Source organism: Plectropomus leopardus, chromosome 21, assembly GCF_026936395.1.
Source record: "Plectropomus leopardus strain MGB_pleo_1.0 chromosome 21, ASM2693639v1, whole genome shotgun sequence".
In the NCBI taxonomy this organism is placed as follows: Eukaryota; Metazoa; Chordata; class Actinopteri; order Perciformes; family Serranidae; genus Plectropomus; species Plectropomus leopardus.
In genome coordinates this window covers 2,648,230-2,792,408 of record NC_142196.1, presented here as the reverse complement: position 1 = coordinate 2,792,408, position 144,179 = coordinate 2,648,230, and the positions used below count along the sequence as shown (strand labels likewise).

General features: G+C 39.1%; 1 protein-coding gene and 1 long non-coding RNA gene across 2 annotated transcripts; one reads left to right on the top strand and one right to left on the bottom strand.

Annotated features, from left to right (window-relative positions):
- Positions 1 to 28,583: 28,583 nt before the first annotated feature.
- reck (reversion-inducing-cysteine-rich protein with kazal motifs) lies at positions 28,584 to 117,902 on the bottom strand. Its single transcript, XM_042510269.2, has 21 exons — positions 117,682 to 117,902; positions 95,193 to 95,251; positions 88,660 to 88,734; positions 84,879 to 84,915; positions 82,235 to 82,320; positions 82,058 to 82,105; positions 81,851 to 81,884; positions 80,434 to 80,631; positions 78,901 to 79,165; positions 78,619 to 78,792; positions 73,361 to 73,573; positions 72,249 to 72,385; positions 70,387 to 70,530; positions 70,095 to 70,283; positions 60,871 to 60,993; positions 59,641 to 59,812; positions 54,437 to 54,626; positions 50,673 to 50,883; positions 49,786 to 49,859; positions 43,199 to 43,354; positions 28,584 to 32,209 (listed from the first exon to the last, which is right to left on the bottom strand). Exons 1-21 carry the CDS (start codon positions 117,752 to 117,754, stop codon positions 31,985 to 31,987), a joined length of 2,883 nt encoding a protein of 960 aa, XP_042366203.2. The 5' UTR covers positions 117,755 to 117,902; the 3' UTR covers positions 28,584 to 31,984.
- LOC148185979 (uncharacterized) lies at positions 108,907 to 118,285 on the top strand. Its single transcript, XR_015775326.1, has 4 exons — positions 108,907 to 109,095; positions 109,663 to 109,885; positions 110,222 to 110,281; positions 117,892 to 118,285. It is a non-coding gene; the product is annotated as an uncharacterized LOC148185979 (long non-coding RNA).
- The last annotated feature ends 25,894 nt before the right edge of the window (positions 118,286 to 144,179 follow it).

Below are 144,179 nucleotides of genomic sequence, written 5' to 3'. Positions count from 1 at the left end.
TACTGCGTCTGCATAATGTGCACATGAGCGATGTCTCTTTAGGATGTGGCTAAAAGGAACCTATTGCGTCTGCATGAAACATGATTGAAACGTCTTACTATAAGGAGCATGAGAGTGCCTATAGAGCTGGTGGGTCCAGTTCCATACAGTCTGAATTTGGATTTTTTTTTTCAAAGTTAGTCTGTACAGAGTTTAAAGGAAATACTGAAAAGGTATGAGATAAATAACCACTGTGAAGTTCTCATAGGCCTCCATTCATGCTGCCCTCTACTGTTTACCCATTCTCCGGCCTGACATCAAACTGCCAATTGTAAAGTAGTTTATTGCCTATTTTTAGCAGGTTTACCATGTTTTAAAAAAAAAACATTTGGATGTGCTAAATGGGGGGAAAAAAAGGGGTTTAAGTTGCATGCAGGTGTGAATATGTGTCTGTTTTGTGTCGGGCCTGTGATACACTGGTGACACCCTAGGACAAATTTATCATTTTAAGTTGCAGCGCCAAGACTACTAAACAGTATTTCACAAGAAGTCTGTCCTGTAAAACAGCATCACTCAGAGAGCAGCAGACTTACAGAGAAGAATGGTGTGAAACTCTGGATCATTGGCAAACAGTTGAAGAGAACTGTGACAGGAGGGCAGCAGTGAAAAGACAAGGACAGGATATCAAAGCAGGTAGAACTGAATAACCACCAAAAACCCTGAGATAAATGAACAGACTAAAAGTTTTCCTCTTCATATAGTCCACTGATACTGATTCACAGCTGGGTGGGCGGGTGACTGGGTCAACTGATGAGATAAGGTGGGAAATTTAACGGTTAGAGCTGCTGGCCAGGTGTAAAGCTCTGGTTAATACGCACAACACAGACACGAATCAGATAAGCCAGAGTTATTAAAAAGGTAGACAGAAGGATGGAGGAACTGTTGCCATGACGGTAGACACTTTTGACACATTATGATTCTAAAGCTGTTTATTTTTCTGCAGCAACAACAGTGCCTCAGTCAAAGTTTAGGGTAACAGCTTCACTGTCATTTACATGAAACAAGCCATTTTCCCATTTATGTCTAAAATCAGCCAATTCTTACAATGACAGCTCCTCGTGGCCAGTCTTTGGCAGAAAACGTAGCCAACTTCATTTCATTGTCTTCAATGTCAGACCGCTGAGCTTGGCTTCAGTGAAAATCAAAATGATAGGAGGCCAGGGGCCAGTCGTAACAGTCCATGTTTGTACATGGTATACATGTTTGTAGGGTTTTAGGACATTTCTAGGATATTTCTTAGATTTTGGGTTTTGTTTACATGATTTGGGGACATTTCTAGGATTTTAGGACATTTCTAGGATTTAGGGATTTTTGAACATTTAAGGGATTTAAGGGTGTTTTTAGGATTTTCAAAAATTTCTATGATTTCAGGATGTTTCTTGGATCTTATAATAGGATTTAGGGCATTTCCAGGATTTTGGGATGTCCCTAAGATATGAAAACATTTCTATAATTTGAGGATATCTCTTGGATCTTTGGGGAAGTTTCTAGGATTTTAGGACATTTTCAGGATTTTAGGACGTTTCAAGGTTCTAGGAAATTTCCAGGATTTTAGGACATTTCAAAGATTCCCAAAACATTTTCAGGTGTGAATCCCCTATTTCCTTTGGTCTTTGCTTTAAATATTTGAAACCTGAGCAAATTGGCTTGAATTATTTCAAAAACATAAGGAAAAGGCAATGAGTAATTTAGAAGAATGACCAATAAATTGGCAAGAAATTAGTAAAAAGTGCAAGAAAACTACCTGAAAAATATAAAAGTCAAAAACAAGTAATTTAATAAGCTGAAAAAGTGCTTATAAATAACTATAATTATGTGACATAATTTTAAATGTATGATTATGACAATTACTGATACCGTTTTTTGACATTTTTTTCCTAACTTTCTTAAAAAATATAATTTTCTAAATCCACTAATTTCTTAATTTCTTGCAATTTTTGGAACATTTCTTACTAAGTTGTCACAGCTGCCCCCTCCTGGGCTTCCCCATAACCTAACTCCAGTAACTCCAATGCTACGTGAACAGTGCCAACTAGCTGTTTGGACCTGTGCTTACACCATGCTATAAACATATCCCACTTTCACTCTTACACCAATTAACAGCTTTTGAAAGGCTGTGAAGCGGAGTGATACATGCAGAGTTAAAAGTGAACAGTCCCAGTGATGTTGTACTCCTATATCAGCACTCATGGAATGCCTCTTGACCAATGAAATTGGAACTAACTGTTGTATAAAATATAAATAATGCAACATTATATATTAAAATCATAAAAACGAACAATCATAGGGTTAGGGAGGGACTTGAATATGATACCTACATCTGCAAAAAGTGTTTGTAAAAAAAGTTTGGATAAAAAAAATAATGATTGTTAAAAGTCTAATAAAATATATTCGGGCTACAACTAAATACTTTTATGTCACTGTCACCCTACAGATTGTTCAATGTAAGCTATAGGGTCAAATGTTGTCTTTAATATACTTGTGTGGCATGGAGTAAGTGTGCAGGCATTATTTTTTTTTCCCGTATGAACATTTTTTTGTAGCCTTGCACCTATGTGATGTGCATTTATCTACCATCTTTCAACTTCATGTGTGACGCCCATGTTTCTTTTTTCTGATGAAGAATAAATCCCATACATCCTCAATTCAGGTGTACATCTTACTCACAACAACACAACACACGCAGAGCAACAGGAGCAGAAACCGCCTGTAACAGCAGCTCATAGAAAGACCCTGCACAAGGAGTTCAGCAGCTATTAACCATGGATCTGTTATCTTAAAGTCTGTCTATTTGGCCCGGAAAGTACCAGTACAGTGTGTTCCTTTTGAATCCGAAAGCAATTAAATGAAGGCGATAGGATCACTGGTGGTAATGAGAATATCCAGCAGCAAGGTTTTGTTTTGCTTCCCACAGAGACATGCCTTGTGGGAGGCTGATAAGAGGAAGGCCCTCCACCCACGTCCCTACAGCCAGCTACTACTCCGATCATGTGTTTTCTCGTCTCAGCTTTTGTTGGCACTTTATTAACAATGCAGAATGCAAAACAATGCACAAGGCAGAGATACACAGAGCCATGAGTCAGCAAGATTCTTGCCAAAACCCTACAGCGACTGATTGCACTGGTAGATTCCTCTTGATGAAATCAACTGCTGCAATGCCTGATAGGTACAATAACCTGCAGGATGGATTGGGACATGACATGCAATTCAAGATCCCAGATACATACTGCATAAAGTCCACATCTGATTAAAAAACAGAGTTCATTTTAACACTATTTCTCCACTTCTCACCGCCCGCAGACCCAGACATTTCTTCATTTCTCCATCCATCCACCAAAAGACCTCAGTCAGTCCACTGGTCTCAGTCAATCCCATATCCACCTGCTCAGCTACTCCTCAAGTCCCCGGTGGACCCTGTCCCTTTGTTGTTAGCCATTAGAGAGGTTTCCATTAACCCTCAAATTGCGCAAATTGAAACTGTAAATATAAACTACGCCACATAGAAACATGTCAATTTAAAAAAAAAAAAAAAAAATCCCATTCAAAAGTTTTTACACTTGCATGAGGTGGTTTTTCAGGTGATTTGAAAAAGCCATATTTCGCAAATCTGCAATAGAAACACACATTTGGCTTTGTAGGTCACATGATGCTATGGCTATGCGCTTGTCGGTAGGAACAAGCTCCTTCATGATACAGCAGGAGCTACAAGAGGTGTTATTGTTATATTATCACACAACTATTCAAAAGAAGAGCAAACTTTGATCTTTCATTCTTTGCTCTTCATTCATTATCTGCGGGTGAACACAGAGTTGGAGCTTGTGGAATGCAGGGAAGCTAAACGCTGTTTTTCTGCACACGCTGTCCACAATGGAATGACATGGAGCTGGATGAAAGTAGGCACAATTTCCTTTTAACTATGAAAATCATTCATGTAGACTATTTACAAACTGACACCTTGACATTTGCGCATTGCTGGTGTTCTACCTTCACTTTGTCATTTCTGAAGTAAAAGTACTGTTAGATTATGACCATTTCTATCTCAGTGTAATATTTTTTGCCTTAATGTTTTTGCTTGTGTAGCCCTTTGAAAGGAATGGTTGAGAATTTTCCTCTCTGTATGAAACCGTTTTTCCTTCGATCTGTCAGTAACTTACAGACTGCAGGTGTTGTGCCCTATCTGTCTTTGATAGTTTTTTCAACCTGCACTGTGGAGAATTCCCAAGCTTCAATGAAGCAGCCATGCAATCTTTGTCTCATGGATTTCCTGTGGACAGGTTGCTGGTAGGTTCACACAGTGATCTCACTCAATGACTGTTGTACAGTCTGAACAATGTTGTTTACACCAAAACACAAGATACTGATCAGTCACAGTAGAATGAAGCACTGTTTTTTTTTACAATTATGATCCATACACTCTTAGAATAGATTTTTTACCTTTGCTTCCTTTCCCTTTGTCAGCTGCTCCCACAAAAATGGGTTGAATTAATAGGAAAAAGACTATAATAGGCATCATTATGTGCTGTTAAGAGAATAAAACACACATAGGCAAAGGCAAAACCCCACCTTTTGTCAGATATGGTTTTAGAGGTGCTGTAATACTTAGAAATCTTGTGTGTGTCCACTGCGTATCTCGAGAACTGTTTATCCAGACTACTTCACACTTGGTGAGTGTATTGTTGAGTACTAAATGATGTGCATTGCCAAATCTGCAAAGTGACCAGTAATATTTCTCTATCAGGTAATTGAAGTGGTTGGCGACAAGGTCTTTTTCTTAAGTAAAAGTAGAAATACACAGTAAGTAACCAGCATACTGTTGAGATGCATTCTCTTCAAGTTGGTCCTTTCCATTTTTGAGTTATTTTGGGGTACAGTAATTTAGAATAGGTAGGTAATTTAATATTTTTGAACTTTATAACTACGGCTGTACCCAACTCAGACTTATATTGATCAAATGTGATTTGGCTCTTCAATACAAATATTCAACCATTTGCCCTGTTTTCCATAAAAGTTCTAAAGTTTTAATGAGGATCAACAGGCTTTTTAATTTAATGTGACAATAGGCTGGTTTCCATTAACGCTCACATCTTGCAAACTGAAACTGCAAATATAAAATATGCCTCATGGAAACACTCTTCTTTCTTGCAGAAAAGTGAGGTGGTACTTCAGGTGATTCAAAAGAAACATATTTTGCAAAACTGCAATGTAAACACTTTTTTTGTTGCTTTTCTTGGTCACATAATGCTATGACTATGTGCTTGTCAGCAGGAACTGGCTCCCTCATGATGCAGCAGGAACTACAAGAGGTGTTATTGCATCACATAACTCTTCAAAAGTTGAGCGGATCATCAGGAAGTTTTGAATCCACAGAGGAATTGTGGACTATCACCTCTCAGAAATCCCTCATACATGGCTGCTCCCAAGTATAAGGGGCTTGCCTTTCCATTATCACTCCATAACACGCCTACGTGACCTTGGTGTTGTGGTCTGATATTTGGCTGTGTTTTGTTATGCGGGTGTCTGACTTTTCTCTCCCTGTCTTTGCAGAGTGAGCACCGAGGGGCGCGGGGATCTCCTGGAGCACAGGGCGCCTGGCACACCTGCAGCTTGTTCTGCCCAAATTGGCTGGCTTTATAAGCCACGCTCCCTTTGTCTCCTGTGCCGGATGATTCCCCAGTGTTTCAGCATCTCGCTCGTGCTTCCTGCGATCTCCTGCCTCTTGCCTCGTGTTCCGCTCCTGCCTTTCGTTAGTGATCGTAAGTTTTGGGTGCATCGTCACCGTTTACTTTGTCGTTTTTAGATCTGCTGTTTTTCCCATCTCGATGGTGATTTTTAGTTCGCTCCTTTTTGTTGTTACTTTTCCCTTCGGGTGATTTTTTGTTGATCCTTTTCTCATATTTTGTTTCTGTGTACCGCTTCCGGATTTGTAATAAAAGACTTTTTTGTTGATACTCTGCAACTGGGTCCTGGCGTTTGTGACTGACCGTAACACTTGGATTAGAAATAATTATGGTTAGTGCAGTGGCTGCAATAGAAATAAAGCTGCTAATGTTTTGAACATCAATCTCCATGCTTCTTGGAAAGTTACTTCCTGAGGAAAAGACATTTTTGTAAAGTAAGCAAGCTTTGGTTTTACACAAGTCTGCAATGGAAACCCGCCTAATGGCATGTAATTTATATAATATTACATGTAATATAGTCAACAAGCTCTCAATGCTTACAATGGGTCAAAATGTACCAATTTTTTGCCAACACAAGATATCAACAAAAGTCAGAGAAAGCAGTGTATTAACTTGCTCTCACCACCTGTAAGCAGTCCATGGTCTCTGTCTGTGCCAAGTGTCTGCTTCATGTCACCCACTGCTTGCATGTCAGCCACTCTGTATCAAGGAGTAATGTGAAAGTCAAGACCGCTAACTCTGCAGCAAAATCTGGAGACCAAAATGTCCCCAGGAGCACACATACGCTCAAGGATGCCTTTACTGTGATGCCATCATCCATCCTCTACGCAAAAAGTCTGCTGTGTCTTGTCTTAATGACTACCACCCTGTGGCTCTAACCCCCATCCTGATGAAGTGCTTTGAGAAATTTTCTCTCTAGCACATCAAAGACAACATCCCTGCCAGGCCTGGACCCTCTCCAGTATGCTTTCAGAACCAACAGATCAACAGAGGATGCCATATCTACTGCTCTTCACTCAGTCTTCACTCACCTGGAGAAAAAGAACAGCTACATCAGGATGCTGTTTGTTGATTTCAGCTCAGCATTCAACACAATCTCTCCCACAAAGCTGATTGGAAAACTTAACACTCTGGGCTTCAGTGCAACACTCTGCAACTGAATACTGGACTTCCTCACATGCAGACCCCAGAGAGTTAGGATTGGCAGTCTCACCTCTACATTAGTGCTCAACACCGGAGGCCCCCAGGGCTGTGTGCTCAGCCCCCTCCTGTTCACACTGTACACCCATGACTGCACTCCCAGCCATCAGGAGAACTCTATTATGAAGTATGCGGACAACACCATCGTCATTTGCCGTATTACAAACAATGATCAGAGTTCATACCAAGAGGAAATCAACAATATTGGAGAGTGGTGTACAGAAAAGAACCTACAGCTCAAAGCTGGTAAAACCAAGGAGCTGATGATTTTAGAAAAAAGGAAGCAAAGACACACACCCCTGTCTACATCTGTGGAGCTGAGGTAGAGCAGGTGAACAGCTATAAGTTCCTTGGAATCACTATCACTGAGAACCTATCTTGGTCATCGCACATCACCACCCAGGTTAAAAAAAGCACAGAAAAGGCTCTACTTCCTACGGAAACTTAGGAAGGCTAAATTCCAGAGCAAGATCCTGCTTAACTTCTACAGAGGAGCAATAGAAAGCATACTGACTGGAAACATCACAAACTGGCATGGCTCGTGCACAGCCCAGGCTCTACAGCGGGTGATTAAAACTGCCCAGAACATCACGGGTTCATTTCTTCTTAAACCACATTTGAGAAATATTACAATAAAGTTACCTCGTACCTTGTACCTTGTCAACAACTGCAAATGGTGGGATGAAACAGCACAGCCCTTATGTTTACACATCAGCACATGGCAACCGAAACATACCGTCATGATGGTTAGGATTGGGCAAAAAAGGCAAGTGGTAAGGTGTAGAAAAAAAAAAGTCAGTTGGTTGGTTGGTTGTTGAGCCCATCCACCTTCCCACTGGCCCGCCTTATAAGCACACTTGCGCACTTCATCACTTTATTACTGGCAGCATTATTACCTGATGCCGTCCTTCAGTGTTTCATGTGCAAGAGAGTGGTTCCTTCTGGCTGCGTTCAAGTGACATCACCTGTGCCCGTTGCAAGTAGAGACATCCAGTGCTGTCCAGCCGTCTGCCAGGGTATTATAACAATGCCACCAGTTCTCTGCCTCCAAGCACATTCTCATCTGATGCCATCTAGCTGCGATCCGGCTGAATACAGAAGGTGGCTTTTGGAGTCACGCTCATTCGCCAAAAACACTGACAAAGTGGACATTTTTGACGAGTTTTGAGTGAGAATGGGTTGCTCCAACTGATGATTCAAATCTCTGATAGTAACATTGGCAGCCAGTGTCAAGTGCAAAGTAGTTTTTATGAGCAGTTCAAGAAAACTGCAAGCAGCAATATTACAGGTCAAGTAATCACTTCATACAGATATATTTTGAACAGGCACTCTACTAGTCTATCAAATTTGGAATTACTGCATAGTTTGTCAATGTTAAATGAACTGAGTGCTGTGACATATTTTAACTTTAACAGAGGGAGATATAGTCCTCCACAGAGTGAGAAATGCCTACAACAGTTTTGTTCATCCTCCCACTTCTCTCCACAACACTTCCCTTCTCTTCATTCCCCAAGCCACATTTCCTACTTTTTCCCCTCTCTCCATCCTGCTTGTCCTGTCTCTGTGATGGCGAGGGATGTGTTGGCAACAGATGGCGTCTAGGAGGCACAAGCAGCTCCTGATGAGACAGATGGAGATGCTGGTCCCATTAACGCTCACAGAAGGGCAGGCCGCCGCCTTGCCCAGTCACCTGCACGGAGAATGGTCACACAGGTGGATAGAGGAGAGAGAAAGACAGGAATCACAGATGATGGAGGAAGAGTCATACAATGAAGCTGTAATGACCCAACAGGGAAGCTAATTCGCAGCAGCAGCAATATGTAATACAAAAATGACAAATGAGTGATGAGACTGCTAATAAGGGGTGGAGAGGGAACATTAAAGGTGCATTGAGTCATCAACTGTTATTGTCCTCTATTACAAAGCAAAATAAATGAGAACATGGAGGCCTCTGACATCATTGTTACTGTAACGGGTGGTACTAGAACCCAACGGCAGCACAGAGGAAACCAGGAGCAGTTGGTAATGGCGATTACTGTAATTACTCAGCAGGTACAGGGTAGAGCAAGTTAACAGCAAACAATACAGTCCAACACGGCAGCAAAGTCTCTCTGCAAAGTCACTGGCAGCTGGCTGGTTTGGCAGGCTGAACCAAGCCGAGGGGCAGGCAAGTGAGCAGCGCCATTAGCCCAACAACAGACCCGGTTTTGTTCAATAACAGGGAATGGTACCGTGGAGAAGGAGGCAGGGCACGTAGTTGTTGAGGCAGAAAATCCAGATCCAAGTGACAACACGGTCCAAGCTGACAAATCAGTAGGAGGCTGGCAGAGGGTAGGTCGAGGGCCAGGTGGAGGGTAAAGAAGCCAGCAGGAAAGTACTTACAGGACGCACACACAAAAGCGAATCAGACAACAAAGTAAACCAAGTCTCTGGACCGCAGGAGACCACAGGTAAGCAGAGTCTGGAATAAAGTGCTAAAGAGTCTTGCATGAGTGGCGGAGAACAGTCTGGCAATAAGCGACTGTAAGGCAGAGGTATAAATGTTGGCTGAGAATAATGAGTAACAGGTGAACTGAGTTGCCTTAATGAGATGGGCATTGCTAGTGATGAGGAGCAGGAAAACAACATGTTGTCTCCATTGTGATTTATGATGGATGTCATCATCTTTGTGTTAGTTTATAGTTTACACCAGAGGTGCCCAACCTTTTTTCACCCAAGATCTACTTTTCAAGTAGCCAACCTCCCGAGATCTACCAGTCCAGTGTCAACATCGCAAACTCACACACATCGTTTCCAGCCTGCAGTAACTAATCTCACAACACTTTCTTGTTGTCACACAACCACTAGACATCACATCACAAACTCTCAAACACACACACACAGACAAATTCCCCTCACACAGTTGCCAGTTTGCATAGTGCGCTGTAGCACAAACCCGCTCTCTCTGCTCCTCTCTCTCTCTCACACACACACACACACACACACACACGCCAATCTGCATGATGAGCAATAGCCATAACTGACCTTAATATCAACCAAACAGAAAAATAAACCAGGTACAAAACAGGTATATCTCTGCGTTTGAAAAAAGGAAATCACTTCCTACCTTAATGGGAGACCTGGCACTGGGAAGAGGAGGCTAGCTTCTCGTAGTCAGGAGTGTAGGAGCTGGTTGCAAGGCGTAGGCAGGCTGCAAGGTGGTCATCAGTCATTGTTGATCTGTACTTGGACTTGATGATTTTCATGTGCGAGAAAGCAGACTAACACAAATAAGTTGATCCAAAAAGAGCTGTCAGTTTCAAGGCACATCTTCTGAGATTGGGATACTTCTCCACCACCAGTAGTATCCAGAACACTACATGCTCAGTAAAATGCCTCTCAAACTCTGACGAGATGCTCTGAACATGCTCCTCATAACGTGCACTGTCAAGCTGTGTCACACCTTTACCTTGACGTTGTAGTCCTGCTTGCATGTGAGGGAAGTTGCAAAGGTTACCACACCGCAGCCTGCTTGACATCAGCTGTAGCTTGCTTTTAAACGTGTTCACTGAACTCATCATGTTGATTACATCTTTACTCTTACCCTGCAGCTCTAAATTCAATTCATTGAGCTCGCCAGTGAGATCAGTGAGGAAAGATAAATCTAAAAGCCACTGGTGGTCCTCTAGCTTTGTATGGTAATCCACATGTTTTGAAAGCTTCAGGAAGTCCTTGATTTCAGGCAACAGCTCTGTAACAGGCCAAAAATTTACCTCTGCTTAACCACCTAACATCCGTGTGAAGCAGCAGGTCTGTGTGCTCAGCATCATTCTCCTCCAAGTGAGCACGGAAAAGCCTTCTCTGCAGACTCCTGGCCCGAACTGAACACACAATCTTCATCGCAATATCCATCACTTCTTTCATATTTAAAATCTTTCCACACAACGCTTGCTGGTGAATTATACAATAATAATTCAGGATATCCGGGAAAAATTCACTTTCTTTGCACAGTGCAATGAACCCACTGGTGCGACCGGTCATAGCAGGCGCCCCATCAGTTGTGATGGAGATCAGCTTGAAGAGCGGCAGTTTTGTCTCGGTAACAAATCCCATGAAAGCATTAAAAATATCCTCACCTCTGGTGTGTCCTTTTAATGGCAAAATGGTGAGTAGCTCTTCCTTGGCGCTCATGTCTTCAAAAACCATCCTGATGAAAACACACAATTGTGCCACATCCACCAAATCAGTCGACTCGTCAAATTGGAGGGAAAAGCACTCACACGCGTCAATATCCTTCCTCAGTTGCTCCTCCACATCCACAGCCATTCCGTCACATTGCCGTGTAGTAGTATTGCGGGAGAATTGCACTTCTTTAATGGCCTTCACGATCTCTGTTTTATTTTTAAAGTCGTCAAAAAGGCTATCCGCTGCCTCGAGAAAGGCTTCCTTCACAATATTGAATGGCTTCTTGTGTTTAGCAAGGACGTGACTGACACGAAAGGAAGCAATAGTTGTGGCCTTACTCTGGGTCTTTGGTTTGGTGAAGATTGACTGCCGTGCTGCAAGCTGTGCTTTCAAATCCCGCACTTTTGTGGAGCGTAAAAGCGTCTTTGCAAGGAAATCCCTCTCGTAGCTCCCGTGTATCTCCCGTGTATCGTTTTAAAATGCCGCTCCAGATCTTCCTCCCATTCAGGGTGAAAATGGTAGGTCTTGGCTCGTTTCCCCTCAGCCATGTTAACATTTAGGAGTGCGTAACCGCTCTGATCGCTAGCTACTAGCTACTGTTGACAGCTGTCAACTTCCTGTTACGCGTGTCACGCGCAACCGTAGGTTAAAGGTGACTTACTTTTTTTTAATCTTTTTTTTAAAAAAATATTTAAAAAAAGAGAAAAAACGTGTTTAAGAGACTGATGCATAGGGAATGACTCATGATAGGCTGCAGTGTACATTTAATACAAAATATAACACACACACACACACACACACACACACACACACACACACCCCAAAAAACTTTCTTTTTTTTTTCATTTTTTCCTACACCCCTCGCGGTCGACTTGGGATCAGTCGACTGGTTGGGCACTCCTGGTTTATACCATTAGTGAGTTGACTGTCTCAATTGGTTTTGCTTTAACATTGTGCCTTTATTATACGATGTAAAAAGATTTACATCCCTCTAATCGGCTCCGTGTCCCCCTCAGTATGTAAGCTGCCACAGTGGTATAATTTCTGCAAATACAGTAGTTAAGTTCAAATCATTACATTTTCTCAACTCATCACATGTTGCCACTTTGCAGGGGACTACCAAGTCCAAATATTATGTTCTAGGTATCCTTCTGCGTCTGCTGTTGATGTTCTGGGAAGCCGCAACCATGATGTCATCACAAGCACATGGTGGAACAATGCTGCACGTGATTATGTTTAGGCAATAAAAGCACATGGTAACCAACACCAGGACGTCAACAAATTAACATGGTGGCATGGATGGTTAGGATAAGGACCAATAAGGACCCTCATGCTCCTACGTCAGTGGTTGGCAATGTCCTGCCCACGGCACAACATTGGCCCTCCAACAATAATATTGGCAAGCCAGATTATTTTGATAGTCAAATTTTTTCTTTCTTTCTTTATTTTTTTTACAATATCGGACTGCCTGTCACACAGAATCTACCCCCTTCTGAAGAATGCTGATTATACTTATACTTATATCCATGTTGAGAGTGAGAGTGAATGACAGAGACAGACATGGCAGGCTGCACTGTAATAGACAGCATCTGATGCTGAAATAGCAACATGTAATGTGCGGTATGAAAAAATTATCAGCAGTTCAGTAAATCATTCAAGTGTTATTTTACTTATGTGACTGTGGACCACAGTGCCACATGTGTGAACAGGAACAAAGGTCATTTAGTTTAATTTTATGAAAAACAGGGACACTAAATCAGTGCAAAAAAGCAGAATCTGACATAAATGACACAGTGATGCAATTATCTGACGAATAGCCCATTACTATAAAAACACAGACTACATAGATAACCATGAGTTATGCACTAGCTAGGGAAAAGGTATTGGCCTGATTGAGACATTGATAATAACTCCGTGCTCAGCATTCGGCAGCATGTCTATGTGGCAAGTAGCGGACCTCGCAGAAAGGGGCAACTGTTTCACGGAGGCAATGATACCATCCATTGACTTGCCGTCTGATATTATAATCTTTGCTTGTAGTGACAGCTGCACTGCAGTTAAGACACACCGGGTTTGCATTCATGAAACCAAGTAGAATGAATGCATATTTGTCTTTCCATTCTTTGATGAATGCCCTATTTTCACTGTCAGCTTTCCTCTTAAGACTTTTTGATAGTGACATTTTCTCTGGCTATAGCAGGTTAAATGTTTAGTTAACCACTCTGCACAAATAATGTAATGTAATACGGTACAGAGGAGTGGGGTCACTGATAAAAAGAAATAATTTGGAAAGTAAAACTATATCAAATAATTATTAGATTATGTTAGGCTCAAGTTAGGCTACATGGTCAGTCCAAGTTCTGTGTGTAAAAAAAAAGAAAAAAGAAAAGGAGCAGTCATTTTCAAAATTAAAATGATAGGCTACATGCTTATTAATCACAAAATGAAAAGGGGAAATAAATCCAAGCTCATTAACAGCATTTCATGACTCAATTCTAAATATGAAATTCATGATTTAACTTCATAATGGGCCCATCCATGTCCTCTGTTATTTCTTGAGTTATCTTTAACAGCAGCATTAAAATCTGACACTGTCCAGCAACATAATATCATATAGCCACAACAGGTTCCAACTGGCCGCATTATCAACCAATGCCACCCGTGCAGGTATCATACAGCTGTATAAGTTGGCTTTTGGCGTCAGTATCTTATGCCGAAATCACTGACAAAGTGGCGGTATTGATGACTTATGAATAAGAATGGGATGGTAAAATATATGCATATATCTCTTTTCTTATACCTGAACGCAGAACAGAAAAAGTTCTAATGAAGTACAACTCAAAGTAATTATGACTTCAATTAATTTTTGTTGGCATGTGGAAGATTGACAGTTATTTAATTGGTGAGAAAATGTTTGCTTATAATAAATGAAATGTTCCTTTGGGTCTTTGGCAGAATACTTTATAAAAAGAAAAGTTTATGTCTAGACATACTTCTGTCACTTTGGCTCAGTCCTAAATGAGCTGAACTGACAGTCGCTGACTTCTGTGTTGCCCACTTGGGTTTTAGAGACCTTGAAAATTAAAGGTTTTATGGTCCTATAGTCAGTGCTGCTGATGCTGGTTGTGTCACAACTGCAGATGATTTTCCTCAGGTGAATATTTTACTTTTCTTGTCAAAACAAACATAAAATTTGATCTTACATCTGTCCCGGTCAATCATCCGTGGTGGAAAATAACTAACTATATCAGCCCAGTCAACAAAAGAAAATATTCTTGCAATATGACAAATCTGAACAGTCCGTATGTATCATCAAGGTTTCTACAGTGACGTAGGTATAAGCTGACTTTGTCATCAGGAGGTGAAAGGGATTATGGTTGGTGTGTTACCTCAGTGAGATGCCCGCCAAACTGCAGACCACTGTTAAAAACCAACTAACAACAAAACCATTTGTGATTTAGTGATTCATCACCAGGTTTTTAGCAGTGGTGGGATACAAAGTGCTTTTACCTAAGTTAAAGTATTAATACCACACTATGAATGAATGAATACTCACAAGTATTAAAGTGAAAGTATGTAGTCAAATCAGGAAAAAAACCCATCCATGTGGGCAACTGGCATAGAGCCATTATAGAACCTGTGTAAAATCCCATATAGGGTCTACTTTTGGCTAACTTATTGGCCACATGGGCCCCACACAGAGTGTATCGTACCGGATACACTGAAAAGATGGTTCAGGTTTCTATCAGTGTACAGTTAAACAGTAAACAGTGAATGACAAACTTCAATGTAGCAAGCTCCATGATAAAAACCAGCAAAAAAAAGCATCTGTTCTATCTGCTCTGTTTGATGCTGCCAGCACTGTCCCAGGAGCTCTTCCACCAAAGACGAAGACAGGTGTATGAATTTTCTCCTGGAACAAACACAACAAAGTAATGTTTTGATGACTCCTGAATCTGATGGAACACAACACATTGCATATGCTTCTCTGTGTTATATAATCTATGAGGGGAGATCGATATGTTACATTGGGCCACATGCAGCTGCATTCTCTTAAATTTCTCTTCTAGTTTCTGGCAAAAGAAAAATAAAAGCTCAACTCCAGATGCACCAAACGCTCTTAAACCATACAAAACTGCTCTGACCAGATGTACCCAATGATGAATCCCACTGATCATAAGTCACTTATTAATACCTATAACTTCCTTTAAACATTATATGAGGGCAGGTTTTGTGCTGTGTGCAAAGACTCAGGCACATGAAAAAGAGACATGACACCAACAAAGGCTGAGAGAAGAACTTCAGAAGGAGTGAAACTGATGTAGGCCTTCTGCGAAATAAACTTCAACAAAATAGATGTGTATTTAAGTAAATGTACGCATGCAAAAATGTATGAATTTAATATATCAAAACAATCAAAGGAAAAGCAGCAAGTCCTTATAGATACCATACATATAAGAAGCTGGAACCATGTTTTTGCATGAAAAATGATTAACACTATTTTATATATATATATATATGCACTAATTTCATGTGGTTTGTGCATAAAAATGTATTTATAAAGTAGTGATCTTATAATAGCAGTGGAGTAAAAAGTACAATATTTTCTCTGAAGTGTAGTGGAGTAGAAGTAAAAAGTGGCATGAGATTAAAATACTCATGTAAAATAAAACTTCCTCAGATTTGTACTTAAGTGCAGTGCTTGAGTAAATGTACTTAGTTACATTCCAGCTCTGGTCAGCAAAGAGACGTACCGTAACTGAAATTATACAAGAATCATATATATTTCTTTAGCCCTAAAAAGTAATAATCCTGTCATTATATTTACTCTAAAATATTATCTAAATTTGATCAAATGGAATTCATGCATTTTTTAAAAAACTAAAATCTAGCTTTTTCTGGGCAACAATTTGTAGTCTGTGAAAATGAGATGTTTTACTCTTAAATATCTAAAAGTGCTTTCAACCACTCGTAATATTTCCTCTTACCCAAAAGAAAACGAAAAATACAAAAATATTGTTGAATCCCAAAATCTCCCTAAACCTCCCTAAATTGGTTCTCTTTGCGATAAAAAAGCTTTTGAAACTGCTGATCCCTACTGCAGAAAACTGCATTCAAATGAACACCTCAGCATGGCAAGGTAAAATGTAAAATTAAATATAAAATTCCAAACACTAATAACCTTAAAACAGCAAAGCTGTCATGCAGGACTTATTCCACTGCACCTAGAGTTTAGGATCACAATCCTAATTCCCAAACAGAGGGGAAAAAAGATGGTTTTGTTTTGTTACATGGCTCTGCTGATCTGTGTTTTTTGTTTCTGACATGACAAACAGACAGACGTGACGCAGGCAGTCCATGTCTGCCTTCGTGCTCTCAGATAAAGTGCAGCTGAGTGAAAGCCAAGGCCACTGCAGAGCTGTACATGAGCAGCTCTGTCCTCCAGCCACACACAGACTTTGACTGACCACTATTTCCTAAAAACTACCATTGTATTTACAGAGAATTGATTTTTTAAATCTTGTTCTGTAAGAAGTTGTATAACTATCAGCTCAGTGTCCTTCATGTCAGTGAGTCTGGCGCTCCAAAATCAAATGTCTGCAGTAGGGATGTAACGATTCACTCACCTCACGATTTTTAACATTTTAATACAAAATGAGATAACATAAAAATTATTTAAAAAAAGAATATACACAAAATACTGCATTTTCTCTTCTTTTCTATATAAAATTAAAGAATCCCGTTTTTTTTTCTGAGATAGGGTATGAAACACAAACTATGCAATGAATACATTTCTGGACATTCACCATGTCCCCTGCTGTTAAAAAACTAGTGACAGAGATGGCTGCTGTGGAAAAAATAGCTTTTTCCTGAGGGGAAAGCAAAGAGGGTGAGATTGAAGAACTAAGTTGGACATTTCTGACTTGTGGGTGATAAGTTGGGCACTCTCTTTGGCTCTTGTACTTGTTTGGGTGAGCGGGCTGGCAGCTTGTCACTGTGGTTTGACCCTGTAGTTTGTTTCTTTTTGGCTGTGTGGTTGTCATTAAGGAGTAATGTGCGTAGGCGGGGCTGAACGGAGCTTCTCACTATGATGCTGGCTTTGTGTAGTTCAACACCTTCTTGCAATATTTACTGACTGTTTCTGTCTTTTCTGCTATAATATCGCCTTTATTACTTTCTGACTAAAGGAAGCACAATTCCGATTTGAAACTGGAGGGTGCATCTTCTTTTTCAATATCACCTGTTGCAGAGCCCTTGCTTCAGCTTATTTATGTTGGTGAGCTGTCTCTGGTCTCTTACATGACGTATGATGCTGAACTGAAATCACTGGCAACAACATAAGTTACAGCATAAAATAAACTGAGGATGTGTATATTAATCATAAAAAAATGGGACCACTCAGTGCTGTTCTCGCCATTAAAGGACACATTTTTACCACTTTTTGTTTGCACTGCACCTACAGAAACTCTCTGGACACACACAGGAATGCAGACTATAGATCTACTTTAACAGCCCAAATTAGAAAAAGAAAATCCAACTCAGTCATGCCACACTACTTCACACCTATAAAACTGGTAGGATACTGTTCAGCTGAGTCTGTAGCAGCACCCCTAGTGGCTCACCCCCCAAACTTATCCTGGTGGATATTTTCCGTAGTGCTATTCACCCTTAAGAGACCGCACATTTTATACACTATTCATTTCTTAATTTTTTCATAATTTTGGCTGTGTACGCATATGGCATACTTTTTAGTAAGATTGTGTATTTTGTTTAATCTTGGAATTTCCAGCTCAGCTCCTACAATGAGTCTAAAGCACACTGTGGAAACTAAGTTGTTACATTCAGACTGTGAAGTGCAAAAAAATGTGCAATTGGAACTCATTCAAACTGCAATTTTTTAACCCAAAGCCATCAAAGTATTATTTCTGCGTGTCATTCTGGGCTTTTGACTTGGAATTTCTCATTTTTACTATTTTCCACCTGATGATTTTACCATATTTGGCATGTGGAGAAAATACATGCTATTTCCACTGGTTGCACTGTCACAATCAATGTTGCTGCAAATCACTGACATACCTCAGGCTGTGATCATCGAAAAAACCTACCTTGGATTCAATATATTGAAATTTTTGTGTGTGTGTGTTTCATCTAATAACACAGAAGCATCATGACAAAAAACTGGTATTTAAAGGGTTAAAATTAAAAAAGTAAATCAGTGAATATTTGATACTTGAATGAACTCAATGAAAGTAAAACATAATATTAATCTACAATATTTTTTTAAGCTCAATTTTAAAAAGAGCGTTTTGTGTGCAGAGTCCAAGTGTGTGTAACACTACAGTGGGTGCTAAGGGTTAAATAAAGTCACAATTTACCTCTCTCTCTTCTCTCTAATGAACAAGCAAAACTACTGAAATTCCCCTCAGCTGTTGTTAGTGTTGAGTAACCTTTTTCAGTGCTATTAACAGTATTTCTTTATCTTATACTGCCACTCTGTTCATATTTATCCTTTCTTATTATGTTTTTCATCAAAATCTCATGCCAATAAAGCTTTATTTACTTAAGCCTGTTTATCCAGAAGAGACTAATAACGTCAGTATAAATAGATGCTCAATTAAGTTTTTATATCTGCGAGGTTCAACATTTGGAAATCCAATCACTGGCAATTATTCATGAACGCTCACTTTTTCTTTTGCACATTAAATGTCAAATAAAGTCTCTAATGACTATTATTTTCAGTGGAGCTTTGCGCCGTCACCAGAACACTGTGACATCTTATTAGTGAGATTCACCCTCTGTCTGCTGAACACTGTGTACTCTCTAACTTGAATTTCAGCTTTGTGATGATAATGCCTAGAACTGGAGAGCTTAGAGGTTTGAGTCCAGAATACATAACTAAACTGTGTATCAGTAGCACTCCTCAGTGCAGTGACTCACCTCCTAAACGGAACATTTGATTAAAGTAAACTGAATTATACAAACGAGTCCTCTTGACGGCCAAACTCCAAGCGTTTGTGAGAGCTTTGCAGAATTTATGAAACTTCAACAAACATCCCAGAGGAAAGACGCTGCATTAATAAAACATTTGCTTAGGGTTCTCTAGATTGGCGCACAACTTAAATCCTCCTTCATATCATCAATGAAAACATTTAAAAATCATTTGGAGCAAAGGAGAAATTCCCCTGGATACTGGCCTCAATAGCACAAGTGTTTGGTTAGCCATAGGTCAATGGTAAGTTCATCAAAAAATGATGAACTTCAAACCAAACTTAAAATACTCTGAAAGACTCTGGCTGTGGAGGAGGATTCCTGCTCTGTTGAAAAACTATTTTCATTTCAAAAGTGAGATGTTAAGATTGATATCAATCTAATGTCAGGAGGCACGTTTCCATTAACCCTCAAATTATGCAAATTAAAATTGTGAATATAAAGTTCGTCTAATGGAAACAAGTCCATTTCGAAAAAAGTCCCATTGATCCCAAAAAAATGTTTTTACGCTCATGTGAGGTGCTATTCAGGCAATTAGAAAAATCCTTATTTTGCAAAACTGCAATGGACACACTTTTTTTTGGCTTTTCTAGGTCACATGATGCTATGGCTATGTGCTTGTCAGTAGGAACTGGCCCCCTCAGGCATGATGCAGCAGGAGCTGCAAGAGCTGTTATTGCATCATATAACTCTTCAAAAGTTGAGTGGATCATCCGCAAGTCTTGAATCCACAATTCCTCTGTGAAATCGTGGACTATCACCTCCCAGAAATCCCTCATACGTGGACGCTCCCACGTTTCAGAGGCTCGCCTTTCCATTATGGCTCTATAACACGCCTACATGGCCTTGGATTGTAAATAATGACGGCTAGTGTGGTGGCTGCAAAGCTGCTAATGTTTTGAACATCCATCACCATGCTTCTTGGAATGTTATCACCAGAGAAGAAGTTGCAGAAGATCAACAGATATTTGGCATTTTGATAATAATCTGTATCTGTGTTTTATTTTAATAATCTCCGATAAAAATAATTACATAAAAAGTGCAAAGAAAGTGTCAGCACGGGAGCTTTTTTTATTCATTCATTTTTTTCATTGAAATTGTCACTTGACTTTATTAAAAAAAAAGTTGCTGGGAATGCTGTATTTGTTGTTGAAAGTTTCAGTTATAAATAAACATTTGCTAAAGACATTGAGAGAAAAGTCTCGTGTTGAAGTTAGTTAAATTTCAAATTTCGAAATATTGACAGAAAGACTTTCATTTTTGTCGTAAATGCATATTGCATATTAAGTATCAGTTATTGCTCTCATGAATTACTAATAATCGGTATCAGTAGCAGCCCTGATAAACCAATGTTGCTCTAAAGATGAGCGCCCATCCAGCACAGAAAGCTATTTCAGAGTCAACAACACATTATCTGTGATCTGGACACAACAATCAACCACCTCTCCTTGAGATTGGACATTATACTACGTGCACCATCTGACAAGTCTGACACACTTCGCCCACTGACTGTTCAGTGTGCAGGTGATGATGAGCTGGGAATTACATTTCCTGCACAGCTGCTGTCACTCAGGGCCTGTTTTAAAATGGAGATTGCTCAGCAGTCCTCAGTCTCCCAACTTGCCAAGATGCTGATTGTTGATCATCACTTCTTAACATCTGCCCCTCTGGTGAGGCGTGCACTGTCCTGCTGTTATTTTGGACATTTCTTGTGACAGAGGCAACAGCTGAGCACTCCTTCTCCAAGTTGAATCTGATCAAGACTTACCTGAGGAGCAGCATGAGGCAGGAGAGTCTGAGCGAGCTGGCTATCCTGTCCACTGAACCTTGTTCATGAAGGGCAAGCATCAATGGCATGCACCGGGCTCTTTCTTGGCTAAAAGTTGAGGACAGAATATAAAGTCATCTCCTTCTCTCGTTTCAAAACATATGCACTAGGACAAAGTTTCGACTCAAAGATCTCATATATCAATAACAGACACAGTCATATCACTCAACAGGTCACGAATGACGTGCTGTACTTCCTGCACCTAGAACATGTGCTATGCAGAAAACAGATTTGTACAGGGTTTCTAACACAGTGGGACAAGTTGCCATGTTCCTTGAAAAAAACTACAAGTAAAATTAGCTTTGACAAAGGACTTTAAAAATGAATATTTAAAGATAGGTCAGCACAATGAAGTTGGATTGTCTCATGGGACATGGCAGCTTGCACCATGGTACAGTCCTTCTTGGTTCTATTATTATTATTATTATTATTAGTAGTAGTAGTAGTAGTATTTTTACTTCTTGTTGCTATTGTTTTGTATATTTCATCCTGTTCTTCTTTCTCTCTGGTCTTAAGTGACATCCTTCCTGAGGGAAACAGTTTCATTTCAATGCTGTCTCATTTGTATTCACTCAATCTGAATCTGTTAGTTGCTTTTGTTGCTAATGTAGATTTCACTTATTGGATGAGGTGTTTTAAGGGGAGAGGCATCATAGGGTACTGGGTGGGTCAGGGGATTTAGGTTTTGGATGAGACACACAAATTATGATTCTATTACCTTCTGTCTCTGGTATGTGATCTTGTGTATATTTGTGCATTCTGTTTTATGGCAGGATCCCAGGAAGATTAGTTGTTGCCCTGGTAGCAACAAATGGGGATCCTTTCAAACAAATAAACAAAACAAATAACCGTGCCAGAGACAGGGAGTTTGACATTGAGTTCACTGTCGATGATTTTGCACAACACATGGTATGGCTACGTGATAATTTGTGGTTCAGCAGAAACAACTTTTCAGTGACAAGCTGCAATCACTTTTTGGCAAGTAAGAAATTGCATTTTATGCATTGCATTGGCGCTTTAAAGGTATTTACACTGGTATAATCTGTCAAATATATCACCATGAATGAAATCAAGTCATTCTGAGGCAGAAATAACCTTTTAGTGAAAAGATAGGAGCTGCAATCACATTCTGGCAAGTTTTTATGTGTTGTGTTTATGTATTGGCTCTTCAAAGGTATTTCAACAGGTTAAAGGAGGTAAAAAGGACTGGAGGAGTTATAATTGACTACTTTCTACTATGACTACTATGACTACTTTCAAGACTAGACTACTTTCCAAATGTAAACAAGATTTTAGACATATTAAACACATACAAACAAATAGAACAACAATACTGTCTATAATCGCGTAAAAAAAACGCAGTGTATGCAACATATTGGACTGCATGGGTTCTTGCTGTTACAACTGAAACAAACCCTCACAACACTGTCTTCACAAGATTAATATTAATATTCATATAGATTTATCAAACAGACTATTCTGTTCACTCAAAATCAGCAGGATGAGACGGATGGAAGCGGCTGTTAACAGTTTGTAGCACAAACTTTCTCTCGTAACTCTGTTTTTCTACCTTCAGCCAGGTTTCTACAATGGGGGAAAATGTGGAATTAGGTCTGAATTTTAGGACCGAACAAGCAGGCGAAAGGACATCTGTCTGTCTGTACCTCCATACTGTTTCAGCACTTCAGACAGCAGAGTGTCAATAATCAGCACAGACGCAGCCAAGACTTACAATAAAAATATCTTTCTACTTTTATGCTTATTAGTCCAAAACAGCCCATAAAAAATCCACAAAGCCCTCAGCCTCCTCCTCCCTGCTTGTTTCTTCACTCTCTGTGTCTCAGGCAGTTCTATGTCCTTTTGCAACCACTGCACCATAGTCTCCACACCGCTGACCTGCCAAAAAGACTTTGGCCTGCTTAGGGTCCGACTATCTGGCTAGTTTGAAGAAATTCAGTAAACATCAGCTCACGTGAGGGGCACAAACCTCCCAAACGCCACGTGCTGCCTGACCTGAGGTGCCCCCTTTCTCTTTCTCTTTCTCTCAAATTCCAATTTAAAATGTATCCTAAATGGACACACAAGAGATTTTTGTGCAACTTCAGAGAGAAATAAAGGCCAACAAGAGAGGTAATAATAAATATTACACAAAAATGTATCTACATATTGTCATAGTGACACAGGAGGCGACGGATCCAATTGGGTTGGGTTCCGATCCCAACGTGGGAGGTGCCTGAACATGTTCTGGCACGTTCCAGCACAAATGAAACCCTGACCATAACTAATGAGCCCATAGGTGTGTGCTCTTCCTAACTAAGGGCCCATTATAAAAGGCTGCACTGGGGCCCGTTGTTGCAGACCTCTGCCACTGTCGGAGAGTGAACATTCAGCTGCCAGGCTAAAGGCCTTTGTCCACAAAGTCAGTTTTTTTTTTTTTTATCTGAATTTGTTGCACATTGAAAAAAAAAAACACAGCCTCACGTCATGTCAATCACAGCTGCACACTGAGTCCAAGACTTTTGACTACCATTACATTTTTCAGGACAGGTTTGATTTTTCTGCATTTTTCACATCCCTCAAAAGCTTTTAGAGAGAAGAAAATGTGGCAGCGAGTCACATGGTGACAAAAGAGGAGCGGTTGGCTGAGAATTGCTCAGAGCACAGACAGCTCACTTTTAACAGGCCAAACAGTAACATTCAGGTGGAGGAAGATGAAGAAGATGAGGATGTGGAGAGCAAAAGTGTAGAGACAGAGAGGAGGGCAGCTCAGTCTCTTCACTGCAGATTTTCACAATAAAAAAAACAAAAAAAACCCCAATCAAACACATTGGACTCAGTGTGCAAGTTTTCTGTTCATAACTTTTTTTTCGGATGACAGATTTTAAAAAAGCATCCAAAAAAATGGACTCTGAGTGTGCAAAGGCCTTAAAAGTGAGGGATGTGCAACCTTTCTTTCTCAGAATCTGAAGGCCACATGTGTTTGTATGAGCTGTATGTTACTGTTTTGATCACCAGTGGAAACTGCCATAATATGGCGCACTGCCTCTTGATCAAAATGTCAATCAAATCAGGTTAATCTGTGATTTTTCCCCCCTTCCTCTTAATAACTTATTTTAATGGGTTTATTGTGTCCCTTTAACATGAATGTCAAATTATTACTTTAATTATTAATATAATTATTTTTTTTCTTTAATTTCTCGCACCATGTGGTGGAGGGTGGGCGTGAGTGGATAGAGAAAAGTGGGCATAATTGTGTAGTGATCTATCTATCTCTGTGAAATCAAATAAAACACCAGAGTGGGTGCTGCTGGCATACCTGTTGCCTGTTGCCTCGGGCCTGGAGCCTGGAGCTTGGAGCCTGGAGCCTGGAGCCTGGAGCCTCAGGCCTGGAGCCTCAGGCCTGGAGCCTCAGGCCTGGAGCCTGGAGCCTGGAGCGGGCGGCTGTCACTCGGTCAACTCGCTCTCCGTGATCTAGCGTTGCTTCAGCACGGCATTTGCGGTCCATTTGTTGACATTAAACACATACAAGTTGACGGGGAAATGAGGAAACTCCACCGTCCGTCTTTTCTTGCAGCACTCACAAACATCTCTCCTCCAGCGGGCCTCCACACCTGATCTGAACCGTCTCCTAATCACGTCCGCACGCCTCCTTTCAGACTGCAGAAAATGTCTCGCGGCCAAGGAAAGAAGTGAAGGAGAATTCATCCGACAGAGGTGTTTGGAGAATCCGCACATCCTCACCTTAATGGTTTTTATGCAACTTTTTCTTTCTGAAGTGATGTATTTATTTTCATTTAAAAACTTGATTTGTTGCCTTTTTGAAGCACTTCAGCAGATCTTAAAAGGTATACTATAAATTAAGATTATTATTGTTGTTGTTGTTGTTGATGATGTTGATGTTATTATCTTAATTACTTCTTTCCGTGCGTTTTTACCTTGTAGTGTCATGGACGTTATACAGACAAGGCAGCTTTATTTGTAGAGCACATTTCATACATCAGGGCGATTTAAAGTGCTTTACAGAGCAATAAAATACAAAACATAATAGATTTACAAGATAAGAGCAAAGAGATAAGATATTAAAGGTAAAAAATGACTAAATGACTAAAAAAAAAAAACTTTGACCACAGATAGGCTCCAACCCGGCCAGCCTGACAGCCATGCAGGACAGCCAAAAAAAGACAGCAACAGCAACAGAAATGGCAACAACAATGATAAGAGTTATTGACAAGACAGACCGTTTTAAATGTGAAATAAGGCAATGTTCACTACAGTTATCGCCACACGGCAGCACAGAGGATCTCTACAATCAGCAGTTTCAGGATTAGTCACTGACGTCTTGGAAATAAAATGTCAGCACTTCATCATTGCATCCTGTCAGACGTGTGTGAAATGTGAGTGAAGGAATTCTAGAGTTATGACCAAAAACATGTTATTAGACATTTGTGTCAAATTTGAAGAAATTCCCTGAAGGCCACTTTCAGAAATTGCGTTCTGAAGAATGAGACAAATGCAAGGTTACATTGACCATGACCTTCTACCTATGGCCACCAAAATCTAATTGGTTCATACGTGAGTCCAAGTGAACTTGCCAAATTTGAAAAAATATCCCTCAAAATTTCCTGTTTGTTTGGATGAACAACCCATAAAACATAATGCCTAATAAAACAAAACAACCCGACACAAACAGTTTCTTTCCCAGGCTGTCACTCTGATCAACTTTTAATGGCCAAAGAGTGTCAGAATAATCACTAATGTGGGAAAAATCACTGTGCAATGACCTCTCAGCTCGTATGATCCTTTGCACTGTTTTTAAATACCTCATGTAAACTCCCACATCGTTACAAATTTTTATCCTGTATCCAGTTTATCTCAGCATCTTTGCACTTCTTGTAACTGCACTATTACGCACATGGACTTGTATATATTAGCTAAAATTGTTTAATTAGGGCTTGTACATATGTAAATTTAAAACTATAATTTTCTGTTTTTATTTTTCTATATTTAATGTTTAATTCCTGTACATTGAGAGCAATGCTAACCAGAGTCAAATTCCTTGTTTGTGTAAGCATACTTGACCAATAAAGCTGATTTTAATTCTGATTCTGTGCAAAAGAGAGGCACCAGGTGCCGTGACCTGGATCTTCAGTTTTTATTTTTATTTTTTAAATTTTTTTATAATGCCTATTATGTTTGAGATTACACCCTCTGTATCATCCATGTTACCTGCTGGAACTCTGATAGGACTTGAAACAGTGTGTAGCAGAAACCACATTCACCCCTGATTGATTTATCATTGCTCAGAGAAAGTGCGTGCGTGCGTGTGTGTGTGTGTGTCTCGGTGGATCAAAGATGAACGTATACCTCGGTCCTGGAGCACACTTTGATTCTTTGATTTCACACCTTGTTTTTTGAAAAGTTTTGATCACTAACTTTTTGCAACAAATGCTACACCAGGACCGGTCTCAGTGTTCCTCGCCAGCTTTCAGCCCAGTCTGCAGATACATTACTGATATTGTTTGTTGATGCAGCGGAAGCCTCAACAATGAGTCTGATTAAAAAGTTAATCCCAGCTTTTGGGTTTTGAGTGGTGATGTTTGGATTTGTGAAGTTTGCGAAGAAACACACAGCAAAAACACTTTGTTGGTTGTGGTATTGTTTTTTTTTTTTATATTTCATGAATTATGCATCCTGTTCACTTCCAATTCTTTTTGTAAAAATTCACGGCACTTTTGAAAACAGAGCGATGATGAAAAGAAAAGAACACTTAGTGAGTCTTATAAACCGTAGACAATTTGGTAAAACAAATTGGACATTATATAACTGAAAAACACAGCGAGAGCAACAATGGTCCTGGTGTTATCATTTTAGAAACACTCTCAGCTGATTGGTCTGGCTCCTCCAGCCTGCCTGAGGGTTTCTACGCTCAGGACAGCTAACTGCTTTAGTTATACTCCACATCATTGCATTTACATCACAGGTCAGGAGAAATGAGCTTCCTGCTAAGAGTACTGCTCTCCTCAGCTTCCAGAGGAATGCCAATTTGGCTGTATAACAGGACAAAAAATCATAATGCATGAACAGTTTAACACTTTGTGATCAGATTTGTCATTGCGGAAATAGGAGCTGGAAAAATATGTAGCTTAGCTTGGCATAAAGACTGCTGTTAGGGGAAACACTTAGTCTGGATGTGTTTAAAGTTCACAAGTACACCCAACAATTTCTTCTAAAGCTGGCCTGTTTTCATGTTTTCAAATACTCTAAGGTTGTCCCCCCTTGGTGTGTGAGATCGACCCTATAGGCACCTTTTCGTTTTTATGAGACACACCAGGCTTTTTACTTACTCCAGTGTAAATCCATTTGCAGCAATACTTGACACTGAAAGCAAGTGTCGTAGTAGTGGGAGGGAGGGAGGTGAATCAAACAAAACAAGACTTCATCCAGCAGATCACCGTTTGTGTCCCATGTGAAACCAAATGTCAATGTTGTTTTAACTTTACCTTATTTCACTTATGCACTGTATAAAACCAAAAGCCAATGTTTTAAAAAAACAACACACAATTTACACACAGTCATTGTGCGCCAATATCACTCACGTGACAAATTTATGTCATATTATGTTAGTTAACATATTTTAACCCACAGCATGGTCTTTTTTCTAAACCTAACCTGAGAAAATGACCATGTTTACGCAAGTATTTTAAACTCAGGTATATCCGTTAAAAATACTCTTTCTATCCCACTGCCAGTAGAGCAGAGCTGTGTTAACGGGCACCCTGCGGAACAGGTTAGGAAACAGAAAGCAGCATGGAGGTCTGTGAAAACTTTATGGTGGTTGCTTCTTTTTCTATATCTCGAACTGACTCAGTCTGTTTTTTTTTTTTGTTTTTTTTAACTTAGTGCAGACTAATTTGGATCAACGTTTGAACATGTTCACCTGGTGTTGTATTTTCTTCAATGCTGATCAGAGCCTGAGGCAATAAATAACAGTGACTCAGAGTCATTTGATGTGGGTGTTTTTTTACAAAGCCATACATCAGCGTTTTTTTTTTTGGTGCAGTGGAAAAGCAAATATTTTAATTTATCTTAAACTTAACCATGACTGCTTCACAACATTAACCATGTAAATGTGTTTCAGCTGTACATCACATAGATATGCTAAAGGGTGCCATGTGCATCGCTATGAGACAAAGTGGTGTGACAAAGCCTCAGTATTTGGGGACCTGGGAAATAGAACAGGTTGCTAAGGCTCAATGATTGTCTGTTAAGCACCTCCCTGGAATCTTTGTCCAATCACAGTATGCAACACCCAGCATTTGATAGAATTGGGAGGGTTTGAACAATGTATTGTTAGAAAAAAAATAAATTTTAGCGTAAAAACTATTATGTGATACAGTGTTTTTTTTGTCTCAGGATTCACCAACAGTTGCGAGAGCTGACTTTTTACCTGGAACATGTAGCTTCAGCTTGTATTTTTAAGTCAGTACAGAGTACTTCATCATCAGATATGTAGCCATCTAATGCTATTCAGGATCATTTTGCTGGATTGTCATCTTCATATAAGTTAGTCTGAGAAATTAAAAAAAAAAAGTTTGGTAATCAACTGATGGAGCTAATGCTAACATTAGCACATGAAGAACTACTGTTTGTCTTAATCCAACAAGTATACTCCCTAAAACTTCCCATTGTCTTTTTTTTTTTGCATTTCTCTTTTTCGGTGAATGAAATGTTAGTTAGTCAGCTTTAGAAGTGTTTTCATGGCTACATTTAACTTTGGACAGGCTAACTCTTCCCCCTGCTTTCAGTGTTCAAGCTAAGCTAAGCTAAGCTAAGCTAACCAGACATCATGTCTGTACTTTTTCCCAAAATGCTTAACTATTCTTTAATCTGAGAAACTGTAGCAGGAAACAATTAGTCTTTATAACTTTTAAGTTTTGAATGTGTGAACTCTTTTTTTTCTAATGTGGCAATAAATCAAATTAAACACTGAAGACAAGTAACCAAGTTCCTGGTGGCTCCAGAGGACACAAACATAACAACCATATTTATATTAAAAATAATAATAATACAAATAATAATATTTGGAGGAGCCGTGGTGAGGGTTCTCCGCTACAGAGCTGCCTAGCACAGTAATACTGTTAGAGACGGGGACACATTGTGCTGTACAGGCAGAGAGACAAACACACAGAGACGGGACAACACACACACTGTAGTACATTCTGGAGTAAAAACACTTCATAATTGTCATCATGCAATAAAGAATAACAGCTACTTGCTTAAAAAAAAACATGGCACATAAGCGATCATTATCTCAATCCAGATACACATCAAATATAGAGACACTTCTTAACAAATATAAAGTTATTGCATTTTCATTATTACTTCATATAAGACACTATATGCAAGGCATACTGTGGAAATCTTCCCTACCCAAAATGGATTGTGGGTAGTGACTATGTGATTGTCCTTTTGTTATTACATGGCTTCTAGTTCATATGTACAGACAGGAAGCATCCCTTTAATGCCTTTCAGAGCTACTGGCCTCACACAAAGGGAGGGGTGGTCAGGGCTTTTCTGCTGGGGGACGTCCTGGTAACACTTTATTAACAGCGGCTCCTCAAACTTCACTTCAGCTGTTTCAACAAATGTGAAGGAATACAATGATTTGGCATGTTGTGGCCCACTAAAGAGACATTACCCAATTTGCTAATAATTTATTGGTCCAATAAATGATGTTGTTGGGGTTATCGCTGCTTAGTCTTGGAGACTAAGCAAGAACTACTCACATAGTCCATGTCTGTGAAAACATGGATGCTTCACACACTTCTTCAGTAAGCGGTTAATCCATTCATTCAACACAGTTTCAAGGAGGACACCAAAGATTAGTGTTCCCAATTTAGTGTCTGATCAAATGTCTCTCATTCTGTTACTGACTTATGATGTTGGGTAATGGCCAGAAAAGTGATTTTGCATACCGTTATGATTTACCAGTTGACCTTTGACTTCCTTGCTATAAAAGTCAGAATTTAATCATTATATCCAATTAGATATTTGTGTGAAATTTGAGTGTAGAATTCTCGATTTATGGCCAAAAACATGGTTTGTAAGGTCACCCTGACACTGACCTTTGACCAATGAACAACCCAAAAACATAATGCCTCCAGCCTCAGCTGACTCCAGTATGGTGGCATAAAAACTATATGAGGATGCTGGCGTTTATCAAACAATGAGGATCCAAAAAATTTCATGGTAAAATGGGTTATGGAAATTTCAGAATCCAATTCAAGGGACTAAAAGTCAGGATATCTCATGTTGACCATTAAAAGCTTTTGCAAGTCCTCTGACTTCATGAAAATGCAACAATGAACTGGCAAAGTATTCCTTCAATTACAAATCAACTGCTCAGCATTCTTGTCGACCATTTGCCAAAGCACACAATCAAATTTTAAATTGTTTCCTCCAGACAGCGATTGGTTTCAGTTCATTTCACAACGCTGTAATAACAACTTGTAGAACTGCAAAGTGTGAGATGGGTCATCCATCACAATGAACCCTCTCATTTCTGTCTTAGAGTTAAATTATCATGTCATGCCGCTGTAAGCATGGACTAAAACTCAATCTTTTTCATGCAAAAAATATTTTAATTTGACTACTGGATGTAAATTTTTGACAACAAGGCACTGTGCATTACTACTTTTGAAGCATCACTGAATGCACAGCCTCTCAAACCAAAGTTATGCCCTTGCTAACATGGCTGTGAAACAAGCTAAAAAGTAGGAAATCTATTATGTTACACTTTGGAAAACGCTTAGCAGAAGTACTCACAACTTGAGTTATCAGGCGACACTGGTACGGACATTAGCTGCTCTTTTATGATAGAATTAATTGTTACTCCTTTTTCTTTTTCTGTGACACATTATTGTCATTGTAAATATTACATCATGTTTTGATTTTTGTTTTTCATGCACTGGGAGTGTACTTATAATGTATGAATGATAGTTCATGAATAGAAAATCAGATAAAGTGTTACCAGGAGAAAAGCCTCATGTCGTCAGGTAAAACTGACATCTAACCAATAACACCCCTGACCACAGCTTCAGCTCTGATCTGCCTCACTGCGCTGCTGCGTGAAACAGAACACAAGCAGGCCTCCCTTAATATTTCAACATTTCTGATTGACTTTCTGTAACTTTGTTTGGTCAGTACTTGGAACCGACTTTGGAGGCTGGATTCGTTTCGTCTGAGCTGGCTCAGTCCATGAGCATGGCACTAATACTGCTGAGGTTAGAGGTTCAAAGACGAGGTCCATATACACCTCACATGTATATACAGTACACTGGGGTACAGACTGTGCATTCTCGTAACCGGAGGCTTGAAGAGTATCACTGGAATCAGACTCCATCTAATAGTTGGTTTACACTGAAGTCTGGACTGAGTGACACCAATCTGTGTGTGTGTGTGTGTAAAAGTGTGTGTGGCTGAGGGAATTTTGGGTAATTTGTTAGACAGATGTGCTGCCAGACGGGGATGTTTTGTCCTCGTCTGTCTCCGAAATTCAATCAGACACACACACATGCACAAACACACACACTCACACATAAACCCACACACAAAGCCTCAACGCAAGACAGAGTGAGTCATGAAATTTACATCCCACTTGACAGCTTCGAGAGGAGAGCTTGCTGCTGGGACTAATGGATAAACACTGCTGGTATGAAGTCAAATGCTTCTTAAAGGTCACACACACACACATGCACGCGCACGTACACACACACACACACACACACACACACACACACACACTTAAGCACACTTCACTGGAGGGAGACCCAGTGACTAACTCTTCCACTGAATAACACTGTTGATACAAAAGCTTTTCAAAATAATAGCTTTTCCACCGCCTTGATTGTTTGGCACGCAGGTGAGTCAATAGGAATGATTGTCGAAAAAGGCGTCACCACCGCTTCTTCCTTCGCCACTGAATACACTCACCTCATAACATCCCCATCATCCTGGGAAGAGGGGCAGAAGGTGGGGGGTACTTTGGAACACTCAAAAGTTAGTGAGAGAGGCTAGATAGGGATAATTAGACCTGGTGGAGGGCAGTAGGGGCTGCAGTGATGAGGAGGCCCAGGAGGAGGCACAGCCCTGGTGACAGAGGTGAAGGCAGAGCGCCCCCAGATGAGCGGATGGAGGAGGTCTTGATCTCGGACATGAGGAAGGCAGAAAGGGGGACGTGGGAGACAAGCGTAGGGCTGGCATAGTTGATGAGGGAATCGATCTTCTCGGCCTCCTTACTGCAGGCTTCGATCTGGAAAATACAAGAGAGCACGCTCAACACTCTGATTTCCCAACTCCTCCATCTGAGTCAGCATGGGAGCACTGCCAGCATCTCACTGTATCGATCTGTTTTTATTAGTTTTTAAATGCACTTTGCTTTTATGACAGACTGGATGTCAGCAAATCACTGTCATTCACCTGTTATCATGTGTATGAATTAGTCCAGTTACATGTTAGATGTAGTGTGTTTTACAGGATGTCCACACCGGACGAGGGTCAAATACCAATCCTGTGTTTGCACAGAATTGTTGCCAAAATCTGCTCCTGAAAAAGAAGAACCTGGGGATATGGGTTGTATTGTATATTTTTCATATAGTATACTTTTACACAGGAACTGTTCACAGTGCAGCTCCTTCAGCAGAGGAAATTACTGGTATTGTACATTTCCGCAAACCACAGATATGTTATATTTGCACATTTCATATGCATGATACATTGACTGCAAAAAATAATGCATATAGCTACTGTGTTGTCAGCCATTGGTTTGTGGACTTGTGTTTCAATGTGTTCTCATCCAAAGTCCTCACATTTTGCCACTTTGCTATGCAGCCAACGCTGGGACGTCAATATATGCATGCTAACAAATGGTTAGGAATTGGCAAAAGATGCACATGGTAAGGTGTTGAAAAAAATGTCACATTCAGGCCATGTTTAGACGAGAACTGTCCTACTCTAAACGTAAAAGACTTTCCTTCGCATTTCAATTAAAATAAAAAAAAAAGGCATCTGTATGGCTATGCAAAAAACAAGCCGAGAAGGCTTTAGTATGCACACCAGGCCAGTGGTTGGTGGTGTAACTTTGTATTTACACACTGTAGAACAACACCACGTACCAACATAAGGCACATGCATAAAGTGCAGCCGTGATGGCATCTTTCTCACAGGATCCGTGCATTGCCAGTTCACATGGCCACAGAAGGTGTTGCACATTTAAAAGATTACACTTTAGACCCTGTTGTTATGTGAATTACAGGCCAAACCGCAACAAAAGTTTCAGATTTCGTGCAAGAGCCTTTGTCATGTAAACGGCCTCTCAGACTCCTGCATGAAAGTCCAGGGATTTTTGGATCAATTTACTACCCCTCCTTCTTGCCCGCCCTAAAGGGATTTTTGTCCAGCTGTGTATATGCAGATGCGACAGGTTCTGTCCTGCTACATTCTCAACTGATTCCCCCCTCATCGTATCATTCTGCTGCGGCAAGTGCCATCCAGCGCCCTTTAAGAGAGAGTCGCGTCATCTCTATTTACTCCAATGGATCGTTATTTCACAGCAGAACTTGGAGGAACGTGGAGCAACAAAACAGTTCCTGGAAGTAGCATTAATTGCTTGTGGTGCAGTGGAGTTGCAGCAGAGGAGACCATTTGTGATTGGCTTTAACAGGGTAAGACGTCTAAAGAATTTTTTTTTATATTATCAGCATATCTTAGCTAAATTAACATGTGCATTAAAGCATGATATTGAATTATCTGCCGCTAAATTAATAGATTTCCAAAGTAATAACAGACATGCTAACAGAGCAAGCTAACATTAGTACACTATAGTGTATATATGTATCTAACATTAAGGAGTTAAAGGGGAGAAAAGGCTTGTGTGATTTATTTTACAGGTCAGTGTGAGTTACATGTCAGCTTTGTTAAAGATAACATGCTGCTTGATACCAGAGTGCTATTTTGTGATGTATTAGTATTGATATGGATTAAGAGTACACATTTGAGACATCTAAACAGAACATAAAAAAACACAACTGTAAACAGAAATGTAATTTAAGGGTGAATGTTTTTAGCTTTGTGATTCTGTTGACTCCGTTTGTCTTTATTATGTTTCAGCTCAGCTGATTTTCCATTGATGGCAAAGGGAGGGAAGCTGAAAGACCTGAATGAGATCACAGTCATTTATAAAAATGAAACAAACTAGGCTTAATGGGGAATTATTCTAAATACTGAAATTGTTACACTACTGTATTATATTATTAATCATGCTGTACATATATTTTTTATGGTGTTATTATGTAATCTTGTTATTGTATATTGGTGACTTACAATAGGAGTACTGGGTGCTGGAGGAACTATTTCAAGGCGAGTTATAAAAACACAGATGCCTCTAGTTTAAAAGCAGTTCAATAACATAGAAATACAGTTGAAGGCAATATTACACAGCCTGATGAAGGCTCTCCTCTGAAGCACAAATCTGACTAATTCATGCATTCACATGCAGTGGTTTACTCTTTGTATTAAAATCACTCTCTTATGTTAACAGTAGTGTGATGACATAGAACAATGAAGTAGCCTAGACCTTTTTAAACTAATGAAAAAGCTTGGACACAGGGATGGGCAGGTTGACCAAGGATCAGGATCAAAGTCTGATAAATTAATAAAAACGGACCAATATTTGTAGGCCTATGACACACTATAGACAAATGCTGAGGTTAGCACAGCAAAAGCTAATTTCCAAGCGAGTAATTCACTATGATAAGCGCAAACTTAACACAACTAACAAAGTTCCATGGTGTTTTACCTACGCAAGGTGCCTGCCAAGCTGCAGACCACTTTTGAAGACCAACAAATAACAAAATGCATTCTAGGATACTGTGTTACCCACACAAGTCAGCTCCTATAGTATTCTTGATAAACCAGTCGGGGTGAGATCACTGCTGTTGTGGACTGTGCTTGGCTGGATGTGGATGTAGAGCTGGAACAGTAGTTGGCTGTGACTGATGACTGAATACAGAATTTAAACTGGGAGAACTTTGGTGAATGAATGGAAAGCCATTCTATGCTTCATCATTCAGTTTCAAGGTTGGTGGCTGTACTTTGCCAAAAAAGCTTTGTTTGAGGAGCATACAGGTGCACAGTGTTCAGATGTGATTAGAATTGTTGAAAGTTCTGGCACTGCTGCCGTCAACCTGGGGATGAATATTACTTTACTGTACAATCAAGTTGAAGATGCTGTTGCCTAGTAACAGCTAAAATTGCTAATAAGCTTCCCTTACACACTGAGACTTGCTTGTTTTCTGTTTTTTCATCTTCATCCTTGTCTTTTTACTTCGGTTGCCCTTTTTTTTTTTTTTAATTACAATGCCATTCATTTACCTCTCATCCTTTATGATATATAAAATCTAGTTTATTGTGGTTGTGGTACAAGAGCTAATGAAGTTTCAATCAAGTATTGATATTGTTTTTCAAAAACTCCATGTGTCTGTTTTCCTGCACACCTTCTTCTCTCTAGGTCTTTTCTTTTTAGTCCAATTGTGCTCCTGCTCAGCTGCAAGTTTTTGGAATTTCTCAAAGCATAAATGATGCATTGTACAACTGTTAGTTCTACAAGTTGGGCTCATTATTGCTGTGGCCTTGAGAGAGTGAAGCAAGAGTACTGCAGGTGAAAACTGAAGGTGTAAAAAAATGGCTGGTGAAGAGTGCAGAGATGTTGTTTCTTGTTTCATCCTAACCCGTAAAATAAAATATAGCCCTAGAAAACACATTGTACCAGACTATTTGAAAAACTTTGGTATTCAGGCAGTATATACACAGCAAGTAGCAAACCTGTAGAGGCACAAACAATCTAAACCCACTCAAACAAGGAGCAGCTCCTCTATTATATGCTGTGTTTATTCCCAAAGTGTTTTCAGCTACATTACCACACTGATTAAGGCAAAGTAGCTGAAAACATCTGGGGGGAATAAACCTAACATATGGTAGGAGTGTTGTTTACACAAAGCATTAAGCACATACATCAGCCCCTTCCATTTCTATCAGCCTTTATTTATAATTAAACAGTAATGCATGTTCCATGTAATATACGTTCAACCCACCCCTGGTATAGACATGAAATATGCAAATATATATCCATCTAGATAAGGAAAGCACATTTGTGATTAAAAAAAGAATGCTTATTTTTTGTTGGGTGTGAATGCAAAGTGATTCACAACAGTATTTAGGTCATGTATCCAGACACAGATTATATGTTAATCCCAGGTGCAAATGGGGCCTAAAGTCAAACTGGAATTGAAAAGCCCTGTGATCTGGTGATCTGTCCGGGTGTACCCAGCCTCTCGCTGGGAAAGGCTCCAGCCCCACCACGACCTTTAAGAGGACCAACGGTTACGGACAATGAATGAATGAGACATATTATGCTAATTTTTCAACAAGTTCTCATCCCAAGTCATCACATATTGCCACTGCGTCAATGCATCTGCACATTACACCCTAGGTATCCTTCTATGTCTGCTATTTATGTTCTGGTTTGCCGTTACTGTGATGTAAACAAAAGCACATGGTGGGATCACACTGCATGTGGTTCTTCAGGCATTCAAAGCACATGGCAACTGAAACCAGGAGGTCAACAAAAGCTCATGCTCAGGATTACATAACAAGGGCAGGGATGGATAAGATTAGGCAAAAGAGGCACATGGTTAGGTGTACAAAAACACCTTTAGGCAGGAAGTGAACACCAGACTCCAGCATAAAAGTCTGGGTTTGTTGGATCCATCCACTGCGCCTCCCGCTTACCCTTTATGGACCTTTATGATCCTTATATCATGTTTTTACTGGCAGTGTTTCAACCTGATGGCGCATAACAGTGTATCAAATGGACATGACAGGGTCCGTCCGGTTTCGACTCACACTGCCCGAATCATGCTGATGCTGCAGGTGCTGTCCGGTGGCGATTCATACAGATGCAAAAGGTGGCTTTCGGCATCAGAATCTCATGCCAGAATAACTACAAAAGCAGCTGTATTTGACAGCTTCAGAATGAGAACAGGCTGCATGTTCACTGCTTTAAAGCTGGAGTGCATGACTTTTACTTACAAAACAACATCCAAATGACACACACACCAAATGAGTTTACATAATTCTGATTAAGCCTATCGATAGCTGGTAAAGCTATCTGCTACCACTTTTTCACCAAGTTAGGTTTGGTTCTTAAACTAGTTCTCTTCATGATTCCTTGGTGCTGTTGGTGCAAAACTGCTAACAAATGTCAAATGTTTAGGACTCATTACTGGGTTCTCTATAAGTTCATCCTTCACTCCAAGTCCATTTGCAGAAATTCTTTTAAGGTGTCCTTAAAGATATTGCATTAAATACAGTGAGATGCATGGACGAAAAGCCCAAATTCATAATGCCTGGCTTGCGCCATCGCAGAGGCATATAAACACATTACTTCTCTCATATTCATATTACTGCAGCACTGTATTCAGCATCTGTCCAAGACACTTTTAGTGCCTGTATCTTTAAGCCACAGTGGTCAACAAAAACGGAAATGCAGCATGCACAATGTTGTAGTTGAAAATTACAGACGGAGAACAACTTCCAACTTTGTTTGACATTTGAAGTTACACAAAGAATGGTAAACCGAGGTGAACGTTAAGATAGTTTTCGACCTAATGCTTAGCTAGCAGTATTGAGTCCATGTGAACACCGCCCTAAAATGTATGTAACATTGGGCCTCAATAAAACGTAAATGGATGAGTTATAAAAAACATTCACATTAGCTATAGAGACAAAACATGTTTTTTTTCTACCTCTTTTCAACAACACTTTCCCCTTCAGAAACACTGTAGCTATAATGTCAATGCTTCTTGCTTTTATTCAGTGGAATAGAAAGACCTTGAGCTAAAAAAAGACTGCAGCACCAACAAACACTGAAAAATCTGTGCCGTCATACCGGCACCTTCCTCCCACAGGCCCCGATGTCTCCTGTGACCATCAATAGCTGTACTAAATGTGTTCACGATTTCCTTAGAAATGAATGACTAATGTAATCTTGGCGAAACTTTCCCTCTGCAAGAACGTCGCAGGAATTATGCATTCTGCTGTTGTTTCTGCTGCCTAGAAGTGATGATGTCGATCTTTTCCAGGGGAAGTTATGTTATACAGAAAAGTATCAAGGCAGTCAGGCTGAACTGATGCAGTCTGGTATTTACTTTATTCAAGCTGAACTTTGAAACACTATTGTGTAAATAGACTGAGAACTATTCTCATCATTCTCTCGACTCAAAGAGGTGCCAGTACACAGTAAAAATTCAAGGTTAATGTGAAAATTGCTGTTCTATTCTCTGGCTTCATGTCTTTCTTTGTTACTCTCCTCCTTTCCCTCCTTTAATTCTTTCCCTACACAGTAACAGACTATCTGCAGATTTTGTGGGAAGCATGTTTGGTGCTTTTGGGCATGAACTGATTCCAGTCTAAGATTAGATTAGATTGCTATCAGCAGCAGCATTTAAACACCAGCCTGAAGACACCTCAGCTCCAGATAGAGTGCAGCTGTACTGTGTTTTTAACCCACTTACTGGTTGGCACACATAAAACTCTTCCCATTAGAGCAACCTGACATGATCCCCTTTCATGACTTGAGGTAATAATATGAGATTTTATGTCATTTAAAATTACAATCAATTAAGAAATCATGTCTCTGAGTCCACAGATATAAAATACAAGAGCTGGGATAAAAGCAAAGTGATGTTTCCGTCATGCGGAGGTGCAGTCTCAGTGGTGTACAGGTTGCTTTGCCTTCCTTCTGGTAACTGCAACTCTGCAAAATGATGCAGGAAGTAATAATCATAGACTGTATTAGGCTTGGGCAGCGTCATGATATACCATGGTATTCAGAAATCCTGAAAGTATGTTTTTTCAATACCATTTCAAATACCGGTGTTTCTCATTCTATTAAAGTCACTTTATGTAGTGCACAGCACGCACCACTAGAGCTCAGTCTACGGTCTCTGTTGGTGGAACAGGCAGCTGAGCTGAAAGACACAGTGACACCTAGTGGTGGAGGGAGAAGCGAGAGAGAGCGAGGAGAATAATGGCATGTTTTTTTTGACATCTAACTTGGTGAATCAAGGATTTATTTTGACCAAACCAGAGCTGGTGATTGTTGGAAAAGTGGATTTACTAATTAAATTACTAGTGAGAGTAACTAAGATGGTTTGGGTGAGTTTATTTTTTTGTTTTTTGATGAGTTAACGAAGCAATTAAATTTGTCAGTCTTCTTTGACTGAATGCTGTTTAACCCTTTGAAAACAAAACAAATTTGCTTGATTTTTTTCAAAAACTTTGGAAGGGGTTGACGAGCAAATTAACAAAAAATGGCCCATAAATTAGCAAGAAGTAAAGAGTTGAAAGAAGGAAAGAAAAAAGAAAGACAAGTAAAAACAAACAAAAAACAAGAAAATGACCTAATGAAAATGTTGTTTGTTTATATATATATATATATACAGTATATATTTAATACATAATTGAGAGAAGACAGACAATTTAATATAGCTTTTTGGATTTTTTTTTACGTTGGCAATTTGTTGCCAAGTTGCTCATTATTTTTCTTTTTTCCTGATTTTTTATTTTCTTAGGTTTCAGAGGTTTAATAAGGAAAACAGGCATGAGAATATTACTTTTGTTTATTTTTTTTAACAGTTTGGGAGGGCTCTATTGCATATTTATTATTCTGACAAGCCTGAAGTAAGTAGCGCAAAAATTGATTTTAACTTCTGCACCAGTCCACAGAAAAAATGTCATTCCTGGGGCACTCTGTTCCATTGTGATGATTGTCTTATATCACAACAAGCACCTCAGTCAAGTTTACACATGATCATCTCGCTTGGACCTGTAACATTTCCATAACAGTTTCATTATGAAACAACTCTGAATTAAATGCTGTCATATTACCATTCACAAGGAGTAAAGAGATAATTGCATGCCTGTTACCAACTTCTTAAGAGCACTTTATTAAATTTATCACTTCATTATCATCTCTCACACTCAAAGGAAATTAAATTGTTTCAATAAACCAGCAAAGATGAGCTAATTATCAGTTGTTAATTAGATCACATCACTCTAGAAAGGTGTTTTTTTCTTTGAACAAAAGAAGGTCATTTACTCTCTGAATTTACTGTGTAGTTGTAGACGCCCATAAAATGCTGAGAGAGCATTGCAAAGCTCTTTTAAACTGATGCTGGTGGCTGATACACAAATAACAAATACACAAATAACTTTACTTGGATTTTACAGATTGAGCAAATGTAAAATATGGCTACAAACATGTTCAGCATAATTAAACAGGTTGTTGATGTTTTGGTGCATTATGAGCATTTTGGCATGCTGATAATGATGAGCAGTACATGCTTTTACTACTGACATCATTTTATTTTTGTGTGTGTAAGAAACAACTTTTCAGTCATATATTGTGGGAGTAATTTGGGAATTTTGTATGAAAAATAATCGCTCTTTATGATAATAAAGTTAATAATATAATAATAATTTGTGTTATTTTTTAAATATGATTTACATAATATTCTGTTATGAGAAACTGTTTTTGTTTTTCAAAATATAGTATATAATACTCTATAATAAACAATGATGGCAATAAAATAATGCAAATGAAGTGGAAAAAGAGAATTGAGTGAAGGAGACAGACGCGTCCTCCCCCTCAGTCTTCTACTCTAATCACATCGAGCATAAATATTTATGTCCAGAGGGAGAGATGTGGATAATTAGCAGAGCTAAATACAGCCGTGTTTATAATGTGTAGGTGTAAAAAGAAACTGGAAAACTGAAAGAGCTTCTGAGTCAGGACAAAACTGTGCAACCTGAACATGCAAAAATAAATATATTCATACATAACAAATGAACCTTTATGATAATTGTATTTATTGGAGCACAGAGTGGAGTTTGCTGTGAGGTTGAGGGTCCTGGCTCCACACTCTTTAATCTTGCTTATAGTATTTTAATGCATTTAACTTGACAATTGCAGTCATGAACAGCATTTTGTCTTATAAAGTCAGTCATAAATGTGATAGCAATCTAAAATTGAGTCGTAATTATTTTACTTACCCACAATACAATGTTGAGAGAATCTGCACTTAAAAGCCACGGTCACAGAATTATGAAAAAAATATGACCTGCCTGGTCAGACCTCTATGCCTCTATGGGTTATAGTGTCATGTATTTACAGGTAATAGCAGACTTCTTGTTATTGTCCATCCAATTTGAAATTTGGAGGGGAGTCAATTGTTTCTAGTAATATAGTTTGGAATTTGTTTTGTATGACAGTGTCATGTGACCTCATGTAACTGATTTAGACATCCAGCACTAAGGCTGGTGTTATTATTCATTATTCATGACAACAAATACAATAAAAAAGCCCCAAACCAGTCAATCTCTAAATACTTTCTAACTTCCTGTCTGTGGCTCTTTAGCATGTTTTCATCTCAAGTAGTCGCATGTTGCTGTTTTGCAATGGGCTTCCACATTTACATTTTATGCTTGAGGTATCCTTTTGTGTCTGCTGTTGATGTTCCAGGATGCCGCTACGCTGATGTCAACACAAGCACATGGTGGGATTACGCTGCACATGGTTATGTTTAGGCAACAACAGCACATGGCAACCAACACTTGGACGGTAACAAAAGCTCATGCTGGCACGCTTTTTTAAGATTAAGGGAAGTAAGGCACATGCTAAGGTGTAGAAAAAAACATCAGGATAGGAAGCAAACACCGAACTCCCTCATGAAAGTCTGGGGTATGCTGGACCTATCCACCGCCCCTCCCAACTGGCCTATGGATGCCCTTGCGCTCCTTATTTTACGTCATTACAGGCAGTGTTTCAACCTGATGTCATCCTGCAGCGTATCATGCAAATGCAGCAGGTTCTGTGTGACCGGTTCTGGTCGGCTACATTCTAAATTGAAAGCACTGCAAAAGCCGTGGTATTTGATGACTTCGGAATAATAACAGGCTGGGCTCTAAGCTCTGAAGATTTAAATCTTTCATACACTTTAAGAATGAATAGTTGAATGTAGTTATCAAACATCACTCAAACAGGAAGAAATAGTGCATTTGTTGGGGACTATTTTCAGCAGCAGATTTACCACATTCCGTGCTCTAGTCAGTATTTGTGGAAACAGGACAGTGTGTGTGGGACTGAGTCAAAATAAACTACAGTGTGTGTGTGTTCATGGTAATGAAGGAACATGTCAGCCAGTGCAACGCTGTAGATCACTGATGTGTTTTTAAGAGTTATGGACAACAATGGAGCTCTGCGGTCTGAGGTCAGAGGAAGGTGATAAATCAGGCTGTAAACACACTATACTTTTTCATAAAAACATTCACTGTCAGTTTTGGTCTCTTAATGGAATTTGACAATAAGAAATGTATCATATTTATCCAGCCTGGATACTACTTAATAGATTGCAGATGGACCACATTTATAAAAAAGTTACATGCCATCGACTTTTTAAAATCTTTTAAAAAAAGAAAGTTATTATTAAAAACAAACTGTCAGTATCATCCATCTTTCATCATCCATCATCATCTGCTTCTCTCTTCTAACTTCTCTCTGTGTGACATTCCCACCAAACTCAGTGTATCTATGGGGGACGTGGCTTAGCGTTTTGTGTCACTCTATCTGTGGTGTCACTCTAATATCCAGCATTTTTGCGGGTCCATGAATGCAGCTGGTGGAATTCTTTTTAACTCCTTCGCAGCTGAATGTCACTCCTGAGGTCGATAATTGATCTGTTGATACGTTCACAGCTGATCAGAACGATGGATGAGAGGAGATATTTGCAGATTTTTGTAAGTGAAAGAGAGTTTTAGGCCCAGCAGAATTAATGGTTCTGTTTCAATTTTAACGCGCCTGACGTTCTGCTGCACGTCTCTGCCGCTACTGCGCTATGAATAACCCAACAGTGTTTTAATACGGCTCTTAATTAACAGTCCAGCTCCACTGAGACTATGGTGGGACAAATTAGACTATGGCAGCCCGCCATAGTCTTTGTAATTAATGGGAAACACTGGTGGGGCTGGAGGGCGGATGGTCTGTGCGCCCTGTAAAATTACATCGTTGACTGGAAAAACAGTGGAATTTGGATTTTATCTTCCTGGGTGGGTATCGGTTTATCTGGGTGGCCGCCCAGCAAGAGTACATGTATGGTTCACACTGGTGTGTGTGTGTGTGTGTTACCTGCAGGGGTGTTGGCTGCTGGTCCACCGGAGTGATGAGGACCACCAGCTCGTGGTTGATGCTCAGGTAGCCAAAGACATCGCACTGTGGCACAGAGACATGAAGACGCAGGATCTGCAGGACGTCGTGGACCGTCACAGGCTGGTTCTTATTCAGCTACACGCAGAGGTCAGAGGACAAACAAGCAGGGAGGGATCAGACAGTGTTAAATGAATTTTCCTGGGCAGCTCTTGTACAAAACTTGAGTGTTTAAAAAAAAGAAATAAATATGAAAATAAACAAATAAAACAAATAAACTTGATTTTTGGAGGGTTAGGGACTGTTTGTTGTTTATGACGGGGTAAGGGGAGCTGCACAACGGGTCAGGCATTTAAAAAAGTATAAGTGCTGAGGAGGGACTTGTGTTTTTAATTTTGGATCAGGTGAGGGTCATACAGCTTTAAAAGGTAGTATTCTATATAGATTTTAAATAAAAAGGTCCCAGCCACCCCTTTCCACTGATAAACAAAGAACAGTCCCACAACACTGGTCAAGTGATGTCCTGTTATGGACGGAGGGAGCTGCAACAAAACATATTTTAGCCATCTAAAAAAAAAAAAAATATATATATCAGTTATTCAAATATATAACAGAGTAAATATAGTCTCCTCTTTACTGCCCACAACAGCTCATGGATGCAGCTGTAGAGCAGCAGCTCCGCCATTAAGTGGAGTAAATTGACAGTGGAGTCTGGTGTTTTTTTTGTTTGTGTTTTTTTAATAGGCTTCAAATATGGTTTCAAATCCCCATCAGTAAGGGCTGTTTTATGGAAAGTTAAAACAGTGAAAATATTCTAAATACGGCCTACACTTAAACTGATATTGACTTTTTTAAGTGGCTTAAAACTAATCAACGAAGGCAGATTTTGCTCAGCACCGTCTGATTATATCCACGTGATGCTGCGGTTTTCTACCCCAAATTTAATGTAAATAAACAGTCATTATTGTGACTCAGTCTATATCATAACCTGTATAAATAATATAAGTTTACTGCAACTAGCTAAAAGGGGGCATATCTCCACCTGCCGTGGTGGAGTTGGACATACTTCCTTTAGTAAATGGATTCTGCTGCGGAGCAGGAGGAGGACAGTAGTCCAATTAAATGACCTAACTGAGCGATGACCATAGCTCGACTTCACTGTACAGGTAAATATACAGACTGAAGATTTTCTACTACTTTTCTACATATACAGTGAAACTTCTAAACACCTGGAAATGTGTGAGTTCCTCTTTGAGAGCAAATGGCCTCAATCCTAAAGCTTTATTTGAAAGTAAATGAATAAATCTCAGCTGAATGGCTGAGCTGGTGTAAAGGCAGCCTGTTGCTGAGCAAACAGGACAGAGGAGGTCTCAGCAGGCTGAGTCGGAGCTGGAGCGCAGCAGCACACTTTCACTCATATTCTCATGGATCTCCGCAGCTGCAGATCAAATCAGCTCTGCTTGTGTTTGGTATTAATCGGCTTAATGCTGAGTCTCACTATGATGTGCTTGTGCTGGGGATTACAGCCAAGTTGACTGACAGCCAAAGGGGCTTTGTTGTATAATTAAGCTGATCGGAATGAGATGCCAGTGGGACTTATTAGCAGCTAACATGTCGGCGTTTAGGCATCAGCAGGCTTCAGGCGCTGCTGCTATTCAACAGGCTGGGCACACACACACACTGGGGAGGCTAAGGGGAGGAGTATGAGAGGACGCTGTGGCCAAAGGTGGAAGGAAGAAACAACTTCTGATTAGTGTGTTATGAATGTTCAGTCAATTGATTTTCTTTTGGGATTTTCTACACATATATATATGCAGGGGGCACTACTGAAGCATGTTAGCACACTGACTGAAAATTAGCATATGGACCTGCTCAGGGCTGGACTGTTGTCTGACATGACATGTGTGAAGAACATTTGAGTATGTAAAGTTACAATAACCCCCCCCCCATGGCCAAACACCGGCATCTGATGCTAAGATACAGACACACGTAAAAGTTTTGTGCAGAGTTTTGATAACTTTCAGTCATGAAGGTCTTAAGATCATACAGAGAGAATTTCAACTGGATTGGAATAATTGTCTGGGACATTTATAAAAGTATACTTTAGTAGTATACTACTAGGTCGTACTATTACGACTAGTGAATTATTATTATAGTTAAACTATAATAGTTATTATTATAGTTTCAGGTAGATTGGCCAATGTACACCAAAGTTACAACAATTTCCTGTTATGGCGAAATATCAGAATTTGACGCAGCATCATGGGAAAACCACAAAAGTTTTGCGTGGACCTTTGATAACTTTTCATCACCAAGGGGCTAAACTTGGACACCCCATATTTGAAGTCAATCGGATTAATCCTGTGGGACGAGTTCGCAAAAGTACTAGGCCGGAAATTGGCAAAAATCAGCATAAAATTCGAAATGAGTGACTTCCTGTTGGGTTTGGGGGTTGGGTCCAAGAGGTTTGTTTGTGCGTCTGGGTGGGTATGATACATAATTGTAGGTGAAACTGGCCATTGGGGCTACATGTTAGGGGGCACCGTAGAACCATTTTGCCGCACCTGTATCTGAAACCACCAAAAAACAAATTTTTTTTTGCCAGGCCAGACGTGCGTATCAAGTTTCATGAGTTTCTGGTTATTTTTTCAGCCAAACTAATTTATAGGTCTCTCTTTTGGCTAATTAGAATGTGCCATCCCCCATGTTTCATTGGCTGACCACAGGGATGGCACATTCTAATTAGCATAAAGAGAGACATATAATGAGAAGAGTGTATATGCAGGCTTGCAGGCAGACGTTTTGGGACCGCAGGTTCAGGACCGCAGATCAAGGACCCTCGTTTTTTTGTACATGTGCTATGCTTGGCTGTAGGATATGGGCTAATTTGCTATAATACATCCATGCTTTGTATTCACTTGTTGAAGATGGACTGTGAATGAATGAATTAAGTTAAATTTGTTTAAAATAAAAAAAAAAAACAACAAAATTGGGAACAATAGTTTAAAGTAATTCAGTGAAGACATAGCTTCATTTTGCCAAGACCATCTATATTAATTGTTGATTTAGTATCTATAATGTTATTTAGGTTAATTCTTTCCAGTGGCCAATGTAAATTTCCAAAGATAAAAGCATGTCATGATCTGTCTTAAGTTATCAGCTTACATTAAATAGTAAAGCCTAAACTGTCCAGGGCAGCAAGCTGGCGTTAACATGTGGGCTAATGTTAGCTAAAGTATATGTTAACGTTAGTGCCTTTAATACTGGTACTGTCATTGTTAGTTTAACATTAACATTACACAATGCCATGCGGCCAGATGTTGTTCATTTAGCTGTTCAATTCCCTAATATTTGTGTCTCTTATATACTCTTATATTTACAATAAATAATATAATTTAATTCATATTCAGTACTTACTGTCTGTTCAGTTCGGAGTGTATCCTCATAAAGTAATATTTTGGTGGTACTTGTTAAATAATATTTTCCCTTTAAAGTATCCTGTATTTTTTGTATTAATCCAAATCACTGGGCGGTGCTGTTGTGAAAAACAAGGGTCCTAGATCTGCAGTCCTGAAACTGCTGTCTGCAAGCCTGCAAAAAGATACTATTGCATATAAGAGAATACAGCTGGACATGCTTTCTCAGGATGAGCCAATCAAACACAGGAGTCAACGGCATGTGCAATGTCAAAAATGTGATTCATTTGGCAGAAAATAATAATTCCTTGCATTCCAAGAGAGTCCTTGCACTGTTCGGTGCTCAGGCGCTACTAAATGAATAAATAATTTAATTTACTGTGCTAGCACATTACTTCTATATAAATCTAGGTGCTATATACATCAACATTATTATTATTATTGTTATTACTATCATTATGATTATTATTATTATTATCAAACTGACCTAGTTTTAACTACTACTACTACTACAGTTAAATAGCTCAGTCAAGTGGTTCCCAACCTAAGGGTCAGGCCTCAAAAGATCACCAGATAAATCTGAGGGGTCATCAGATGATTAATGGGAGAAGAAAAAGGCAGAAATTATGCTGCAGAACATAAACTTTACATCTGACCTCTACATCTGAGCTTGACTCACGGACTATATTTTAGTCCCAAAACACACTTAAGAAACAGCTGGAGGAGGATCAACTCTGTACTCAGGATGTCTGATAGGAGGGCTATGAAACCATGCTGGTTATGGTCGCTTAGCAGCCTCAGATGCAATCTGCCACTTCGCTCTTGAAAGTTGGCATTAAGAAACACCCAGCACCAACCTTGCGTTCCCTGAGTGATTAAAAATGCTGCATGTGTCACCGCCCTTAATCCTTTACAAATACAACATACTATAAACTTCAACCATGTGTTTTCATGTAAAATCTACAAAGTAACCACAGTTTTCAGAAAATTGTGAGTAAAAAGTAAAACATTTTCTCTAAAATATAGCAGAGAAGAAGTGTAAAGTAGCTGTAGAATCAAAAAATACTCTAACTGTCAGTTATTCTATGGCATTTGGCTTAAAGTAAGGTGCTAATTTGTTGCTAAGGTGTTTGTTTATTGGCACTCCTGTATATCGCTAACACGGTGTGTGGAATACTGCCAAACTGGAACAGGACACCCAGGGTCCACAGTCTAGGTCATGTCAGGACTTCGACCATTTTTAAAGGGACTGCATTTACTCTGCTACAGCAGGAAGTGTGTTTATTTTTGGACAATTAGAATTAAAACTGACACATTATATCAATAAGGAAAAACAGTGAAACAGCTTTACAATGTCAGCGCTGTGCTGTTTTACATTATGTGCAGTGTGCTTGGAGCTGCAGTGAAGGACTCTTTGGATTTATAGCGCTCCCAAGTGGTCGGCATGTGTAATTACATGTGAAACCCCAGCAGCATCCAGATTCAGAGCACTGTAAACCCCTTAGGGTTTAGCACTTTTTACACACTTTTCATTCTTAATTTTTTGATAATTTTGGCTTTGTTCATGCATATGGCATACATTTTGGCAAGATTGTGTATTTTAGTTTGATCTTGGAATTTCCAGCTCAGCTCCTACAATAACATAATATATATTATTAACATGCTGTGGAAGCTAAATTGTTACAATGAGACTGTTAAGTGCAAAAATGCTCCATTGAAACTCATTCTAACTGTGATTTTCATCAAAGCATAAACACATGCATTGTATCATTTCTGTGTGTCATTCTGGGCTTTTGCCTTGGAATTTGTCATTTTGACTATTTTCCAGATGATGAAGTCATTTTTACCATATTTGGCATATGGAAAAAATACATGCTGTTTCTACTAGGTCATAATCAATATTGCTGCAAATCATTGACACATCCCAGGCTGTGATCATTGAAAAAAGTCTACCTTTCATATAGTATATTAAAACTTTTTTGTGTGTGTGTATTTTTTATTTTTATTTTCATTTTTTAATCTAAAAACATGATGGCATCATGACAAAAATCTGGCATTTAAAGGATTAAAATTCTGAAATTAAATCATATTTGATTAATTAGGACTGATGTTGTCCTAATCAAAAATAACTTAATGAAAGCAGAAAATAAATGTATGTATTTTGAGTATTTTACACTTTACAAAAATAATAATGTATAAAAATCAATGTTGCTGCTAATTATTGACATATCCCAGGCTATGATAATCAATTAATTATGATAATCAATTTGTGTAATTTTTCCATATAAAAACATAGTGACATTATGATAGAAACCTGGTATTTAAAGGGTTTAAATTCTGAAAATTAATGCATACTTTATATTTATGATTAGGGCTGATGTTGTTAAAAAAAAAAACAAAAAAAACAACAACTCAATGAAAGTAGAAAATATTATTAATGTATTACATTTTTTTAACCTGAGTTTGAAGAGTGCATTTTGTGCGCAGAGCAAAACAAGTGTGTGTTGTCCTAATGGAGGCCCTTTCTCTCCCTCAAACTTGGACCAAAATCTGGCTGAACAATAAAAATAGGCAGTGCTGACTGATTACATTTCAATATTATGTTACTGCACTGCATATTTCTCTCTGATGTTTTCAGAAACATGTTTTATACACCATACTTATCCTACACAGTGAAAATGGAGGATGAAAAATGAAGATCAAACAGTAAAACTAATCATCACTGATCAAATAAAAACCAAGACTCTGTTACTGAGCTGCAGCTGAGCTCTCCTCAAATGTTTTTAGAAAAATTTTATGGTTTACTGTCTAACTAGAATACGAGATCTGGCTGGCTGCCATTGTTTCACATGGACCAGTCATTATGTCACCCTAGAGTAGGAGCATTTATTGGTCTGGTATTGTCTAGTGAATTTTGGTAGTTGTAGGTTTTCTACCAAAAGTGTCTTTTTCTGTTTTCTCTGCTCATGTAGCACCAATTTCAAAAGTATCTTTCCACTGCAGAGATGGCCTAGTTTTATGTGAGGTCTCTCTTTGTATCAGTGACATATTTCTTTGAACCTCAGTTTCATCAACATCTGCATTTGAGTTCTCTGTAGAGAGACGGCAGCCTTGTCGCCAAAATGACACAGATGAACTGTGAGGAATTCCTACCTTAGAGAAAGTGTTCATCTGCTCTTTGTTCCAGAGGATCTGCAGCATACTGGCACATATCGGACAACAGGCCCCTGGGAAGAGGTCAGAGGTCATGGATTACTAAAATACAACCTCCAGAAAGTAATGCTGTATACATGTCGTAAGGAAAGATCCGTCAAGCAGGGTTCCTGCTGTAATGAAAAACCTGGAAAGTAATGGAATTTGCAAAAAGCAAGTTCCAGGCCTAAAAAAGTTTTGGAAGACTAAATGTATCCTGAAAGCTTTGAAAAAATCCAAGGATTTTTTTTACTCAAACCTGTATAATAACATATGATATGTTCGAGGATGGTTGGAAATTTGAACATCTAATGATCATTTGTTTTTGTAGTTTCTGACTGTGATAAAAGACATACATATAATTTTTTTTTAAAAGACAAAAGTCTTTTCTTTAACAAAAATCCCCAAAGTGTTTATAAAAAAAAATAACAATTTTTTTTCTTTAAAAATCATTTAAAAAATATATCACCTACCTTTTTCATTAAAAAATCAGCAGTGATGGGTGCCTGGTAGCTCAGTGGATAGTACAGGCGCACCATGTATAAAGGCAATATCCTTGCAGCAGCAGCCTTTGGTTTGCTCCCAGATCATGGCCCTTTGCTGCATGTCACCCCCCCCCCATGTGACATGCCTCTTCCCTTTTTGCACCACCCATGCCCTCTCATAAATAACAAACAGTGTCTGAGGTATTTAAATATTCAGTTCTCATCCTGTTCTAAATTAATTAATTTTTAAACAATATGTTAAAATTATCTATGACGTTGATATAAAAAAGTACCAATCAGGATTTGGCTGAACAATTTGTTTAGAATTACACAGTCTTAAAATGGTGATGTTGTGTAACTCACCTGGTGGAGTGACAGGCTGGCAGCCTGGAGCAGACAGAGGTGGACAGGGTATGACACTGCACGCAGACTCTGGGGCCACATCAGACACGGCCCCCACAGCGTGGCATGAGCCCTCGTAGTCCACAGCCACGCGGTCCGAGAAGGCATCACACACTGTGGCGTAGGTCTCGCCGTTATGGCCACAAACTTGCTGAGGCTTCCTACAGGCGTCCTGACAACAGAGCACACCAGGTAGCTCTATAAACTGCACATTTACACACATAATTATTTCCATTCTGATATATCCAAATAAGCATGGAAACTATTTTACATCTTCTCCAGTTACCTTCACAACACAAAAGCACCATGGTAACATTTCTAGCCTGAAATGATGGATGAAAACTCTAATAAATATGTGCAAAGCAAGGGTTCATCTTCTGAGGAGCATGAATTTCAAAAGTAAATTTTTTCATCAATCTCTTCATTACATTTGGATAGCTCTTGGAGTTTTGTCCTGATGGTGACAGTGAGGGAAGATTTAAATGGTGATGAAGAACATCAGGAGTCATCCTCTGGGAACCAGGTTCAACTCACTTTACTTCTATGGGGTACACCACAGTCTGTGAAAACAGCTGTATAACCCTTTAACAAACACATTAACAAAAATTATACAACATTATAGACAATAGAATATGTTAACAAAATGCATCAATTTATGAGAAAAAAATTCCCAGTACAATGCATTGCACAAACTGCAAAAGTCAGTGTAATCTAATAGAAATCTGAAAATAAAAATAACTTCACACAACAAACATATAAAAATAAATAAACAAAAATAAAGAGATACAAATAAAAATGAATCTAGTTAAAAATAAAAATCTGTATAAAATATATGGTTATAAACAAATTGTCAGTGTTATAAAAATATAAGAAAATTATAATTATAAAAATAAAAGTCATTTCATAAAATAAATAAATAATAGTAAGAATAAATACAGATAATAATGAATCTAGTTGCAGAATGTGTTTAAAATAATACAATAAACATAAAAATGAATAGAATTGCAGTATATACTAAAATACTAAAATGCATTGTATAAAAACATCTGTATGAAATAAATTGGGTTTTGCAAATTTTTTAGAAAACCAAATTGATTTTAAAAAATGTCAGCCTTGCTGTTACAATGCCTGTGAAAGGGATAATGTGCGACTAAATAATCTAAATTCAAAGTTTACTTACTAGCTTTTTCTGCGCTTTCAGTCACATCTCAAATGGAAAAGTCATGAAAATTTGTTAGTAAAAACATGTGTGAACTCAAGTGAGATGAACCTCGTCTAAAGTTAACTGCCAAAATACTCACTCTGTTAGAATTACCAGAATGACCTGTGTGTGGAACGTCTGTCACAAGAAAATCAGTTTAGAGCCATTCACTGATGAAGACCATGAGATGCTACTAAAAGCTCTGACAAGCGAAGTGAACTTTGAAGCTGAGACTATTTTGTCCTCCATGCTGATCCCAAGGTCAAGAAAAAAAACTGATGAATTCATCTTTTTTTCCTGCATATACAATCATTCTAAATTTGATACTAACAATAAGTTCCTAAAGTTTTGAAAGTGAAATTCCTTCCAGTTCTAGCTTAATATACGGCTTCAGTTGCCCAATAGTCCTGGCTCTCCATTTCATATTTTGTGCTTCCTAATGTGCCGCACATGTCCAGTGGGATCAGGTCTGGACTGCAGGCAGGTCAGTGTAAAACCTACACTGTAATACTATGAAGCCACGCTGTTGGAGCATGTGCAGAAAGTGGCTTGGCATTGTTTTACTGAAACAAACAGGGACGTCCCTAAAATCCTCACACTTGTGCATTAAGAAAGGTACTTAAACTGCTGGACTATTTGCTCAGTTTTACACTGAGTGGTGAACCTCAGGTCATCCTTGCTTAAGAACGACTGAGCCTTTTGAGAATGCCTTTTTCATACCCAATAATGATACCAGTTAACCTGTCGACCCATGGAATTAAGTCTGGGTGATCTGGCTTTAAAAAAAGCATCATGATTTCTTAAGGCTATATCATGATACACAATATATATCTCTATATATTTAAATGTCCTTTAAACTAATGTTAACGATGAAAATACACAATTATTGAATGAACTGCAGTTACAATAACGTTAAAGTAGCAACTGTCATATATTTAACTACTGGTATAATAACATTTAATAAAAAACGGTTATAAGGAAGATAATTGGAGTGCATTTAAAATGAAAATTGAAAAAGGTATTGTTATAACTATAACTAATAAATAAAAGCAGAACCCATGGTGCTTTTATTTTTGAAGGACCTGGCTTGTCTCAGGCAGGAAGTATAAATGTTTTTGCGGTGGACTTGAAGCTTCCGGTCAACAGTTGGACGTTATTGTTAGATACTGTTAAACAGATATTATGCCGTCTTTAACCGTGAGGATTCATTCACTTTGAGCAGGCAACAGACTAACAGCTCTCCAGTTCATATATTAGTGATGTTTCCAAGTCGCACTGGTCCCAAAATGTGACTAAATAGTCACAATTGGAGCTCTGCAAATAAAAACACACACCTCACCTGCTCACACAACTGTCACTACCTCTCATTAAATTAAACTGTTACTGCAGTGCCTTCAAACGTAATGATTTATTCTCTGTAAGCTGGAAACAAACAGCTCTACAGCTCAGATATTGATAGTATTTGCAAATTGCAGTCGTGCTCTGTGGTTGCAAAATGTGACTAAATAGTCACAGTCTGGAGTTCTGCAAAAGTCCTGCTCTGTGTGTGTGAGAGAGAGCCCAAACTCAAGTAGCTTACAAAAATGATGTGACAGTTGCTACTTGATGTTGGCGATGTAGTCATTTATAGTCTTTTTGCACGTCGAATAAGCCCCAATACCTCGAGTATACTCGATATATCACCCACCCCGTATGCTGAATGTTCACAACAGATGTTTTTCTGAGCATTTAACAACTTTCCCAGTCTTTGGTGTTCCTGTCCCAACAGTTTGGGAACTTCTTGCAGTGATCAAATTCAGAGTGAGTGTATATTTACAAAAAACTTTAACAGTGTCAAAGTAAAATATCCTGTCTTTTTACTGTATATAGGTCAAAACAGATTTGCAAGTTATTGCATACTGTTTTTATTTTCTTTTTACACAGAATCCAATTTTTGGAACTGAGGTTGCATGTATACCCACCCCATCCTATGTGCAAGGTGCAGGACAACAGATTCAATGTTTAGATTTATATCACCAAAACCAGACAAATGGGCAACATGACAAAAAGCGGGGCGCTGGTTTATACAGTGTAGACACCCAATAAGTTATATCATGTTGACATCATTAGATTTGTAATCCATGACTGGACTCTGAACATAATCAAGAAATAATCAGATTGCATCAAAACATTGTCTTTTTCAGTCAGATACATTTTGGGAGCAAAAAGCAAGCCAGTACTCCACTCAGCAAAACCTCAACTGGCTAAATGACCATCATCTTTCCTCTGCAGAGCAAGAATTCACCTACTAATATGATTTATAACTTTTTCCTTTTAACGGCACCATCAGGTTATGCATTCGCTGTCCTTCTGTCTTTGCTCTGTCCTCTACATCGCACTTAACAACACTTAAAGCTGCTCATGATTTTGCTTCCAGGTCTGTACTGCATAGATGTATAAAAAAAAGAGAAAAAAAGATAACACAAAGCAACAGGAAGGTCAGCGCTGAGTGTATCTCAGGCAGCTGCCTCCTGCTATAACCTACTTGACAGTGGCCCATGTAGGCCAGGGTTTTCCCAGCCTGCTGCATCTGGCACAGACTGGCGTGGACCATTCCGTCAGTGTCACACACCGGCTCCACGCTGTTCTTATCGCAGGCTCCGGGCCGGCCGACGCACTCGTACTGCGGGCAATCTGACGAGTCACTCAGACACACGCGATACTTTGGGATGCACCTGGAAACACACACAATGTTTCTTTATAGATTCATCTGTATAATGCAACCTTTTTTCCATACATCAGCAGTACAGGTGAAAAGCCACAGACTACTAATTATATCTATGTGTATTAAAGGGTAACTTTAATATTATTCAACCACGGCCCGATTTTTCCCATGATTGTGTATGTAAGTGAGTAATTAGAACAACAGTTTCTTAAACTGGTCCAGTATTGAGTAAGAGTGCTGCAGCTGGCAGCCACCAAACAGGCTTCAATGTAAGCAGTTGGGGCATTTGTGCACTTTTTATTTACATCCACTGCGGTGTTTGTTTTTGCCACTAACAGACTCAGATTGTTATAAGTGTCTGATAACTTCCAGATCCCTACAGAAATATAACTTTTATTTTAAGACACAGATCCTTTCTTTTCAACAAGAAACACCTTAAAAGAACGCTATCTCCATACCCACCAAACTTCATTTAAATAAATAGTAACTTTAGCTTGTATTGAGGAAGCATTTTTTTCCACATCTAGCTGGATGAATCACGGGTTTATTTCAACAGAAGTTGGTGATTGTTAGAAGGGTGGAGACGCAAAACACGAAGACGACTTTTGTGAGTTTTATTTTGTTCCTGTTGACTTTGAATGAAGAGTGTTTCATGACGATTAAATATCTATCTATTTAAATGGAGTCTGATGGGTTTGGCGATACTCATTTCAGGGCTGTTTTTGGTTAAAAATAAAGGATCTTACTCTTGAAAGTGTTGTTCCCACTAGTCACTACATGAACAGTTAAGTCAAGCTCTGGATATAGCTCAATAAGCCAATTTAACTGGACGACTGTATACAAGCACCAGGGGAATATTGATTTATTGATGGAGATAAGTGCAAATCTGCCACAGCAGGTGGAGATCTGCCCCCTTTAAGCTAGTTGCTATTGGACCTTCTTCTTACTGACCTATTATGTCACATAACAGACATGTTAGCAAGCAGGAAACAGGTTGTGTGTCCCACTGTGACAACATGGATAACTTTTTGGCATGGTTGATACCTTTGTCTTAGTTTTTTTTTTTTTCCCTTCTTCTTCCTCTTTTGTTCTACGAAGCTACGCTGTTCAACTTCCGTGTCAAAACTCGGCGTGGGGACTTGGGTGCAGGCACAGAGAGCCAGTTCAGGTCTGGTTGAGGCGTATATGTATAAAGAGTAAAAATAATTTCAGTCAGACTAACATGTTTACATGTATTTTAAAAGTCAGTTTTAAGTTGGACTGAAACAATAATTTGACGGCATGGTTGCTGCAAACATGTCATTTTAAGAGAGTGGAAGTCAATATCTCCTCCCTGCTTCAAAAAATGACTTAATGACATGGTTTCTTGTCTTCATCTCGAGCAGATTCAGTACACTCTGTCAGACTCTCATGCCAAGTTTAATAAAATTTGGGGTCCTTAGAACATAGAACTCCATAGAACATATCAGGAAGGACTGATCACAGTCTGTGTCCTGCTCAGTTGTACTGTACTGTTTTTTGTATTCTCACCCTGGAACTTTGCTATCCTAGCTTGCATGGGGGCTGCCTTGATCCCCTTTGGTACTGGTCTCTTGGTCTTAATGTCTGACTCCCAATTTATGAATTGAAGCTACCCATTAAGCTCACAAATATACAAATCAACAACTCACATTCACACAGTGACAGAGATAAAAAAAAAAAAACACACTCAGGAGGATATTTGGGGAAAAAAAGCTGCAATAAAAGCAAAGCAACAAGAGCAAACTGCTTCCTTCCAAACCCACAAAGACACCCTGCTCTATCACCATAGTAACCACCAAGGCTCCATACACACATACCACAACACATTAGTGTGTGTGCCTTAAGAAGCTTTATACAATAAAGCATTAATATAGCAGCAAACAGCTATTTGTAGTTTGAAGATAAAGTGAACTTATATAGCTCTCTCGTCTCTCAACTACTTAAAGAACATTTACCTTTTCTCCGTTTCTACACATTCACTCACGCACTCACACACATTCACACTCTGGTCGCTGAGGCTACTATACAAGGCACAGATATAGAAACGTAGATACCACATCCCCATGGATGTATTAAGAAAGTCTAGATACAGCCACAGAGGTGGGGCCCCGTTCATTCCTATGCATATGTTTAGCACTTTCCCAGCTAGAATGGACGTCTAAAATATTTAATCTTGCAGCTCTTTTAGACTTTCCAAAAGTTATCGAACTGGATGGTTTAAATCTAAATAGTGAAATAAGTCGTTCCGTGGAGGTTTTGACCTTGCAAAAAATTACCCACTGCTTTACAGACGTCTCTTCCCCAATGTAACTCTATGAGGAAAAGTCTTTCTGGGCCTGTGAGCATCACATGACGGACCCAAACAGTGTAATTCAACTTTTGGCCACTATGTAAAATCTGCATCAGAGCCTGCCGCACTTCCTGGGGGCTTGCGCGTTTTTGGATTGACATGCGTACGGGCGAGCGCCTTATTGAGGAGGTCAAGATCTAGTAAAATAGTAAACAAATGCGTGTGTATTGAAATATGTAGATTGCACTACAAAATCAACTGTAACTTGTTTAATTCTGAACCGATTTTCATGAAATTTGTTGTGTTTTAAACATCGGAGAGTGAACATGGATTAATTTGGATTAATTTCAGGCAATCTAATCATCTAAAAATCAAGTTTAGCCCCTGGCCCATTTTTTCCTTTTCCTTTTTTTTTTGGGTTTGAGAGTAAAATCCAAAGTAGGAAAAACAACAGTTTGTTGGATTCCCAGTAGTAATGAATAACAAAATAAGGTTTTTTTTGTTAAAACTTGCCTAATTTGGATTTCAAATTAAATATTAAAAGAACAAATGATAAAACAAGACAGATCAGAAAACCACATCTTACTAATTATATCTTAAAGAAGAAAAATGTACGCCTATATTTTAGTTTTTTGTGTTATTGTGTTTTTGTTTTTCATTTTTCCAATCATTATTTCTAAGAATATTCTTTTAACAGGCCTTAAGATCCTGTAACATTGCATTTTATTAGACATATTACAACTTACGTATGTGACAAATACGCAAATCCTTAAAGCCCTCAAAACAGTGAAAAAGCTTGAATTGCCGTTGGTGTTTGAATATCACTATACATGTTGATGAGGCTGAAAATATATTTTGTCTTTGTTTCTTTGGATTTGTAGTCCTCAGGGTGGAATTCTTCCAAAACAGCATTGTATATTTTGGGTGAGGGGTCGAAGCTGATGGCAGGAGGCATGGGGGCCGACAACGATCTGTGAATGAAATGTAACAAACCCCTCGCTGATACAGACCCCGGGGTCAGTTAACTCATCACAAGCACAGCCACCTGAAACAACAAGTGAGCGGAAGAAGTGTTGTAATGACTTTTTTATGACGGACTGTTCATTATTGGAGCGAGGGGAGGGGGCTGAGCTCAACACATCAAATTATTTTATAAGCACTAAGGAGATTCAAAGTTTTTATTTTGGCTCCAGGATGGACATACAACTTGGTTGGATTTTGTATTTATTTTAAATACCCACAGAAACCACTAGCATTTTTGAAAGGCATATGTTATTTCAAAATCACCCAAATTTGGCCATTCATCTTAGCCAGAGACTGTAAAAACAGAAATTACCTTTTGATTTTCAAATTCCCACGAGTCCTTGGACACATCATGTGCAAGGAATATTTTTGTCAGGAAAAATAACCACATCTAAGGTTCAAATACCAAAATTTAATTAAAATCACTTAATTCTACATGTTTTATTTAAACCAAAAATAAACCATTTGTATTAACCAGATCCTGTGGGGGAAAAAACTAGGGCTGTCAAGTGATTACATTTTCAAATTGTGATTAACCGCTGAATTTCACAGCATGTTTACAAGTCCATTATCTTGCATTTGAAAACAGTTTTATATTGACAGTATTGACAAGGTTGATCAATTCTCACCAGATTGTCCTGATTTGGAACTTTTTAGGACTTCCAGTTTAGTTGCTTTCTCTGATTCATACACATCGTGTATACGTGTAACTATTTTTCCCCATGATAGTAAGACAAACGGCTGGTCACAACATTCTGACCTGAGGACGCCGCTTAGACCCGAGTCTTCCAACACTGCACTGGTCTGCCGGCAGTTTTCACCCATTTAGCAGCACTGCAGTCATCTTCTATGATATAGTTTCATCCACAGGTCTGTGGGGATTCTTTGGCGATGTGGCTGCCCGCTGACATCAGCGTGACATCAGTTTATTTGCTAATGTGCGTGCTGGGATGTGTATGTATGATATGTCAGCTTGTTAACCCTTTGAAATCGGAGTAAAATGGTTTGATTTCTTTCAAAAAAAGGAATGATGGAAATGAGCAACTGAATAATATGACTCAAAAATGACCAAAATGACTTAAAAGTAAGGCCAACAAGAAAATTATCAGAAAATTTGCACAAAACAGAAATTAAAAAAACATAAAAAAACAAAGTAACAAAAAAGCATTAAAAGGTGTTAAAATATAATCATATTAATAAAGTAATTTTTTTGCATTAGACAATTTTAATTATATAGTTTAATAATAATGAAAACTGTTTTTAATTTTCCCCTGTTTTTGATAATTATCCTCTCTTTTTCTCTTGCTCTCTCTCTCTCAGCTGCTGAAGTGCAAACAAAGCTTGTGTGATGATGTGGTCTGTAAGGAGGATTTGCATTTTACTTAAGAAATGAGCAGTTTGTCTTGGTGATAACTCTCAGTCCCTCTCCGCTGTTTGCTCTTTACCTTAGCTCCAATACCTTCATGTGGTTTGAATATTAAAAAAAAAGGTTATTTATAGTGGGGAGAAGATCACGCATTTTACCTCAGTTACTCAGGGAGGCTGAAGGAAATCTGTAGCTGTGGGAAGAGTCATGATAAGGAAACAAACATAAAAACAAAGTCACGCCCACCTCTCTCCTCTGATAAATTAAGAACAGTCCCTTACTGTTGCTGAGTTGGTGCTCCGTGTCAGCAGCAGCTGAACCTACCTCTGGTTTCTCTGGCAGGGCTTGCTGATGCAGGGGTTGGACAGGCGGCAGCGGCCGAAGACAAATTGATGGTCCTTGAAACCCATACAGCGAGCCACACAGGCGCTGGGGTAGGTTCGCCCGTTAGACGCACACACAGGGACAAAGCGGTCTGGACAGCTACAGGGGAGGCCTGGAGGAGGACAGCGGGGGATAACAGCTATAGTATGAAGCAGGAAAGTATTAAAGGCATGTATTGTGATGGAATGAAGACATCTGACTACATTCATCTAAAATCCTCTGAAAATTAGAGAGGAAGCAGCAACAAATCAGCCGAAATGAATTAATAGTACACACAGGACCAGTGGTGGAATGGAACTTAGTACATTTACTAGAGAACTGTATTTAAGTACAAGTTCCAGATACTTTTCTTCACTTTTCTTTACTTCACACTTTCTAATTTTACACCATTACATTTCAGACGGAAATATTGTACTTTTTACTTCACGACATTTATCTGAAAGCTTTAGTTACTTTGCAAATCAAGGTTTTTGCATTAAAAAAAAAACACAAGAAAAGTGTACAAAACATGATGTCATTTACACTGTGTGCTTTGGCAACTATTTTAATCTAAATTTAAGTTATTTTCTTTTTTTTTAAGAGTTTGAATTTTTTTGGTTGTTTTCTTTATTTTTATGAATTAGGTACTTTGGTTTTGTATTTTAATACATATAAGTCATTTTCTTTTTTTAAATAGCTTTGAGGGTTTTTTTTATTGTTTCTGGCTTAGGTAATTTGGCAATTATTTTAATAAACACTTAAGTCATTTTCTTGGACAAAAACAACAACTTTTTTTTCTCCCCTTTTTTTTTGATTTTCCAGAGTTGGGTACTTATTATTTGGCTTTGGCTTTACTTTATTAGGGGTATTAGTACTTTTACATGGACATTTAGAAAAAGGTGAATTAACACAAGATTATCAAGTGCTGTGTATGTAATGTGAACATTAATGACACTCGGTTGTCTTTTATGTTGCTGTCTGAAGTAATCAGTATGATTTAAGATTAATGTTGATGATTCAGTGTTTCAGTGAATAAAGCTGCTGAATGATTCAATGCTGCTGAATGCTATAGGTGAGAGAGAGCGGCTCTGTTCAAGCAGAGTTTGTTTCATCACTGCACACTCACATGGACACTGTGTGTGTGGACAATAAAACGGGGCATTTGACAAACAAACACACACAGAGACAGACCGGTAAAGTGTCTGCGCTCCTCGTTGGAACTGTCGATGCCGAGACATTCTCTGGTTGAGCAGATGGTGTCACCGGCGAAGCAGGAGCAGGTGTGGCAGTCGACCCTGAAGGACGTCCCGTGGCCTGGTGGTATCAACAGCAAAACAACACAGAGACAACACACAAGAACACATCAACAAAATGTTACAGTATGCTGAGGATCTAATAGCTTAAATTACAAAATACATTGTTGGTGTGCTTTTCTCTTAATGTAAAAATAAATGTCTTGTTGCTGGAGCTTTTTCGCCTGTGTTGGACAACAGTGATCTTTTGTACGTGCATGCCTCTGCTCAGTGTCTCCACATGGTAGATACAGCTCACCATGTGTCCTTGAGGTCCATTGTAAATTGGACAGCTGTGACTCACCACTGTGAGTTGTGCTTGCAGGTAGGATGTCCCTCTCTGGTGACCCGCAGGCTCTTACTCTGGTACACCTTTATATATAAGGCAATTCTTGGTCTGCTCCCACAATACCTCTGTGTTTTCATTACACAGAAAAGTGCTGGACAGTTCTCACTGCATTCTCAGAAACTCTTCATGCTCTCCGTCCTGAACTCTTGTACAGAGATTGGGAAAGGGGCTTCTGGGTGTTCTGTACCCTCAGCCTCAAATTTGTTGCAAAATAACATGAAACTCAAGGAGCTGGTGTCTCTAAATGTTTTTAAATCTAAACTGAGAGACTTGGAGGCAGATATTATAGGTTGTAGATGTTGTAAGTCTGCCTGCCTGCACAACTGATTCTGTGAAAGCTCTCTTTTGACCCATAGAAAGTTCTCTTTTAATGCAAATTTTAGTGTTTATAAACTGTATTTTGCCACCCTTTGTGTCTCTGTCTGCAACTTTGTGTTTTCACAGCTGACTGTCTCTGTTAAGTCTCCCTATAAAAGAGATTCTTAGTTTAAGCATTTCATTAAGAGGAGTAAATTTGCAGAGGTTGCCAGCAAATATACAGGTGCATCTTAAAAAAAATTAGAATATTGTGAGGAAGTTCAAGAATTTCCATTAGTTATTTAAGAGTGAGTGACATTTTAATATAATCTAGACTCATTACATAAGCCAAAATGTTAAAGCATTTTTCTGTTTTAATTTTAATAAAATGGCTTACAGCTAGAAAAATGTAAAAAAAAACAAAACAAAACAAAAAAACAACTCAAACATAATCTTCAAAATTAAAACAAAAACAAGGCTAGAAATATTTTGAGTTACGTGTAATGAATATACAATATATGAAAGTTCACCTTTTTGAATGAAATTATGAAGAAATTTGACCTTTTTCACAGCATTCTAATTTTTTGAGATGCACCTGCACACAAACATCAAAACTGTTGATAAATATACAAATGCAGCATGAATATGGTTAGTGCATACAAATAACTAGTACAGACGCCACTCTTTTGTAAATTACCAAAAAATAAAAAAAATACAATAAATAAATAGAAAAATATTATTCAAATAATTATTTAAAAAAGGAAAAAAAAAGAGATTCTTAATCGCAATAGGACCAACTTGGTTAAATAAAGATTAGATTAAAAATAAATAAATTAAAAAGAAACAAACAAAAAACATGCTCCCTACACTTGTTGTCATTTTGCACTGATTGGCTTGATTGATAGTGCTAGAGATGGTTATGAGGGTCCAGTGTTGTGTGATGGGGTGCAGCCTTGGGGGTAGTGCTGAAGTTAGTTTGTGTTCAGAGGAGTGACTCATTTCCTGAGTGATAGAGTTGGATATTAGTATGAATATGACACATCTACTAGTTCCTTCATGAGAGCAATGATTTATTAGAACTATTACTGCCCCGCTGGCTCTACTTCTTTTCTATTACATTAAAAATTCATCCATTTAAAATTCTGAATATGCCTCAGGAACATTTGCACTAACCTCGCATTTATTACTAATGTTCCAGCAGGGAAAGTTAACTTTTTCAAACTCTTACTTTTCATTTAGATGACTTCATAGGGTTTGTGTGTTTTAAATGAAAATGGGCAATAGCTAATTAAGAGGGAAACAAATAAATGCATAAAGCTAATGGAATGTTTAATGAATAAGGGCTGTGTCTCAAAAGCTCTACACACACACACACACACACACACACACACACACACACACAACACTTTAATTGCTAGTGAACAATAGAGATGTTTAAATATTCAAAATAAATGAAAGTGCTACGTGCTCATGTACCTGTTGTTTTCATATCTGTGGATGTTCTATAATTCAGTTTTGTCAGAGTAGCTGCTGATAAACATTAAAGAGCTTTTGTCACGCTTATTGAAATTGAGGGGTTAAAGGCAACCAAAGCCCCACTCAGACAGAGAATCAACATTTTCCCCACAGCTTTCCACGTGTTTTCAGGTGTGTTTCCTCCTGCTTATAGTCTTCATGCTAAGCTACATAAGTCCTGGCTGTTGTACTGAGCACACATAAAGATTAAGATTTATATCTATCCTGACAACATACTCTTGTATGCTTTTATCAGTCAGTTACAGTGTGCATCCATGTCTGTCCAGACTCACATAGCCATGACAAAAGACAATACTTCAAACACAAATGTTGCTGCAAAGAAGCTATAAATTCTAAAACACGGATGCTTCACACACATCTTCAACCTGACAGCACAGAAGATCTCCACAATCAGCACAGTTTCAAGATTAGTGTCAACAATTCAGTTTCTGACCAAATGTCTCCCCTTCTGTTCATGAGATATGATGTTGAGTAATGGCTAACAAACATTATGATATCACAGTGAAACTGACCTTTGAATTTAAAATGTCATCACTTCATCGTTTTATGAAGTAAGTGAGTCACAGTGACCTTGACCTTGGACCACCAAAATCAAATCAGATCATCCATGAATCCTAGTGAATGTTTGTGCCAGATGTAATGTGATTTCCTTGAGGCGTTCCAAAAAACTGTTGCTGAAATGGCATAACATACTGTGTTCACTGTTTAGAACTTTTTCCAGATTAGTCAGGATGCATAGCCTCTCAAAACCAACAAGAAAACTAAAATTACATTTGAAGGATTCTCTCAAGGCCTTCTTTAGAATTCACATTCATGAGAATGACATGCATGCATAGTCATGGTGACCTTGACCTTTGACCAAAATCTAATCAGTTTATTGTTGACTCCAAGTTGCAGTTTGTACCAAATGTAAAGGAATTCCCTAAATGCCTTCTTGAGATATGTTGTCCACGAGAACGAGATGGAAGAGGTCAGAGTGAGCTTTGACCACCAAATTCTGATCAGTTCATTCTTGAGTCAAAGTGGGACTTTATGCTGAATTTAAGGACATACCCTCTAGGTGTTCTTAAAATATTGAAAACATAACGCCTCCGGCCACGGCTCTCGCAAGCAGGGAGACAATAAAAGGAAATGCCAGCAAGTAAATTAAACAAAATGTTGAACCACTGCTCCAAGGTGATTCTTAAGCCTTAAATTGAGCACTTGCAGTAAAATCATTTTCTATAGAGCCATGCCAACCAGTCATAACTTCTGACTGATAAGTAGCATCAAATGAGCAGCACTCAGTTCACTTCATCCAAAAATGAACAAATCCAACCTCTAACTGTGGAAGGAGCATCAGCTAGCTCATGTCAGTTCAGCCTGATATCTTTCAGCAATGTGATAACTGGTAGTTTGACAAAAGAATCGGAACAAAAGTTTCAAGGTTTCTTTATCAGTAACAAAGGGTGCATTTTTTGTGCAGATGGAAGATTCAGCATTCCGAAACAATATATCACAGTGATTCTGACTGAAATGACATTTAAACAAAATGTATTTAAACTAGTATCATCGCAGTACCAGAAATGGTATCAAACTCTTTGGAAGGTCCTGATAAACTGCTTTTACAGTTACGTGCACACACACACACACACACACACACACACACACACACACACACACACACACACACACACACACACACACCAAAGCCTAAACTGCCAAGTACATCATTTAGTGCTAGCTTTCCTGTAGCAGTAGCTACACCTGTACAGTGTACTGTATCTTTTTGTTCTACATCTACAGGCCACAAACAAATCGCTGGAGCGAAGAAGCTGCAATTTGCTATGCAAGGGAAGGGAACAGTCATAACAGTCATTGCCCTACGCTCCAGCTATGAGGAGAAGACATGACACCTCTTCTGAACATATAGGGATTCTTTCAACTCTGGCAGATACTGCTGAAAATACTGTCCCACCAACAACAACATTCAGGGAGCCTATCGAGCCCTGATCCAACCTAAGGAGCTGCTTGCTGTTGCTCTGAAAACAGGTTGGAGGTGCACAGAGCTTCACAAAATAGAGTCAGGGAGAGTGGTTTTCACACATGTGTGTGCAAGCCTGTGTGCTAACACACAGAGCAGCTGTTTTCTGCTGTTAACGTTCTGGTATGCCGCGACCGTGACGTCAACACAAGCACATGGTGAGACTGCACATGGTTATGTTTCGGCAACACAAGCGCATGGCAACCACAAGGGTAGATCGACAAACACACAAGCTGGCACAGATGATTAGGATTTGGCAACATGACATTAAGTATGACGTGTACATCAGACTCCTGCATGAAATCCATCCATCCACTGCCTCTCCTGTTTGCTCTACACAGACCTTCATGCTCCTTATGATACATCTCTACCGGCAGCATTTCAGAGTTGGGGGAGGAGATTTTCTTTCTTTTCTTTTCTTCCTTGGCAGCAGTTTGTGAGTCGCAAGGTAGATAATCAAATTGTTTATCCGTTCACAACTGTTGTGAGTGAATGCAAACCTTTAGACTGAGTAAACTGAACGGTTGAGTTTCGCTTTCAATGCTACTGATGTTCTGATGCCAGAGTACTCTCGGTGCTCCGACACTGCGGTGCAATCATTAACCAAACGGTATATATTTTTCAACATAATCTTAATGTACAGACCAGTTCCAAAAATGGAAAACACACCTCCTCCACCAAGCTGCACTTCCCTTGTTGTTTCTCAGTCTCTGCTACCACATGCTATGATGTCTTGATGGAATATGGTACAGAAAGCTTCACAGCACTTAAAGCAAAAATTTCTCAATGAGATGACGGTCAAGCAATCACTTTAAAAGATTGATCTAAGAGGATTAGATACAGACACAGCATTTATATTTCTTGGCTCCCTTTTAATCACGAACTCTCTCACCTGCTTCGAACAAGTGAACTGCTCTTAACTGCTTTTTGAAATTTAAACTTCCTGCGATGAAAAGATGCACTCTGGAGGATTCTGAAAAGGTAAGTGATGTCTTTATCCTTGCTGTTAGGCAACGGGAACATTTAATTTCCAGACTTTTGAAAGGAGTTTGGCTCCACACAACACAACAGCGTGTGTCCAATCAAACCAAACATCTGTCTTCAATAAGAGCAGACTGGCTCACCCCTCTTTAGAAGTGCAGGAGAAGACAAACACAAAAGCACAAAGCTAGAGGAGCAATAAACTCTGTGGGCTGCTGAAGGAGACAGGAGTGACGTGCGTTTGTCTTTGTAAACAGGGACAAAGATCTATCATTAAATGGAATGGCTAAATGAATGCTGACTAATTAGAAATGGTTAAAGTCGCTGTTTGATGACTTTGAGAGTTTTTGACTTTGGTGCCCCCCCTAGTGGCAGGATAGAAAATGATGGCAATGCATGATAAAATGAGTTGCAGTGCAATGTAAACGAAATGATGAATATGAAAAAAGACAAGTATAATCCAATACGTGATGAGTTCCTATGTGTGAGTACGGAAGAAACTGGCTATCGGCTTTCCTGCAGAATTATCTGTTCTGCAAGTCTGTAGTGCACCCCCTTTAAGGAATAAAACTGGGGCTGTTAAGGGATTTTTTTTAATTAGTCTAAAGAAATTGGATACATCACTTTTTTTGCTGTGAAAGTATTTTAAAAAAACTATTCATATTTATAAGCACAAATTCCACTCATTTATGAAGTTGTGCAGCTCCTGCATTGTCAACAACACAGTCCTGCAAATATTTCAAAATAAAATGCCTTTTTTCAACAACTGATGGGATTCTGTCAACAGAGATGATGTCAGAGGACTTTTATTTTGAAACAGAAGCAGGGATGTTTGAGTAAAACAGTCTTGTTTGTATTTCCTCATCTCTGTGACACATAGAGACTTTAAAACTGAATTAAAAGGTGGTTTAGAGTCAATGTAATTATCAAAACACCATTTTCACAACTGGCAGTTTATTTAGCAGCTTAGCAGGTTTTTTCTGTTGCAGCCACCACACTAGCCTTCATTATTTTCAATCCAAGGCCACGTAGGCATGTTATGGAGCCATAATGGAAACGCAAGCTCCTTATATGTGGAAACAGCCACGTACGAGGGATTCCTGGGAGGTGAGAGTCCACAATTTCACAGAGGAATTGTGGATTCAAAACTTCTGGATGATCCGCTCAACTTTTGAACTGACAAGCACATAGTCATAGCATCACGTGACCTAGAAAAGCCATAGCAGTTTTGCAAAATATGGCTTTTTTGAATCAATTTAAATACCACTTTATGTGAGCATAAAAACCTTTTTGAGTTAAATAGAAGTTTTTTCAAAAGTTTTTTCCATTGAACATATTTTATATTCCCAGTTTCAATTTGCGCCGTTTGAGGGTTAATGGAAACCTGCCACCTGTTGATACAACATCTTAAGCTAATGCATCTTCTCTTCTCAGTGCAACACTGACAATAATGAGTGTGTGAGAGTTCAGGGATGAACTGACTCCTGTCTTCTCACCAATCCACTTAGTAATCATTAACTATAATTCTGGGCATCGGCTAAAGACTTCACTATTAAAAAAGACTGCTGTTCAAAGGACATCAGTTTCTAGGTTGATTATGAATTTAGCATTCATGGCATCATGCTTTGTTCTCAACTGCATTGATGACACATTTTGAATTTGTCCCAAATTCTTGATTCGTATGTCTGACTGTATTTCGCTCCATAGCAATGGCCACTGAAGTTCATGGTTATTGTATTTAAAGTTGTGCACCAAATCAAGCCAACACAATCATAGTTGGAGAAACAAAAAGTGACGGCTGCAGCAAAAACATACAGGATTGTTATATGATCTGGGAGCCAAACGGGCAACATTTCAGAGAGGGGAAAAATCTACAACAGCATCACTAGTGGTGCTTATTCTGTATTCAGTAAAATTAAAATTACTTAAAATAAAAATGCTATTGAATTGTACTTATTATTTTTTTTTTTTGAAAGTCACCTGAAGGTGAAAAACGTGGGGGGAAGAGCCAAGACCACACTTTCTGTGGTTTCCTAATCCTCCTTATTTTTTGTCTAAAGATTGATTGGTATGGTAATATGTATATTTTGTAATTTTAACTGTAAGTTGTGTGTATATGTGTGTGTTTGTGTTTTAAAATAGAACTTTAAATAACTTCCTGTTTACATCCTTATTAAACAGGGAAAGAAAACAGAAAAGGGACTGTGACATTTGCTTTTGTTCAAGCAGTTGAAAACCTACAACTACCAGAATGCACTGCGCCTTAATAAACGCTCCTGCTGGGGGCTGACGTAATGCAATAAAGTTTTAGCTCAGTCCGAAAATAATGGTGGCCTGCTACTGACATTTGCTCATATTAAAGTTTAAACAGTAAACTAAAATAGGCTTCTCAAACAGAAATAGGCAATGTTTTATCTCAGTTTTTTCTTCATTTTTACAATACATGAAACAGTATGGCCCCCACTCTCTGTTTACAAATTCTCATATTACAGCCAAACTAAAATATGTTTCTATAAACATTTTAGCTGAGCACAAGGCAGTGCAGTAACATAATGTTGCTGTATTTTTCATCAGCACAACTTAGTTTTACTGTTTGATCAGAGTTTGGTCTACGTTTGAGAGACAGAGAGAGGCGGGTCTCTCTCTTGATCTGCTTCAATACTCTTTGTTGTCTGCTGTGGTGGGCATAGAAAAGCAGAAGTACAATCTGTATCATCCAGCAGATTTTTTTTGCTGGGAGATGAGCAGGGAGATTTGGGCGTTGGCACCAAGTATCCCTTTAATGTGAACAAAGAAATGTGACGGGGCGGTGTTAATCTTTAATAAAACTATGTAGCATGCAGAGAACGGTGCCCTGCTGCTCTAACAGAGATGCTGTAAATTAATCATACTCATTTAAATGTAATTATCCTCTCCACAGGAAGTGATGAATTTAATGACTTCATCCATGAATATCGTCCAGGGACGTCATTTCGCCAGTGGTGGCATAACCTTTTCATCTGCTTTCCCCCTCACAACAACCAGGAGATTTAGCTAATGGATTAAATACTTCGGATTTGAACACTTTCATCTCAGCACTGTGTGCTGCTAGACAATAATAAGCGTGTACAGCAAATCAACTTAAGGCCTGCAGGCCAAATCTGGCCTCCAATATGGTCCTGGCTGGTCCACCAAACAATTTTGTAATTGACAATAAAAATAAAATGATACTCACTGAGAACTGGCTTTGTACTTTTGGGATATATAAAGTGCCAGAGTGGATAAAACAGCATCAACACAGAGCTTGTTGAGCAATAAAAGTGCCAGTGGAGGATCTTCCACACCCCTAACAGAGGTCCTAGCTAAGATCCTAATGTCTTGAAATCCAAGAAAGGTTTTAAAATCACAGAAATAAAATGTCCTGTAGCGTTTACTAGCTCACCTTGGCCCTTTGCTCCAACAAATGCTGTTAAATCCTAGAAACGTCCCAAAATCCTAGAAAAATATCCAACAACCCTAGAAATGTCTTACACTAGAAATGTCCTAAAAGCCTACAAACATCCTAAAATCTGAAAGATGTCCTAAAACCCTAGAAATGTCCTAAATCTTAGAAACATGTTGTTTAAATCCTAGAAATGTCCTAAAATTCTAGAAAGCCCTAAAATCATAGAAATGTGCTAAAATCCTGGAAATATGCTTACATCCAAGAAATATCCTGAAATCCTAGAAATGTCCTGAAATCCTAGAAGTATACTAAACTCCTAGAAATCTGAGAAACGTCCAAAAATAACAGACCTGTATGCAACTGGCCGCTGGCCCCCAGTCATTTTGCAGAAGTAACCCCAAAGCAAAGCAAATTGAGTATCCCTGCTGTAAAACATATGCAGACTTCTGTTGCAGTCTATCTGCATCAGTGGAAACTGTTTGGACTTTTAGATTGACATCGGGTTGCTCTTACTCTTCCTCTGTCCTCCCACGATGCACGGCTTGTTGGTGTCCACACAGGGCATCTCCACACAGTTCTCCAGACGCCCGCTGGGACCACAGCTGCACACCTCGTAGCACCCAGCAGGACCAGTGCGAGTGGGCACCTGGATACGGGCGTCCTGCTGCACCAGAAACTCTGAGGCCTCGCCCAGTTTACAGCCTGAAAACAATCAAACACACACACACACACATTCACACAGACTCATGAGCGCCATGCTTCAGAAACAGTGAAGCTGCTGAGGTGTAACAGTATGTGGTGGTACCTGGTACACAAAGGTATGGCTGACAGTTGAGTTCATCAAGGCAGCCCTTCCTGTTGACCTGACAGAGGTGGTTGCTGGGGCAGGGGTTGGGGTTGCATGGATGGATGACCTCCTCTACGATGTTGTTGCCGAGGGAGCTGGGGGCTGGAGGGAGTGTGTGAAGGGGCAGGGGGGTAGGTGAGGGGTGGATATGGAAACAACATTAAAAATGATTGTCAGGCAAATGACAGTATTTTATGTTGGTGACAATGCCGATATGTCAATTGAATGTCATTGTATTGAAGAGGTTCCAAAATAAAAGCCCATTCCAAAGAAAAAAAGCCCTTACGTAGTGTTTTGGGTGAAATCTAAGATAGTACAGCTGTAAGACAGAGCTGTCCCCCAGTAATGTTAGAAATATTTCAACTGATCAATTTATTTTTAAATCACCTTTAAATCATAACACCACTGTCAGGGCAATATAGTAGCTGGCATTACAGAATCAGACAGTAGACAGGAGGAGCTGATAATGTTGGTGACTGAGTATCAGCACCACAGAAGCAGCAAGATATTACAGCACATATGTCACAGCTGAAAGGACAATCAGCACAACAACACATAACAGTTCATCTCCACACAGCTCATGCTCTACTGTCACATTTATTACTCAGCTGTACTTCATGGGTTTTGTTTTTTGAATTTGTTTGCTTGTTTGCAATTGATATCTATGATTTTGTCTTAAAAGAGTATATTATTTTTTATTGTAAAAAAACAAAAAAAGTCTTTAGATGTACACACACAACCACAACCCATACCAGCCCCTCTACTGGATTATTTCTCTCTCATTTATTTTTGTTTTTCACTGTTAATTGATACACATTGTTTGAATCAGAATCAGAAATACTTTATTGTTTCCCGGGGGGAAATTGTGGTTTGTTTCAGTCGCTCTGATGCCAGCATAGAAAATTATAGCAAATAATAAGTGCAAGCACAACTATATAGAAATGTAAAAGAGAAACACAGTAAAAGCAGTATGTGAATATATAAAAAATAACAGGATATACAATATGCTGAGTATTTAAAGTGTGTAAAAATATAAATGTAAAGAAATACAGGTATAGACAATTAGCACTAGTATGTTAATATCTAAGTTATAATATGGATGATGTGCTGAGTGTCTAAAGTGTGTTAAATATAAAACTTAAGCTAAAATGCAATGTATTAAACTTGTACGTAAGTTAAAAACATAAAAATATAAATATGTGTGCAATGTTACAGAGAACAAGATGTATACCTGAGTACAAATACCAATAAGAATATATACAATATATACAGTATGTGTCACATGTTAAATATTGCCTATATGCAAGAGCTGGAAGAATATTGCACATAAGAATAACTGCACAGAGAAATGCTGTGGTTGAAATATTGCACCAAATATTGCAGTTCAGACAGTGATATAAAGAATTATTGCACCTTAAAAACACCATTGCATATTTAAAGAATAATGATTGTATTTCTATTGTTAAAAAAACATTTGTCCTTGGAGCTTATGTGCTAATAAAGCACTTTGAACTGAACTGCTGCTGTTTCTGCTAAATGTATAAATAGCCAAGTGTTTTGTAAAATAAAAGTCAAATCAGCTTGATGAGAAGATAATGTTGTCAGTGTCTGTCAGTTTCTGTCCTCTCCTGCCCCCTGGTGGCCACAAACACATTTACTTGCAGATTTGGCAGAGATAGCCTTTAAAGGACTGAAGCCAGTATGATTTTCAGAATCTTACTTGGAATTTGGAGGTTTTAAAATGTTTCTTTCCTTTAACAGCACTACATCTGATTGCTATTTTCATTTCTAACTGAGCCAACATTTCAGTGCTGACTCACTGAGGTATCTGTGGAGAGGGATGCAGCGTTCAGGGTCATCAATGGGTGACAGCAGCTCACAGATCCTTTCTGGAGTTTGTCCTTCATGGAAGCGTTTCCTGTCTCCACACTGGGTAAGGATGTCCACACAGTCTGACCTGAGGACAGATAAGAGACAAACACTCTGACACCACTTGAGACAAATATATAAGACGCAATCAGCAGAAAGTGGTTGTGTGTAACTTGGATTTTGCAGATACAGGCGGACCGTCAGCTGGACTGAGAGCAGAGTGAGAGACTCTGCCAACACACACAGCCTGGAGCTGGGTGTGTGATGCTGTAATGTCATTCAAGACAAGTGGGGCTTTAAAACCTGAGAGGAGGCTTGAATCTGACAAATGGCTGAACAAAATGTATAGCCTGAGGGGTGCGCGCGCGCACACACACACACACACACACACACACACACACACACACACACACACACACACACACACACACACAGTGCAGACATGACACAGCAGATCCTGAGAGCAGGGCAGGGCCTCTCCCTGTCCATCAGATGTCAGACTCATGTATTCTGCTCTCATCACTCGGTGGTGACTGCTCCACAGAGGAGGAAGATAATCAGTGAGGAGAAGCAGAATTCACCTCGTGTTTTTGTGAGGAAAAAAAAAAGGTTGTGCCAAGACAAATGTCAACCACAAAAGTTACATGGAAGACAAATGATTACCAGTTATTATCATGAAGTGAGTATACGTCCATAAAATCCGTCTTAAATGTTGACAGTTGTCTTGATGCTAGTTTTAATCTAGATTTTAGAAAACTGTTCTACCAGTACATCCAACAACAATAATAATAATAATAACGTTTTATAATTTCCTGAAACTGTCACTATATCCTGTAGTATCTGTAGTCAAACTGTTCAGTTGTAAAATGAGAGACTTTACTCCGGCTGATGGGAAGCGCTTGGTTTGGTTAGGCTTGTGTTGCCCTTTTGAATTCACTTATTTAAAAAAAAAAAAAAAGATATAGGCTAACTTTAATTTTCCTCCCCATTATTGCTTCTGGTCATTCACCCTGGTAGTGTTTAATATGGGCAGTAAGTGGTCACAGGATGGTAGTGGACATACTTGCATATGACGCTCCCTCTGGACTTGCTGTGGCAGGGTTTGATCTGCAGCGAGCAGGCCACAGCCTTCCACATGTCCGGCAGGCACTTCCTGATGTCCAGCACAGGGATGTTCATGAACGGCATCTTGATTGTCCCGTTGGACCACAGCTTAATGTCGTTCATGGCGCCCTGGTCTGACTGGACGTTACAGCTGCGGAACAGCTCTGTCGGCCTGAGGAGGGACAGACAGAGGTGATTTCACAAGAACCCAAAGTGAAATAATGCTGAAAAATTAGGTAGTTTTTGATATTAAAGTGTTTAACAATGCAGGGGGCTAAATAAAAGTGCTTAGAGGGAGTCTCTGTGGATAATGTGAGGGTTGTTTTCCTCTCCCACTGCACCAGGAAGTGTGTTTGATGTCTGATTGGTGGGTTTGGTCTCAAGTGAGTCAGCTAATTGGTGGTTTAAAGGGAGAAGGTTACAGTTCTGGGTGTGGTTCCATCATTCCATTTGCTCCTGATGAGTGGATGCTTTGTTTATCTTTAACGGACGTGTGTGTGTGTGTGTGTGTGTGTGTGTGTGTGTGTGTGTGTGTGTGTGTGTGTGTGTGTGTGTGTGTGTGTGTGTGTGTAACCCTGCATTCTTAACTTGGTCACCAGTGGTTTTCCTCTGAAACCTAAACTAAATGTGGCAATCAGATGATTGTTATTGCAAGCAGCTGAGCTGAATCTCTGTCCTCCTGAGCTCAGGAGGTCAGTTTTCATTAACCCTAATATTTTTTTGGCTTTTCTAGGTCACATGATGCTATGGCTATGTGCTAGTCGGTAGGAACAGGCTCCCTCGGGCATGATGCAGCAGGCGCTACAAGAGCTGTTATTGCATTGAATAACTAACATGCCTACGTGGCCTTGGGTTGGAAATAATGACGGCTAGTGTGGTAACTGTAATAGAAATAAAGCTGCTTATGTTTTGAACATCCATCACCATGCTTCTTGGAATGCTATCACCAGAGGACAAGTCACAGAACATCACTCACTGGAAACGTAGTCGTCTCCCAATTTCATTTTATCGACATTTTGAAAATATTCCTTAAGTTTCGCACAAATCTGTAATGGAAACCCGCATACTGGTGGAGAGTGTCAGTCCCAGCAGTTTAATCACGGCTGCTGCAGCACACACAATCAGGACTCATCTTCTTTAAAAATAACTACAGAGAACAAAGGAGACATTTTTCAGGTTGAGAAGAACAAACCCACTGATCACAACTTCACACTCCATTTTGTTGTGTTTTCCTTCCTTTTAATTCATTTCCAGCTCAGCACTCCAAACTTCTTTGCTAATAAATCACAACTAACATCACATCTGCTGTTAACGTAAAGCTATGACATTGTTGCAATGCCCTGCATTACTCTTTGGATGGAAAGAGTAAAGCCTTTATTGTGCAGGAACATTTGTTTTCACAGTTTACATCTGCAACCTGTTTCACTTTTCATCAGCTAAAATGTGCGTCATAGGTACACAACATCAAAACTGCTCAGTAATGTTGGCTGGTCTCTCAGGGTGAAAGAGTCAGAGGAGAGTCGAGAATTTAACCATGCTTGGTCTGATTGTTCTCTTTCGCCACAAATGCTGCAGGCTTTCTGGTATGTTTTAAAATACTTATCTATATGTTTTTTACTTTATTATATATTATTGTGTTCTGTAATATTTGTTTAAATATAAAATTATTAGAATTCGAAATATAGTTTTATTCTTTTCAGAGTCATCCCTTCTTTTTTTTAGACCATTTTAAGGTTTATTTTTTGTTTGCTTTTTTAAATCATTCTACTCATTTCTTGCAACTTGTGGGACATTTCATGCCCAGACGGTCCTTGCCTTTTCCCCCATGTTTTTAAGATCAATTTGCTCTGGTCTCGAAGGGTCAAATAGCTTTTGAAAGACGCCTGAACGCAGCACAAGGAAACTGATGTCCATCAAGGTATTAAAGGGTTAAATCCCTGAGCTCAATAGGCTTATATTTGGGACAGACGTCTACAGGCTTTTATTTCCTTTAACACTAAGCTGTTGCTCAGCAAAGATGGAAATAAAATCTTACAAAATACAGTCTACAATCTCATCTCTTTCTTATTTGCTATGCTGGTATTATTGTCCTCTCTGGTGCTCATGGTTTCAGTAAAATGAACTGAATGACTGACTTGAAGAGAATCTTGCCAAGCTATTAATGTGTGTAGCATACCTATATCGACAAAAGTTTATATATTACTCATGGATCTCGCATGGCCCAATGTAGCGCCTGCCCAGACGCATTGTGGCGAGCTTAGAGCAGCCAACGAGGTGCCTATCTATGCAGCAAAGGGCTGGAGGCAAACCTGCAGCCGCTGTGTCAAGGACACTGCCTTTGTACATGGGACACCTGCACGACCCACTAACCTACTGGGTGCTCTTAACCAAGATGTAAGTTTTATTTTGTTTGTATTGATTTTTAATGAAGTGTGGTTAAAGAGGATAAAATTGCTGTTCAGTTAAATGTAGTCTGGTGAGTTTTGTGATGGTGATTTTTGGCTGTTTCTGGTTAAACAAAAAGGGATCTTACTTGCATAACAAAACAGTCTATTCTTTTTTTATGCTGTCAGACACTTATAATAACAATCTGAGCCAGTCAGGGCAAAAACAAGCACATTTAGAGGAGGTATACCGACACTGAGAGTGGTTACATTGCAGCCTGTTTTACTGCTGTGGGCTGCAGCAGTTTCTTGCAACACAGGACCAGTTTAAAATCTTGCCGTTCCCTTTCGTCACTTAGACATAATAACATGCGAAACAGTGTCCAGGTTCAAAAGAATACCAAACTTAGCCTTTAAACATTGAAAAATGAATGAATGAACTAAGTGAGTCTCTTTAGGCATCAGTGAGGTGTTTTGTGACTAAAAAGCACCCAGTTTTGGACACAATGCTGCTCATCAGGTTGGCAGGATGGATTTAGGAATTTGTTTCTAATTTAAGGTTCAGACACTTTTGTGTGTCTTCCACCTGCTGAGACACACAGAGACACACACAGTGAACCACTACCTCCAGACAAGTGTTTGTCTTCATGCTGCTCCTGGCTATACAGTGCAGTGTTTGAACCCCTCAGGGAGGCAGAGGGCTGTACAAGGCTCCCCTGGAGAGCCCATCAAAGAGCCGCACACACAGTTTGTCTGCCTGAACTTCAAATCCCACAATGCCACAGCATGAGCTCTGTGCAATCATGATCTGAAACCACAACGTGTCCAAATATTGTCTTTGTGAGTAATAACAGAATGCTAAGGATATAATCCAAGTGCCATTTCAACAAAACTTTCAATCAAACTTTGACAGAATAATCTTTTCTTTTCTTTTCTTTTTGAAAAATGTAAAGGAATAAAGCTTTTATATCACAAGTTAAGCCCAAATTTCAAGTTGTCCAAAAGTAGCATTTTTTATTTCGCTCAAAGCACTGCTCTGCCTTTGTATACCCTCATAGAGACATCCGGTGCTGTAGCAGCCCGTCCACAGTAGTAAATGTCTAAATATCTATTTTTGTCTTTCATTGTAAATCACTTTACTTTTAAGTTACTATTTATAGTTTTGCAAGCAGCATGTAACACCCACAATGCACTCTGCAAAGCTACTGGAAGGTTTTTTGTGCTCCTGCTGTCATTTGCATAGAAAGGGGACAATTTTGCACCAAATGCATTTATATTGCCTACTTAAATATGTGAAAGTAGCAAAGGAGCATTGAAATGCTGTTTGTGTAGCAGTGTAGTTAGGAGTGGATCTCACCATAAGAAGGTGACTTTTTTTTTTAGTAAATGTTTAGGTTTAGTAAGTGTTTTAGGTTGTTTTCTTCTCCTCAAGTTTAAAATATTCAAATAAAAAAATATGTCCATCTAGGTGTCAAAGGGTTAACATATTCAGCAGCTGCAGGAATGTATTGGTAGAACTATAACTGAGTGTTTCAACAAACTATAAAGTCATATTTTTAAATGATTTCTATTGAAATTAGATTTGATACCCTGATCTAAATTATATTTCATGTGTAACAACAAACTCCTGTCTCATCGCTGGTGTAAAAGCCAGCCGTGGTTTCTCAGAACGCTGCACAGTATCAGATGACTGCAAGCTTTCGTGGTTGCTTCACTCACCAGGTGACCTGCAGACCGCTGCGTGGATATGTGAAGTATATTTGGGTTTGTTTTGATGTGTGTGTGTAAGTGTGACTTCCCAGTGCAGCCTTTGAAGCCGTTCCATTTGGCCTTTGGCCCCATCTGTAGACAGTGTGTAAAACATGCTGTGGTCCTGATAACTCCAGGGTCACTCCGGGTTCATTATAACAATGTCTCTTGTTTTCCCTCTCAGCCTCTTTCTTTCCTTCAGCTGTTAAATGATGCATTTTCACACAGATGTTCAGAGGCGCGGTCTGATGATACGCTGATAAAAAATACGAAAGGCAACATTTTCTAAAGCAACTCTAGGTGTGCTTACTTTGTTGTATGACAGTTTTAAATGATTTAAAGTTTAACTTTTTAAAATCTAAGCAAATTGGCTTGACTTCCTTTGAGGGAAAGGTAATGAGCAACTCAAGGTGAAATGACAAGAAATTAGTAGAAAGGTCAATTACCTGAAAATTAGCACAAAAAAGTAAAAAAAAAAAAAAACTTGAAAAAAGATTAAAAAAACAACAACTGATTATTGTTATTTGTAATTGTAAATATATGTTGACAACAATTATAAATATAATTTTTTATACATTTTTACCGAGCTTTTTTATTCTTTTTTTTAAATATAATTTTCAAAATCTACACATTTCTTGCAATTTTCTGAAAATTTCTCGTCCAGTTGCTTGTTGCCTTTTTTTTCCCAAAGAAATCAAATGAACTGCTCACAAACGTTTAAATACTTGTAAACCATGTGTGAACACAGCACAAAAAAGTCAAGTCGATCCATGTTTCAAAAGGTTAATTTGTTGCACATGTAATATTGTGTGGGGGATGCAGACTATTTGAAGTATTGAAATGAAAACACTGCAAAGACATGAGCAGCCAGATGAAGTGTGTTAAAATAAGTGTACATCATCCGAAGTGAGTTTCAGTAATTTTGAGTTTGAGGTCAAGTCCTACAGGCAGTGGAGTTAGGAATTCCCATCTAAGTAATGAGACTAGTTGAACTAAATTTTAAAGCAAAGCGCTGTAAAGCTTGTATATTGCACCATGAAAACCTCCCATGAGTTGAGCCCCGCTGAGTGTGGTGCAGTCTGACCTGTTGTTGAAGTTGGTGCAGTAGGTGAGGTCCTTGCAGCCCAGCTGACAGGGCTCTCTGACATCAGCCAGGCAGTTGATGAGCTCCGTCTCCACCGGGTTGTACTCACAGAGCTGGTCAAAGTCCTGCCAAGTCTGGCTGCCCCAGTTAGTGCTGATCTCCTGACACATGTCCCTTTCAGAGCACAGCACAAACGCTGGGTTAGAATAACACATTTCACCTCAACCTGTACTCTGCTTCACAACAAGAAATAGCTCAGTACCCCCGAGCAGCATGCCGTACCTGCAGAGGGACGTGTTGGCCTTGGAGCAGCAGTGCAGCTTGGCACAGTCCATCTTGGCGGGGTGGGGGGTCTCCTCTTCAGGTGGGGAGGGAGGGTGGGCGCTGCCTAGAAAGCACTGCCACATGGGCTCCTGAGGGAGAGGCTGGGAGCCGCACTCCTCGATCAGACCCTCCATGATCTCGTGCTCCGTGCTCATGGTGCGGAGGATCCGCCGACATGCCACCTGGCAGTGCGTGGCCTCTGCTCGGTCACAGCAGTACAGACCTGGATGGGAGAGACAAATGGATTGACAAGTGCTGGAAAATGTAAATTATTATGTAAATATGACTGCAGAAAATGACATGTGGTGCCATAGACATGCAACATCCATGTTACCCACTCTCACTTCCATGTTTAACATAATAATCTGTTAAGAGTGTAGTTCTCTTCTGCTCCCTAACATTTTTTTTACACTTACTTAAGGATGAAGCCTTACATATTCCTTGGTATGATCAGTAAATGGCCAGTGTGATGGAAAATATTGGTACTTGTTTTGTCATTTTTATAACATGGGACAATTTTTTCATGATGCAGTTCAGGATGTTACCACATTTCCATGTCATTACCCTTTGTGTTATACTTTGCAATGAGATGTTAACCCTTAGGCCCCGCTTTAATATTACACACACTCATATCACTCTAAGCACAAAATGCGCTTTTCTCAATCAGGCTATGAAAAATATTATACATTAATATGATTTCCTAATTTAACTAACTTTTTGAGTTGTAAACCTTTAAATGCCAGGTTTTTGTCACAAAGCCACCATGTTTTTAGATTTTCAATATAATACATGCTAAACAGATTACTTTATTTTTTATTTTTTTACAGCCTTGGATATATCAATGATTAGCAGCAACACTGGTTTTTATACATATTTTTTTGAGCAGTGTAAAATACTCTGCACAGAAAAAGTGCTTTTCAAAATCACGCAATTAAAAAATATTGTACATTAATCTGATTCTCTTTTTTTAAATTGAGTTAATTTTTTTAACCAACATCAGTCCTAAATATAAATTCCAAGTCAAAAGCCCAGAATGACACCCAGAAATAATACAATGCACGTTTTATACTTTCATGGCAATGGGATCAAAAATGTCAGTTTGAATGGGTTTTAATTGAGCATTTTTTTGCATTTCACAGTCTGTAGTAGTCTACACAGTGTGTGTTAGACTTATTGTAGGAGCTGAGCTGGAAATTCCAAGATTAAACAACAATACACAATCTCGCCAAATTATGCCATATGCATGAACACAGACAGATTGATCAAAAAAAGAAGAACGAAAAGCACGTAAATGCACCAAACGGTCCAGGTTACTAATGTGCTGACTGTCAGGGTGACAATGGGGAGTAAATGTAGTTGCTCTTTAACGTATTCTGTATGTTTTGTTCCTACTATTGTTTTACAGTCACTAAAACTTAAAAACTGAGCTTGTGTGAGTGATGCCTGCAGTGCTGGTGTGTCAGTGTGTGTGTGAGGTGTGGATGGACTCACTGTCTATAGGGCTGCGTATGGGGTAAGACTTGGTGAAGTTGGTGACGCAGCCGAGCAGCTGAGTGCTGTGACTCTGACAGTACTCTTTGACAGCGTTGATCTGGGACACAGTGGGGGTCGAGTCTGTCCTGAAGATGGCCTGGCAGTACTCCCTGCATGTGGTGTGACGCCCCGCATAGCTGCAGCATGTTGAGCCCACTGAAGGAACACACACATACATACTTAAAAACACAGACTGACTTAATGTGAGTATTGTTAAGAAAACTACAAATAGCATCTGCTTAAAGGAATAGTTTTGACAGCTTGGAAAAAAAAAGTATTCACACAGAGTTGGAATATAAGATCGATACCACTGCAAGAAAGTGGCAAGAGAGGAAAAGGGTCACTTCCAAAATTTTCCAAAATGTAAAACTTGAGTAACCATCTAGGGCTGCTCCCTGAAAGTCAGAGATACGAACTGAAGACCCTCAGACGACTAAGATTCTTTAAGTCTACTTCAAGTGTACTTGAATTAGGGCTGGGAAATATGGCTTTGATAAATATTTAATAATACTGCAATATTTTAAGGCTATATTGCGATACACAATATATATCTCAACATTTTTAAATGTCCTTTAAACTATTCATACTAAATGATGGTAATTCCCATCTTTGCTGAGCAACAGTTTTATGTGAATAGAATTAAAAGCCCATCTCATTTAGACACCTGTCCCAAATATTACCCTGTTGATTCACTGATTCAAACAAATAATAGCCCAGGCTATTAATTGAAATTTAGCCTGTAAATATGGTTTTCCTGCTAAAAATAGACAATAGGCTCTTGTGTGTGTTTATTTATTTATTTAGTCAGTTTGTTTTGTTTTGTTTTGTTGTCTGGTATGTCATGTTAGATGTCATGTATGTGCCAGGAAACATGTTAGTAAACAGTAGAGAGCAGCATGGAGGCTGTTGAAAATGTCAAGGTGGTTGCTTCTTTTTCATTTCTGTTACTTGTTCAGTCGCTCTTTCAAACTCAGTGTGACTAATTTGGACTGATGTTTGAGCTCTGCTTGGATTCTTGTACTGTTCTTCTGTTCTGCAGGTTGATTTCACTGCGGTAACCCTCCGGCAGATAAACACTCAGATGTGATCAGAAAAACAACAGACTTCTCCACAGGAAGTTACTGACCTCACATCCTTCCAGGCCTCTTCTCTGTGTGTGTGTGTGTTGTGTATTTACAGAAAGAGAAACAGAGAAAGAACACAAACAAGCCCGTCTATTGGTCCAGTAAGATAGCGGTGTGTTTGATGGGTTTATGTATTTATTGGCTGGAAGAAGATTTGAGATCTGTGTTTGCAGTTGTTGGCGTCTTCACTGTTTATCTTGTGTATGTGTGTGTGTGTGAGTGTGTGTATGTGTGTGCGAGTAACAACTTACTTTCATTTTTGGAGATGCAGCTGTAGAGCGAGTTCTGGAAGGAGAAAAGCAAAGCTGTGGTGATAGATTATAACACGGTATAAAACAAAAACGCGCTCTAAAGCTCTGTTTCAGTGGCTTTCTACACGTCATGCTCATTTATGAATTATCAAAACGTACTACTTGAAACCAATTAACATGAAGTTTCTGAATTCTTCTCGGACTTACCTCTGTGACTTTTTTGCATACTTTTGTTATATCATTTTTAGACGATGCCTGTAAGGAAAATGGAAATTAAATCTTGAAAACCAAAGAGCAAACAGCATTGGTGGACATAAAGGTCTGAGAATGTTAGAACAGTTATTCCTAAATAAAGTTGGACATCCTGTATTCACAAGACCTCACCTGTCTGCATTCCCTGCGACACTCAGCTGAGATAGCCAGCTCACAGCAACCCAGCCCCACCCAGCCGTCTGACTTCCTGGATACTCCTGAAGATAAATCAAACACCACAAAAATATGTTACGTGTATCTATTTCATGGAGACTGTTTTATTTGTAAAATCTTGATCAAAACCTTGATTTATGTGTTATCTACTGCTAATATGGTGGTCATGGTGCAAAAAAGGCTTGGTAGATTTAAATTAATTTTGGTAAAAAGTTTTTTTAAACAAGTATTTTATATTTGGTAAACCAGAGAACGAGAGCCGGTGCACAGCCTTTTATTGAGCAGCTAACAGCAGCTAATGTTAGCACCAAAAGCACACAGGTACAGCAATGAGCACTAACCACCGGCTAACCGGGGAGCTGATTCAGCCAGAAAGACAGAAGTATTTCATGTCATGTATCATATGTTTGTAAAGAAATCACTGATATTGCTTTACGCAGACTCTAACGAGCCCATTTCAACCACTCGTAATTCCTGCTTTGTGAAAAAAAAAAAAAAAAGTCCAAATTATGTTAGTTTTCATACATTCAAAAATTTAAAAAACAAGGACATTTCTCTAGCATCTCAGAAACAGAAATGTTTCTTTTGTTTGCACATGTTGTAACTACAACACTACATTCAATTTTTTATAAGGAGCTGTTTCTGTTTTATATGCTGCTAAGAAGAAGTTCACGCTGCTAAAGCTCCATCATTGTTCAGAGTGACAAAAGGTCATACTTTATGATGTGAGTTTTAATAAACAAATGAATTAAAATAAACATTTAAATAAAAAAACAACAAAAAAAACAACAAAAAGTTACAAATAAAGACAATTTCTCAGAGCTGCTACACTACTGTACTATATCAAACCGAACTGTGAAGTCTGTAAACCCCTACGATTTAACATGCTACACATATGTTGAGTTCAAACAAGTTTCACAGTATGTTGTTAAGAGTTGAGGAAAGGCATTCCGAGAAATGAAGGAAATCATTAATTAAGGAGAAGTGGTTCCATCAACAGACTAAATCCCTGAAAGCAGCTGGAATGCAGTGAACACGAGAGGATCGATGATATCCCTGACTGAGGATCTGAGGGAGGCGGTTGGGTGTCTGGACGCCAGTGTTTATAACAATACCTCCCAATCTGGAGGCTATTAGGCGTCTGACAGGTAGATTTGTTCCGAGCACAGGCAGCAGGATTTAGGCCTTTGATCCATCGGCTGCTTTCTGCTCTGCTCAGGACCGGCTCGCTCTCCTCTCTCCTCGCTTCACTTTCTACCATTACTCTCATCCAGCTGGGTACACACAGTAGATACAGCTTGGATTAAATGTCATGTTTCACCTCATTTCTTGAGCTAAAGTGTCTCCTTTTGATTTACTGTAAGCACAGTCAGTTTAGTCAAATAGATATGAGTGTTATACTCTGTCTCTAGTCATTTTCAGTGACCTTCCATAGACAGACTCACCAAAGTTAGAATATTGGAATACTCAGAAGAAAGAAACCATTTTGGCACTTTGGCATTTTGGCATGGCACTCTATAGTTGGGTAGAGTTAGGTAGGGTAAGGTACCGTACCCTTCTGTACCCTACCATTCCATACCATACCATACCATTACATACCATACCATACCATACCATACCATACCATACCATACCATACCATTCCATACCATACCATACCATACCATACCATACCATACCATACCATACCATACCATTCCATACCATACCATACCATACCATACCATACCATTCCATACCATACCATACCATTCCATACCATACCACACCACACCACACCACACCACACCATACCATACCATACCATACCATCCTGATGAATTTCAGTCTAATATTCTCTCTCTTTAAGCTCTTTTTTGGTCTCCATCAACTCCTGAGAGAAATATCTCTCTTATAACATGTCTCTTAAGCAGCTAAAATGACACCAAGTAGTCTTTAACTGTGTCTGTCTGCTGTGTGCTGCAGAGCTTTTTTGCTGAAAAGTGCTTTCATAACCTGCTGTTTGAGCTGCTACTGTCTCTAAGAGGATGTGGAATGCTTATTTTCACGTGAAACAAGACAACCTAAGACATCCATTAGTGCCAACTGTGTCATGCTAGCTTGTCAGGAAAGGGGCGAAAGAACCTCTAAAGCTTGGCTAAACTTTTTTAAGGGAGAAAATGAAATAGCAATTTTCACAGGGGTCCCTTGCCCTCTGACCTCAAGATATGTGAATTAAAATGGGTTCTATAGGTACCCACAAGACCCCCCTTTACAGACATGCACAGACATCAAGACCTGCAACAGTCATGGTTATCTATATACAGGCAATGATATTTAACAATATTTCAATTATATTTAATTTTGACCCCACCATTACAACAACAACACAAACATTTTATTTATTGTTGCTTTAAATACTGCAGTCTGCTTCAAAATTCAAATCCCCTGAAACTAGGAGAGAAAGCCACACATGCACTGGTATGAGTAAAGCAGATTTGGGGAGGGCCCACTAATTGGACCTTTTAAGGTGCCCAGCCTTCTCTGCTACTCAGAGATGCAAAAGTCAGGCATTTTTGAAATGCTACATATAAAGGGCTCAATATTAGAGCTCTTGTCTTACCTGGAAGTGTGGAGTTGATACACATCCAAAGTTCATTCTAGAAGATAAAAGAGGAGAAAATGAATGTCAGTTGACGTGAGGTTTAATAAAGCAACTAACAGAGTGCAAAGAGTAAGTTTTTGAAGCAAAACTTGTAAATACCACAGCTAAGAACATAAGCGAAATTGGAAACATCATGCAATTTTGTTTGGTATGTTGCAAAATATTTCCCATTTCTTATACACGCAGTTGCTTTTACAGAATGAAGCAATGCTACTTATCCTCCTACTGTCCTCTAACATAGCTGGTCTCCAGTCAGACTAAGATTAAGTCTTGGGTAAAACCATGTATATAAATACACATCCATGGTTGTGGAACAGTGCACACACTCCACTGGTGCCTTCTTTCGGCCACGGCACTGGACTGTTGGCTGCAGCCTTATCCAGTCCATGTATTCTCATACAACAGTTTGTATGATATCTGACGACGTAGTGCCCTCACAAATGGCACCACATCATATTGAAAAAAAAAGAAAAAACGATTGGGTATCATTACAATATGTACTTAACATAAAATACATATAATAAGGTTTAGGAAGAGAAACACTGTGACAGTGTAACTTAAATAACTCAAAGTTCAGTTGGTTTCACAGTGGACATGAACACCTATCTCCTGGGGGAAAATCTCATTTGACCCATCCATTACCCCATTCTGCATCCTTATGTCTAGTTTTTCTGTTTATACTACTTACTTCCCTCTTTGTCACATTGATCATGTGATTACAGGCTATCAGAATAAGTGGGTTATTTACAAATTACTGTCTCAAATGTGGTTTAGGTACTCTGGTGCATCACTTTTTGCAGTATGAGCAGTTCATGAGAACAGCCTTATCATGTTAGTTTCAGATCCATGCCTCACCATATAAAGGGCTTGTAATTACAAATGTCTAATGAGCATACTAAGGGTTAGGTGTGAATCATTTTCGGGTATGTGTTGAGAGACCCTTGGGGCTAAGGTTAGAGGTACAGTCATTATCCAATCATTATAGAAATCATACTGAGCAATCAACTGAGATGGGAGTAGTTGGTTTCTATAATTTCACAGAGAGCAAACATGAAATTCCTCAGATCAAAACAGTGTTGGAAGACAAGGAAACATATGAATTCTATGAACCTCCCGTTGGGTTTGTGGTGCAGTGTTGTGGGATTAATCATCACAAACAAGCTCGGCTGTCTGAGAAGGCAAAAGAGAAAAACATGGAAATAGAAATGTTGTAGAAAAAAACATCCCTTTCATGCTCCTCTGCTTTTACACGACAGTCATTTGTGTAAAGTTGCCACGTCACTGCTGTTAACACTCCCCCTGTGTCTGTTGGCCAGGGAACAAAGGTTCCCGTCAGCAGGCGTCAGCATCATTTATGAGGCAGAGTGAGGAGTAACATCGTCTTTCGTGAAGCATAAACTTGATTTGTGATGAAGCAGGGGCCAATAAGGCAACAACATGACAGCAGTAGTAGTGCTGCAGCTTAGATGAGCCAAAGCAGAAATCCATCCAGTCCATCCTGAGAGCCGGGGCTTGTGACTGTAAGGGTCTAATAAAAGGTCTTTGGGTTGTTTTTTTTCACAGAGAACGTAGCAGGACCAGAAGAAGACGCCTCCAATCTGTCTGTAAAGCTGCTATGTAACATTAGCTTTGTGATGCTAACAGTTGTGTTAGCATCACATGTGTCTGTATCACATGTATTATCCCCAGAACAGGGTTGCATGCCAACATTTTCAGAACAAAAAAGAGCAGGCTGGTGTTAGAGTCTCTCTCAATGGAATATTTAAAAATAGCAGGTTTGCAGTGGTTTAGAATGCTGGAGCACTCCTGAACGATGTGCTGCCAAGGTTTTTTTGGGGTTTTTTTTCCCAAGTGAGGATTAGAATTTGCAATTCATAAAATCTGGTTGACGTTAATATATAGCGCAAATGGAATGGTCAGAGTTGTCATATTGAAATTTAAGGTGTGTTGATGGATTCACGCTGTCAACTCATGCATTGAGCAACATTACAAGTAAACATTCCACCTAAAAGTTGCCAGCTGTCGCTTGAGTAAAAGGATAATACGGGGCCTTTGCTGTTAACGTGCTTATTTTCTTCAAAATCAATCTTTTCTACAATCCTTAGTTCTAACAATATCTAATCCTGTTTTACTGAACATATTCGTCTGAACTCAGAGGCCCATATGAACATTCACAGGAGAGTGATTATGCAAGATTTGTACACATGCTGGTAGATGTGATGGAAACAAAGGTAAAGGTAGAGGTACAAGAGATAGTCTTTGCCGTTTGTTACTTTTTGCCAAATATTATTATCAACTTCACCAAGAGGTGGACTGTTTTTTCTTTCCTTTCTTTGTTGTTGTTGTTGTCTTTCTTTCTAAAAAAAACAACATTGTATCATTGGTATCACTGTCGCCAGTATGAATAATTTTTCAACATATACTACTAATTTATTTTGATTTAACTTTATGTCTTTCACACTTTAATGTTAAAAACAGAAAATGTAAGTGCTGTATAATGTAAATGAATTTTAATTCAAAATAAATAAATAAATAAACATTTTAAATGTTGCAGGAAGTTTGCAAAGCGAATTATTTTTTCTAAGTCTCCAGGTGCTGCTTTCATTTTATAGTTTTAGTTTATTAATGGATGTCAGACCTGTCACTGTATGAACAGTGGTTAAAGCAGCCACAGGTCAGCCCTGAACACAGTGTTGATTCTCTACTGACCAATCAATGGACTGCACGGTTTCTAGCTCCACCTTTAAGTCCTGGATCAGTGTGCTCGGTCCCCCAAAGCAGAGGGATGATGAAAAAATGTTCCAAAAAAGTTCCATTGATATCATCCACTACATTGCACAATAAAAGCGCAAAAATACTTAACTAACTAAACCGAACTAGTCATGTGTAGTGTGCATGAGACACGACTTACAAACTTAATTAACACCGGTTTTGAGTGTTTCTGCTTTATAGGATCACTATCAGAACATATCTGGTGTTCATCTGTACTGTAAAGCCATGTCAATAGCTTTCAGTCAATTTACATCAGCTCAGCTAAATAAGAGCAGCACACATGTTCATTTCAGACTGCCTGAGTCTAATTACTGGTGTGTTTCTAAAGGTCCATAAAGGGACACGAGGCGAGCACCAAACCAGACTCTCTGCTTTCTAATTAGCCACGGTGGGAGGAAGGGTTAGGGGTGTGTGTCTGTGTGTGTGTGGGGGTGTGTGTGTGTGTGTGTGTGAGATTGTGTGGTTTAACCAGGTGCTCCAGTATTCTGGTAACCACAACCACCAACCCACTTGCTGTTAAGGTCTAATGAGAGAGTTGATGCTAATTCTGTCTTCAGTCAAGATATCACCACCAACAACACAGTATCTGACATGAAGTCATTTCGCACACCGTCAATAATTAAACAACTATTTAGATTTTTGTAGTTTCGCTTTCAATTTTCACAACATGCACTGAATAACACACTTCATCCAACCAATAAAGGTGGAGAGGAGCACATGTTACATTACTGTAATTTTAGTGAACACCTAAATGAAATTATCTCAGTTCAACAGTAGTTGAGTAGCATTTAAAATAGTCTAATAATATCATATTTTCTTTGTCTTTTCCATGAGTGGCATTATGTCGAGTAACTGTGTCTAAAAACTCGGACATACTTTCAATCCATGTCCGCGGAGAACTGAGCATTTCTACCTTGAAACATGAAAAGTAGCTACAGTGTTGATGTAATCGAGAGAGTGGACTCACCATCAACTCTGGACAGTAGCTGGGTAACCTCTGGAGGAGATGCTTCAGACGAGACTCACTCTTTATAGTGGCGAGCTGTGAGGAAAGAGCAAAAATGTTGAATGAATATAACACCACCTTATCCATGTGTGAGTCTTGTATAAAGCCAGTAAAACATTTACCTCTTAAACCAAATGAACACAGCTTACATCTAAAGGTGCAGCCCATCCCTGAACACACAGACATCATGTACAGGACACTGCTGGAGTCAGGAGAACTCATTCTTGCAGTGATGCTCGTTGCCAGGCGACCAGCTTTGCATGGGTGTGTATGAAATATCGTTTTCATTGACAACCTGCCTAACTTTGTGTTTCTTGGAATGCCTGTGTTTTTGGGGCATACGAACATTTTGTTAACCTTTGACTGCATCTTTTAACATTTTATTTATATTTATTAAGGTCTTATAACTCTATGTATTTTATCTCTGCTTCTGTCTATTGCTGTTGCTGTTGCAGCTTTGCATGTCTGCATGTTATGCTTAGTGTGTGCCCTTGCTTAATGCTGTGTGCATGGCTATTTGTGCCAAAATGCTACATGTTGTTGCTGTGCTATTGCTTTGTACTGTGGCTCTCCTGTTTCTTGTTGCTTTGCATGGTTTATGTTCTGTCTTGGGAGTTGTTTGTTGTAGCTGTTGCTATCTTTATGGTGCCTTGCAGCTGTTGTTATGTGAATTTTATCATTTTACAGGTTTCACAACATATTGCCGATGGACTACGGTTGAAAATTAGCCAGATGGCTAAAACTGGCACATTCATAGAAATGTTGATTAATGTGTGTTGACCTTGTTAATAAAACAATGGTGAAGGTGGTGTACAAAATTCACCACAAAGTCAATAAATGAATCACATATATATCCAAATAAATGTTTTCCTAAGGAAAATGAGCAAAACCAACGTATTTTTTTTGTGAGTTTTACACGTCACACTTTTTTTGTTTAACACTATTATCACATTTTTAGAAATAACTAGATCTCAGGTTGTTTCATCAACATTGTTAATGTGTCATGGGACCACTGGCACTGTTTTCTATCTGCATTTGAAATATTTGGCCTGTGTTGGCAAAAATATCATAAAATAACTTCTGTGCCGACTGTTAGTATGTTGGTGAGTCTAATGTACTATGAAAATAATCAACTAATTGCTCGAAAAGCAGCCCGCTGGCCAATTGCAATCCTCAGAAACAGTTTGTGCCGGCCCTGGACATGAAATTCAATACTTTTACCTTTCAGTAGCCTACATTTAAGTCTTAATTGTAGAAAAGCTAACAAATTTTGGCTAATTTGGTGCTAAACACATTTGATTTTTCACAATAAGATTCTTCACAACAAAAGTCCCCTGTTATTTTTGTATGTAAAGGCTTTCATTTTGATAATACAGAAATGTTGGATTTTCAGCAGTAGCAACTTAACAGACTCCTGTATAGCTGAAAGCAAGAATGAAACAGTCAAATAAAGGAGATATATGAAGTAAAAGCAGGATGCAAGAGAGAAACTAAATGCAAAACCACAGGGATTCAGCGAGAAGCTACAAAAGTCGGACGGGCATCTAAATATGGTAAATATGATATTTCTGATACTTCCAAGGAGGATCAGAAGGCAGCATATGGACTAGGTTTAAAAGGGTCAATCATTCCACTTCAGATTCCAAATTGTTCCCCTGACTGGGTTTTTCCCACAGAAATGGTACTGTTCCTGCTAATGATCCAGGAGACTCCTGAGCATTGTGAATATCATTTTGAAATATTGGTATTTGAAGTGGGAAAAATACTTCACTTATTGAGTCATTGGAGGTGATGAAGATATTTACATGTAGTAAATCATGCTCACTTTGATCCATAAGAGGGTGAAAATGTTCTGGTTGCACCTTCAGCTATACAGAATGTTTCCGCCACAGAGGAATGTGATCCAGCCATGGGAAAGGCTTGGATAATGCAGTCAGTCCCAACACTTCAGCGATATGCTCACTGAGTCTTCCAAGTCTGTGGTGTGTATCCACACACACAGACACACACACACACACACACTTAGCCGTAACACATCCAAGTGTTGTGTGAACATACAAGGCGAGAGCCTGGGAGAATGAAGCCACTGCCAACACACTGGCTGAAGTGTGAAGTCAAGAAACCAAGTGGGCGAGATTTACAGCTTCACACACTCAGACTGCCGGCACGATTAGAGAACTCCACTCTTCCACAGCTATTAGACATCGCAGTGATTTCGAACACGGCCTGTGAAAACTGATAGGCAAGGAATACCAGAGATGCTTGATGGTCTGAAGTCACACTGTCGTGATTTTTATCTCCTGTGAGGAATGTGAAAAAAACACTGTTCATTCAGTCGTTCTGCTATGTGGAAAAATAAAACTATAAAATGAACAATAAGCAAATATTAAGCAAAGTCTGCTCTCTAATCCCTGCTCCCCAGTGTAAGTGTGTGCGGTTTGTAAGCCAGAGCTTTTCTGACTGTAAGGGCGAGATGTGAGGTAAAGACCATGCATGAGGTGAAAGTTGGGTCAGGTGTTGCCCACATGCACTTGCATGAATTTGAAAACACCGCTTTTTTGCCTTTCACATGCAAACTGTGTTTTAGGTCACTAGCTGCGTTTACATGTACACTTTTTCTCAATCTGATTGAAATCAGTCTGAAGATTTCAGGTCAGCTGTTTACATGGGATGTGCTCTAATATGATCTGGTGTTACATGCGCAGAAGCATGTAAAAGGAGTAGCTATGTGACATGCACAAACATTATGAATATGGTAACTTGACAGGGTTGCCGAGTCTCGCACTGACAAATGCAAATGGCACTTTTCTCACACTCTCACAGCACAAGTGCATTTTTTTGCAGTGAAAAATAAATAACGGTTAACTTCTGACACCATCGCAGCGCCCTCTCCTTTCCTCTCACCATACAGGCAGGAGGATATTTATTGTCTGTCGTCTATTGTTAGTTCCTTAAAAAATTGGATTACAAACAAACTCTCGGCTGTAGTCTATTTCTGCTTGAAAGTTGCCATCTTCTGGAAGTGGAGAAACATACGTCTTAACGTTCCCTTACGTGAGGACAGAGCATGTGCGGAAAGAACACAGCCAGAGATAAATTGGCTTCATCATTTACATGATACAAATTTTCTTTAAATCGGTTTATGAAAAGGTTTAAACTCCCCCTCAACAGCCATTTGAAATCTGAATGGGTTCAGGCCGGTTTAAGCTGATTGAGGTATTCATATGGATCATGTTTAATCTGTGTGGGCTTTTAAACCTATTCTAATCAGATTGGTAGGCTCCATGTCAACGTGCATATTATTTATAAAAAATGTTAAAATGCCATGATTTTTATATTCCTGGAACACTAGATATTTCCATCTACCTCTTTTATGTGCAGTTTTTAATTTGTGCATTAAAAAATAAACCCTGAGTGGAAATGCTAAAATAATAATAAAAAAATAAAAAAAATAAAAATATTGCAAAAAAAGTTTTGACGCTTGGGGAAGGTGGAAAAGGTTCAGTCAATAAATCATGTTATTGTTACAGTTTAGGTGCTGCCAAAGTCCACTGTCTCTATTTGATTACTAAAGTGTCCTCTTATTTGTAATTTAAGTAAAAAAGATGTTTGAATAATGTTTGATTTCAGCAGCTGTAGCACTGAGCTCTGTTTGAACATTGTCCATTTAAAGCTTTTTTGTTTTTGGGGACATGTCCTTCATGGCAGGCTCCAGGTGCTCAGAATGTGTTTGTAATCAGGTGTTCTTGGACTATTCTTAGTTGAAGCAAACTGAATCAAAGGGCTGAAACACAGATTGCCAATAACTTCAGCCACTGCTTTTCGGAGTGCCTTTACATCCCTGCTGAACCGACAGAAACACACAACAACAAACAGAGCGGCGGCGATTCACTGGCAGATAATCAAAGAACTCTAATGCAACAAAAGACCGACTCTGATAACCAAGGAGCCAAGCGGGCCGTTTGTAAGACTCTCAGTGAGTATGAAAGGTGAACGAGTGTTAGCTGGCAGACTGATGGGCTCTTTCTCCAGAGCTAGACTCATCGGGCAGTGCACGCCGCTTCAGTACAGAAGCAGTTTCCAATCATGTGCCATCAAGACTGAGAGTCAGCAGGTTTTCATTCCAACAGAAGTCAAAAAGAGCTAATTCTGTTTCTAAGAGCCTCTGTGTATGAAGGTGTGTGAAATTAACTTATGTGGTGTTTAGTTGGAATGATTTCCTTTAGACTTCTAGATTTGTTGACTGTAAACAAAACTTTCAGGAAATGTTCTCACTGGGTCCATGTGTGAACGACAGTCAGTACATTTACACGATGTTCGAAAAGTTGAATTATTGTCTTAGTCTGACTAAAACTGGACTTTAAAATACATTAGTCCAAGACTAAATCAAATTTCTTGAAATAAGACTAACACACCCTGATAATGTGATTGGAAGTCGAGCTATTCCATCATGTAAACACCTCAGTCAGATTTTAACTGGCCTTCTGGGTGTGCGCCTTGTCACCACCATAGGTACTACACCGCTTTCCCTCAGTGGTTAGAGATAGGGACTGTTTGTTATTAATAAGGGGCAGGGAGCGCTGCAAAACAGGTCAGGCGTTAAAAAAAATGTAAGCACTGAAGAGGGACTTGTGTTTTTAATTTTGGCTTAGGTGAGCAACACAGTACTTGAAAAGGTAGCATTTTATATTTGTTTAAAATAAAAATGTCGTCCCCCCATCCCCCGCGATAAATAAAGAACAGTCCCACAACACCGCCACTGATGCTAAGTGATGTCCTGCTGTGGACGTGCTGCAGCAAAACATACTTTAGACATCTAAAAAAAACTGAAATCAGTTTAAGTGTACACTATATTTAAATCTTGTCTCCTCTTTAGCTTCCACAGCAGCTGATGGAGGCAGCAGTAGAGCAGCAGCTCTGCTGTTCAGTGGAGTAAAATGATTTTTCTCAGTGGAGTCTGCTGTTTTTAATATAACGGCTTCAAATCCCCGTCAGTAAGGGCTGTCTTACAGAAAGGCAAAGCAGTGAAAATATTCTAAATATAGCGTACACTTAAACTGATGTTTATATTTGTTTTAGGTGGCTTAAAACTGATCAATTAAGGCATAGTTTACTCAGCACTGTTTGATTATATGTGACACAAATTTCTACCCTGACGTTATTGTAAATAAACAGTTATGATTGTGATGCGGTCTATATCATAGACTGTATAAATAATATAGGTATAGCAACTAGCTGAAAGGGGGCATATCTGCACCTGCTGTGGAGGAGTCAGGCACACATCTGTAAATAAATGGATTCTCCCCCGGTGCTTGTATACTGGGACAAGGACAGTAGTCCAGTTAAATGGCTGAATCGAGCTGCGACTGTTTATGTATTTACTCTCACTGCCAGAGGAGGGAGACAAAACTTCCACACTCCAGCTTTTATAGACATATTAACATACATGTAATTAATCACAAGGACCATCCAGATATTGAAAACCCTACGATAATATTAAACCCTTGACTCTGAATCATGGCCCTGATAACAAATCCCTAAGTAATGTCAGTACTTTGATGGCAAGTTGTTGACATTTGTGACATTAAAGTTAATATACTTGTATTCCTCTTTTATTAGAAACATACCAAACTGCGGTATCAGGAGAGCTTGGAACCACATTAGAACCTTTATTTTAAAAAAAGGCCATTAGGGCTCTCCATATAATCAACAGAACCTTTGAAGAACCGCTCATTTGTGTGGGTGTAACCAGGCACAAGGCAGCTTCCATTAGAGCTAAAATGGTCTTGGTGATTACAACGTGTATCTGACACCCACCCCCACCCCTGACACACACACACACACACACACACACACACACACACACGCACACACACACACACACACACACTTCAGACGTTAAGCACAACCTCTGAGAGGTATTTTGAGGCCATTACGCTTCTAAACGGCCATTATCTTTCCTTCTTCATCCTTTTCATCTTTATCACTTTTTCTTCTTTCCTCCTCAACTTTTTCTTTCTTTTGAGATGCCCCTCCCATTTCTGCACTACTTTTTGTCCTTCTTCTTCATCTCTTGTTTAATGCCTTTTCTATCTGTTTTCTTTCTTTCTTTGGCTAGCAAAGTGGTGATGTCAGCCAGTAAGAGCACAATAAGTTCTGTCCAACCTCCCTCTTCAGTTTCGCCCCACTTCAAAAGCAGGAGAAGGGTTTGAACTCTCTGCCTGTTTGTTGCTCGTAGAGAAAAGCTTCTTTTACGACCATAAAGGAGGACATGGAGGCTTCAGAGAGACGGACCGGGAGAAAGAGACAGGGAGAGAGAGTGTGTCACCTGCTCCCAATTGAAAGAGGGTGAGACAGAACTTTTATTCTGCACTTCAAAGAGCCAAAAGACAAAAAACTTTACACCACTCCCCTTCAAAAACCTCTATTCATAGGCCGACTATAATGGGCTGAGGGGTGGGCGTGTGTGTGTGTGTAAGCGTGTGTGTTTTTACCTGGTCACAAGCTTCTTTGCAAGGCGAGAACTCGGCAGCATGTTGGCAACAGGAGGGATCTGCAGAGAGACGCACAAAGTTAGGCCTGATACTGCAGTTAAGGCATTACCGTTAGTTTACAGCATTACAGTTGGTAGAGCTCAACATGTTTGTCCTGAGGATGGCGCTCAAGGAAAGGTCACGGGGCAGAGAAACTCAAGTTATGGCCAACGAGCCAAATCTTGCCCCCCATAGGATGCTGGGTGGCCTGACAAGCATTTTCTAATTCAAATAAAAATAAAGTAATTCACACTGGGAATTATTTTTGTCCTTTAAGTATACATAAGGTGCCAGAGTGCATAGCAGCATTAAAACAGAGCTTGTTTTTAAAAAAAAATGCCAATGAAGGATCCCCCATACCCCCCCACAGAGGTCCTAGCTAAGACCCTAATCCGTAAAATCCTAGAAACTTCCTTAAATGCTAAAAATATCCCGTAGTCCTAGAAATGTCCTAAAATCCTACATCCTAATGTCCTAGAAATGCCCTAAAATCCCTGAAACATCATAAAATCTTAGAAATATCCTTAAGTCCTAGAAATGTCCTATAATCCAAGAAATGTTCCATAATCTTAGAGATGTTTTAAAATCCTAAAAACGTCCTAAAATCACAGAAACATCCAGAAGTCGCAGTAATCCCCTAAAATCCTAAAAATGTCCTAAAATCCTAGAAATGTCCTTAAAATCCCAGAAGTGCCCTATTATCCTGGAAAAAATCTAAAACCATATACGTGCTAAAATTCTAGAAATATCCTAGAACCTTAGAAATGTCCTCCAATTCTAAAAATGCGCTGAAATCCTAGAAACATGCTAAAATCCTAGAAATGTTCTCAAGACTTTAAAACATATACAGGGCTGCCGCAACCGGCCCCTGGCCTCCTGTCATTTTTGTGCAACCCCAGCAAAGCAGATTGAGTATCTCTGCAATAGAGCGTCCATAGTGGAAAGGGTTCATCCTCTGGGATGATGGAAGACTCACTGAATTTGGGGAAGTGTGGACAGATAGACACTGACTGTGTCTCAGTGTGGGATGATGTTTACAAAGAGTTGCAAGGAGACATTTCAATCCTCATGTGAATAATATCGACTTGTCTATTAGCTAAACACAAGCAATAAACACACAGAGAGGCAGAGATGTTGGCTGGCACCAGAGCTCCAAACCACAGCCCAGCCCAGGGTTCCAGTAAGAGACTTGGCTCACCCTGCTGCTCCCCCTCCTTGTATGTGCACTTCACTTGACACTTTAACACAGTGATGCCGAGCTGGACTCTTCCAGTAATTTTGAGTTAGGCTTAGGTCAGGGTTATGTTTTGACCAACAGTGGCAGTGTTCACAATGATATTCAACATGGTTCAGTCTGTAGTGCTTCCAGAGGTCCATCATAACCCCAAGAAAACAAGACCAGCCTGCCTGAATGACTGTCGTCCCGTGGTACTCACCTCTGTAGTGATGAGGTGCTTTAACAACTGCTTAAGGTTAACATCTGCTCCTCCCTAACCAACACTCTGGACCCACTACAGTTTGTCAACCTATCTATGGAAGACACCATTGCACACATCCTCCACAGCAGCCTATCTGACCTGGAAAAACAAGGCAGCTGTGTGAGATTACTGTTCATTGACTTCAGTGTTTAACGCCATATCTCCCTCCAGCCTTCTAGACAGTAGTGTGGCAGGCGTCACGCCTGAGCAGGTGGGTTTCCATTAGAGATCTGCACAAAAATTAAATGATATTTTCAAAATATTGACAAAACAACTGGACGATGACTGTGTTTCCACTGGGTGACACGACATCTCCTCTGATAACATTCCAAGAAGCGTGGTGATGAATGTTCAAAATACACAGCTTTATTTCTATTGCAGCCACCTCACTAACCGTCATTATTTCCAATCCAAGGCCACGGGGGCATGTTATGCAAGCAATAATGGCCACTTACACATGGGAGCGGCCATGTATGAGGGTTTTCTGGGAGGCGATAGTCCACGACTTCACGGAGGAATTGTGGGTTCAAAAACTTCCTGATGATCTGCTCAACTTTTGAAGAGTTATGTGATGCAATAACAGCTCTTGTAGCTCCTGCTGCATCATGAGGGAGCCAGTTCCTACTGACAAACACATAGCCATAGCACCATGTGACCTAGAAAAGCCAAAAAAGTGTTTCCATTGCAGTTTTGAGAAATATGGCTTTTTTCAAATCACCTGAAATACCATTTCATGCGAGCATAAAAACTTTTTTGTGAAACTGATGTGTCTCCATTCGGCGTATTTTATATTCGCAATTTAAATTTGCGCAATCTGAAGGTTAATGGAACCGTGCCTAGTATCGCGCCATCCTCCATCCTCTCCACCTCATGACAACAAAGTCAGCTCATTTACTACATCACTTTAGAAACATAAATATGATATGCATTGCTTGGCCAATGTAAAACTGAAGTGAAACGTTCTTTACTATTATATTAAGTGTCTGTAATTATTTAGTTGAAAGAATAATAAACAGAGCTGTTAATTCTGTTGTATCTTTGTCCCTATTTGGAGCTCTCTCTTCCCCCTCCCAGCCAGCAGCCCCTTTGTTACACTCTCCCAAATTGACTGCCACTGGCAGACATTATGAAACTTGAAGGAAAGTGAGGGCACTTGACAGGCCTGACACAGGCCGATGAAAACCAAAGCACCCGCTCATCTGTATGTGTGTGTGTGTGTGTGTGTGTGTGTGTGTGTGTGTGAGAGAGAGAGAGAGCAGCCCTTCATGGTTGTGTGTCTTCAGCTGCCTGACACAGGAGTATCTGGATTCCATCACTGGGTCTGTTACACTCATCTTTGATGCTCTAAAGAGGAGCAGGCTTCAACTGTGTGTGTGTGTGTGTGTGTGTGTGTGTGCATAACAAATGGAGAGAATAATCAAGAGTAAAACTAAAACCTGCTTTGTACCCTAAATTGAGCTTTTTAGGGTTTAAAGAGTCCATTATGTGGTCGTACAGAGTCATGGAGTGTGTTTTAGTATGCAGATCACTGGGTTTATTGTGCCGGCTGCTTCTCTGTTCTTTTGTTTCCTCTCTATCTGTTCATCTGTCATAAAAAAAACTTTGCCTTACTTAATGTATATAACAAGAGTGAGTGTACATTTACAGCCAGAGCTCAGCTGAAGTTCTCTCTCCAGCTGAGCTGTGGCTCTGCACTCAAACCTGATGAGGCGGATTATACAGTAATAGCTCCTTTCACACGTAACACATAGCACTTGTTTGTCATTTGCTCAACATTTTTTGGACTAGTGGCTCTAGTGATGGCAGTGTCTGCCTGTGAGTCCACATTGAAAAATCTCAACAGCTACTAAGTGGTTTGAAATAATATTTTGTGCAGACATTCATGAGTATGAATCCTACTAATCAATCCTACTAATTGATGGGATTGTCTAAATTTTTTGAAGGTATTTTGTCTAATGACAACCAATGTTGTGAAGTAAAGGGCAGATATGTCAACAAGGCCCCCAGAAATTGCGTAGCGCATTGAAGCAGATTTTCATTGTGGCCAATTATTGTCACCTGATGCCCTAAGACCAAAAATACTTTTTCCAATGACAATGGCAATTTCCAATGACAAAAAAGATGTTTGTAAATCAGTGTAAATTTTTGTCAGCGTCATAATCCTCCTGAACAGACTCGTTACAATACAATAAGGATTTGATACACTCTGTCCGATACCATTTGGACAGTGTAGAAGCCAATGGTATCAGTCTGGAACAAAGTGGTGAACCGACTGATTGATCGACATGCAGTCAGCCATGTAGCTGCAGACATGTGGCTAATAGGTTTGGGTGGTATGTATTATTTCATAACTCTTTGAAATTTCATCAGGGTATATGTTATATAATGATTTAAGTCCACCAGCTGTTTACAGTCCTGTAACACCTCCCTTGAACACTGGGTGTCGTGGTGTCTTTCAGCTCAGCTGCCTGTTTCACCAGTAGAGACCGGAGACTGAGCTCTGGTGGTGCATGCTTTGCACTACATACAATGAGTTTAATAGGTAAGCCTGTATTTATGACAGGACTGAAAAAACCATACCTTAAGGATTTGTAAATACTCTGATATACTGTGAAACTGTGATATCAACCAAGCCTCAGTGCTAGCATTTTTTTAAAAATCAACTTTTGTTGACATTATTATGCTAATTTTGTTAATCTGTCAGCATACTTTCTGGCCTGAAAGAACTGAGAACAAATGAATGCCCCAATACACACAAATACACGCACACACACACACAGAGCGAGAGAGAGAGAGAGAGAGAGAGAGAGAGAGAGACAGCCTTTTCACACAATGGCAGGTGACATAATAATTTGAGGGCGGGGGAGGGATGATGGAGGCCATTCAGTCATGTACAGTACGAGGCCCCTGGCTGGCTGCTAATGAGCGCTGGCCCCATTCTGGCTCAGCATACACACAACAGGAACAAGAACTCCCCCTCAGCTACATTGTTACATTCAGTCTGTGGAATGAAGCACAGTGTACCCCTCAGCTAAATTGTTGAACTTCATTCAGCCATCCAAATTACACTTTACTGTTTCCTTAATACCACAGTGTGGATACTCAGAGCACAGGGCTGTTACCCTGACTGTTCTCTATTAAAAATGTGTCACTGCAATGTGAATATTACTATAACAATAGTGTGTCTACATTTAGAGGTGAGACTAAAGTGGTTAAAAAAATACTTTTTTTAACTTTTCATATACAATTTTGTCTTTTAGTTGTATACACAAGTGATCAGATGGGATACTGATCATTTTGTATTATACTGTATCATGCAGATCATACATACAACAAACCCCTGGTCAAACTTATTTGGAAGATGAAATTAATGTGAATGGTAAAGCAACACTGGTTTGGTATGAACTCCCATCACAATTTACACACCAAATGCCAGGATCAACTTTGGCCTACTGTACTTGCTGTAGTTACCAATATTTCAGGACCAACACTCTAATGTGGATACTGTCTAATGTAATTTTATTTAGACAGGGACAGTGCACAAAAAAACATGAACCTTATATAAAACAAGGGTTGATGCATTATACCAGGTTTTAGCAGAGTTGCTGGTTTCTGCCTGAAGTCCTTGGGCAGGTAGGTGGAACAAATAAATTAAATGCTAATGGACACCTGGATCTGAATGACAAAAAGCCATCATATTAAGAGACAGTTGAAGCCAATGATGTGTATATGTCATGTCTAAAATGGGCTTCTGAAAACTGAACTTTTTAAGTATCTTCAGCCTAATTTTTTGTGTACCACTGCACACAAAAAACTAATATCTGCTAACTTTTGGCTTTTTAATGCAATGAGAATGCATACAATCGGCATTCACACCCGGGTCAAATGACTCTGCAGTAGACAAGGGTTTTCAGCACCTCCAGCTCCAATCGGGAACACACCCGAATGAACACGCTAATTTCAGCTCCTTAACTGGTGAGATGCAATGACACGCCGTCACTAATTACTGTCTGTCTCCTTCTACGCAGCTAAAACACTGATCCAAACACATCTGCAGAGTTTAAAAGGGGGACGTAATAAATAAGAGATAAATAAATAAAAGAAACCACTGAACGGTTTTCAAAGACCTTTGATCCTACTGCTTTCTACTGTTTACCTGTTCTCAGGCCTGTCCAATAGTATCTATCTGCAGGCTTGCAGGCAGCAGTTTCAGGACCGCAGACTCTTTAAAGGTTTATTCCAGCCAAATATTGTAGTACTTTATAAGGATACACTCTGAACTGAACAGAGCAAAAGTACTGAATATGAATTAAGTTTAAAATGAAAATAAATTTGTTTAAAATGAGACACAAATATTGGGGAACTGAACAGCAAAATGAACAACATCTAGCCGCACGGCATTGTGTAAGGTTAATGTTAAACTAACAATGACAGTACCAGTATTAAAGGCACTAACATTAACGTATACTTTAGCTAACATTAGCCTACATGCTAACGCCATGACATGCTTTTATCTTTCTTCATTTATATAGGCTACTGGTAAGAATTAAACTAATTAACATTATGGTTACTAAATCAACAATTAATATAGATGGTCTTGGCAAAATGAAGCTATGTCTTCATTGAATTAGTTTAAACTATTGTCCCAAATTTTGTGTCTCATTTTTGAAATATTTAACTTAATTCATATTCACTACTTACTGATTCTGATTACTTTTTCACAGTCCATCTTCAACAAGTGTCGAGTGAATACGAAGCCCATATCCAACAGCCAAACAGGGTGCATGTATGGAAAAACGAGGGTCCTAGATATGCGGTCCTGAAACTGCTGCCTGCAGCCTGCAGATACACCCTTCTCGGCCTGTCTGTGACATTGCATGAAAACAGGCTAAACAGTGCGTTCAGCCTTGCAAATTTTGTTGGGAAAGGGGTATCTGACAGCACTCACACACACACACACACACACACACACACGCACACATACACACACACCTTATTTCCAGAGATAAGGGATGTGTCAGCATGAGGTCTAAGACCTCACCAGGGGGAACACGGGGTCCAACTATGGGGGGTTACTCAAAACACTGGGGGGTAAATTGCATTTTTTTTGTCTTTGTTTCAGGTCCCATCTGTAAATCACATTAACAGTATTTTGTTTACAGCACCTGATGGTCAAATTGAGTTTGCAGATTCAAACCACGAGTAGCTGTATAGTGTCAGTCACATCACTATCTAAATGCATGCATGCATCTGTGCTATGTGTGCAGAGACATGTTAAGAATCCGAAAACAACTTCCCATTCAAACCAAACAGCAACAAAGAGACAGCAGAAAGAAAAACAAGCAGCAGGAAGAGGCTTCTTCTGACTGGCAAAAACAAAGTGCATGACAATTCCACATTAACTCTGAATCTGAATTCTTGGTGGTGACATGGATGTGGTGTGAAATGGTGAACTCAGCCAGCTGGTGACCGTCTCTGAGCCAAACTGGATGCGTGTGAAGTTTAAAGAAATATGTTCTGGAGTGGAAAACACCAATGTGGTTTCTGGGGAGTGGACCAATCATGGAAGCTGGGAATGCAGCATATTCTTTGAAAATTTCACGCAGTGTTGTGCAACTTTTACGGGAAGTAAAGTCGGATTCAGATTTGAAATTTTAGAGTTTATCAGTGTCAGGGTTGTTTTTAGGTCACTGCAGAAAGGCTTTAGGTTTAAGAAGCAGGAGAGCCACTAGGATCCTCCACTTCTTCTCCTCTAGCTGGTCCACACAGCAGAGAAACAATATTTGCTATTTAAGCTTTTATGCTCCTGAAAAAATTGAACTAATATTTTTAAAACTAAACTAAAACCCATCTATTAACTTCTGCTTTTATGTATGTTTAATCATTTTGTGGTTTTATTATTCATACCTATTCTATTATTACTGTTACTATTTAATTTACTCATTTTTATCAAATATATATTGTTGGAAATGTTTCATTTCAATCTACTTTATTTGATTAATATTTTACTATTTTTAACATGCTTTTTGTCAACTGCACAAAAAATGTAAATCACTTAAAAGTGCATTGATTTGTAAAGTTTGATTGATTGTATATTATCTTTACAATTTTATCAACATAAAAATAGTGTAAATAATCTTTTGATAAATAAAATACACAAATATATAAAGAAAAATATTCAGACCACAGATGAGTGAAATTATAAGCTAATAAAGCATAGAATTACCGCTTTGGGTTTGTATGCCTCTGCACACCAGTCAAGTTGCTCTTACAGTTTACATCCATGTCTGTGAAAACATGGATGCTTCACACACATTTTCCCCTTGCCAGCATGAGCTCTACATCAGCATTGTTTCACAGGATTAATGTCACAAATTCAGTATCTGACCAAATGTCTCTCCTGCTATTCCTCAGTTATGGCTTAGAGTAATGGTTTCTGCTGAACATTATGGTGTCACAGTGAAGTTGACCTTTGACCTCTTTCATATTAAAATGTTAACAATTGTGTTAAATTTTGTAATAGTAACTGTATGAATTCTTGAGTTATGGCCAAAAACATTGTTTGTGAGGTCACTGTGACCTTGACCTTTGACCACCAAATTCTAATCAGTCTATTCTTCAGTCCAAGTGGGCATTTGTGTCAAATTTTAAGAAATTCCCTAACGGTCTTCATGAGATATCGTGTTGATGAGAATCGAGCGGATGCAAGGTCACAGTGACCTTGACCTTTTACCACCAAAATCTAATCAGTTCATTGTTGAGTCCAAGTGGACGTTTGTGCCAAATTTGAAGAAATACCCTCAAAGTGTTCTTGGGATATCATGTTCATGAGAATGAGACAGGTGAGGTCATAGTGCACTTGACGTAACACCTATGACCACCAGAATCTAATCAGTTCATCGTTGAGTCTGAGTGGACGTTTGTGCTAAATCTAAAGAAATTCCAAGGTGTTGTCCAAGGTGTGAATGGGACAGATGAGGTCACAATGACTTTGGCAGAGGCATACTGGGAGATCTTTGCATATACAGATAACATGCAGTGTTACTGGCAGAATGGTGACCAGGTGTCTTGAAGTATTTTGTCAAAATAAACAAGATAATGTGCTCTACAAACTATGAGGCATTACCTTAATATACTGTCTGTGCAGCATAGAAAGGTAAGGAGTACTTCATGATAATTTAAAAATGTCCATCCTGACTTTGGCTCAGTGCAATAGACACAACCAAGCAGAGCATATGTTAACCAGCCAGCAGTAACAAGTTTCATTCTGTAGTCTGACCAAAGGACAGGTTTGATGTTAATTAGCTACAAATCATCAGTGGTGAAAGGGTAAACATCACAAACTAAATAATAACCTCTTACAGCTTGTTAAAGCACTGATTTAAATCATGATTTTGATAAACAAATGATGAACAGTCCTGCCTTGTGTGAATGTTTCTGGACATGAGCCCATTTCCATACATGTACTGTTATTATTAATTTACTGATGGAAAAGTTAAATCCAGGAGAGGCAGTACACAATTTAAACTGAGTCACATCTTGAACGATTAAAGAAAAATGTGACTTGAAAACAGCTGTGATTTACTACACTTAATTACAGTCAACCACATTCTAATTGATTTAGTAAACTAAATACTGAACGGCTCATCATTTACATTCCAAAAAACATTCACAGCAAAGTTTGGCATCTGTTGACCCCCACTGCAGTAAAGTAACTAATAGAAGAGAACACCATTATACTGAGGCCAAATACAGCAGTGAGAGTAAAGTCCATTTTAAATAGACTTTAACATGGAAAGTGCCTTTTTTCTGTTGTAACCAGTCCAGGTGATCAAGGAATACAGACCATTATAGAAAGCTATTTTCTGCAGTTTTGTTTTCCCTCCACTGAAGTGCCACCCAGCAGAGCCACCGGGCCACTCCACTTCAAATGGCCAGAATAAAAAGTACTATTTCAACTATGACAAACAATCTAGAAATAGCAGCCACGCTCGCGACTGTGAGCCAGCTGCTGTGACGATAAGGAGAGGAATTTCAGTGCACCCCCTTGTATTTAACTGTAACTTTACGCTGGGTTTCCTGCCAGCCCGTTTCCTGTGTGTATGTGTGAGTAGAAGGAAGGAGCGGACAGAACAGCGCAACTTGCCACTCTTTTTCACGGCATTTGCAGGTTCCAGAAAGCAATAAATCAGGCCTTGTTCAGACAAAAACTAAAACTTTTTGTTCAATTCATTCATTCATTCCCTTTCCTGATTGAACAGCAAAGTTGTTCACTGTAACTCTGACATGCTGATCACAAAAACTCTATAGGAAACTGATGCTTTGAGAAAAGTACGTGAATTTAACTAATCTCATGTTAACTTTATATCTCTTTTTAAGGTTTACTTAAAAAATTGTTGTATTTAATTTATTTTTTGAAGTCAACTGAAAAACGACAAGTGAAATTAATTTTCTTTTCTAAGTGACAAAATGTATTAAACCTTATTACTTATTAAGATTATTTTCATTTTAACGAAATGCCATTTTTAGCATCTTAAGGCAAGTGTTTGTGGAAACAAAAAATCCACTTTAAAGCTTTTTATAGAAAAAAAATCATTTTTTAGCAAAACATTTTTTAACAAAACTGGAAATATCCAGACTAAATCTTTCTCTCTGACTTTACTTGAGATATTACAGGACAGGATGTTGTGCCGTTTAATCACAAATATCAGTCCTCAGTCAAGCTTAAGAATGGACTCAGTGATGAGTTGAAATTGTGTTGCTCTTGCTGAAATTGTGAGTTTTTAAAAAGTCTTGAAATGTAAGATGATCACAAATTATAATATAAAATTATTATAATATAAAACAATTCAGGACTGATCATGGTGTTAAATAATAGAGCATTACATTTAAGAGTATGACAGGTTTTGTTTTAAAGTTATTTGTTTTTGTTTCTTTGGTGTTGCTGTTATTCTGAGTTATCCTTTGGTTTATCTATATTCTTTTTCGGTTACTGATTGCAAACATCTGTGTGAAATAATCTGTTTCCCATGATGCGTGTAAACCGAAATAAAATTAGTCATTCATTCAAGCTTCAGCTTGCAAGATACATTAAACTGTTCAGTCAAGTCTGACTAACTTAGTTTAATTATCACTATCACTTACTATCACTTACAAAGAACAAGTCCATTCACTCACTATTTTTTAATTTGCAACAACTTCACAAAATTAAGTCAATACTACGACAATGTAAGTAAACTTAATTAATTAACAAAATGAATATAATAGCTACATTTACTTAACTTTATAGAGGCAATGTGTTTTTTTAAAGTAAGATGTGATGATGTCTTTCTATGTTTACACTGATAATGCATAAACGCTTGTATTGTGTGTTCAGAGAGAAGACATTGAGAGAGCCCCAAACTACCAAAGATGTGTCGAATATTGTGAATATTGTTTTATCAAGAATGTTGAACATTCAGTTTTAATATCTGGTTCCAATAAATGGTTTCTTTTCTCCTTCACAAAAGTAAACTTGTAAACTGGAGCAGTTGCTCCTCTGAAAGTCCCAATGTGGTTTTGCCAATTTAACACTGCATGTATTGAACATCACTGCCGGCCTTTTTCTAAAGCATGGTGCCGTGTTTTCATTCTCCTTCTTTCAATGCAGCTATTGGTTTAACTTTATTTCACTTTGGGGATTTTAAATGACTCGTGGACTCTTGACACTCAGTAGGACCGCCTACTGAAGGTCAGAGACTGGAATCATCTGTCGGAAACCCCTCAGTCTACTAGAGAGTGCTTCACATCAAGCAGTCTTTTTTTTTGAGTCTGCTGTGCAGAATACTTCTGGTAAATTTTGGTCCCCAGATTTTTGCTGTGAAGTGAGTGCTCCTGACTTTCACACTTGTAACAAGCTGCTGTGTGCATGTTGCAGCGGCACAGAGGAGGAGGTGACTCTGCACACTGGGCTCTGAGATAACTTTATATTCTTAGAAGTAGTGAATTTAAAGCTCACAGCAACTTAATGCGATACAGTCTCTGACTTTCTCTTGCTTTCTAGTGTTGGCAAAAAGTTTTGTTGCACAAATCTAATCGGTCATTAGCGGCGTTAGCTTTTTGTCGTTGTCACACTGAACATCCTGCTGAGCCCTGTTCAAACTTCATAACTTTATATAGAATAAAAACACATTTTTGAATATCTGTATCAAATGCCCAAATCCGATTCGAATGACATAATTCTGAGTCAGGTACAGCCCTAACAACAACGTAATGGCTGCTTTTATTTTTATTCTAGTTGTTTCCTTGTTGTAAAAAATAACATTTTATTTTTGTAATAATTCATATTTTTCTGAGGAATTTTCTGATTACTGATTAGCAACACTAGCCTTTTTTTTTTCAAGAGAAGGTTAATGCTAAAGATGAGGTATGACTAAATGCTGTATGTGAAGATGGATCAAATGACAGCTCCCCATGAATAAAGTCAAAACATCTGGATAGCCTTCTGGTGGCTAGCTGCAGTATAGCTCATAAAGCTAGCCTCTTAAACAGGACACGGGCCAAACTAAAAACTCAAACTACACGTCAAATACATTTTTGCACTACACTGTCAGAGCACTGAGAATACTGTTATCACCAGCATGTTATTGTCACTGCAGAACAAAAGTCAGACTGTAAGCGGGTTTCCAATAACCCTCAAATTGTGCAAATTGGAATTGCAAATATAAAATATGCGTTATGGAAACACACTAATTTAGAAAATATGTATCACTAAAAAGTTTTCACACTCACATGAGTTGATATTTCCGGTCAATCCAGCAAGCCATATTTCGTAAAAAACTGCAATGGAAACACTTTTTTTTGGCTTTTCTAGGTCACATGATGCTATGACTACGTGCTTGTCAGGAGGAACTGGCTCCCTCATAATGCAGCAGGAGCCACAAGAGCTGTTACTGCATCGCTCAACTCTTCAAAAGATGAGAGGATCGCAAGAAAGGTTTTGAATCCACAATTCCTCGGTGAAAACGTGGACTATCGATTCCCAAGAATCCCTCATACGCAGCCGCTCCCACGTATAAGGGATTTGTCTTTCCATTATCACTCGCATAACACGCCTAGGTTGCTTTCGATTGGAAATAATGTTGGCTAGTGCGGTGGCTGCAATAGAAATAAAGCTGCTAATGTTTTCATCCATCCATCACCATGCTTCTTGGAATGTTATCGCCAGAGAAGTCACATAACATCACTCAGTGGAAACACAGTCATCTCACAATTGTGTTTTATCGACATTTTGAAGATATCAAGTTTTGCACAAATCTGAAATGGAAACTCATCCAGTGAACACTGACTTCTTCAATGTTACGTTTCACAGATGAACAACAGTGACATGTGTGTTACAACATGAGCATACACAGAGCAGAGAAGCCTCTTGCATGCCACCGCCCTCCTTCCTGCATTCCTCAGGGCCGCTGCAGACTCCGCGGGGGGAGACTTTAATGGAAGAAGGTCAAAGGTCACTTCCTGTGCATTGATTAATTGAGATTTGCCAAAAGGAGCAGAGCATTAAGGGATCAACAGAGCATGTTTGGTGGGGAAACAGAGCATTTTTTTCAGTATGCATTGTCACTGATAAAGTAAAAAGATATTATAAAGATATTATAGGATATTATAAGATACATAATTTTTTACTTTCCTCGGAGTATTGTCTGAATTTTTCTGGGGCTTTTCACACAGGAGGAATGACATGTGGGGATTTGATAGTGATCCCTATCTTACAAAAGTAAGATGTAAGACAATTGGTGACATGTGAGACAATGAGAAACTTGTGTGCTTCTTCTTCAGCCTGTCTGACAGTGTTCAGTGGGAGACACTGATGGGAGAAACATTTACTTGTTCCTGATTCAGAACTGATATCGTCTGCCAGATGCCTCAGACTGACATCTGTGAGAGAGACGTGCACAGACTTCAGGGACAGTAGCGGGACTGCTCTGTTTCAACATGATGGTGACGGACTTACAGTAAATAAGGCTTTTACAGAGAAATGAGGCTTTGTAACAGCGGCTACAATTGTGTGTGCATGTGTATTAATGTTCCGAAATCTAATATGAAAGCCAGTGTTACATCAGAGCATGAATTTGTTAATCAGTGAAGTTTGGAAATCTAACAAGTTGTCTTTCAGTAGGAGGCAGCCATAAAAAAGCACTTTGGACATGGTTGGCACCCCTCGCTGCTGAGCTTTAGGTAAACATGACGACTACTACACCGGCCACTAAATGTTGATCGCCAGGAGGGCAGAGAAAACACAGAGAGCATGGACCTCAGTGTAGACTCTGTGTAGAGCCGCAGCTCAGCTCATGTTTATCTTGGTTATGGAAACTTCCATCACTGTCACAGGATTTACAGTCAAGGTATGTCTTTACATCTGCAATTTCAACTGAATTTGGCTTTTGCGCCGCAGCAGACTGCAGCATCAGTGGGCCTGGCTTATTATGTATTGATGGATGCACATTTATCAGACATGTAAATTCACAAGCTCACAGGATACATGGTGTTTTACTTAGCAACACAATGCTAATTGTTATTTAAAAGTGTGTTGTTTACAAGCTTTGGGAGTAATAGATTACATAGAAAAGCGTTTTATAATCAGGAATCGTAAAGAGGCAAATTTATTCTGTTTAAGTTACAAGAAAAAAGATGTAATCAGATTACTGATATAGTATATGTATTAAAATGTATTATTTAATAATAAAAATATTAAATGTTCCTGTATTTGATGCTTGGCAGATGTTTATCTTGGACCCTGGCTAGTAGTACTAATAAAAATGATAATAACACTGACAATTGTAACTATTATTGTTGATAATTTACTATTATTATCATTATTAAATTAGTACATTGTGACCAAAAAAGACCTATATATACAGGTATGGGTGCTGTATAAATATGGTAAAAGTATCAAAATATTCAATCCACAGATGAATGCACACAGTCTACATTCAGAAACTGTGACTTGAAAGGAGCTGACAGGACTATAGTGAATTGATGATGTTGCATCGGTACTATATAAGGATAGAAACTGTCGCTACAGTGCCACTACAGTCATTCCTGGCTGCAATGGCAGTGCAAAGACACCGAGAGCACAGACGCGTGGAAGACCTGGAAATGCTGACCAATCAGAGCAGGCTGGGCTTTTTCAAGGTGAGGATGAGACGAAATAGATCCATGGATAAAACAGGCGCAAAAACTAAGTGTTTATACATAGGGTGAATAAAGGTATATTCAGGCAGACATTATGAGGGAATATATATATATATATAATTAAAGCATCTAAACATGTTCTAGTAAAAACCCCAAATACAAGTATGAAAATTTGCAGAATATGGGACATTTAATAGCCAACTGAGTCATTGTTTAACCATACAGACTATATGTTTTGCTCAATTTTGTAGCAATCGAGAATACACTTCATATACTGTGAAACACACTGTATATAACAGATTCAGATCAAGTGCAAATTATTGCATTTCATTTCAGTCTCTGGAAAATATCTGACTCTCTGAGTGACCAGTCACATGCTGACCAGATGTAAACTAGGTAATATACAGACACACACCAGCCACACATCCACCAAATCTCCGGAACACCTAAATCCTATCAGAGACAGAGCAGATGTCAAACACAAACACACACACACACACCTCCAGATGGTAGAGTGTGTCCTGCCCCCTCATTTCATATTCAGTTAGCAGAATCAAAGGAGGATGAAGGCCTGACCTGCTGTATCCTGTGTGTGTAATGGGAAATGACATAATGAGGGGCATATGGCCACATAGGCGGAGCTGAGGAGGGAGAGAACGGAGAGGAGTGGGGAGGCAAAGAGGAGGAATTCACTGATAGGAACACTGTTCAGCATTTCAGCATTCAGTCAGGTGTTTAAATGTACATACATCTCTATCAGTGGACAAGTGAGAGGCGAGCCGAGCTCTGGCAAAGTCTCACTCCTGACGGTGATTCTAGTTTGCCCACATTTAGGACCATATGCACAAAGGATTGCTCTGCTTTTGCAGCCATTAAATCTGTGCAAATGAGAGAAAAAGATAGCATGCGATCCACAAAGTGTCCTGGGTGTGCATGTACCATTTGCATGTATTTAAAAGAGGGATTATTGAAATATTCTACAAAAAATTACCCCTTTTCTATGCAAAAAGCCTTGTTGCAAATATCATCTAATTCACAAAGACCAGCACTAATTACCACAGGCAGTAACAGTGGTGCTATTTAACGCCATTGAGACCAGTTTATTGAATATTCCATTTGTAGTTTGTTTGTTGTGGTGTTGACTAATCACGTTTGAGAGGCATCTAAACAGTCTGTGTGGAATGAGAAAATAGTGGCCACTGAGCGATCTCAGAACCCATCGCCTTAACTGCCTTCATATTGCAATTCTGTTAGCTAAAGACATGAGTGAATGTTTCCGTACACACTGCACTGGAGTAAATAGTGCCTACTTCTCTAGAAATTGAATCAAAAATTCTGCATCAAGCAAGTTTCTGAAAGAGCATCACCTCTGACAGAGACCAAAGAGCAAAAGAGCACAGATTTAACCACATAAGCAAAGGTCACAAATCAGGGTAACACAGACAGAAGCTGTGTGGTAGGAGGCTGGCATGGAGAAATAAGAGAAAAGACAGGCTGATGAGACACTGTCATGCATTAACTCCAGTCCAGTCTGCTGCCGTCTGGGACACACACTCAGCAGTGCTTCAGGAAGTCATTTGTTCTGCAGCAGCAGCATGCACACCAGCCTCACACTATGTGTGACTTTGCCTCTACATCACACCGATTGTAGCCAGTCAGCTGGAGTGTCTACGACAACAACAACTCCAAACTATTACCATTCAGTCATTTCTACTAACAGAACACATTGTCTTTTACAATTATTGTAAATGCAGCACAACAAGAACAATATGGAATTTATTTTGGTTATCTTAAACTCGATATGTTTAATCCCCTTGACTCTTTCTCCAAAACCAAACAATGAGCTGACACACTTCTCTTCAAATCTGCCTTCAGTCAGCCCATTCAGATTAAATGGAAAATAAAATTGTTACAGCTTGAGTTCAAGTCTTGTATATTGCTTCCAGGAAAGCATTTGTTTCAGATGAATTCATTTTGGGGGGAAAACACAGAGATAAACATACTGAATACAGTTTAAAGGCACTGAAGAAGACTTTCAGGAAATGAGCAGAAAATAAAATTATACTGGAATATCCTTTTACTTCTTTCTAAAACAACAAATAGTTACCGGGCAGATGATTCAGAGAATACTAAACATCTTGACTGATTCAGCCTGACATCAAAATAAATCTGAGAGGAATCGGCGGTGGATGAAGCAGTCACTCATTTTTCTTAAGTTATAGCCCAGTGTCAATTTCAAGTAAAAGTCCTGCAATCAAATACTTAACTTTAGTTAAAGTATTGTGAGCAACATGTGTCAATGGTATAAAAAGTTAAGTATTTATTAAAGCCCTAAGATACCAACATTTCAAATGCAGAAAGTCTGAAAATCCATTACTTCCACTGGAATCACTACAATCATAGGATCTACTCGAGGAGGCAGAGTTAATCCGTGTTCCTTGTAGAGTTCAACTTAGGCAAATTCTGAAGCACAAATTTGTGCCACTGGATAATTGCAAGACATCTTGACAATGGTGTCCTTTGAGTCCAAAACAGAGGAAGCTATGGTAGCTTATTGGCAGAGCAGCACCATTCACTCTGATTTAACGCCCTCTGTCAGGGTAAAAACGCTTTCACAAAAGAGGAATGGTTTGCTGACAGGAGTCAATTGAGGAAATACATTTTTTGTATAACCTGAAACTTACTGAATTAGCAACCAGGCTAAGCTAACAACTTTGCTAACTAAGTGTTCGCTGGCTTGTTAGCTCTGTGAACTTCTCTTCAATTTTTTTGAATTAAACAAAATGTCAGGAGAAAGTAAACAGAACAGTAGATGGAAAAAAGAGAGAGTCTGTGGCAGCTACTTTTTTAGCTTACTGTATTGTGCTGCATTTACTGTTTAGTTCAGTATCACCTCTCTCATCGACCTGGTTTCCAGCACTGATAACACGAAGCTGTTTTCAAGGAAAAAACTCTGATGAAGCCACTGAACTGCTGCCTTCAAAAAGCAGCAATACAGTCAAGAGCACTCACTTCACAGGAAAGTGTGGCGACCAAAAAGTCCCACAGCACACTGACCAGAAAAAAAAGGGGGTCTCCAACTGATCTGAACTGGACAACATGACAGCTCCCCCAAAGTGTAACTTTTCAATCAGGATCGCCCCCTGGTGGCTGTCTGCAGTATAGGTCATAAAGCCTGCCCCTCCATGTTAGTGAGTAAGACATAGGTGAAACTAAAATCTCAAAGTACACACCAAATAAATTGTTCCCGAAGATGGTTTCTGTCACTGAAGGTAGTTCTCATCATCCTGATGTTTGTTCAAGTGTTTATTTTTAGGACAAGTTCTGATGAGTTATTATAAAATACAAACGGGTGGAAAATCCATGCGCTCTCATTCAATGGAGCTACTCGTGATTGATCGGATTGAGGTGTTTTGGCGGGAAATCCCCCACCATGGATATTGCTACTGAGCAGAATATGGCTCTCAATCACCATCACAAGATGGCATGCCCATATCTGGAATATTTCAACCTCAGTTAAGCATAACGGGGGAAAGCGAGGGCGGGTCCATCTTTACATACAGTCTATGATTACAGTGTACAACACCTACTGAAATACACCATATGCTACCTGCTCAGGTACACTGTTCACCACCTGCTCATGTATACTGTATACTTCCTACTACGGTATACCATACACTACCTGCTCAGGTACACCATATGCTACCTGCTCAGAGACACTGTGCACTACCTGTTCAGCTGCACCTGCTCAGGTATGCCATAAACTACATGCTCAAATACACGGTAAACCTGCTCAGACAAACTGTACTCTACATAAGGTACACCATACACTGCGCATGTGTAGTTCGACAGAAAAAAAATTGTACCTACATGCACCTGCTCACAACAAGGTCAGTGGATTATCTTGAGTAACTGGGTCATGTCTTCTGGTAGGAGACTTTGTTGTTGAGTTTTTCTTTTTTTTTTCTGCACTTTGAGCAGCAAAAGTTGAGTGCCATCTAGTTACATTATGTTGTAAAGAAGGCAGAATATCTCCAACACTCAACAACTCGTACCAAAACTATATAGATTGATAAACAGCACTATGGGTAAGAGGTAAATATGTGTTTTTGATTTTGGGGTGAACTGTGCCTTTAAATTGAATGATGACAGAGAAACTTAGGTTATCTTCTTAACCTGACTGGCACTGTGGTGCACAGCCCCCGACCTTGACTGGGAAGCTTATGTCATTGTTTTGGAAAAGCTCAGTTTACCCCATACGCACGGAAACACAGAGCTGGAGTGTTACACACTCTGTTATGTTCTGGGAACAGAGCTGAACCTGAGAGAAAAAGGTCTTATGAATTGAATTGGCTAGCAGTGGACGCACTGTAAGACAGCCCAGATGTTAGCGTGTGGCTGTGATGTGTTGTGGACAGCTGTTGACACCAGTGTGTTATCAGTAACCCCTCTGAGTGAATTCAGATATGTAAGAGTTAACTTGACTTTCTTGTAGGTGTTAAGAAAATAGCTGCAGATGCATTAGAGCAGGGATACTCAACTTGCTTTGATTAGGGGCCACTTTTGCAAAATGACAGGAGGCCAGAGGCCAGTTGCAACAGCCCCATACATGTTTCTAGGATTTTAGGACATCTCTAGAATTTTAGGACATTTCTAGGATTTTAGGACATTTCTAGGATTTCAGAATGTCACTACGTCATTTTAGGACATATAGGGACTTTAGGATATCTCTCGGATTTTAGGATATTTCTAGGAGTTTAGGATGATTCAAGGATTTTAGGATGATTTTCGGAGTTAAGGACATTTCAGGGAGTTTAGGACATTTCTAGTATTTTAGGATGTTTATAGGATTTTAGGAGATTTCCTGGATTTAAGCACATTTCCAGGATTTTAAAATGTTTCTATGTTTTTTAGGATGTTTTTATGATCTTGGACATCTCTCAGATTAAGGAATCTAGGAGTTAAGAACAAAACAAGAATTTTAGTACTTTTCTAGGCTTTTAGAACATTTCTAGGATATTAGGACATTACAAGAATTTTAGGACATTAATAGGATTTTGCAACAGGCTGTAAGTTGAGTATCAGTGCATTGAAGAACTAATGGTTTATGCTTAATAATAATTGTGGTGTTGATGAAACTGTTGATGCTGACTTCTGTAGTAAAGTGGCTTGAGCTCAGTGTCTCTGGGGAACACAGTCACTGGAATAATCTCAGCCATTGCAGTTTTATAGAGCTTACTGCCCAGAAAGACAAACTGTCAACCCAAGAGCTGCCCCTTAATCCTCATATTATTTCACTGGGTGTATTTCTCCTTCTTTATATTTAGCCTAGACAAAACACTAGCAATGGGTTGCTGGTTGTAAAACATTATATTTTATTGTCAATCCAAATATCAGTATACCAAGGGATGGCCAAGAAATTTAACTCTGCATGCTGCACTTTAATCTTTGTGTTCACCAAACTATAATTAGGTTTGCAGGACTCAGGCCCATGGCTGCTCACAGTGGACACGAAAAGAAAGGGGCTGCCGTTCGTCTCCCTCCTTCCCCTCCTCTTCCCCTTCTGCTTTGAGGAGTCAAATTGGTTCCAGATGCATTCTCTCACGGCTAGCCGCCATAACCAAATCACAACATGAAAGAAACGCAGACAAGTTTCGCAAAACTCGGTAGAGGAAGTATGGAATGTATGGAATTTCTACACAAAATAAGTGTAGGGAGGAAGTTTAGTGAAGAGGCCATTATCTTTGTAACCGGATGATCACTTTCCCACATGGTGCTGTATGTTACACCTTTTTAGATATTCGGAGACCTTTTTTACCGTCACATTGGGAGACAATGTGCACCCCAAATGAGGATCTGAGAGCTGTGTTTCTTTCATGTTCCTGGCAGATGTGTCGGAGAAAAAAACTGTACAAAGTAATATTTAGCCAGAGCAAATCCACATCCTGCACCCATATGGACTCAACTTCAAAGACCTACCCACCAGCATGTTAGACCAATTTATAACCCTGCCCATGGAGCCCCTCCGAACAGAACGCTCGCTAAAGGAGGCTGGGATACACACTGGCAAAAATAATATTACAGAGAGACAGCAGCTGAAGGTCTCCTGAGAAGACGTCTTACCAAATGGCTCAAAAATGTAGCAACAAAGTGCAAAGTGGCAACGCAATGTTGACTCGGGCAATTAACAAGTGAAAGCAACTCCACGGCCTGTTTTCCTACAACACCAACACACACCCCTGAGTTTGTAGAACAAGTTCTAGTGCATTAATTAGCACCCTGAAAAGCTAATACACTAGTCAAACAGACACATTTGGCTCCCATGCTGTTCTTACTTTAACCCTTTCAAAACCGGATTGACATTTCATTGTGCTATGTTCAGACACCTTAAGCAAGCATTTAAAGCTCTGAAACCTGAGAAAATTGTTTTGATTTATTATAATTATTATTATTATTATGGGGGATTGTATGAGTATCTAGCTAATACTTGGGTCATAATGTATATTTATTATTATATCTATTTATTCATGTATCTTTTTCACTTTTTAGAGATTATTCACTGTTTTGTTTTTGTTTGGGATTTTTTGTTTGTTTGGGGGTGGGGGGGCGGCTTTGTGTGCATATCTTGCCAAATTTTGGGTCATAATATATAAGGTATATCCATTATTATTTCTATTTATTTATTTTATTTTTTGCATTTTTTACAGATTATTGCTGCACTTACTAAAGCTGATTTTAATTAGGGAATTATATGGGAATAACGCTTAAACACGAGGAATTTATGGGGATAAATGTGTTTTGGAGGTTTTGGGGTGGATGCCGAGTTGCAGCAGGTCCTACAGATTCGTTAAATGTCTTAACAATTATTCACAAAAGCTGTGTATATTTGACAATAACCAAAAAGGGTTGAAAATGCTAAATCGTTCATAGTGTTTGCCATAGCAGTAACGATCCGTATTTCCCCGGCTATTTGTCACAGAAGGAACCGAGTAAATGTACTTTCAAAACCATCAAAGTCCAGCAGTCAAATAAAGCAAGAGGGAGCTCTAATGTCCTCCTCTTATTAACTACGCTACGGTTGTCCTTAAAACTTCAAAAGCTCATCCGAGACATTTTCCTGTTCTCAGAAAACGCTAAACAGGATGCTAACCCCATACGTCGCGTTCCTCGAGACGGGCAGAGCGTCACGCTAACATTAATACCAAAAACAGATTAATTTACCTTCGCTTTGCTTTTTCGCAAAGATACCGACGTAAAAATAACCACTAAAAACCTTGCGAGCATAATTAATATGTATTCTGTAATTCGGTTTGCAATAAATAAACTAAACATGACTAAAATGGAACTTTTACAATTGTTCCCCCCCGTTATTCCCACAGTCAAATCACACCTAGACACTCCGTGGTGGGCGGTAGCTAGCATTTTGAACTAGATAAAACGTGTGGGTTTTATTGATAAAAGAGCAAACTGCTGGACACCTCCTAACCCGAATTTACCAGAGGACTTTTATGATTCATATGAAATCTACATTACTAGTCTGCGAGGTGCTCAAACTCACTAATAAGCAAGAGAATGTCACATTGTGAAGTTTGTAAAGGAGGTTTGGTTCACTACATAAGAGCGGAATGTGACGAGCCAACAGAGTGCCAGCTGTCAGTGAATCAACAAGTTAGTCCCGTGCACGGGATAAACGGTTTTACGGTGCAATCGTACACAGTTTTGGCATTTTTTACAAAGTTTAACAATGCCGTAGACATGAACAGATGACATACAGCTGAAAGAAGACAGAGACTCACCCTGAGCTCGGAGCGGCTGGCTGTAAAAGTTTACGGCGAGGAAGAAACTGATTATCTGGAAATACACACGCATCTTATTGAAATCCTAAAGTGCATCGTGGACAAGAAGACTTTGAAAACACTGATGCCGTGACATGCTCCATGAATCCCTGTTAACTCTCTCTCTCTCCCTCTCCCTCTCTCTCACTCTTTTTCTCTCTCTCTTCACAGTCCCCGGTTCTGTGTATGGACCGCAGAGGACATGCGCAGAACGGAGAAACCGGTTAACGGTGACCACCCAAAGGCTTTCTCAATGAGGTCTACTGTAGCAAACATTCTGATTAAATTCCAGATGAAAGGATACGAAACTGTGAGTTTTAAACACAAATATGGCCCTAATAGTCCTAGAAATTAGCTGAAATCTTTGAAATCTCGTAAGATCCAAGAAATGTCCTAAAATCCTAGACACGTTATAAAATCATAGACATTTTCTGAAAATCCTATACATGATGAAATCCACGAAATGTCCTAAATTACTGGAAATGTCCGAAAAACAGTATAGATGTCCTAAAATCTTAGAAATGTCTTAAAATCCTACAAACTGAAATCATATATACACACACACACACACACACACACACACACACATATATATATATATATATATATATATATATATATATATATATATATATATATATATATATAATCCTATAAAATCCTAAAAAAAAATTTAAAAATCTAACATTTTTGAAACATCCTTAAATCTTTTTTCTTTCTTTTTTTCTGACATCTCACTTGTATATTTTGCCATGTTAAAATCAATTTAGGATGGCGGTATCCATCACTCTGGTCCAAACTGAAGAAGGATCCTATTGTCATTAAATGTGATACAGATATTCATGTTGTCCAGAGGATGAATCCAACGGATATTGTTGATCTTTTGACTTTTCCTCAAGTGTCACTATCAGGGTTCACACCTGTAGTTTTGAGTAAAATATCATAACAACTATTGAAAAGATAACCACTGAAATTTGTGTCAGCCATTCATGTTCTCCTCTGGATAACAGCCTAACTTTGGGTGATCCTCTGACTTTTCATCTGGGGCCATTGTCAGAACAAAATTTTGACATATGTCACAGGATAGGTGAAAGTTTTGATCCAGAACCCCATTATTTTTTTAAAAATACAATAATTAATTTAGAGGAGTGTGCAGCCTTAGCAGAGATATTTGCTGACTGGTTTCTCCTGGCAATGTGCGAGTGAGAGCGCAGAAGACAGAGAGGCTGCAAGGGGGAGAGCTGACCAAAAAAGACAGCAATATTAGAGATGGATGCACATGTTACACCCATACACCCAACACACAGCAGCCAGTCAGTCAGTGGTGATATTAGGCTGGTCTTAGTTGAGCCAGGCATGCACAGAATTGCATTCAATGCATGCCCATTAGATTTGTGTCTGACTTAATCCCGACTTGCTCGTCATGCAAAATTGGACAATGATAATCTCGAGAGATCGAGGAGGCTGCATTCTTCAGAGCCAGGTGCTGCAGTTCCTCTCCAACAACTTCAAGACCCACGGCATGATGGAAAATGTCTCGCCGTCACCCGATCTAACAGCTTGGTTTAGATATCGACACAATAATATGATGTTTAATATGAACTTTTCATTTTTGTTGAACTGGAGAGAGTCTGACTTAATTTGTCTGATTTGGAAGTTCATTCAGGTAACAGAATACATGCTGTGGCTGATGGTGAAGTTCTGTAGTACACTAAATATCACAGATTATAAACGCTACACAGTCTATCGTATCTTAACATTGGACTGTTTCAATTACTGAAGTATTAAGCAACACAAAGACTCTTAAAATAGGATCTGCACAGATGTGTCCTGACTATATCTGACTGATCTTTAATGAAAGAAATACAGGACAAGAAGTTGTCTTGTATTTCTTTCGTCTGTTTGTGACTGTTATTTTTTTCAGTTTATTTTTGTTTTGGGGGGGACATGTCTGCTCAGCTGATTTATATACAGTTGCAAACTATTATGATGCAGATTCACATCCACTCCTCTAGGCCGCTCTCCTACACCAGGGTCCACGCCAAAAAAGGACTTAGTGAAAAAACAATTAAAATCAGTTTCATAAATATTTTATTGGTCGTAGGGGGAAATTGTGATGTTACAACATAAAAAATTATAGAAAGTAGAAATAAGAGATAAGAGGTACATTTCAAAAAAGTAAAATAAAAATATGTGCATTATGCTTCAATTTCACACCAGTATTAAAGAAAACATTTAAAAATGTGAAATATGTATAATATGCTAAGTATGTATGTAATCACATAAACACAGCCTGAGCATGGCTCATTTTGCTCATGCATTTAATTAGGTCAATTGACACTTACAATGTTCATTTTGTATATAAATCATCATTTAAAATGAATATGCATTCATAAGTAAGTAAGTAAACAAATAAATAAATGAATGAATTAATTAATAAATATTACTGAGTGAATATTAACCTCTACACTGCTAGTACAAATTTCTCATAATTACAACAGCTTTTAATGCTGTTTGTGAATCGAAATAAGATATTACCACTATTGAAAAAATACATTTTTTTCTTGAATTTTTTCATTAAAAAAGTATTTTTTAAAAGCTAAAAAAGCACTAATATCCCATAGAGGTGTGTTGTACAAGTATTTGTAAAGTTGTTATATGTTCAGAATACACAGAATGCTCCGACATATTCGTTATTTCTACAAAATCTGCTCTTGTGCTTGTAACACCTACACCGTATTGCAGCTTTTCTGTTGAGGCACTAAGTTGAGGTCAAAATAGATCAAACTTATTTGAAACAAAAGAGAGGAAACAATGATCTTTCACTTTGACCAAGGTGCCTCTGTTAGCTAAATCTAACCCCATGTGAGATTCAGGAAGTGAAGCTCTGTTAACAAGGTCCTGTATTTTGTACATCCATCATCCACCCCAACTGCCTTCCTGCAACTATTACTACCATAACATCTTAGACTGAAAAAACCTTTCCACTCAACGTAATCCGGGCGGTAATTATGCTTCCCTCAATATGTGCCTGGCAGCACAAAGTTTATGAGAGCATCATGTCTGGGAGGATTGCACATAGTGTTCTTGGTTAATAAGCATAGTTAAAGCATGCAATTAGTCAGACCAAAAAGCAAAGCAATAATAAATAAATACAATTATATTTATGGTGAGCTTTTTCATGGCTAAAAGAGTTTGCAGAGTCTGCAGACTTTTTTCAAGAGACTGCTCAAAGTAAAGGTTTGCAAAAATGTTTTAGAAAAAAAAGTAAAAAAAAAAATAATTAAACAAATCAATGTCTTTCTTTGTTTCATGAAATGTTTTTGTTTAATTTTGTTAAACTGATTTGTTAAAAATCATTTATTTGACTCTTCATTAGATCCACTCATGATGTCCATGAGCAAGCGGCAGGGGCGTAAATATAAGGCAGGCAGTGAAGTTGCACTGGGGGGGGCAACAATCTGTTAACCAACAGTATATAAAGATGGACAACATGACAGCTCCCCCAAAATGTGGCTACTTAGTCTGGATCTCCCCCTGGTGTCTGACTGCAGTATAGGTCATAAAGCCTGCCCCTCCATGTTAGTTAATGAGACATAATCCAAACTAAAACCTCAAAGTACAAGCCAATACATTTTTCCCAAAGATTGTTTCACTGAAGGTAGTTCTCATCCCTGTAATGTTTGTTCAAGTGTTTGTATTTATGATAAATTTTATGATAATTTTTTATGATAAATTAAATGATAAATCATAATAAACTCTTTAAATAAGTTTTAAAGAGTTATCATATTATACAAAAGGGGGATTTTCCGCCATGACTGACAGCTGTGACAGCCAATCTGTCCATTCACATTCAATGGAGATGCTCATGATCGGTCAGACGGGTGTTTTTGGGGAACTCCCCCCACCGTGGATATCGCTGCTGTGCAGATGCAGGCTTTCAAAGACATCACCATCGCAAGATGGCAACGCTCTTATCCCGGATATTTTAACCTCACTTCAGCATGGCAGGGGTAAGTGGGGGCGTATGTCGTCTATCTTTATATACAGTCTATGGTGTTGACTGGAAGGGGGATGCTTGTGAGTCATTCAGATTGTGTTTCACCTCTGTTCAGAGAGGAACGTTTGTTTAATTTAAAATGTATGCCATCAAAATGGCAAACCCACCTGCACCATAGTTTTCATTTTTCTTCTTTTTTTTGTAAAGTTGTCTGTATATGAAGAAAGCTCATCACATTTCCTGAAGATGCTCTATTTTCATGCAAACTGAATATTTCTATGACTTTTACCTTCACTGTAGGCTATAAATTAACTTTCTGTTATCATTAACAATAATCTGCTAATTTGTCTGATAATTTGTCAAAGTTTCAGCATGAAAAGATAACCATTCAGGTGAGACAGATATGGCAGGTTGCCAGTACACCCACCCAGCGATAGGAAGTGTTGTTTTCCAGGGGGCCCTCCCAGTCTGTCACCTCATTGTCCCTCCTAATGCCATGTCAGCGGGGCCAGGCGGCTTTTTGTGCCACACAGCCGTCAAACGGCGGGGAAATGTCTGTCCAGGGAGACATCCTCTTTTGTAATGGGTCAAAGGTCGTGAGTGAGGAGGATGTCAGGGGCTGGAGTCAGCACTTTGGCCCCATGTGGCTACATCATGCTGTTGACAAGCATGAATGGTGAGGGGCTGGCGAGGGAGGGCCCACTGGCAGCAGAGAGGAGGGGAATGAATCATGTATTCATGTAGATGTACTGAGGTCATCTTGGACAGACACACAGTCCTTTGAGTTTAAAACATATGACATAGTACTCTGTGTACTACAAGGTACTATTCTATCACCCCTGAAATAGAATTTACTATTAAATCAAATTGCAACTTGTCACAACTCATATAACAATCCACTGTAATGTACTCATCTGCATTATCTTAAATTCATTAACTGAGCCTTCATCAGTCATCAATTTAGAAAAAATGTTTAACTTTCAGTTGTTTTAATGCATTTTAAATATATAAAACTATTTTAACTATATTCGAAATTATATTGCAGCCACATTAACTGCATCATTATTCATTGATATTACTCAAATGTAATGAGTTAATAGTTCAAATTCAAAACATTTGTAAGTGGTATATTTTACAGATTAAAATATATTATTTTTTCTTTCATATTAAGTATATTTTAAACATACATGAAATAATTAGATCAAATGGCTGTACATATTTGCTATGTTACTGTACTTTTTAAAGTATCCCTACCATATATTTATTGTTATTTTTTCAATTCTATATTTAAGTTATTGAGTGTTGCTGTACTTGAGGCTATTATTCATTTTAATATGTCTATAGCATGTTTAATATTTGCACCAAAAACCAAAGCCAACTAAATTCTTTGTATATATACTGTACTTATTAGCTTTAACATGTGCTGGCATTGATATTTACTTGATTTGTCTGAATTATTACACAAAATGAAGTTAGGATTCCTCAGATCATTATTAATAATTATACAATGTTTTGAGTATATGTAACATAGCTGCCTAGGATTTGCATTATATTAATGTTTTTTGGAGTAACAATGTCACTTATTTTAAGTCAGAGTGTACTTGTTACCTAATCTCTGTACCTAAACAGATATCTACATCTATATGTATAAGAGATCTCTGTGCAACAGGACAAGTTTTGATCTTGAAAGTGTTTTTTTCTTCTGTTTGAAGTCTGTTTGTGGTTGGAGTAGTACTGACCAGGTGGTATCGAGCTGCAGGTAAACAGTCTGTGTAGAGAGCAAAAGTGGCAGAATGCCCAAATACAGTCATAAAACCCAGTGGCTATTGTTGACAATTATCAACTATTGATGACAATTTTCTGTTTTGAAAGTATATCTTTTTATAGATATTAACCGTAAGGCCAGCATGTGGAAAAGTAAATCTTGGCTTAACCCTACACTGTTACATGTGGTTTAATATAATATACAACCCATTACATTTGTTAGATCTTAGGCATCTTAGATCTTAAAGGAATATTAAGTCAGATGAGAACAGACATAAATGTGCTTTGGGTTGCAGTTATGTTCATAAAGCAGCAGTGAACCACACGCTGTGTTGACAGCAGCATTGATTATACCTGAAGCATGTAGATGTGTGGACACATGGCTCAAACACATCAGATCTTAAACTGACAGGACACTGCTACTACCTATTTGTCTTAGAACATGGCAATGTGTCCAGGACTCTGCATTGTTTGATTAAAATGGGAAAGTGAAACTGGCTAAGATACAAGCAATGTTCTGGGTTTTATTGATGTGTTGTCACGTTGCCAAACAGAGGTTTGCTGCATCCAACTACTCCTTTCCAAAAGGAGAGCTGACTATCAGGTAGCAATTAACCAGAATGCAACCCTATAAATGTCTTCAGGTAGAGACTTACTCAGAGTGTACTTTTGTATGCCCATATGTGTGATTCATTGTGTCTTCATATCTCAGTGATGTATTCTAGAAGTCATCAAACTCCGGCTGCCCTCAGTTATATGTCCTGATCCTGTCTGGAGTGTCCTGATCTTGATGGTTTTATCTTGGTCGCCCTGACCTGACTCCACTCTCACAGAGTCCATGACCTTGTTCTGATGTCCAGCCAAATGAATCCTTTCCAAATGGAAAGCTGCCAAGCCATCATTGTTTCAAGGTTGGTTGGATGAGGACAAGCATGACTCATCTAAACCTGCAGCATCTTTCCAATCATTCTGCTACTACATTTTTTAAGGTTTGGCAAGGCTTTTGAAATTATTTTGAACAGGAATTCCCCTCTCTTGATGGTGTACCACCAGTCCATTCCAACCAGCTGTGGTTATTTGCTTTGGGGCCCTGACACACCAAGCCAACAGTCGGCATTCGGTCAATGTTGGGTCGTCGGTGAGCATCTGTCATTCTAGCATTTTTCTGTGTCCCACACCATTGGCACTAGTTGGTCCTTGTTGGCTGTTTTCTGGCCAGTTCAACATGTTGAATTGGTGTAAGAGGAAGCATAGCCCATCCATGAGAGAAATCACTGATTGGCAATTTAACTCACTGCACAAGAAAAAAAAGAAGTCAGTAAAGTAAATAAACAACTAAAGTCACAAGGACATGAGATCAAGATAAACTTGATATATTAGTATGCTTTGGTTGCAATTGTTTGAGTAATTATTTGCTACTGCATGGTAAATGTCATTTGTTCTTTTAACATTGGATTGAGTTGTTGATGTGCTTACTGGCTAACAAGCATCTTGAATCTGTCCTGACATTCTACCTTTTTTAGTGACCAGTATAGACTACTATTGCCTGTTGGTAAGGAAAGTTATCCCCTCTCAAAAAGGCACAGAGCATACATGCAAGTTAGTTGTGGTTGTAGTCTTTTCGGGGTGTTCAAGCGCAACTTTGTGGCAAAGACTTAAGGCAAAGCAACAATCTGCCTTTCTTTATCACTAGTTCTTTAGTGTGTCTGGGCCTTAAGGGATTTAAAGTTTGAAACCTGTGCATTGGAGTCGTTGATTGGTGCATCATATGTGAGGTTGAGCACTGTAATTATCCACCAATATATTCTATTTCTTACAGTATGTATACACACAAACATCTGCTTGAGGCAGCAGCTTGATGACAAGCAGTCTGGAGGAGTAAGGAGTAGTAGTAAGGAATCTGTAGAAGAGAGAGTCTCTTGTTTTCAGTGGGGGCTACAGTGCAAACCCTGAGGCCAGAGGCTCCATCCGTCACTGACTGGCCAACTGGCTCCCAGCTTCTGCATAAAGCTCCATTGTCATGGCAGATGGAGTTAGGCACCATGATGGATTCAGTGTTGTTGTTTGCCATTAGGTCTGTCTCTGTTTCCGCTGACCAGATGTTTAATTTCAGTTATTTCAGCTTTACAGATGTCTGCCAAGTAGAATATGCAGTTTTATGAGCTTCAGCAAGGTTAAGTCATGAATAATTAACAAGATTGATGTTATGTAATGATGCAATTAGATATTTTGGCAGGGTGGCTCTGTTCTGGGCACTCTTTGACTTTCTATGCGCTCACATGGAAAGCCAAAGGCTGAGAGAGCACCTTCTTGCCCCCTGCACCTATGTGGAGAGCTTAATGTGGAGAGAACAAACCTCTCTGCCCTTCTATGCACTTACATGGAAAGCCTCCAGCAGGGTGAGCAGCAGCAAAGGATTTAGGATACAGAACAGAGCAAGTATCAATCACAAATAGAAATGACATTGATAAGTCAGACATAGCATGAAAATGAGGAGCGGAGGTGAAAGCAAGATGGAAAGAGGCTTGCAGAAGAGGCAGGGACAGTGGACAAACCAAAGCAGTTTAAATAGGCGCCCTGAATGAGATTTAGCAATTGGAATCATCAGCTGACTCCCTTCTAACAATCAGCTGATCTATCAGCTGATGGGGCTGCTTGAGATCAACAGATGTAGCTGGGATGTGGGCGGAGCTTGACACCATGGTTTACCTGAACTAACACTATGCTCAATTTTAGATTTGAGGTGAACTGTCCCTACTTATGTTTATTTTAATTTTAACTTATATTTTTATATTGTTGGAGTCAAACTCTTTTGGCTTCATGCACCACTGAGCAACTTCCCTAGGCTTGCCTTCCATGCTGTGTCCAGGTTTTGCCCCCCACTGAAGCAGTTTACAGTGGTGCTACTCCCTGCGTGCATTTTAGTGTTTCACCGATATTTGTTAGGAACTCTCGGCTTGAAACTGGGATGTCTGGTCACCATACCAAAACCTAGCCAAACCTTAACAAAGCAATCTCATATCATAAACAGATTTTTTTTAAACAGGAATATGTTATTTTTTTTGGAAAACACAACTTGTCGACTCATTAGCTAATTTCACTTCAGTGTGTCTTGGTGGTGATTAAAACCATAAATTCAATTTTTATTTTTTACAAAAGATTTCTCAGCCTATCACGGTCAGATTTATATTTTCTTGCTTCATTAACTTCCAAATCCAAGTTCCCAACTTCAGTGTCCCATCAAAAAACGTTCTGCCATTTCACAGTGGATCATTGTTTCTCTCCATTGAGCTCACCAGAAGTTACCAAGAAACCCCCCCCCAAAAAAAAAACTAAGAGAAAGTACATGTATCGCTAAAAAAAGAATCATTTTCCAGGTATTTACCATGCTTACCTGTCTATGCTTTAACAGTCATATTGGCCAATAGTGAGGGACCACCGATAAAATCTCCAGAGGGTGTGTCCATCATTCTTGTAATGGGTTACACACACTTCAGTGCCATCCCATATGTTGACTAGTGAAGGCTTGTTTAAATTCTATTCTCTGCTTTTCCAAAGGAGACATGTCACATGTCTCCCTGTGACATGTTGGTGTGTGGGGTTTCCATTCACACCTATGCAGTTATGCAGTAACCAAGGGGTGTGTGTGCGTGCGCAGCACTTTGTTTTTGTGTATGCCCCTCAGGCGGCATTGCGTTGCCTTTCAGCACCTGTCAGAATGTGAAAACACACACACACACACACACACACACACACACACACACACAGACGGTGTGAATGGAAACCCAACATTTCCCAAGGCAAACAGCACCTGTCAAGCTCACACTAGCTACTCATGTACAGTATGTGTTCACACTAGCTTCACGGTTGAGGTAGCATGCACACATGCACACAGTCACACCTCCAGGATGCTGTGAAAAGTGTGTGTGTGTGTGTGCGTGTGTGAGTGTGTGTGTCAGGGAGAGAGAGAAAGAGGAGGCTCTGTTAGTGTTTTGCTGTCAGCCATGATGGATGGGAAACAGAGCATATGGTTTGCTATTGTTAGTCAGTAAATCCACCTTAACTATAGAGCTGTTTGCTGGGATGATGGCAGGGGTAGACCATGACTCACAATGCTATTCAATGGAGAGTGAAGGAGAATAACATGAGCCACCTGTGGCCCACTGTAGAGCCAAGACTGTCAGCTGAGAGGACTGTGTGTGTGTGTGTGTGTGTGTGTGTGTGTGTGTGTTTGTCTGTGTGTATTTACAAAGATTGAGTGTCCTTGTGAAAAAAGAGATTGCAGATTTTTTTTTTTAATGAGAGCTACAAAATGGAAGGAAAGTCTTTCAATCTATATTTTCATATTGACAGTGACTGAAATGTGTGATGTGAAAGGTGTCCATCAGTGATGAATCCACAGAGGATCGTCACCTTACTTTGCAGTTCTGTTAAACTTTTGCTGGGGGGTAAATATCGGATTTTAGACAGAAGTTAGTTCCGACCAAGCAATTTGATTGGTCGAGAGGCATTCCATGAGTGCTAAGTACAACATCACAGCAAATTTTAACTCTGCATGTATTACTCCGCTTTATGGCTGTTCTAAACCATCAATTAGGCTCACACTAGTGATCTGTAGTTTATTTAACGTTACTGTAGATTGCATCAATGTTTGAAGAGCGAGGAAATCCTGTCTGACCAGCATCATCACTTATAAAATACCTGAGCACAATTCTGCTTGATGTAAAAGCCCTCTAACTGCAGCCCAGGAGGGGAGCAGTTGTGACGGACGAGTTTTAGTATATTGCCGTTCACTGGGAGTAAACCAGCTGTCACAGATGTTACAAGGATGTGTAATGAGACAGAGACACACCAACCACAGCCTGAGAGACACCGCCATACACAAACTGTCTAATGCTGGATTCAAGGCGATGAAGATCATGGCAGTGAGACAACACACACTCAAGAGACGTTCTGTCTTATCAATGCCATCCTGCCACGTTGCGTTTTCACTGGCCCATTAAAGGGTACAGTACAATAGAGTAATTTATATCATACTATTTTTTTGGGAAGCGGGCCCAATAACACTCCGAAGTTGCACTAAATTGCTACATAATAGCAAGAGAGAGAGCAGCATTAGGGACTGGTGACTATTTATGAGAGGGAAGAGGTGCTTTGAATAATTTTTTAAACACTGGGAAGGGAGTACTGTTCGGGACACAGATCTCACAGCTGGGTTTTAAAGGTATGTTTTCTTAGTATTTGTTTCACAGTGTGAAATACTCACACTCATACCACTTTGCACACAAAATGTGATTTTAAAAATCAGGCAATAAAAAAATATTATACACACACACACACACACACACACACACACACACAAATTACTATATACTTCTTCCAAAGGAGATTTTCTAAAAATTATTATAACATCCTGGGATATGTCAATGATTAGCAGCAACATTGACTGTGACAGTGCACCTAGTGGAAATAGCATGTATTTTTTCCATATGCCAAATGTGGTAAAAAAATGACATCATCATTTGGAAAATAGTAAAAATGACAAATCCCAAGACAAAATCCCAGAAATGACACCCAGAAATAACACAATGCATGTTTTTATTTCTGATGGCTGTGGGATCAAAAATTGCAGATTGAGTGGCTTTTTTTTTTTTTTTTTGCATTTAACATTCTGAATGTAACAATTTAGTTTCCAAATTGTATTTTAGCCTTATTGTAGGAGCTGAGCTGGAAATTCACAGATTAACCAAAAATACACAATTTTGCCAAAATATATGCCATATTCATGAACACAGCCAGAATTATTAAAAAAAAAAGAAGAATGAAAAGGTTAATAAAATGCACTTTTAACTCTTACATATGGCAAACATGGCTGAAAGATTTTTGGTTTTTTGTAAATTGTGGCCTCTTTATACATACAGCAGATATGCAGTAACTTTACTGTCCAGTTGAAGTCATGTTTCTGCCCTTTCTGGTTCTCAGTTCAATATTCCAGGATTCAGTCAGCTGTTTCCTGTTTTGCTACCACCAACTCAACATTTTTTATCAGTTAACAACTAATTCTTCAGGTTGTTGGCATTGGTTTATCAGGAAATGAAGTTCATGAAAGTTTGCAGTCTGTGACAGCAAGTGACACCTTTTAATGAGTCATTAAAAGGTGTCACTGTAACGCTGTTGATATAAAAATGCAGCTTTATTACTATCAAGCCTCTTGGTATAATCACAGAGAGATGTGTGTGGTTGCATGAGTGTGTGTGTGTGTGTGTGTGAGTGTGTGTGTGTGTGTGTTTGTGTAAGGATGGTGGGTGGTGGGGACTGTATGAACACCTTGAGGCCATATGTGAACCAAACCTGCTCAGAAACGTTGGTGTAAAGAGGAAATAAAAACCAAAAAAAAAACATGCACACACAAACAAAGGTGCAGGCAGCCCACAGACCAGAATGTGGCCTCTGTGCTTTGCGGTTTCAGGATGCCAGTGAGCCAGAACTCTTTGATTGAGTCTCATTTCATCTGATACCAGAATGAGTTGAGGTCGCCTCACATGTGCTCCAGCTTCCTGTTTGTGGTCTTATTTGGGACTGTGGATCAATGGCTGTGTGCTGCCCAGCTGACACCTGTCACTGCTGAGCACATTAAATCACACTCAACTGAATGAAGCATTTCTACAGCTGTTTCATGCTTCTTCTTTAAAGATAAGAAAGTAAAAAAAAAAAAAAAGCACAATTTAATGTTGAGGATTTCCGTTCCCTCACTGCACACTTCATTACCATCAGCGCTTTATTGTATTAATGTTTAATCTTTGTATAATTCAACTCAAAATGTGTAACATTTTCAGATTAATACTTCTTGACTGGATATAGTCTGAGGCAGACATGTTGTAAGCATGTTGTTGGTTGAAACTCTGCTGACGCAGGAGCCTTGCACGGTATATAAGATGAGATTTCTTTGTTCTCAGACAGTCAGACTCCTGGACTGGACTCATGGTGTGTCAGTTATATATTAAAGCCAACAACATCTGATCCTGCTGCATCATGTGTCGTTTTTCAGAATATTTTTGAAAGTGCAGTGGTTTGGATGACTGAGTTTTCGACAAAGAACTGACTTGAGCTTCAGTCTACTTTTCTGGCTGTGGTTAGGACCAATTTTGACCACAACAGTTTCCACATCTGAAATTACATATAGCCAATACATATCATGCTAATTTGTCCTATGAAATGTCCAATTCCATGTGCAAATATATATATATATATATATATATATATATATAGTATATAGAATGTATATATAGTTTTTCATGACATTAGCTTACACATCTGTTTTACTTGTATGGTTCAAGATACATTATCGTGTATTAAGACTATAAAGTATCCACTTCCCACCAACACACACACACACACACACTGCTGAAGCATCCAAATTCTCAGAAACAAAGCTATCTCAATGAACTATCTGACCAATGAGCACCCCAAATTATCATGCTTGTAAGGTTCAAGATGCAGTATCGTGTATTTATGCTATGGTATGCTAGCACCCATTCTCCACCTACACACACACACACACACACACACACACATGCGCACGCACTCCTAAAGCATCCAAATTCTCAAAAACAAAGCTATCTCAAAACTATCATCTAACATCTAACCCTTGAACACTCCAATTTCTCAGGTTTTGAAGTTGTTTTTTGTTGTTTTTCTGAGAGAACAAAGGGAGCTCCAAATTGATTCTGGAGAACTGATGATGTCCAAACATTCATTCAATTTAATGAAGAAATGCATGAAATAATATTAAACTCCCTGCTTGCACATCTGCATCTGAAGGAAGCCAACATGACCTTCCAGACCCACGGTTAAGAAGCTGAGCTACAGGCTGTTGGCTGGTGTTGAACGTGTTTACGTGTCCTAATATAAAGTGTGGAATGTGGCAGGTCTCTCCTGGCAAGATCATCTAGCAATCTTTTATTTTCCACATGCACAGGAGAATGTAACATGTTTTTCTTAATTAAAGCTAAGGTTTACAATCAATACAGTATGTGACGGCTGAGACAGCAATAACTAAAGGTAAACTCCACAGCACACACTTTCACTTCAATCTAAAGACCTTTCTTATGAAACTGTCATTTTCAAATAATCACAAAGAGAAAAAAAGAATGAGAACAATAAGGACAGCCCTGAGCTCAGAGAGTTGATTCCCTTCTGACCAATCAACACACTGCAGTGTTTCTAGCTCCACCTTTTACTGGCAGGTGTGTGCTAGGTACCCCAAAGCAGACTGATGACCAAAAATGGGGATGGTTCCAATGGTACTAAAAGTACCTTCCACAACTTTTCACAATGTAAATGCAAAAAAAATGTGTACCAAACTGAACTTAACTGACCTGCTGGTTAAAAATGCACCATAATATAGTAGCAGAGTAACACCAGTGCTTTCGGCAGCACACTTGGTGTTCTCCTCTTGAGAAATTGTTCAAGAAGCAAGAAATAAATATAACAGCCATTCATCTTGTACCATCCACACTACAGTCAGCTGGAGTGTTTTCCAGTGAGACATGCAGCCAGCTGTATCCACCCTATTTCTGCAGCAGCAGCTTAAATATAGCCACATACAGCGACTGGTAATTGTGGCCTTAAAATGGTCTTTTTATAGATGTTTTTCAAACAGAGGGTAAAGACTCTGTGGCAACATGTATTATTGCTGCGCTGAATAGATATAACAGACAGGCTGCTGATGTCATCTGTTATGATAAAGCCCAAACAATTTTGTAGGGGTTAAATGCACCAGCTGCTTCGGCCAACACGTACATCTACATTTAGTTAGCTATCAAAAAGAGTCATTATAAGCTACATCTGAGATTCTTTACGGAGTTGCTATGGAACTGGATGTCAAAATAACTGTTTCAAAGTAACTGCTATTGTCTGTTTATCAGTGGTTTTGGTAACATTAAATCTGTATTAATCAGTTAGTTGATTTATTTATTTCTTTATTGACTGATTTAAATTTACTTTCCATTCGGAGACAGCACATTTAAATTCACACACTAAAGCTCCACAATGTTGCTGTTGTTTGGTTTTGTGTATAAGAAAGCAGCATCTCTGTGTTAAAAGGGATACTGATTGTATTATAAATTTGATTCGGCGAAATTGTCAGCAGCCACCTATCAACACACACACACACACACACACACACACACACACACACACACACACACACACACACACAGAGCAAGCATTGATCAACATCATCTGTCTCCCTACAAAAATCTGATCTAATATTCACTCCCCATTTAGTTTCAGTTAAATTTAGTTTTATAAAAGCTCTTTAGCTAAACCTCCAGCTAGCATCTAACCCTGTGTGCCTGCTGTTTGGTGCTGAGCAGCTAAAGTGGCTTTAACACAGCTGTTTCACTGTAAACGGCTGTTTGCTGCTGCTGGAAATGAGGCTGATTACATGATTAGAGGATGAGCTGCAAAATCTGGTGATGATTCTCTGCAGATTCACTATAGCACACATATATATTGATCTATTGTTCACAGAAAATATTGATAAGAATACTGATTCGGTGCAGCTGTAAATTTCAGATTTTCGCCTGAATTATAGCATGAAACTGAAATAGAGGCCAGTATTCTGACCTTGGTGTGATTTATCTTGGTAAATCTGTATACTACAGAGCCTAACTCTGTCTGAGTGGAAAAGTACAGAAAATGGAACAGTTTAAAATAAACAATTGCAAAATATTCTCATGCAAGCCTGCATGGAATCAGATCCATCAGCAACCATCAGTCAGACTCTACTATATCTCCAGCGTTTCAGTCACTCATCTTTTTTATACAGCACCACAGACAAACGGCCTTATTTATTTACCACCTATGAAAATGATCTATTTCACCATATTTTTATTTTAACTCTATTTTTGTGACTCAGAAGCACATGGCACCAGCGCAGTGGTCAGTGGTGCACAAACCCACGTAGCCACGGGTGTGCCTGGATGTGCCTGAGCCCTCTAAATCTTAAGCTGGCACACCCAGAATAATCAAAAGAAACTTGTGTGTTCACTACCAAAAAAATGCTAAAGATATTTCTTACTATTTTGTACACTATTGCCTGCTCATTTCAACTCTGTGCCAAGTTGAGTGGCTAAATTTCTGATGGAGGCCCCGCTCTGCCCTCGCACATAAACCTATTTGTTTTTGATGTCATATTATATCTGTCTGACAACATTTTTGCTGACGATGTCACAATCATTTGGCCAGATGGAGAAACTGTGGTCTCAAAGTTCACATTATGGACTCTTGCTTTGCTTTTTGAGGGATGATACCTAATGAATGAAGCTGAAATAATCTTACACTCTGCTATATTGATGGATATATGATGCTTACTTACTGTATTTAAGTGGCATGCCGTCAGTTTGTTTTTGCCACATAGTGGCATTGTGCAGATAGCTGCTATGTACCTTATACATTCAGCCTAAAAAAACTCAAGGCTGTGTGATTAGCTTGCGAGTAGAAAACCTGATGTGATGTAGTTACATAGGTTGCAGATGTACAGTTAGTGGAGCACTGCAGTTGCCACAACTCAAGGTTTGACTCTGTTTTTTTCAACAGTTGTCATCTCAACTCATCAGACGGCGGCGCTCTGTCAGTGACCTTCCACATCCTCCTCTGACATTTTAGGTATCCTTCTACATCAGCTGTTTATGCTCCATTTATGGTGATGTCAACAAATGCACATGGTGGGATGAAGCAGCACTGTCCTTATGTTCACACAACAGCACAGATTGTCACAATGGTTAGGATAAGGCAACAAAGTCACAGGCAGTTAGGCTTAGGCAAAAGAGACAAATGGTAATATGTAGAAAAAAAACACACACACCCACTCGGGAGGCAAACTCTGGACTCCTGCATGCCAAAAGCACTGACAGAGCGACACTATTTGATAAGTTCTGAGTGAGAACGGACCGGTTGTACCATGATGTTTTGGGGGAAATACAGCTCATTCTCATTCTGGTGTCTTCAATCACCTTTGTTCTCTCCATGATTTTGGCATCAAATACCAACAGCAAAAGCCACAGATGCCAAAAGTCACCTTTTATGGTGGTATGATTCGCCGGCGCACAGCTACAGTTTGTAACATGGTGGACGGAACCTTTTATTATGTTATGATACGTTGTTGGACAGCATTAGGTTAAAACACTGACGGCAAAGACATAATGTAAGGAGCTGGCAGGTCTCTAGGGGGCAGGCAGAGGGGTGTTGATTGGTTCAACAAATACTGGACTTTCACCCAGGTGCTTTGCTTCCTGTATGAATGAAAAGACAAACCATTACTGTATGTTTTTTTCAAACCTCAGAACCTACTTTTGTTGCCTAAATCCAACTGTCCGTGCCTTAGTTGCTGCATTTTGTTGCAGAAACCCAAACATGTGCTTTTGTTACCTAAACCTAACCCTGTGCCTTTATTGACATCCTGGTGTCGGCTGTGGCATTCTAGAATGTCAATAGCACCATGTTTAATTACAAGATGTGGACCCAATTGCAGTACAAAAACGACAAGCAGGTTCAAACAAAAAGTGAGCTTTAATGCTGATGAAAATGTCCAAAAAACTAGCAGGTAAACAAAATACAAAGTGCAAATTAAACACAAATTAAAGAAAAACCTAAACTGAAACCAAATAGGATAACAAGAACTTAGGGGTGAAAACAGCAACAAACATGATGGAGACAACAGGAGGACAAATTTGTATTTCAGTATGGAGTGTCAATCTATGGAATTCTTTAGAGAATGATTTAAAGGGTAATTTCAATATCTTTCAGTTCAGAAAAATGTTTTATGAAGAAAATTATTAGACAATATGAAGTTGCCAGGGATTTTTTTTTTTTTGATTGATGGTGAGTTGCTGTGTATGTTTTTTTTCTGTCTCATTTTTCTGTAAGTATTGGCTGCTAACAGCTGGACAGATCTTTTTGATTTTTTGATTTATTTTTGAGTAAGGGCCTGATAAAATATGATTTTCCTCTCCTTGCTCCTTTTCGATCATGGACTACAATTTAGCAAATAACCTGTGGTTTGAAGTTAAACTGTTTGTTTCCATGAGCCGAATAAAGAGAAAGTGTGTCAAATGCATGGGAGGATCACAGATGAACTGAAGAGGAACAAACAGAGACACAGGTATACATACACAGAGAACGCATCTGGAGAACAACACACAGCTGGAGGAGGTGGACACAGGGAAAGAAGGGAAACACAGGGATTGGCTGAATATCGAAGGTGTGGCAGGGAAAACAAGAGTGGAACAGCTGATGAAAGCACAACTAGTGAAGGCCAGGTGAAACTTATCAGGAAAACATTAAGGCTGGAAAACACTCAAAGACAGGACAACCACACGCAACACATAAGGAGTGATACTACAAAATAAATCAGGAAACAGAACACGAGAAAATGTTTCTTTTTTTAAAAAAAGGCCACAATATCACACAGAACGTAATATCATGGCAAACAGCAGATGCAGTAGGATAACTACAGCATAATATGTCGATGTGACAGTCCACTGACAATGTGGAGAGGGCAATTACTCTTATAATGTTAAAATGAGAGTTAGAAAAAAAAGTGTGAAGGTTGATCTACAGATTCAAATCACTTTGGTTTCTGCACGTTATATCCCACAGGACCTCATAAATTCTTTCCACACTGCTGAGTGCACAGAGCATTGGTTCTGGCTTCTGGAGATAAAATGACCAGACACATGGGACACTTGGAGTAGAGTCTGAAATAGGATGATATTAGGAGTACATTATGAGAAGGCATGATAGGGCACAGCCACTCTAACCTCCAAACAACACTAGGTGGGTTTACATTAACCCTCAAACTGCACAAATTGAAATTGCCAATATAAAAAACACCTAATGGAAACATATCAATTTTGAAAAAAAAAAAAAAAATTGACAAAACTGCAATGGAAAAACTTTTTTGGCTTTTGCTGGTAACATGATGCTATGGCTATGTGCTTGTCAGTAGGAACTGGCTCCCTCATACAAGAGGTGTTATTGCATCACATAAGTTTTCAAAAGTTGAGCCGATCATCTGGAAGTATTGATTCCACAATTCCTTTGTGAAATCGTGGACTATCAGCTCCCAGAAATCCCTCATATGTGGCTGCTTCCGTGTATAAGGGCCTTGCCTTTCCATTAGCACTCCATAACATGATTGGACATAATGACAGCTAGTGTGGTGGCTGAATAGAAATAATGCTGCTAATTTTTTGTACATCTATCGCCATGCTTCTTGGAATGTTAGCGTCAGAGAAGTCGCAGAACATCACTCAGTGGAAACGCAGTCATCTCGCAATTGTGTTTAATCAACATTTCGAATATATCGATTAAATTTTGGGCAAATCTGTAATGGAAACCCACCTAGTGTGTGTTACATTAGACTGATATGCTAATGAAGGAAGTGACAGCCTCAAGCTGGCAGTGTCTTCAAGGAGAAAAGTTTTTGTCCATTGTTAAATATACAACACATAAAACTTTGGTTCCTTCTGAACACATTCTGTTACTTTATTACTGTGGTCTTAGACACATAGACACATTGCCTGCTGTGTGAAATGCAAAGTGACAGACATATTGTGGCTGCAGTCTGTCAGATACTGAAGGATTCAGCTGCCTCAAACCGTGTCCGTCACAGTGCAACCCTATCATTAACACAAAAAAAAAAAGATTTGGTACATTCGTGGAATGCCTTGGTAAAACTTAACAAAGGGCAGAAAAGTTGACATCGATATGCATATTTGTTTACTGTACTACAAGTGGAATGCTTTTCCTATTCTGCTTCAGGCTGCTGCTGTAAATTGTAGACATAGAAAAAGAATGACAGTAGAACTGACATTCCCATTATAATCAACATTTAAACCACAAAGGCTTCAACCATCAATCAGCCACCACATATGTTCTATGCCTGCTTTAGAGGAAATAACTCTCTGTACTAGCAGACGGCCGTCGTCCATAATTGTCGATCCAAAAGCAAGACTATCATGATACTAGTTAGCCAGTTAGCACTTTAACAGAACAATCCAATGTTAAAGAAAAAAGCAAATTTAAGAAAACACAAACCACCAGGATATGTTTCTGCTAAAACTGCTCTATGGTTAAAGAAAAAAGATCTTATCTTAAATAAGATAACAGCAGTGAATGTAGATGCAGCATCCAGTAGCTCCTCAAATCCTTGCTCCTTTTTTTTCTGTTTTTCTATTTTTTCGACTCCATGGCCTCTCCTGACTTGACTTTTTTATGATACAGAAGCACTTATCAACACCAGGAAAAGTTGTGTAGGGTTTGGACTGAATGCAGCAGACTGTGAGAGGATCTCCACCAACAGAAAACAGAGAGTCGCTAGTCAGACCAGAGGGGAGAAATGAAAACAAAAGCACCGCACAAAGAGAGGGAGGACAGCTGGCATCAGGGCGAGGCTGACCTGACTTGGACCGAGAGTTGTTCATCTATCAAGCCTTCTTCTGGCTAATGTCTGGTCACAGGAAAATAAAGTGGATGAGATGTGATTGAGGCTCACTCAGCAATCACAGGGAAATCACAGACTGCTCTGCACACATCTTCACAAAAACATGGTTAATCCCTAACATCCTGTATCAAGCTGTTGCACTGGAAGGCTGGACCTTGTTCAGAGCCAAAAGGACGCAAAACTGATGCAAATTCAAAAAATGCACTGCAGGAATTGTATGATGCCTTCAGCAGCAACATGCCCAAGCAACCGGATGAAATTTTCATTGTAACTGGTGATTTAAATAATCTCATCCTTCGGCTCAAAAGATGTAGCAAGATCAAGGACAAATTGTAATTTCATTTCTTTTAAAAACTTTGTTTAAAAAAATGACTTATACATCTGCCTTCTACCTTGTATAACAAGTTTGTTTCAATCTCACTCCCCCATGACTTCAGCCTTTGTTTGCTTTTATCACTTCTGTGTCTTTTCTTGTACGCTGAGCTGAACTGCCAAGCAGAATGATTTCATTCACTGAAGGGCTCCAGCATCTCTGATACCAATTCATCATTATGGGAACAAAGTCAACAAGGTTGATGAAGGCCAGCCGTTGACGGATGCTCACTGACAGCCCAGTGATGTGTCTTAAGATGTTGTTTAGATGTTAGGATGTCATTAGAAGCGACAAAAACTCTTTGCATACATGCAACAAGTTATTGAATGACTGGAGGAACCACTACCCCCAGCCCTTATATTCATTACTGATGCATGGTGTAGCAGTTGAAACTTCCATGCAGTTTGCTGTGAGTGGACAGCCTCTGATCCCAGCAGTGGCCTCAGTGTGAAGGAGGGCCATGTGTATGGACGGACATATGTGCAGCCCATATTGCTGTTTTGAAGTGCAGCATGCACATGTAAGGAGGTATTTATTAAGGATGCATACCACACGCACAAACACATTAGCAGATGTGGATCTGAGAACATGTGATCCTTTTACATGATGTTTAGCGTGCTAGGAGGTTTCCTGACAGATGTGATGCTTTGGACCTGCTGGACTTGTGAGGCGCTGATCAAAGGTGCCTGATTCTAAAAATGTTACAACAGAGTAACTTGACATCAGGTTGAAAAACAATGTTCCACTTTCCTCTTAAAAAGAGATTCATGTTTCACCTCTGACCACACCCAACAATGATGTCACAGTGTATTGTATATTTTCCACAGAGACGTTGTCAGAGGGCTTTTTTTTAAACAAACAGGAAAGTTTGAGTAAAACAGATATATTTGTATTTCCTTTACGAGACACTTTCTGACAGTTGCAGAAATTTGGTCGTGCGAAATAATTGTTGCAAGTGTGCAGGTTGCTGCTTTCAGACAGTCTTGCGGGTGAAGATGCTGGATGTGGAAATCCTGAGCTGGTGTACCTACATGTTGCAGTTGTGAGGCTGGTTGGATGCACTGCTCAATTCAGGGAAACAACACTGAAGATGAGCTCCTGCAGTCAGCATGCCCATGGCTCGCTACCTCATAACTTGCAACTCCTCTGTCATTGTGTTGTGTAATCAAACTGCACATTTTAGAGTGTCCTCTTATTGTGACCATCCCAAGGCACACCTGTGTAGAAATGATGCTGATGATACCAAGGGTTAGGGTTCAAATGTTAAGAAAAACATTCACTCAGCCTCTATCCCACATCTTGCAGAACTACATATAATTATGCCACCATGGACAAGGCAAAACAAAGTTGTATAACCCATGGTGCACTGTAGACTGTAGAACATTGTCATGGTCTTAATGCACTTTTCAAAATTGGCTTTAAAAAATTTAACACATTTATATTATTTCCTATTTTCTATTGACTTAATTTTTTAACCAACATCAGTCCTATTCATAGATACAAAATATTCATTCATTTTCAGAATATTAACCCCTTAAATGCCATTTTTTTGTCATGATGCCACTATGTTTTTAGATGAAAAAGTGAATTATTTTCAATATACTATGTGCAAAGTAGATTATTTATTTATTTATTTATTTTATCACTGCCTTGGATATGTCAATAATTGGCAGCAATATAGATATTTAGAAATGTTTATTTTTTGTGCGGTGTCAAATACTCATACTCATACTCACACTGCTCTGCACACAAAATACATTTTTCAAAATCAAGCTATTAAAAAAATATACATGGATATGATTTTCTACTTTTATCGAAATAATTTTCAAAACAGCATCAGTCCGAATCATAAATATCAGATATTCAGTAAGTTTCAGAATTTTAACCTTTTAAATACCAGGTTTTTTTGTCATGATGCCACTGTGTTTTTGGATGAAAAAAAAAACAGAATTATTTTCAATATAATACGTGCAAAGTAGATTTTTTTTCTGTAGATAAGCCTTCATCAGTTACAGTATGTTCACATTGCATGCCTTAGAGCTCAATTCAGATTCTTTCTTTTGATCTGATTTTTTTAATGTAGCTGTGAACATTATCATTTAAAATGTCCGCTATGTGATGTGGCCCGCATACCCAGAAGAACACGATGTCATACACAGTATGCTGTGCATACGGAAGTAAACAAGGAGAAGAAGTCCGTAAAAAGCAATAAAATGAACCCCAACCCCAATCCTCCCCAGCCCTCTTGAAGAACACAACCCTTTTGGAGGATGGCTGTCGCATTCATTTCTTATGTAAGATCATCAGACTGCTGTACACAGACGCAAAATACAGACAAAAACAAGTTGGAACATAGCAAATGGAGACAGATCTTATTTGCGTTTGTGTTTTTCTCGGGGATCAGCTAAATGTCAACTGACAAGGCCCACAAAGAGGGGAGGCCACTTGTGTTTCTGTTCTCAGTTAATATAAAATGTGGTTTGAATTTTTTTTACGACTTTCATGAGCCCGTGGTGTTCTGAACCCAGGCTGGTAAAAAACAGGAAACAGAAACAAGAAAGCAACATTTCTGACTAGCTTATTATTATAACATGGTATCGGCAGTGTGGCTCTTTGAAGCCTATTAACAGTGAGCTTTTTGTAATGATTACATATCATCAACAGTCATTGATCCTCTTTTCTCTAATTCATTTGGATTAAGGTGTGAGCTCACCTCCAGTGATGTCACAGCAGGTGTTGAGCTGAGGGGAACCTCCTGCTGTGACATCACTGACTGGCCTGTTTCCAGAAGTAAGGCATGCTGGGTTTCCCACTTACAGGGAGCAGCTGGGAACCAGTGATCTGCTCTTTATCATTCAGTTGTAATCAAACTGCCATTTTTGACCCGGAGGGACTAAAGTAACGTAAGAAGACCTGCGTGTGTTTGTACCCTTTACTTTTTGTGCAGCAAGAGGTTTAAATTTATGGTTTTGGTCTCATTCTTGAATGAATTGTAATTCTAGTGTTAGTTAACCCTTTTTGAGACCTGGAACAATATACTGTTTATACTTGTGCTGTGTTCAGACACCTTTCAAATGCATGTAAACCTTTGAAACCTGCACAAAATGATTTGACTTTTAAAAACATGGTTAAAAAAGCCAACAAGCAGCTTGGCAGGACATGTCCCGCAAATTCAAGAAAACAAAGAGAGAGGGAGAGATAAATTATTAGAAGTTAATGATTAAGGAAAAGGGGGAAATTGTTCAGAAAACTATACTATTATTATTATCATTATTATTATTAGCTACTTTAGTTTTATTTTATTACTTTTGGCTAAATTTCTGGTATTTTTCTTGTAACTTGTAACTTTTTCCCATGTTTTTGAAAGAAATCAAAACAAGCCAATTTGCTCAGGTTTCAAAGGGTTAAAGAAATACTTAACTCACAAAATGATAATTTTTAAATCACTTAGCAATGCCCTGTTACCTTAAATTTGAGTACACGACTGGATATTTTAGACTTGGATTATACTGCATGAGTTGTGTGAGTTTGTAAACAGATGTTTTGATATAGTTTTGCTGCTGTTAAATGTGGTCCCTTGTTTGTGAAGTTTTCTTCACAAATTCAAGGTAACACAGCAGAACTTTTGGATTCCAAATTTTTTAAGCTGCAATTCCTAGACCACTAGATGCAGACCAAACCCCCAGAAACAGCACCAGGCTTAGTTGGCCAAAAGAGGAATTACACTGCCCAGGTTTGTAGCCAATGCCATGAGGCCAAGCAAGTTTTTTTCCGATCGACATATACAGTACATGGTGAAAGAAATGTTTGAAAATTAGTGGATAAATGTGTTTGAGCTTCACAGTCCCTATGAAATTACTATCAGGATTTGATCCATTTCCTTGGATATGATTTGAAAAATCTGTAAGATTTAGAAGTCACAAGATTAAATAGTTTTTTCCCCATTCAAGTTAGCAGAGCGCTAAACCGGAAGTTAGCCATTTGATTAGTGGAAAACTGCTCGGCCGCAATCGACTGCTGCAAGTCTCTGGTACACATGTACATAGAAAAGATCCATGTACTCTCATACCGTGGAAATAGAGTGTTTTGGGCTTTAATCAGCACTGAGCAACTTTAATAGGAATGAACAGGGTTCCACCTCCGATGCTGTACGCAGGTCTCTTAATACATCCATGGTGTATACCATTTCACAGATGCACTGCAAACCTGAACTTAATTAGACATTACCTGAAGAATGCAAATGAGACTTTATCCTGACAGCTCACCTTGTACAAAGGTTTTGTTGTGTCAGATTAAGCACATGTTTTGGTAGAGCAGCACGTTGTGTGGAGACTTCACAGCAAGCAAGCTGATGTGTTGTTGATGTTTTTATCATGCGACTGGTGTTAAACCAAAAGTTCAAGAGCGATCATTAACACGAGCACCCCAACAAAAATGTCAGACTGGAGAGATCACAAGATTTTTGAACTTCTGTTGGTTAGGTTTAGGCAACAACAGCACATGGCAAACAATGTCAGGACATCAACAAAAGCACATGTTTAGGATTAGAATACAAAGGCACAGGTGGTTAGGTTTAAGTAACACAAACACATAGGTTTACAAAAATCATCAATATTTGGCCCTACATACATAGGGGAAGCAAACACCAGGCTCCCAGGTGAAAGTCTGGGGTTTGATGGATCCATCCATCACCTCCTGCCCCTATAGGGATGATCCAGCTCCTTATGCTACATCGTTTCGGGGAGCATTGGCGACATAGTGTATCATAACACTGCAAAAGGTGGCCTTTGGCGTTGGTGTCTGATGCTGAGGTCACAAACAAAGCAGTGGTATTCAACAACTTTGGACAACAGGCTGAAAGGACACATGGGGACAGTGATGTCAATGTTTGAAATGATCAAATCTATTTTTGTATGTACAAAGAGTATAACTAAGCCTTAAAATAAAAAAGATGCTGGCTGTAAAAGCAAAAAAAAAAAATGAGCTAAAAGATTCTGAAAGTCTCTGTAGAGCTGAAAGACTGCAGAGAAGGTAATAATTCTCTGTTGGTTTCACAGTACAAGTGATACCTTTTACATCACACACAGTCATTTTGATATTGATGAGTGCAGTTTGAAGTGCTCTGCAGGCAGCCATATCAGCACTTGACATTTACAGTCTCCTGCTGTTGGTTTGTGGGCATCTTCTTTTTATTTTTATTTTCCCAAAAATCAACAATAATTATGGTCGACAGCTGTGCCCGTATTGTCATACTTGCGTAAATAAGAGCCACAGTTTCTGTGATGCTCCACCATCGTTTCAGCCAAACCCTGGTCCTCAGGGCTGCCCTCCACTGACAGCACATAAACTGTAATTTCCAGCTAAAACTGGGATGATCCAAACCACAGGGGGGAAAAAAATCCCATTCTGAAACAACACTCAGTTTGCGGTGTGAAGCTGTCGCCAGACCACTTTAACCCCGAAATAACCCAAAAACTCAATTTAAACAAATAGGGTTTTTTTCTATCTTCATTCTTCTTTTGTTTGTACTCAGTGGAGGTCAGAGGGAGCTCTGCACAATCTGGATGATCACAGAGACTTGCAGAGACCTATAACTTGTTATTTTCCAGTGAAATATTTTCAAAGCTGCATTAGCATTTCAATAGAAAAAGTTGGTTTGATATTTTTACATTAGTTTTCCTGATGTTGTGGATTTGAAAGGGAGCTGTGTGCTGTCAACATGAGGGGGAATGAATTTTCAGACACATTTGATAGCTGCAAAAACACAAAATTATGTCATTCACAATCGAAAAGCAGTTATCATACATACTGAG

What these genes read in the sequence shown, in the direction of transcription:
- reck (XM_042510269.2), bottom strand. Translation starts at nt 117,754, where the DNA reads ATGCGTGTGTATTTCCAGATAATCAGTTTCTTCCTCGCCGTAAACTTT. An exon ending in TATCAACTCCACACTTCCAG is followed by an intron (nt 82,321 to 84,878) that starts GTAAGACAAGAG and finishes ATTTATCTTCAG; the next exon opens with GAGTATCCAGGAAGTCAGAC. An exon ending in TATGCAAAAAAGTCACAGAG is followed by an intron (nt 81,885 to 82,057) that starts GTAAGTCCGAGA and finishes TTCTCCTTCCAG; the next exon opens with AACTCGCTCTACAGCTGCAT.